Source organism: Dicentrarchus labrax, unplaced genomic scaffold, assembly GCF_905237075.1.
Source record: "Dicentrarchus labrax unplaced genomic scaffold, dlabrax2021, whole genome shotgun sequence".
In the NCBI taxonomy this organism is placed as follows: domain Eukaryota; kingdom Metazoa; phylum Chordata; class Actinopteri; family Moronidae; genus Dicentrarchus; species Dicentrarchus labrax.
The window spans coordinates 20,315,589-20,441,547 of NW_026136718.1; the positions used below are offsets into that span (position 1 = coordinate 20,315,589).

Consider the following 125,959-nt stretch of genomic DNA (forward strand, 5'->3'; position numbering starts at 1 on the left):
CATGTCTTTACCTCAGCGCTGGTCGGGGTCAGGGGAGGGTGGGGGCTGGGCTCTGGAGGCCGTGCATTCATTCGCAGGTCATTGTTACAGTAGAAAGCAGCATGGGGACAATCACAATGGAGCTGTAGGATGAACAGAGTCTCTTCTCCTCCTCTGTGGGTTTGTTCACAGTGAGAGATCTGCAGAATGCGCTTTTCTACAAAGCTGTGGGGGTGAATGTGGAAATTGAGGCTACCTGTTGCATGAAACAGCTCAGGCATTATGCATGCTGCCGGCCTGCCACCCTCGGGGGAAGGAGAGTGCAGGCTGCTGATGGAGACTTGGCTGTGGAGCCTGAAAGCACATCTGGTACACGTTGTGTGGACTTTGTTTTTTCTTAAAAGTACAGATGGTCTTGAATTGCTTTTAAAAAGGTCTCTCCATTCTACAAAAATAATAAGAAAAAAATAGAACCATGGGGAATTTTCACTTTTCCTTCTGGGGTTTTATCCTTGCTGGTTCAGTTCCTAAGCTGTTCGTGGGCACACAGAACCTGCATGAAAGTGAACAGAGATACAGCTGCAGAGCTACCAATGCCTGTAGAATAAAAACCTGTAGAACGAACAGAACTACATTCAACCAGTTTTGTGTTCTGTGAAGAGGTTATGTAATGAGACCCAAATGGGTGATGTATGCGTAGGCAGGACCACCGAGCTGTGGCCTGGCTCCTGTTGACGTTGGCCATGTTCTTCAGGATCTGTCTACAGGAACGGATCTGAGCCTGTTTTCAGTCCTCTCTCCTCTTCTTCAGTGTTTCCCATTCACCTTAGTCACTCCACAACTAAGCGCTGTACTGTGCTCTTGTCTAACATGACAGGCTTGAAACAAACAACAGTGAAAAACACAGTGTAAGCCAAGGAGAGCATACAATTACGATTTATGAAAGAAATTCAGTCACAAGAAGCAGAGCATAGAGGCAAGAACAAACAACATGACTTACTTGACTCTGCGTTAGCCCACACCACATAGACCTTTTTTTGGCAGTGCCTGGTGTCTGTTGACTCACCGACATGCACCTTGCCAGCTATTCATACCTTCCTCCCACTTATTTTATTTCTACAGCAAATCAGTTACTTAACCAGGTGGGAAATTCAAGAATAAAACAAGAGCTTTGACTTAACTAAACCCAAACTACAAATCTATCTATCTATCTATCTATCTATCTATCTATCTATCTATCTATCTATCTATCTATCTATCTATCTATCTATCTATCTATCTATCTATCTATCTATCTATCTATCTGGTCTATACTTTCTTCAGAGTGTTATTGGCATACTCTTACACAAAGTTAAGGAGACAAGAAAATCTTGACCATCTCCTCAGATGAGTATTTAAGTAATGTCAGGAGCAGGTGAGTGAGTCTTCAGAGGAAAGCAAACCTCTTCAATACAGGATATTGTATTTATGAGACAGTTATGTCTTATAAAACATACTGCAACTGTGTGTTACTAATCACAATTAGACATTTTCTAACTTTGTACTCACAAGAAATTGCATCTGTGGAATGTGGCAACATCGCTACAGTGAAGTCCCAACAGGGCAAAACATGAGAGGTTGTAAACAAGCCAGATTACCTAAACCACTTTATTTAGCCTTTAAAATAGAACTTGAGCACGTGTGAAACATTAGTGTTATTTATCCTTGCACAGACAAATTGCGAGTACAAAACCCAAGTATGGTAGGTCAAAGTTGAACCAGGAAGTCTGTCTGTAAACAGTGATGACTGTTTACAACTGATAGTTTGGGTAATAATTTTACCCTTGCCCTTTGCTGTCTCTAAAATATATTAAACTGCATACCTCTAACCGTAACCTGTATGTAGTCAAACACTAAACATTGTCTCCAGCCACATATCACAACCACGAGCTGAAGTCTCCATGAAACCCATCACAGTGAACATTTTCTTTGAATTATTTCCCATAAAAATCTATTTCAAACAGGTCCTTTCAAACTAAAATATTGTGTTAAATACTTTCAAATTCTACAAAGTGAAGTGTTTTGGTTGAAAATCCAGTCACACAGATATTGCTGAATGCACAAAAGCAAACATCAAACACTAAACTAAAGTCTTTGTTTGTGACCCAACACTAAGCCCATCTCTGCACACAGCTCATGGAAAAAGTGCTTCAGAGTGGAGACACGTCTGTTCCAGTGGTGAAGGCCATGATGATGATGATGATGATAGTTGTGCAGACGAGAGAGTTTGTACATCCATTCCTCTGGAGAACCATTGCGGAGCAAAGATGGGCTCTCCCCCACTGCTCCGGCCCCAGACTGAAGCCCCTGTCAGGAATGCAATCTGCCTGCCATCTGCAGGCCTCCACAGCTCTGTTTGATATTCAAACAAACACCTGTCAAAAGTCCATGTCTCATCTCACATAGCTCTTGGAAATTGGCAAAAATCTCAACTTCTTCCTAGCACCAAAAACAGAGGGGAAGAGGGGCAAATGTGGGTTTTATTCCAACCATCTGTGCATGTGTTAAATATAGATTTTTATGGAAGGCTCAAAGGACTAGTTCTACTTTCCACTAAAATGTCAAAGAATAATAGGCCAGTCAAGGTGCTGCATTCACTGAGGTGTTTGCACAATAAATTATTTCAAATTCGATTTGTTTTTTTCTCCTTAACATCAGCTGGCACTGCTGATTGAACTGTGGGTGTGCAGTCACGGTGTAATGATGCCAAGAGCTTTGGAGGATGTTCTCAGATGAAGGAATAGTCATGGAGCCTTTGTACAAAATCTATCCATGTCCCCCCTTTCCTCCTCCTACTCCCTGCTGTTTTCCACATCTTGCTCTCTCTCTCTCTTTCTCCCTCACTCATATTGAGATGAAGGGTCTGCTGTAGGATGACGGGGCGCTGCTTGGCAGTCATCCAGGCCCCACATCTGCCTGACTGCTGTTCCTCCCCCCCCCCCAACAACCCCCAACAGTATTGGTTCAGTTGTCAGCCCATTTCAGGGTCTGTCTCAAGGTCTGCAGATGTGTTTCTCAGAGCAGCAATGATGGACTCTTGCAGAGATCTCTAGTGTGAGTGACTAATGGTGCGGAGACATCTCTGAAGGCATTGAGGAATGGATTTATCCAATGTCATTTATCACACTGCCTGTCAGTGCCAATATAAATGTCTGATGGAAAGCTTACACTCACCTTTGAAACTGACTCAGTTGCTCCACAAACATGGAGCAAAATCTGCAGTGAATCACGAGATAAAGTATGTATACAACATTTGAGAGAAAACGATTTGTATTCATTTTGATACTGAAGATAAATTCAGATCGTAGGAACAGTACACAGTACCGAAAGCACATTCTTGTGAAATTTTGAGAACAAAACACCGCAAGTTCAAGGTGACTATGAAGAACACTTATTCTGGTCAAAGACATAAACATATTTAGACAAGAATACGACAGCTTCAAGGCCACCTGGTTTCCCCATGTCAGTGACTGTGGCCCATACAGACCATCTGTGGAGGCTATATAACTTTAGTTCTCCTCATGTTTTCTCTTCGAAGGAATTTTATGGTGTGCTTCTTGCATCTGCCATCAGTGAGGTTTAGAAAGTCCTACTCTCCAGTGTGTCGTCTCAGCAGCCATCCCACTATGAGGATAACCTTGAATTAGTCCTTTAGACGTTCAATTTATGATAAAAAGCAATGGAATGGAAAACAGCGTTCACTCTTCATCCACAGAGAGTCAATTATAAAGGCTATTCGACTCTTAGAGTTTACCTGTGGCTGTAAGTTAGATAAAAAAAATTGGTGGGTGCGTTGATGGACAGGCACTGCATGTTCCTGCCACTCGATTTGAGAACTCTGAGATCTGAGTTACTGGATGTATGAATCTGTGAGAAGGAACCTCATGTCCAGATGCCAGATAGAAGACTTTTTTCCTTCTTGTGAGAGGAATTATAAAATGTTGCAAGACTGATCCAAAGAATAATGAAGCAGAAAAGAAGCACAGCTGAGTGAATTTTTGGGACAATAAACCAAGCGCCGAGTTTTATGTAAAGATGTTCTAACTGGTAAGGGGGAGAGAGACAGAGAGAGGGAGAGAAAGGTAAAAATGAACAAGGAAACTGACAATTAGGGACAACTAATCACCAAGTGTGTAGCCAAGCGCATCCCCCCACGCTGGTGCCAGCGCTTGCACTGTGCTTGAACCTGTGCTGAATGCCAACGGCAGATAATTATAAACCCGCAGGGCAGGCCTCCTCTGTGCAGAGGGAGGGATGGAGCCTCAGCCAAGCCTGAACTCCTGACCTTCTTCACACACCAAGCGTCTGTTGTGGGCTTCGGGAGGTGCAAGATGGGTCACAGCAAGCCGTGAGGCAACTGGGAGAGAACGAGAGAGAGGGGTGGTAGAGGGCTGGTGGGGGGAGGGTAGAAGGAAGGGGGGATGGGTGAGGGACATGGATCAGGGAGGGTGAGGTGAGGGATGGAGGGGGTCTGAGGGAGGAGGTGCTCACTGGAGGGTCACTTTTTTGTTGGCATTCTTTGGTGAGCGCTCCCGACCAATCCGAAGGGAGACGGAACCACTTGACAAATCAGAGTGAAACCCTCAGTGAGAGAAATCCCTTTTGTTATGCCTGTTTGGTTATCTCCTCTCACTTTATCAGCAATCATTAGGTGGGGAAACGTGGTCTGTTCAATTCCTTTGTATACAAAGAGAAGCCTTTGTTTGAGCTAGATCACCAAGTTTTCTTAACTTATCATTAGATTGCCACACATTGTCAGCAGTTAATTATTTAAATCCTCAATTCTTAATGGTTTCCAAGTATTGATCTTGCTTTTTGTTGCCCCATTAAACAATTAAGGATTGTTAGCAGAATATTTTTGAAAGTTACTTGAAGGCTGTAATCAATTACTCATTAAACATTCTTCCTTAAAAAGTCATTAGATGAATTTACTTGTTACTTAGCAGGAAAAGTTACATTACTTGTTACTTTACTTTCATTAGAAGATGTAATCCTCTTACACTACTTGTTACTGGAAAGTACATCGCAAAGTAATGCCCAACACCATATTACTGTAATGTTTTGTAAAGAATGTTATGTTAAATATTATATTATATTATATTATATTATTGCACTGCTCCTTTGTCAGTGTGTAACTAAATATTAAATAGGCCTATAATAGTACTAATAATAGTTTGTAATGGTGTGGTGGAGATGGGTTAAACCAATAGCCCTAGCACCTTTTAAACCTATTTTATATTTTATATTTTTCTTAATTTTTGTATTTGTCAGGGCTTTTCCACTTTTTATGTATTTATTTATATGTAACGCCATGTTTAACATTGGCAAGGTAATCTTTCCATTGTGTCATCATGTTATCCCTTGACCAAATCTGAAAAATTCTGAATGAAAATAAAGTCGTTCTAGTAATAGCAGTAAAGTTAATGTTAGTGTGACCCACAACAAAAAGTAAAGAGAAATACTCAAAATAAAAAAAGGGAGAAAAGTTTCTACTAGAGTCCCAATCTTCATTTTCCCATCTTCTCTGTGAAGTCAGAAATGTCAGCGGACCACCTCGGCTCATCTGGCCTCCTGCTCTCATCATGAAGATCTCTCTCGCTTTGCACTTTGCCAATTTCCCATGATTGAATGTAATTGGGACCAGATAACCCTCTCTCTCTCTCTCCGTCTCTCTCTTCAGCAGTCTTTGATCACTTCTGACCTGGCTCCAGCTCAACTCTGACACACAGGCAACCATTTCTTGGGTGGTTTGTGATTGCTCACAGACAGACAGCGAGATATATTGAGTATTGATGTGTGAGCCTCAAGATCCAGCATGCTGCAGTGAATATTACAACTATATTCTCTGGGATAGTTAGAGTTTTTGCAACAGGCTATCTTACCGGCATGAATACATCTGTGCAATAGAGTAGTGTGAGTTGTTTATGCATGTGTGCGTGCATTTCATGAGTGATTGTCTTGAGGGAATAGAACAAGATGTGCACAAAGATTCCCAAATTCGATTCAGGAGATTTGTAAATCCTGTGCAAATTACTTTTGCCTCTTTCTTTTCTCCCCGCTGTACTCCTCTTTGAAACTTGTCTTCTGAGGCAATCACTCCCAGATGGAGAATATTAGATGTAATCACTTCCATTTGCTGGCTCTTTTACTCTCACTGCGAGGTGACATGCCGTCTCCCTCTGACATCTCCTCACAATGGACAATTACAGAGCACTCATCAATCACTTTCAGAGAAGAACTTTGACACCCAAAATCTGGTAGAAATCACCTCATTTGATAACCCAGAGAACTCAAATTTACAAATCTGCTTATGTGCATGATAGGTCCATGTTCAATCATATGAGTGTCCCAATCAGTACTATTCTAGTGCACTCAGTACAACTTTCATAAGCCCTTTACTTATAGTGTAGAGCACATACATACTGAAGACTTGCTTTTGATCTACCGTTTGATACAAATACTGTGTCAAGAGTATTGGCTCAACTTTAAAGATAGCCATGTGCTTACAGCCATTCTGCGGAGGGGGAGCTGTCTTTCCGTCTGCAATATGGAAGACCTGAAAATCACAGATGAGGGAGACAGACGTGTGGAATTAGAAGTGTCCAACTTTTCTACCTTCAGACTTTATACATTTTTTCACCATCTACCTACATGTCAAAACCTTCTTCAATCCCAATTTTTAATGCATTCCTCTTCCTCCCTGTTCTCCTCCCCTCTTGTCCAACCACCAACCTCCCTCCTCTCTCTCGTCCACCCTCACCTCCTACCATCTCTCTCTCTCTCTCTCTCTCTCTCTCTCTCTCTCTCTCTCTCTCTCTCTCTCTCTCTCTCCCTCTCTTCCCTCTATCTTTCATTCTCTGAGACAGACAATAAAGCAAGCTTTTCCATGGCTGACCTGCGATTCACCCCTACCTCCACACCATCCCAAACCACAGACAGAGGGTGAGTTACAGCCCCAGATCCAATGTGGTGCAGAACGTTCCTGGATCCCGAGCCAGATTTGGGTCCCGCAGGGCTTTCGGCCCCCGTGGCCGGTCTACTTTTTTCTGCTCAGTGCTGATAGGGTCACACAGACTCCAGACATGCACACACCACTCACATCATGGTCCCATCGAAGGAAATTCCTATGGGTTAGGGAGGAATAAAGGATGCAAGATCGAGGGAAAAAGAGAAGAATGCTGAAATGAAGGAAAGAGGAAATCCTGTTTCACAGAGAGAGACCTGCAATTGCACTTAGGCCACAGTGAGTCCTCTCACATGTGTTCGATCTTGAGAAAGAAGCAGTTTTTTTTTGACATTCATCTAATTCTAGGCACGTGCTCCTTTCTGCTGTTCTCACGACCCTCATTTGACACAGCCACATCACTGACCTTTGGATCTGTCATTTGGCAAGCAGAAATTATAGTTCATGTGAATCAGATGTTACAGAGAGGAAACTGAGTGCTCCTTCACTGCCTGGCAGCTCAGCCAAAGGAGGAGCACCTGTTTTCAAATAAATCTTCAGATAAAAATGATATACTGTAGCTCGATCATATGTCTGGAAATGTGGAAATCTGATTCCTTGCGCATGCATGCTGGGTTTTTTTGTACTCCCACGTGAATTCTTCATCTATCGCCCCAAGTTATAAGTTCCTATTTAGCACTCTCCTTATCTTTAGTAAATCCCAGGATTCAGGATTTAAAGCAGAGGCCAGAGTCACATGTCTCTTCAGCCACCTTCATCCCAGAGAGGCTACAGAGTATTTTGACCCCGGGGTCCCAGGGTTGAGATTGAGGCCCAGCCAACCCTCACTGGTGGAACCATGAACCGTGTCAGGTCATGTCAGCTCTCTGCTCAGCTCCCCTTACTTGAATGTAAATAAAGCCAGTCTGGCTTGGTTCCACGCCCCCAGTACCACTCACCCTGTTTTCTATGGCCAACTGAAAATACTGTGTGTGTGTGTGTGTGTGTGTGTGTGTGTGTGTGTGTATGTAACGTTTAGCAGGCTCTATTGGCTGAAATGGAATATAATATTCATAGGAACATTTTAATTAGTGCATGATCACCTGAAATAGGAATTGTTCTGTTTTCGTTACCTTAGAATGAGATGTTTTTATCTGCCCCCATGTTGAACTACCATGTCTGTACAGTAGCCCAGAAGGCACAAACCAAACAGTGGTCCTAGATAGAGCCTTTGGAGTTTTTTGCAGCCACCGTATTTTCATCTAAATACTTGACGTGAGATGAGGGAGTTGTAATCTGCAACTACACTGCTAGAAGCCACTTAATACGATACAGTGGTCCTTTAATTTGTAAGTGGAGGACTTTATTATGTCTTCTTTCTAAAGTTACACACTTTAACGTAAAATGTTTACTTTTAGATACAACCATTAAAAGAGTAGACCTTCTGTTTCGCATTGCAGCATTGCACTTTGTCAACAGTTTTTAAGAATCAAAATCTAAATTAATATAGCATATTGTCTTTTTCATTCCACACATTCTTATTCCTCGTGAAAACCTGACGGCTGCTCAACTCGACTGCCAATATTTGAGTCGGAGATTAGGGTGTATATCGCTAGTAGCTGCAAATGTAGCCTTGTACCACTAGCCTCACGCAGACACAAGGAGCCAGCTGCTGAGGTCTGATAAGCTCACTTCTTTCTACCTCTACGCCACCAGATCTTTGACTTTGACTCAAGTGACATCACTTGAGGCCATTTATCAGATCTTCTGCAACTCCCTCTGGAGCCACAAAATACATATTTAGTGTGTTTTTAAACTATAGTGGGATCTAGCAGGGCCTTTTCTCAAAATGAGCAAAATCCAATTCAAGCTTTGCTCCATCCCCAAGAATAACCCATTTAAACTGGGCACCTCAGCTCAAAGTAAAGAAAGAGAAGAGAGACCTGGTCCCACGAGGTCATAAATTGTCGAAGCAGACCCAGTTGGGCAGGGAATTGAGTGCAGGCAGAAGCTCCCTTAAAGAGTCTAGAGGTCTCTGTGTCTCCCAGAGTTTAACCCTCTCACCTCTTCTCATTGGCTGCTCTTTTATTCAGTAGGCTTATTTATTGGAGTTCACAAGGGAGGAAAACAAGCAGCCATCAGCCTTGCCTGTGATAAATGACCCTCACTGCTATCTTCATCTCAAGTGGGACCTACAGTTCCAATGAGTGAGAAAGTGTGTGTGTGTGTGTGTGTGCGTGCGTGCGTGCGTGCGTGCGTGCGTGTGTGCGTGTGTGTGTGTGCATGTACTGTATGTGTGTTCACTTGAGGTCATGTTTGTATTATTTTTTTGCATACAATGTGCTGATGATAGGGGAAGAAATAGCGAACAAAGCCCAAAGGAGGAATGTCTTCTTTAGTGACAAAAATTAACATAGGGAAAGATACTTTTATTGATTGTGCAAAAGTAAAGAAACGCATACCACAAATAAGTTGATACAAATCTTTTAACTACTAATTTATGGTCTCTCTTTCTCTGCCTCACCAGGGTCCCCCCCTATCCCTGATCCTGCCCTGGGCAGCCCCAATGCAACACAGCCCCTCTTCTCCCCAAATGAAATTCTTTGGAAAGTCATTTTATATCACCCTTTGACTGTGCATTGAACTGTAAAACCACCCCATTGGAAACAAAATAAAAGGATAGGAGAGGGAGAGAAGGGGGGATGGGGCAAGGAGGAGAATTATAATTCTTTGCAGGCCTTTGGTATTAACCCAAACACCAGAGCTGTCAGCAGTTCAGAGAGGGAGGTGCGAGGGGCAAACATTCAGTGTTAATTGGCACTTTGTAAGCTCTGAGCCTTCCTTTTGTGAGGGAAGTGGAAGAGAGAGTGAGTGAGCAAGAGGGGGGGAGGAGGAGGAGGGGAGGAGTGGTCAGCAGAGGGGGGTGAGAGAGAGAGAGAGAGAGAGAGAGAGAGAGAGAGAGAGAGAGACAGCTCTTGTTCTTGTAGGTTTGTTGGGCCTTGTTGAGGGTGTTTACGGTTCACTTCTTATCCTTTGTTAATTGGGCTTTCTCTCCCCCAATGAAAAAAAAAAAAAGAATTCATGTAACCCCCAGCCTGCCACCCATGCTCCCTGTGACTCGCCCCACCAGCCTGATCAGCAAGAGGAGAGGGATAAATGACAAGAACATAACGAACGGATTGTCCTGCGAACATCATTATACTTGTACATACCCTCAAATCTCTGTGTATCACTCTATAACGAACCATTTCAGATGCAACTGAAACTGTTTTGGCTGTGCTAGCAAGTGCTTTTGATGTCGGTTTGGGAAAATAACGACTTTTGATTTGGTCATATTATTCTTTCTTGCATCTGCAGGTGCCAAATTATCAAGAGAAATCAGCAGCGGCCATTTTGTGGATTTCTGCTAACAGATGTGTGCATTAACATTTTCAACTTTTTTCCCCTTAACCCAATCTGACACCCTCTGTGTTAATGGTGAAACAGAAGAGCGGACCATCAGGTACAGGATGTAAAAACACCCCGTCCCTTCCGCCGATGTGTTTGGAGTTATCTGAAATAATTAAAGAGGAAGAGACCGGCAGACAGAGAGAGAGAGAGATGGGAAGGCACCTGTCTTTGAAAGAGAGAGGGGAAGAGGGGGGTGTTGTTGGCATGAGGCTGGTGCACTCTGCTTCACAGCACCTCTGGCCTCTTTCTGTCTTTCTCTCTCTCTCTCCCACTGACTGATGTAAATAATAATAGTGCCAGTACTGAAAGGACACAGGTGTCAACCATTGTGCTGCTCTGAATGGACCTGGGGGAAGGAGGTCATGGGTCACAGGGCCACCTCAGCCACCTCTCACACCCACAGTTTTTATTCACACTAACGCTCCCTTTCATAGGTTTTCATCTCGCTCCCCCCTTCCCTCCGTCTCTCTCGCTCACTCTCTCCTTTTGTTATCATAGCTCAATGTTTTGTGAAAACTTTTCAGAGGTCATGCACAAGCTCAGTATTCAGGCAGATTAACATTCTTTTCAAAATGAATCGGTTCACACAACTACGTAGATCAATGGCTGGTGCTTGAAGAGCCAATAAATGAAGGAAATTTGATTTACGATAACATTTACATCACCAAAGTGCAAAATATGTATAGGACTCTAGACTAGCCTACATGCATTATATACAGTGCATCTTCACATATTTCCTTTATTCAGCAACATTATGTATAAACTACTATAGTACACTTACATGTGTGCTTCACTACTATATGCAGTGACACAGTACATATTGCACCACGGAAATAATTCACATTTCCGAACTAATCTACAGTGTGTTGTGAAAGCACTAAAAAGAAAAGTTTGCAGAAAACATATTGACCCTGTCAATAATGTTAATTACCGTAATAAGCTATCGCCAAATAGCTCATGTTAGAAAGCACATAAGCTTATTTACCGCAATGTCGAATTATTTCTTCAATGACCACATTCTTATAAGAGAATTTTATGAATATATTTGGCGACAAATATATTTCAGGTACATCTTTAAAATGATCTATTTTGAATGTGAAACTCCTTTCAATCGCTACTTTTATCTTCTTTCCATGAGTCATGTCTCTCTGTGCCATGTTGCAGGCTTACACCAACACACACATATAACACATCTGTGTGTTACTTCTTGCTCATGGTTTACTCTGCCATATCTACTTCCACCTTCACACAGAAGGCTTCTGAGTCCTATTCTCACCAGTTGGTCACCCATTCCCAAAAGTCAGTGGATGATAAATGTCACACACACACATAATAACACACAAGCCAGTGAACATGCATGTCACAATGCGTGTGTGTACATCAAGGCTGCTCTTTCTATAATGCTCAAAGCAACTGATGGATGAAGCTGGACAGAGATTTGTGGAGCAGTGTCCTTTGTGCTCAAAGAAGCAGGACAAGAAAGAATCATAAATTGGGACTGGTGCACGATGGTTGAGGTGCACTGCATTATTGCCATGGATAGGTGACTATTTATGGTCTGAAACGTGAAATTTTTGCTGCATCAGCAAACGTCGTGTGCAAATATAAAATCGAGGACGTAACGTATGCTATCTGGCAATAGGTTATAGACTTATTTTACATGTCGTTTGATTTTACTACTGTAGCATATAGGCAGATAGTCTTTCTTTATCGGTCGACATAGAGATTAAATAATACGCTGTATCACGGATATTAAAGCAGAATTCACCCTCCATTACAAACCTCTGTAAGTAAGAGTCCAATTGGCCAATCAGTCTGCCACCTTTCAAGTTTTATGTGTAGTCAGTAAAGCAGCCAGCCTCAGCTTTGGTCTTGGCCTTGGCTGTTTGCAGTCATAATTAAAATGTTTGATCTTGATATAGAGCCCAGTCTAATTTAAAACCCTGGGGAAAATCTCCATGATACTGAACCAACAGGATAGTGATTATGTAAGTATAGTTTCATTTGCAGCATGCTCGGCAGTGTATAATAACAGAGAAAGACAAAATAAATAGATTCATGGATGTATCAAGGTTTCAGTGTTTGTTACTATTGTGTGTGTGTGTGTGTGTGTGTGTGTGTGTGTGTGTGTGTGTGTGTTCGTGTGTGTGTGTGTGTGTGTGTGTGTGAGTGTTGTGGGTGGATGCTCCTCAGCCTATAAGACCCATGCTTGGTGGAGATGGAGATGCTAGAGAAGGGTGAGAGGATTTATTACCTAGCATTAGGAACACTAATCTGTTGCAGGTGTTTCTGGCTGTTCTCCCAGGCCATGCCTGCTCTCCTCCCCTGGAGGCCCCACCATATTTGTGTGTGTGACAGAGAAAGAGACAGAAAAAGGAGAGTTTTTTTTTCTTTCCACGGCATCTGCAGGGAGATTATACCGTCTCTACAATCCTCTCAAATCATGAAGTGTCAAGATAAGGAGTAAGAGAACGTGTATTCCAATGACATCTCCCCATCAGTCATATCGACCGAAAGACTACATGAATACAGCAAAGCGCTTGAGAACTGTGCAAACTTTTAGATTACAGATTCAAGGCCACTTCTTCTTGCTGTGGGAGAGTCATTCATATGCATCCTGGAGAAAGTGTTCTTCTTTTTGCTTCTCAACTTTTTTTTTTTTCAAATCACACTATAATTTTTAGCGAGGCATTTGTTTTTGACAATGACAACTCACTCTGTGGTATACAGTAGAAAACCACTCTATCAGCAGGGTACAACCTCTAGGGTGTATTACAATAAAGAAAAGACCACCAGGATGGATTGAGCCAACAGCTTCACAGGACGCCTGCAGTGCTTTTGGGGGATGATGAACAAAGACACAAAGGAACCCGCTGAGAAAGTCCTGCTCTGTAGGAAGTCTGCAATGCCTACTGTGGCCAGCTTTGGAAAGAAGAAACTAAATGAAATAGAGAAGAATGGAGGAGATGGAGAGAAATCCAGGGGTGGAGAACAGTGAAGACAGGAAAAGGAACAGGGAGGGTGAGAATTGATATGGTGATGGAGGTTTAAAAAAAAAAGAAAGTCAGATGATTCAATCTGAGAACAAACAGGACACAATTCTCCAGTACTGTATAAAACTATTTCAAGCCACATTGCTACATCACCATCAAATGCATGACGATGTGCTATCAAGGATTTTTTTCCTCAACAGAGAATGGACTGGTTGCTGTAAATAGGATGAAGTAGCCTTACTTTACTACTTTGGCACTACTGCCCCCATGTGGACATTCAATGTATTCTTTCATTCTGTTAAATGCCTCTGAGGTACGGTACTGAGCATGTACTTGATTCTTTTGAGTGTGTAGGACTGAATGTTTTAAAAACAAAATGATTTTAATGTTCAAGGGTTCCAATCAGTTTTACAATTAGTAATCAGTGGTTGCAGAGTTTATAATCGGTCTTTGTGCGGTGATCCTGTCACCTCTAGTGACTATTTCACTATCCCCAAAATCACTCAGAAAGGAAATGTTTTACAATAAAGATAAATACAGTACGACTGGGAGAAAATGTCTTCTTCTTTCACCAAGCCTCTCACTTTCACCACAGAACTGTAGTAATGTCAAATGTTCCAACCATCACTGAATCCTGAAGGTGTCCTCTGCTCTTCAGAAACGTCCTTTTCCTGACACTCGTCTGTTGAGTGTTCTCCTACTGTGTACTGCTCCACGTGTTGTGCTCTGAGTACTGGGTGGAATTTTTTAATTTGCGTGTAATGGCTATTGGTGCCTTAGCTGATGGTCCACATTGGTTGTACTGTGTAGATTTAAGCCCTTTTTAAAAAAAATCTCTTTGAGGTAGGCCAAAATGAAACAAACCCAATCCATAAGATGTTCTCCCCCATGGAGTTTTTATAACTGGACCTCTACCAAAGGCAAGATGAGGAAAGGTGGACGGGATTCACTTTGTTATATATAGTATTCTGGTCAGTTTAGCTGTAAGGAAAAACTATTTTCAAACTGGAAGGTTAAATATTAGTAAAATATTAAGACTAAATCTGGGTAGTGGAATATATCGATTACAGACAGGGCTGTCTACAGCATCATCATGCCCAGTGTGTATCAATACATGATGAATATGATGCAACAGCTCATACTGAATAGTAATATTAACCCATGTACTGAATAATGGTACTACAGATGAATGTTTTTCATGGAATGTAGTTGTAGGAGTTCTGGATGAAATAGTTAGTGATGGCAGGGAACCAGTCTTTACTGAGAGTCACAATGTGGGTGAACCAAGGGTAGAAGAGCTCTGGCTGTCTTGTAGCTCCTGTAATGATGATGTTCAAGGCTGCATCTGTGGCAGGGTAGGCTGGTACATTAGTGACACCCCTAGGACACAGAAAAATATTACATTTAAGAACAGCGGATAGCAGTAGAAAAAGATGTGCAGGGGCTACCATAGTTTTTATATGCTTTCCAACATATTCCAATATTTTTCTCCACACTTGATCAAATGATAAACTCATTGTTTATGGTGTAATAAGCAAGCATATCTCAAGAGAACGGTCTTTCAACTCCCCAGATCGAAAGGAGGCTGCAACATCAACAAACTTCTTTTCTGGAAAACAAATATGACACTCGACAAACAACCCCAATGGGCTCTAATGGAAACCGCCTCCTCTCATATCTAAATTTACTATCAATGAAGAATCAACAAACAACTGAGTCCACCCCCCTTAATGATTCTGAATTATATATTATATCTATTATGTTTTTTTTTTGTTTTGTTTTTTTTTCTTTGTTGCCTGCCCCCTTCCCTTTTAAATATCATTATAAAAGTGTCAGTGATCACTTTGCTGTAGCTGTGAGACACTTTGCATTTGGACTTTGGTTAACATTAGTAACTGTGTATTTGACTAACCTGACTTTCTCCATTGCCGCCTCGGTATCAATGAGCCCCAGTGTGCATATAGAGATGGACACATTGCTCTTCTTCATAGCCAGCTCATGCTGAAGGGCCCCGAAGAAACCATTCAATGCAAATTTTGTTGAAGTATACGGTGCCACAAAAGGACTGGGCATTTTACCTGTGAAGGAACAGTCAGGTTTTCCAACACTGTTTTGACTCTATTGTGGCCTTTTTTGGGCCTCATTTATGAAACTATTGTACGCACAATATGATCTTGTCTGGTGCAAACATACAAATTAAGAACTTTAGTGGGATTCATCAGGATTTTAATATTTCCAAAATCTTCAAAAGCAAGGACAAAATGTCCTTTGGATTTACATATATTTGTAACTAAACTCATCTAAGGAGCACAAATCCATCCTATTACGGGTTTTGGTCGTTTATTTGTTCATCAAATAGCAAAAAAAGATCAGAAGCACTGGGTAAATACTAAATATGAGATATTTCCAATAGATTTAGTGTTTCAACATTTTTCATACTGTACAAAACCATCTCACTACGAGGAGCATTTATTAGCTGTTGTAGGAGCGTTTGATCATATTACATTGTCTTCTTTGGCAGGAATTCTATATTAGATTTTTTTCTAACATAACAACTCCACTATTCTTTAAAGTGCTCAAAAAATTTAAATTTGAAGATATACAATTCCATGACTACCAATCAAGGTCATGTGAGACAACTGAAAGCTCTAAAAGCTACTAAAAAGACCTTGAGATTAGATTGTTTTGACAACATAACATTTTTCATCGTGTTTTTTTATTTGTATTAATTTTTCTTTTCCTCAGAAACAACTTTGTAACTTTGTTACGAAAAAGTTAATTGTCATTATTCTTTTTAAAAAACTGATGAAAATAATGAGGTACGTATAGGTACATGTATATGTTTAAAAGTCAAGTCAATCAAATTATGTATGAAAATGATGTGGCAAACCTACCTAAAAGTGAAGAAACAATCACCAGCGATCCTTTACTTTGCTCGAGGGAGGCCATAGCTTTCCAAGCCATCTGAATATAGCTGAAGAAATTGACCTTTGGAAAGCACACATGCACATTCAGTGCATTCCCCACATTTAATGTGCTGATAGACAATCAAAATGCTGCACTACCTTCATCAGCCACCTGGTGTGCTCCACATCTCCGTCCCACAATGTGAAGGGGCTCGGGCCAATGTGGTTGAGAACCAGGTAATCCAATCCCCCAAGCTTTTCCAGAGCAAAATCTACCACTTCGTCAGGATCTGATTCAGTGGCCATGTCGGCTGCTATGTAGAGCGCTTTCTGGGCTCCCAAACTCAGACACTTCTCTGCCACCTGTAAAGCAAAGATCAGGGGGAATGTATTAACTGTCCAATGCAGGTGCAGAAAACAGTCTTGAAAAAACTTGTGCCCTTCAACCTTCAACTCAAGTTTCTAGAAATACACTGTACATGTATTTATAGTGCACTCCTCAGGCAGTTTACATAATAATTAACACTTACTGGTTTGAGTACATTTATATGTTGTTTACTGACCTGCTGTAATACTTTTTCCCTTCTTGCTGTAATTACTATTTGGGCTCCAAAGCGGGCGTAGTGATATGCCATTTGTTCACCAATACCTGTACTGGCCCCAGTCACCACTACCCTGGCACCTCTGAGAGAGTCTGTGAAATACATGAGACCCACAAAATGACATATGTGCTGTAACCACAGTTGTGTTGATGGAAATTAATAAACATTTAAATTTGAGTGCCACTGACACAGTCTTTTAAATGCTGATTATGATACTGGCATTGTGCTGGGGCAGGTATTTGTTCCAACAGGTATATGCTATAAACTTCTAAAAGTAGATTAAGTTTTGAAACTGAACTTGATGACACTGAACTGTTATTTGTTAGGGGTGTAACGATTCACCAAATCCACGGTTCGGTTCAGACCTCGATTTTTGAGCCACGGTTCGATTCATACCGCAGTTTTCCCCGTTTCCTCATTTTGCAGAGAAACAGAGAGAGAGACATGTTATCTGATATTACATTAAGCGTATACGGCAGAAATCTTACATTACGGAGCGTCAGTGAACGCACCACTGCAGATGTCACTCACTAACGTTGGTTTTGGTTTGGACCCACATGCGGCGCACTTAAACTGAGTTTATGAAAGTACTGCTGATGGAGAAAGTCAGCAGAGACACAGACAGGGAGAGAGAGACAGAAAGAGGCGGAGCAAGCGGGCGTGTTTGCCGTGAGTGACCTAGTGATGGGAATTCCGACTCTTTTTAGAGAACCGGTTCCTTTGGCTCGGCTCACTAAAAAGAGCCGGCTCTTTCGGCTCCCAAGTGGCTCCTCAGATTTTTTGTTGCTTAAATTAATTTATTACCAAATTATGTGTAAAATGAATATCTAATGTAAATACATACATCATATCATGTTTATTATTTATATGGATTTATTAATATACTCAACATGGAAAAGTGCTACAAAAATAAATTATAAAATACAAAAACAAAGACCCATCTCAATTAGACAAAAAGCTGCTCAATATGAAATTTTGAACTTTGCACAGTCTACACTCTGCCTTTAAACCGTCTATCACATATGTGGTCACTGTGCGTCTGTAACCCCTCCCTCCCCCCTCCTGCTGAGTGTAGATACACAGACGCCGCCACACATCTTAACCAATCACGTGGCTTTAACAGAAAAAAAATTCGGATCTGGCTCCCAATCAGGAGCCGGCTCCCGTCGTTCACTTCAAAGAGCCGGCTCTTAGAGCCGGATCGTTCGCAACCGACCCATCAATAGAGTGAGCAGAGGTCCAGGCTAGGTGTGTGTGCTGTGTGTGAGTGTGGGGAGAACAGAAAGGGAGCAGATTAAAGTAGTAAATAAACACTAAAACAAGGTGGAAAATTACCTAGAATAACTTATTGTCAATACAAATACGATATAGGCGTACACTGCTACCACCCCACAGGCCGCCGCCACCGCCGCAGTTACACTGTCTTAACGGGAGCTCAACGGTCCAGGGAGCGAGTGTGTCGCGGTTCTGTCTCTCGGATCCGCGACACGAGACCGTGGACTTTTGTGTCGCGATTTCAGTCTCGGTTTCAGAACCTCTGAAGAGCAAATTTATAACACCACAATCTCTATTTTATCTAGAATCAGTCAGCATCTATAGGACTTTGCCATAAATAGATAAACCAATCAAAGTCCTCAATGTATGTCAACATTATAGTGAAACGTCTCGACTTTGACTTCTTGCTCATTAGACTCATTGTGTGAGTTGGAGGTCGGAGGTGCCGGTATATATAGCCACAATCTTCTGTCCCCTCTTTGAACAAGATGGTAAAATGTTCAGATATTGTGTTTATTTATTAACTTAATACACAGGAAATTTTCCAGTTTTTGATGTTATCCAGTGCACTGGTCACTGCTTTTGGTGCCTTAACAGCCAAGTGTGCAGTCAACCGCATATTCTCTTCCTGTTGTTTCCACACGTGAAAAGATAAGAAAGGAAGAGTTTGCTGAGATTACAGGCAAAACTGCCCTTCCAGGACACTGCACCTTTGTGCTGTATGTCTATAAATTCATAGTGCATATGAAACAAATCATCAAATTTCATTCTCCATTTGTAAAGTGTTGTTATATAAAATGACAAAAGCTGTTGTATTAGCTGTGGTAGTTGCTTTTTAGAAGGCCACATACTTTTGCAGCTGTTGAAAACCTTACATGGGGATGTGCACGTACATTAACACTACCCCATTGACTCAAACCATATAATTTTATTACTTGTGGAAGCTCTGTACACTGCGTCCTCCCAGCATTGATAAATGCTGTCCTCTCTTTCTATAAGTCACAAGCAGATAGTGTGTCAGATTATCCCCAATTACTCACTCAGTTTGTGCTCCCTTTCCCAAATTTCCCCAGGGGAACTTTAAACTTGCACCATTGTTATTATACACAGATATTGTGTGGCGCAGAGGCAGAGTGGGTCGTCCCCTAATCGGAAGGTTGTTGGTACGATCCTTGGCTCCTGGTGTGTGAATGTGTATGAATAAGTTAGTTTCTGTTTGATGGGCTGTGTGAATGTGTGTGAAAGGGCAAATGTGCCATGTAGTGTAAAAGCGCTTTGAGTGGTCGGAAGACTAGAAAGGCGCTATACAAGTAGAGGTCCATTTACCCTTATTACCATATTTTGTGCATGTAAAACATGATTAGTTTACATGGGAGTGATACCATGTAGTGATACCATGCTACAGATTATATGATCCACAATGCAATAGACCATAATGTGATGGGGCTAGAGATTGCTGCATTCAATTTTAGCAGTTTGAACCATTTTGTTAATGTGTTATAATATATGTATGTGTATGTGTTACTTTACTACAGTTTTTTTTTGTCTGAAATTATAAACCTGTAGGAATATAACAGTAACATCCTGGGCCACATTCCAGCAATATATCAATACAACATTGATTGCGTGATTAGATATGATATGGGATTTTGCTTATTGTAATGTTATACCTAAATAGTTGGTCTTATAGGCTGCTTATCAGTAAGGGGATAACATTTTCTGAAATGATCTCGCTCAACAAAATGATCGCATTGTCTGGGTATGTTGAGTAACTTTTAGCAGCCTATACCTTCCAGTAGTTCTTTAACCAATATAGTTTCATATTATATCTATATAATATATATAGATATAAGTTCAATAATAGAGAGATGTGGGAAGAGAATCAAACATAAAAAAAACATGGGATATCCACCACAATATGACTGAAGCCTAGATTTTCTAGATTTGCAAGACATTTTTTTTACATAGTTCAATTTGTTTTGTTTTTTCATAAAAATGTAATCATGAAATATAATACAGTAAATGCCACACATATTAAATAGAGACATTAATGTTACATTAGACAGCATGCATTCAAAGGGTTCTTATAGGTGGGAGAAAGCACTGCATTAGCAGTCAGACTATTTTTTAATCCAATAGCAATTTAGCTAAATCAGGTAAAACTGGCCAATTACTTTAATTTACATCCTGTAGAACGCTGTTTGTTACATGTGCATTATTTGATTATTAGGTTTCATTATTTGACAAGTTGTATGTTCATGACTTTATCACTTGACATTTTTACTGGGGTCTTAAAATGTGAAGATGGCAAGTTATTTTTAACCCTTAGGCAAGGACTGATTGTCTCACTGTAGCACAATCTCCTCCCATGTGTGTCACCTATAACACATATAGACACATACACTGACCACCTGTGGATCTCACACCACCTGCCATCGCTTTGTCACTGAGCTACATCTGCATGCCTGCTGCTATTAAAGTGACCAAACGGAACAATAAAAACAAATGACCGGCTATCAACAGCTGTATGCGTCTCTCTTACCTGCATCAAAACTGGGTGCAGTCCACTTGACAGCAAGGAATGCAACACATACGCTAGCTAATATGATTTTCACGAAAGTTCCCATTTTGTGAACTTGTTGGTGGTTAACTTTAAGCTTTTAGGGGTGAGCCTAAACTTCCACAGTCCCAGTTTCCAGATCTGTCTCTCAATGTGAGGAGAAATGAGGAAACTCAAATGCCATTTATGTAAGTTAACCCCTCCTCTCTCTTGACATGTATGGTATGAACGGGGTGTGTTGTTCAGATAAAAGGTTCATTGAACTGGAATCGGCCTGGGCCAGTTTCTCAGACAGAAATAATTAAATATATCTGTTTGTTATTTATAAAAAAAAAACAAAAAAAACACTTTACTTTAAAATAACAGTTTTTATTATCAAGGCGTCAAATTGTAATTTAATTGGCCAAAGGAGCAAAAAAAAAAAAAAAAAAAGGCCATAATAACGAATCTGTCGCTGTTAAATGGCGTTAGCGCTATCTTTTGAAAGGGCAACTTTATTGACAAAACCCTTGAGCACAGAGAGCAGGCAGCCGGGTTGCCCTTCAGCTCATTCTTGGCCTACTTGGAATAACAGTGCGTGAAAGGAAACTAACTTACACCCCTGTGGACCATGGCGGCAAGAATATTGCCCGTAGTGAAGTTAGTATTTTTAATTTCGGACGTATTTCCCCTGAAGTTAATGCTGCTGTAGATGCTAGCTGCTCGATTAGCCAGTTAGCTAACTGACGCTACGTTAGCATAGCTGTCAGCTGTCGTCTTCAACCTCTCTGCAGAGTGCATAGTTTGTTAGTTTGCTCAATAACTTAATGATACTTCATAAATTATTTTATTCTAACGTTACATATATATCCAATTTCGATGGCTTCACGTACACACATCTTCTTTGTTCGCTAACGTTAGCTAGCTTATGTTTTTATTTATAATTAGTCACTAGCTAGCTTGGCTAGAAGATGATTTATTCGCATCAAAGGATACTCTTACATGGTGCACTGTTGGAATAGTAACACGTAATGATGTTTTCAATCAGTTTGACATGTATTGGACCGGATACAGGGTATCTGACTGCCTCTGTTGTTGCATTTTCAGGCTGGCCACCAAGGTGACCATTGCAGGAGGAGCTCTCTACGTTGCCTATGACTCTGGTCTGTTGGGGAGCAGTGAGCAGGGCTCAGAGGCTCTGGGGAAGGCCAAGGCTGTAATACCCCCCGCCGTAGAGGAATGGATGAAGTACTTTGGCATGGAGGTACAGATGAGATGCACTGCTTAAGCACTGTTCTGATCCAGGACGGCCCTGGGTGTGGGCTAGTAGGCATGATAATGCAACACAAGGGAGGAAAACATGTCAGGCATAGTTTTTATTTATTAATTTGCTCACAGTGCTACAGATCTATGCTGTAGACACCCCTGATAATGCTTTTGGTGGTTAGTATAATGGATAAATAAATTAGTTGAATTTTAGTATCCTGCCATCTCATGGGCCATTCCTCATTGTATTTTAAGACACATTTACAAGACAGAAATGTTGTATTTACAGTACAATGGTGAACAGCTTCCAGCCAATAAAAAACAAAATAATACTCATTTTCTATTTATCCCAGATCACACACTGGACAAATTTAACTTTGTTCTCCTAAAACAGTGTACCGACCCATTTCAGTAGAAAGGCATTAAACCAGCTCTTATCTGAACCAAATAGACCATTTTCTCTTTGTTAGAAAAGAACACAATTATTTGTATAATATTTTTCGTATGCAGCTTTGGTTCACTCCCAATCTTATTTACCCAGTTCTGTCAGTTCAGAAATGACCATTAACAGTAATCATCTTAGTTTAACCTATTTAGTCAATAATCAGCCCAGTTATATTTATTGTATGTTTCATATCCGTATTCTGGTGTAATACTGGAGTAATATAACTATTCCCACTCCTCAGTGAAGCACCAAAAGGTCAATCCCTCACTCGTCATTGCCTCTGGTACACATGGTGCACTTTGTCCACATGATGTTCAGTAGTATCGCAAGAGAAGAGTGATCAGCCAAAATTCTATCTTGAACATTTCATGCATTATGTCTTTCTACTACCTCCTCCTCCTCAGGCTCAACTTCCAACCATGCCTAAGATTGAATTCTCCCCTCTTCAGTCGTGGAACTCTGGTAAGAACTGAATGAAAGGCTTTTTTTCCCCTTTTTAAATAGAGGGTACAAATTGTGTAATGTCATGAGTTTGTGTTTTCACTTCACTTGGTAGATAGTGGTATTTTTAGCATTCCATTGGGTTAGTAATCAGTTTCAGCATCACTGTTATGACTCTGAGATGAAATGCTTTGTACGTAAACCCAAACCATTTATTTTTATTGCAGGAGTGCGGTGGACAATTTCATCTCTTTCAGAGGCTCCAACAAAAGCAAATGATTACACAAATCAGGGTTTGCAGTACCTGAAAGACCTCACCAAGTGAACGGGAACTCTCTGGTCAACCTTAAATTTATAAATCTTTTGAGTTTTGCACTTAAGAAATGACATTACCTCTTCAAAAGTTGCAGCCCCTGACAAGAAAGAAGAAACACCCAACATGAAAGAAAAATGTGTGTTGAAATTCAGCTACAAGGAGTGTAGTGTCCTGAATGGGTACTGTGGTCCTCTAAATGATAGTGGCATTGGTTGGGAGTCGTATTGTACATATTGCTAGGAAGCAATATGTGTTCTAAAAGAAATTGTTCTTTGGTTTTCTGTGTACCATCAAACTCAATTTTTCTCAGAACTGTCTGATACACAATATTTTACTCCCCTTTGTGCTCAAACCATCCAAATATTATGAAGAGAATGTCTGTTGTGTGTGTATATATATATATATGCAGTTTCACCATTTGTGACTAAATAATACATCGATCTTAAAACACGTCCAGTCTTAAGTTTGATTTATTGAGGCACGATACGTACTACATGTGGGTCGTGGCAGTGTGTTCAAAGAACGAGACCAAACAAATGTGCAAAAATCTTTATTACTCATGAAAGAATAATCATGACACCGATGGCCTGTTGATGCTGCTACAGCTTCAGCGCAGGAGGTGGTGACTGAAAAGCATGTAGAAGAGCGCACACAGTCATTTGTAACTCCACTTTACACAACATAAAAACACTCCGCAGCACCACTAGCGGTGATGTACAGTGTTAACCTTTTTGTTTAGTTCTTTAATGTGGGTTGAACAAACGGTACCAATTCTGCCACACACTTGTCTACTGTCAAAATAAGTTTTGAAAATCTCCAGTCACTCTGTTCAGATAATGCATGCAGAGTTTGATAGCTAAAAATAACCGTAATAGTAAATTTACTGATTGACTAGTTTAGAGGGACACACTGAATGACTCGCAGAAGGCTGAGACCAATTCAGCAACTAGGACATAGTGACGAAGTTGGGATGAAATACCAATACCACACTGCAAGCATACATGTCATGTTTGCAAGACAAAGTTATAAAGACTAGAACCAGAATAAGTTAGTCACTGTCAACAAACCGGTTTGTCAGTTGATTATACCTGTTTAATATTCGGTTTATAATTTATGTATAGTAATAACTCTCACTAAAAGCTGGTGGTATTGTATCGATGAGATATTGGTATAAATGAGAGTAATCACGACAGGCAACATTACAAGGCATTTTACACAAGTTGTACATATTAAATACTGTCATCTGTATTGCAACAAGATTTTTTTTTTCTTTTTCCATGCGTGTGATATAAAGCATTTATTCTGCCACATTTTCTCCTAAGGAAAAAGCAATTTGGGGAAACTGTAGCGTAACCTTAACATGTAAACTTTTATACAATAAAGTGCTCCCCACAATATCAACAGTGAGATTATACAACCAAGGATGATGTGTGTTGTATTTAAAGAACATTTTAAATCCGCATGAAGAGCAAAACAGCACAAATATAAACTGATGGCTGCAAAAACTTTCCTCAAGCTGTCAGTGTCACCACTTCTGAATGAAAACCAAATAGCAGCCTTCGTACACAATGATTCATTAAGTGCTTAAATAGTCAGAGATTGAGCGTGTACAATATTGCAGAATGACAAGCCGGAAGGCACTTTATGATTTGTGTGGGATCAAATTGAAATGAGAATTTAGCAAACTGGATCTTCATCACCAATACAAAGGATTTGCTCTGATACAATCCTAAACATGGTGCAAAGGTGCAGGAATATATTTCCACGAGTATAATTCATCTAAAAGCCTTTAACGAATAAAAGGGGCCCCTTAAGGTGATGTGACAATACTGCTTTCATTCATCCCTACAAGTGCTAACGCTAAATTACTTGATAATATGTGCAGATAAATACGTGTACAGTACTTATCTGCACATGTAATTCGATAAATGTCTCAGTGGTAGACATCTATCCTAAATGGAATAATGTATGTATCATGGTTACTAGCTATTTAGATGATCCAAAGAAAAATGACTTCGAAAGGATATTCTGAGCAGCTTTTTCAGTACACACTGCGGTTTAATTTAAGATAATTACTTTAAGGACAGATCAGTGAGTATCTCAGGGACAACAATGCAAATGCAGTAACAACTGCACTTTGCAGCTGTTGGGCAGTGCAATCTTGGACTGTCCGAAGTTAAAGTATAAAGTAGAGCAGCAACATTAAAACAAGTCAACACCCTCTCCTCGAAATAGCCAAGCATAGCGGTGCTACAGTTCTGCTGTGCATATGAAAAACAGATTGCACTTTATTCCGAACAATAAAGCATATTAACTATTTAACCCTGTCATGGCTTTGAATAACAAGATTATAACAATGAGTGGAACAGAAGCAGATGGACGGAGGCTGGAGAGTGAGAAAGTGTCCACTATCTCTAGGTGGTTTTGACCAAGTCATAGACATGAATATGAAAGTCATCATCATATTTGATATAGTAGACAGAGGGCTTGGCTGGGACCTGGTAGATGACCAGGCCTGTTCTCTTCACACCCTTGTCAGTAACATACTCCACTTGTTTCCCCACCAGACTCTCCGTCTCTTCCCCTGGCTTCCTGTCTGCAGGCAACAGGTGCTTGTTTTCTGAGGAGTGAAACATTATATAAACATTACAATTATATTTTTTACTACTACTTTACTACTACTACTGCTAAAAACAAAGGCTCTATATTATTCTTTACATGGCCCACCTCAGTTTACCAATCGCTACATGACTCTGAATCACAAAAATAAGGGAATGTGCACCCTCTTGTTATTTCTCCAGTCCTATTTTCTCAATTTTACCATTACTTCAATAATTTTTTCCTGACATAGAAATTAAGAGAAAAACATCATCTGGGGCTTTTCAAGAATTGTAGTGTAAGAATCTTGTTCTTTTTTAATTCATGACTTTGTTAAGCTCTTAATCTGAAAATTCCCACGAGCACAAAGCTTTAACAGACAAACTATATCAGTTTGTACAGGTCTTACTATCTATCATAATGCCTCAGTATTCTGATATTTTATTAACATTTATCATCTAAATTAAACTTGAATAGAAGTTGTAGTGTAGTGTAGTTTGTGCGCCAAATCACTTAATATTCTCAAGAAACAGCAATTTGTGCATGTTTAAACATATCCATTACCTCTGGAACAGCTCCAGAAACAGTTGTGTGATGAAACCGCTGATTAGAGTCTTGGCTCTCATCATTGAACCTTTCATAAATATCTAAACTCCTGGAGAAAACAGTGTCTGATTTGAAGACTGAAGTATGTTTGTGGAAAACTTCAACTCGTGACAACATATGCCGCGAGTGTGCAAGGATTGCAAGAAGTGCTTATTTTAAAATATATAATTTTGCCTGTATGATACTGGGACTCAAACCCTCCTGATGAATACTAGTCATAAATACTTCCATGACCACTGTGACTGCTGGTGAACTCACATGTTATCCATGCCAAACAACATTAAACGACCTTCCCAAGTGGAAAAATTATTCACGTCACACAGCGGCCACTTTTGATTCTATCTATAAAGCCTTAGGACAAGATCATCAAAGACTTAATAAAGCTTTCTACAGTATAAATCTGTCTTTGTTATATCCAAATTAGCAGTACCTGCTTCAGGCAGTATCCTGAGGTCTCCGTCAGCGTAGTCGTCCCACAGCTGGTACATATAAAGAACGGGGTCCTTTTCATATGTGATATAATACCAGTTGGTCATAATTGGAGCTCTAGAGAGGACCATGCCTCTCCACTCATTCTTCTCTCCGTCCTCCTTTTCAAACAGATGTTCCACAGCTTTGCCCACCAGCTCCTCCGCCCCTGGAGGAATCTTGATCTTGTTGTTTACTGTCAGACGCAGCAATATAAAAGTGAGAAACGTGGAAACCTATAACCCAACAGTTGCAAACTAGCTGGCATAGATTAAAAGAGAGGCTAACTAACTCACCGACTTTTTCCGACAGGACCTGAAGGTTCGACACTCTGTCGTCCTTGAACAGCTCAATGCCGTAGACGCAGTCAAAGCCGTCATACTTCACCATGAAGAGAGAAGGGTTCACACTAAGCCTGTCGAGTACTGTTCCCTTCCATTTGCTCTGGTTCCCCTTCTCACGCCAGTTATGCTGAATGCGGACTCCCAGAATGCTGTTGGGGTCCGGGCTCAACGTGTCACTCAGCTCCCCGCTACTCCGCTTTCTGGTAAAACAGGATGAATATGCAGGTTTGTGTGTCTGTGGTTAACGTTTAAAACAATATACAAAAGCCTTTATGATATCTGAGATGTTTCTGGAAGGTTACTGTAGGTTAAATTGAGGCCACTTTAAATAACTTTCTTATTCAAGTCTATTTGCAAAAAAAAAACAAAATCAAAACTTTACTATTTTTTTATGCAGCTGATTAATAAAATCTGAAAGCAGTATGATTTTTTTTGTCCTTAATTTCAGACATACATCCAATATAAATGATTGGATAATTCCAGAGGTTTATACCTGGATTAGCCACTTTTTCATGCATATTTTACTGTTATGTACGTTACATTCTGATATATATAACGGCATCATGTGATGGCACAGTAGCTCTGTTTGTACATACCTGCCCCTTTTCTTGGACATGCCTCCAGGAATTCAGTGGCTACTGATTTAAGAGAAGGACAGGGCAATGCACTGTTATTATATGAGTGAAGATGACAGCTGCCAAACTTCACATGTACTGTATACTACATAGCATGAGGAAGGCCTCTACTTCAGCTGACAGGCTGGGCTGCCTGCAGAGACCAGTGACAGGCTGCAGCCTGCTCACTAGACTGACAACTACAACAGCCAATAGATCAGCATGATGGAATAACTTCCTGTGTATTTTACTTTAACTACACAGCAATGGAGGTCACTGTTTTCTACTTGGGCGAGCCTGTGTAGCTTATCATGTTTAGTTAGCAGTCTCGTTTCAGTTTAAGAATTGAAAAGCCAACAACAACAAAAAATCTGTCTGACACAACTTCCAAGAGAATATGTCAGCCATTTCACTGTATCTGACGAATTACACTGTGTAACGTTAGCCGGTTACATTTTAATGCAACTAACTTATACATTAGCAACACACATATTAAATATGACGGGGTGAGCCTAAACGACGCCATAAGTCACGCCATACAGCACCTGTCCTGGACTAAATCCAACACACCTTCACCTCACACTGTAGGTTACCAGTTACCACTCGTCTGTCCTAGCTCTACCTCAATGCAGATGTTACTGTAACAGAAGTGGAGGCGGCTAGCTACATCCGCTCTTCGGCGTCCCTGCTGGCAGGTTAACAACCACCAGCAACAACTGGGTGTTAACAGCCTTATTCTCCCCTCGGAACACATTTCCATTACCTTTACGCAGATTTCATATCAGTATTGTTCAGTTCGTCTGGCAGAGAAATGTTGCCACACGCCAACCCGCCTATGCAAATCTCGCGAAACCTGTGGAAAATGGGAGATGCGGAGAGGAGACTCCAGTTCCCGGCGTGCCGTGGTTTACCGTGACCGCAGAGAGGCGCATGAACACGCGCGCAATGCATCGTGGGAACTGTTGTTTTAATGACAATGATGGACTTTTAACGACCAGAGTTTTAACAGGTGGTGTAGACAGGGCTGCGTGCTGCGTTCGAGGGAGAGGAAATAGCGTAATTACGGTATTGGTGCGCATGATCGACATGAAAAAAGTACACAGCATAACCGATCAGAGGATTTTCTGTGACGCGAGTGTTGCCTAAAATTTTACTTAAAGGGGTGGACAACACAAGAGAGGTGATAAAGTTATAAAGCAATAGCATAGATTGTAAAATCATTGTTATGTTTGTAAGTTAACTCTTAATTTAACATTTAAATACCTCTGTCAGGCCTATGACAATGAGCATGTTCATTTTAGAAAATCAACTCAACACAACACTAAAATGCTTAGTGCACAATTTGTGACTCTTTTATTACATCTGATCTTTGAAATAAAATAAAATTGAGGCCTGATCGTCTTTGTGAAGTCCATTTTAATAATTTCAACCTAAACCTTGATTCATTGATTCAAGGAGCACTCAAAGGCAACATGTGAAATTTTAAAATGATCTTGAAATATTACCTGAATGCATATCAGTACCAAGAGGATCATAAATCTATAGGACAACAGGGGAGCTAGTCACATTCACCACTGACCTGGAAGTCAGGGTTATTGAGTATCAGCAAATGATTGGGAATATCAGCTGCTCCCCTCTCGGCACAACTTCAACAGTCCCTGCAATGCACCACTATCACCTGTTACCATTATGTTGAATGACATTATAAAGTTGCACCATACAGCTGCACTACAAGTTACATAATATAAATACACACAATATCACCCGGACAACTAAACAGACCGCATTCACTCAGGCTTGACTTGTTCATCTGAATGCCACACATGCTTAGCTGTCTATCTAGCTATCTTTATAAAGGGAACAATTCAAGCAGGGCAGCATTTATGCTCCAAGATTGAAGTTACTTACCAAATATCAAAACAAACATGAACAAAAACTTGCAGAAATAATGGTTTTATTCATCATGAAGGTGGTGTCACTGTTTGATACATAGAGTATGTTCACTACAATAAAGTGAATGCATGGGAATTGACCTTCAGCTCAGCAAATTTGACACTTTTTAATGAAATTAAATGAATGAAAATAGCTTTGCCTGACACAAATATCGACCGCATGCAATGTAACAAAAACAAAAGGTGACAAAAACATCAGTTACCAACTCATCTAACATTTATACACAGAAAACTAGGTTCCATTACTTAATCATATTATATATAAGTCTGGGTTTGCTGTTTACATAGACTCTGCTGCTATTAATCACACCACTGTAATTTAAACCTGTAATTTTGTCTCCAAAAGCTCTTGTATAGTTTCTATTTTGTATTTCGGTTTAGTTTTGTATCCCTCTATTATTTATTTATTTACTTTCTATACTTATCTGCACTTATTTCTGTCATTGTGCTCCTGCAACAACCAAATTTCCCCGCTGGGGATCAGTAAAGGTTTATCTTTATCTCAACAACCACAGCGCTGCATTGTTAAACAGATATCAAACAACATAACACCACATTTCATTCAGAGCCTTGTCTTCAAAGTGCATTCCAATTAAGCATAGTGACACATTACCATTCAATCTAATTAGCCTAATTGCTGTTTATCACACTTGTAATCCAGTCCCTAAAGGATGATACGCGTGTGTAGACATCAGGCGTTCTGGGGTCTCCACATCGCCGGCCAGAGAAGGAGACGACACCTGCTACAGCTCCATCACACACCAATGGACCACCTGAATCCCCCTTAAAAAGTAAATATATGAGAGAGTTAACAGAAGGTGTACTTTGCTTGAAGCAAAGAATCAAGAATAATGTTTCTATTAACAAGACATTCTCAGACCTTAACAATATCTATCTGGTTTGCTTACATTTACTGAATGTGATATTCACATAATTTAGAAAAAACGTTTACACACTTAAAGACAACTCCTTCAGTTTGGGGTTCAGATTAACAATTAACTAGTGTATTTTCTTACCGAGCAGAAACCTTGAAAGACGCCACCCCCAACACCACAAACCATTGTCCTGGTGATGGGAACACCACTCCATCTGCTACGACAGGTCTGCTGTGTCAGGGTGGTTACATTGACCTCCTGAAGCCTGTTTGGCAAGGTGTTGTTATCCCCGACATCCCCCCAGCCAGCCGTGATGCACTTACTGGATGTGCTCACCCTGCCCCTTTTCAGAGGGATCAGCTGCACAGCTTCATTCAGTTGGGCCCTTTGGTTGAGCTGAGACAAGGAGATTAATGGTTGGAAAATACAGAAAATGTAAATTGTGTTAGAGTTTGTGTTATCTTAACATGCTTTATGCTTTTGGGCAAACTTGAAACAACAATGACGATAGGATTCTTCTACTTCAGATCTGATACAGATTAACAAACAGTTTAGTCCTCACCTTTAGGAGCATGATATCATTTGCATGTCCATCATAGCTGGGATGTGGAATGGATCTGACAGTGGTGAGCTCCTGCTTTGTAGATTCATTACCGGACAGGGAATCAGCTCCAAGTACAACTGTGTAGGGTCTAGACATCCCAATTGAGTGACGACTGTTAATAATTTCTCTCTAAGCTTGAAACAGTAATACACCACAATGAATCTACAAAGTGCAAGCTGATTTTTATCCTGAATTGACCACAATGTTTTCTCAGTTTGAGAGTCATTGTCATTATGACGTTTAACATTATTTCAAATCCTGTGATGTCTGTTAGAGTTGTTAAAGTAATTAACCATCAGTTAATGATTGCTGCCAATGTAAAATTTTTTAATTCTTACGTAGGTATCTGACAATGTGCTGCTGTGAGCACAAAGTCCTCTCTCACTAGGGTTCCCCCACAGTTCAGGCGACCTCGGACTTGCAACGCGGCCATGTAGGGGCGAGAGTGGGGGGCAGCCTCTCTGCCTCCAACAATACGAGAGCCATCAGCTCCTGTAACACAAAATCTTCTTTTATTACTATGGTTATATAAAATATAAAGGCCTGTAACAAAGGTTTTTACAATATATAGATAGCTTACCATTCGGAACAAAGAGCAGCAGTAGTACAAAGATGATGGCCATGGTCTTTGGTCAAATCCAGAACTTCCAACCCTTGGTCTTCAGGTTTTTGGGGGAGGGGAGTGGACAACATCTTGCCCATTTTGTGGTCTTTATTGCTTCAGGGTGTTTGCTAACATACAGTTTTTTTTTCCTTTGTGAAGTTGCTGGTGGGATTGCAAAAGATGTGGTTTTAGATTTTCAAAACAGGGTTTCATAATTGAAGCAAGAAACTGGTGGAGTTATAACGGCTTTGGAGCATTACATGAACATCACATCCTCTGATGAACTAAAATTTCTAAACTTTTTTATCAATGGTAAACATTGTGGATAAATGCTAGTTCAAAGTCCACATTGTCTGGAAAACAGTGATTGAAATGATTAATGAGAAAGTGTGTGTGTTTCTTATAAAGTGGTAAAGTCACAATACCAGCTATAATATACGTTATCATCACATTTGCTTGATTTTCCAACAAGCCAACATGCTGTTGTTTGATGTGTTTCTATGATATTGTATTTAAACAGCTGCACAAACCTACTGCATCTACACCTACCAGGATATTAACTTTCTTCACTTAGGAGGTTTAGGTAAGATTTTAGTATTTTGGTTTATTTTATGTTATCTGTTAACTGTCCTTTGCATTCTGGTGTCGTTGTCAACTTTGACTTTAATTTCTGTATTTTGTTCTGTCTGGCCTTTATCTCTTACCGTTTGTGACACAGCCCCGTCAAGCTGTTTCTGTGACAAACTAGCTCAACCACAGCAACCACAGTTTTCATCTTTAGAACTTCACACAAACACGTCTTCAAGTGAAGAGTCATGAAAATGAGTGTTGGACTGGGGACACTGTATGCCAGAGATGTACACACACTGAGGCTAAAGTGCCTCCTGGATCAAATAAATAAATAAATAAAAAAATGTGCATCTTTATAATATCACTTGTACGAACATTGGTCAATAGTAAATTAAATAATGATATGAGGTTATGACTATAACTGTAAAAGTGTTGAAATAGCTCTGTTTAGTTTTTATTAATATTTTCAACATAGCTCTACTACACTAAACATTTTGTGGATATATCTTAACTTTATCCGATGTGTCAGAACATGAAGCAGACATTTGTTATGTTGGCAGGACACTCACACAACCACAGTTTCCATCCTCAGATCTTCACACCAACAAGTCTTCAAATGAAGAGTCATGAAAATGAGTGTTGGACTGGAAACACTGTATGCCAGAGATGTACACACACACACTAAAGTGCCTCCTCAATCAAATAAATAATAAAATAATAAAATTTTAATCATATGTTTTCAATGTAGCTCTACAACACTAAACTAAGCCTAAGACATTTTTTGCATATGTTGCTGGGAAAAGGACCTTAGTGTCTTCTGATGAAATAAAGAGAAAACAATATTTAAATCATTTTTTATTTTGCTTTGAGTTAAAGAGCAAACACTGACAGAGCAACTCAGATACAACTACCGCTCCCAAGTACAATGAGAGTATGCTGAAGCAAAGCTTTGTGTAAGATTGTTACACTTAACAATTTTTTTCCTTGAGAACCTTGTTGATCCAGGGAAGGAACTTTGAGATATCCACATAGACGTTGGGGGCGTCTGGGTAGTTACAGTTGGCACGTCGGTTGAAAGACACAACACCAACAGCTACCCCGCGGCACACCAGAGGACCACCAGAATCACCCTGTCAGGAGGACAATATCTTAATATGTTCATTCAAGATGGTGTCAAATGTGTATAGCTTTCTTAGAAACAAGGGCAGAAACAATACCTGACAGAATCCTTTGTTTGTGCCATATCCACCTGCACAGATAGCATTGTCAGGAAGGTGAGGCCATTCCTTTTTACAGACGTTCCGGTTAATGATAGACACATCTACCACTCTCAGGTCATCAACAACTCTTTCAGTTCTAGTTAAACCCCATCCAGCTACATGGCACATTTCGTTATCCTGTATGTTCATGTCAGAGCTAGGAAGCGGGATAACTTTTACTGCTTGGCTCAAGTGAACTTCACTAGACAGCTGGAGACACACAAAATCAGAAATGAGAAATTATTAAAAACTGGCCAAAAGTTGGAGCGAGTGAATCATTTAAATGAAGGTTATTGTTAGTTACAGTAAATGCAGCTGTTGTTGCCCTGAATAGGTTTTGCTAGAGTTTTGAATGTAATTATTCAACATTTTTACTGGATTTTTTGGCATTTCTTTGTTTCATGTGTGATAGTGACAGTCTGAGAGAGACAGGAAAGAAAAGCAGAGGAGAGAGGAAGGGGATGACATGCAGCACAGGGCAGGCCGTAATGGAACCTTAGCTGCTTTACTGCCACTTTTTACATTTATCTTTACTGGAAATGTTTTTTTACCTTAAATGCTATAATATGACTGATGGGACAACTGGGCTGAATGAATATGTACTTACTTTGAGGAGCATGATGTCATTCCCTGTTCCAACATTTTGATAAGATGGGTGTTTGCACTTCTTTGCAACGTATCGCTCTGTTTTATCAGCCTGCTTGAGATTGTGGGTGCCAAGAACAACACGAGATAGAGTCCTAAAAAAAGTTATAATCGAGATGTTATGGGTAGATTTTTCCAAGTTGTTTTACCAGCAACAAAACAAAGCAACAAATGACACATTTCTTTTGAAAATAGTTTGGATGATTTGAATAATTATTTTACTGATTTCTAATAACATGAGGTGAACAACTCACGGGGAATCGCAGTGCGCAGCAGTGAGCACAAAATCCTTACTGATGAGGAATCCTCCACAGAAATGACCTCCATTGTTCTGCAACGAGGCCATATACCGCATCGAGTTCTCCGGGGCTATAGTTCCATCAATGATTTTACCCCCATTTCCTGCAAAGATAATAACAATAATTTTGATGTCCCATTAAATGGTTGTAGAATAACAATCAGATTCTGTGATCTTACCATTTTGTCCGAGACATATCAGGACATGAAAGAGCAGAAGTTTGTGCAGAGCGTACATGATGCCAGCAAGACAACTGACTCGTCTTCTTTTGGGTGTCTAGTAGACCCTTATTATACAGCAGTTGGCACAAGTGATTATGATCAATTTTTTTTCACGTCTAACCACATCCTTTGTGCAATGCAAATGTATAGCTTGTACATCTTTGCATTATGTTGTTTTCTTGAGTTATCTGTTGCATTAACAGCATGATGCACATTGTGATCAGTATGTGAGGAGTTCACTGTAGCAGTCAGTCTATCACATTAATCCATTGCTCCTCTTCTTCTATTTCATGTCATTTTGTATTTAGGACACTGTCAGCCTCTTGATTTAGTTCATCCTGGGCCTTTTCTCATCGTTTATGAATATTGCGTTGCTACAATAACACAGATGCAACTCTACGGTTCTGTGTTGTGTTGTGCTGAACAGTCCACTCTAGTAATCCATCTTCCCAAATTCATCATTTATTTTCTGCACATTTAGTTAATTCTGGGCCATTTTGGACCTGCTTCTCCTCACTGTTTGTGCCGTTCACAATAAGAAAACCTAAATTGAATGAATCTCTCGAGTTAATAACACATTGGCGTGTATCTGTTTGATGAAAAAAATGAGACATTAACGCAACGATTCCAGATAATGATTTCCAGCTGTCACCATTTGGCTGTTTGGGATTGTGGTGAAACAGCCAGCTCAAACATTTCTTCTGAATTTTGTGACAAACCATATAAACCACAGAAACCAGTATCCAGGATCGCTTCTGAGCAAAGACAGCAAGTGGTCTAAGGGAGCATCATTACTGAGTATATTAATGTTTAACTGACCAGAACAGGGCCTGCATTTAACGTGAGTAGAAAAGTGTACTGACCATTCATTTTGTTATCCATTTTATATGTACAAGACTGAATACAGAGAGCGTCTAGGGCTGCTGCTAACAGAGCACCCCGCTCTGTTAAGTCTTTGACTTGGGGAAAAGAAACTACAGAGCTTCAGTACTTCAAGTGAGATTCTCCTTTATACTGTTTATGTATCAGTGCAAGCATGCTTGGTACATGTGTTGTTATTCACCAATGCCATTTATTAATAATTAATCTATTAATACTTTATAGATGAGTTATGGGTGATTAATAAGAGCAATGTTTGGGTTGTCTGGTGTTTGTCCTTCCCCAGCATGACACTTGCTTTTTGAAGTCTGGATTAATAACGTATGGAAAAGTGCTGCAGAGCTGTATGGACTCTTTGCAACAGCACAGTTTATGCATTATTGTACATCACATTTATTAATTACTTATAAATATTTATAAATGTAGGTGTCTAACTGACTTTTGGTGATTGTTTAAGAAATACACTACCAATTATCAATGACTTTGTACATTTTTGTAACATTCTGTGTGTTTATCCTAGACGTGTCAGAACATGAAGCAGAAAATTGTGCAGATATGCTGCGTGATGTCGGCAGGACACTCACACAACCTTCTCCATCTTTTTGTAACTTCACCTCAGGCTACATCCTTCCTGTAACAGACATTTGTGATATCTTAGTTTATAGTATCTTTGATTGTGGTGCTGATGTCTCTGCAGCCTGGAGCCACATAGATTAAGTTTGAACAAGTCTGTCAAATTAATAATGTTTTTTCACTTTTGTTTCATTCAACATTTTGTATAAATTATATTTATATTTATTTGTCTATGTTTTGTTCAAGCTGGGCCTCTTTACAGAATTTAACTAAAACAAGTGAACTTTAGTTGGATCAGAAATGCAGTTGTGTCTTTCACTGACATGGTCTTGTACACCAAACATGATATTTGACGTTGTCACATGATGTATTTGCGTAAATCAATGAAGGGCTCATTTTAATGTAATGAAAACACAATTCTTATTTGCAGGTGATTACGCAAACTTATGAATAGTTAAAGTCCACATTGTCTGAAAAACAGTGATTTAAACAAGTGATAGATGAATGCAATGTGTGTGTGTGTGTGTGTGTGTGTGTGTGTGTGTGTGTGTGTGTGTGTGTGTGTGTGTGTGTGTGTGTGTGTGTGTGTGTGTGTGTGTGTGTGTGTGTGTGTGTGTGTGTGTGTGTGTGTGTGTGTGTGTGTGTGTGTGTGTTAGTGCTTACATTTAAATCTAGATGCACAGTGTTATTAGAGTTATTTCACTTTCCTCTTTTCAGTAGGTTGCATCAGGTTTGTGTTAAAAAAGAGATCTTAAGAAAGAATGGGGTTTGGTGTAATGCAAGGCACTGCAGACCAAGTTTCTCAGCTGTGTGGGTATCCTTAAATTATCTTTAAATTCACATGTACAATTATTAAACATTGATGCATGTACTTGTTACTACTTTTAGATGGACAGAATATACACCTTTCAGTTACTATGTTGAGTCGGCAGTGTCACATTTTCAGCATGTACTCATTCCACGTTGGGTTTAGGAAAAGATTGAAGTCAACAGTTATTTTCTGTTTCACACTGGATTCCAGCAGCGGTCTCCTGGGAGAAAGTGTGTCTGTCACTCCACCACCTCTAAATGCAGACTTTATCACTCTTTTTACTACTGCTGGTACTGGATTGGCAGGTCTATTACACACTTTGCCATGAGACTGGGTTTAAGAAATCACCACTACACAATAAAAGTATGCTGAAACCAAACACTGTTAGATTTCACTTATCTTAGGAATCTCTTTTATCCAGGTAACAGGCTTTGATATATTCATATAGAATGGTGGATGCATTTGGGTGTTCAAAGTTATAGTTTATATAGTAAGTATATAGTATATATAAGTAGTTATAGTATTGCATATAACCAGCTGCACAAACCTACTGCATCCCTAGGAGATTAACTCTCTTCAGTTAGCAGGTTTAGGTAAGATTGGTATTTTGGTTCCTTTTTGTTTGATTTGTATTCTACTGTGTTATCTGTTAACTGTCCTTTGCATTCTGGTGTCGTTGTCAACTTTGACTTTAATTTCTGTATTTTGTTCTGTCTGGCCTTTATTTCTTACCGTTTGTGACACAGCCCCGTCAAGCTGTTTCTGTGACGAACTAGCTCAACCACAGCAACCACAGTTTCCATCCTCAGATCTTCACACAAACACGTCTTCAAGTGAAGAGTCATGAAAATGAGTGTTGGACTGGGGACACTGTATGCCAGAGATGTACACACACTGAGGCTAAAGTGCCTCCTGGATCAAATAAATAATTAAATAAACAAATGTGCATCTTTATAATATCACTTGTACGAACATTGGTCAATAGTAAATTAAATAATGATATGAGGTTATGACTATAACTGTAAAAGTGTTGAAATAGCTCTGTTTAGTTTTTATCCGATGTGTCAGAACATGAAGCAGACATTTGTTATGTTGGCAGGACACTCACACAACCTTCTTCATCTTTTTTTAACTTCACCTCTGGCTACATCCTTCCTGCTATGGAAATTTGTCATATCTTAGTTTATGGTATCTTTGATTGTGGTTCTGATGTCTCAGCAGCCTGGAGCCACATAGATTATGTGATCAGTATGTAATAGGTTTGAACAAAGTCTATCAAATGTATTTATTTTTTTTTTGCCTGCATTTATAATGTGTCAACATACATGGGGTCTTGTACACCAAACATGATATTTGAGGTTGTCACATGAAAATCCATAAAGGGCTCATTTAAACGTAATGAAAATAAAATTCTTATTTGCAGGTGATTACACGTACCTCTAAATATTATATTCCATTTCTACCATATTTAAGGCTTTTTACTGAGTTTTAAGGAGCAGGGTCACACCTCAATCATCTACCTTCTGGCATACTCATAAATACCCTCCTAACCCTCTCCTCCCCTTTGCTCTCATATCTCAGCCAAAGTCTGCACAGTAGTGGCACTTATGACCTACACTGCAGCCAGCCACTAGAGGGCGATCAAGATGTTTTGGCTACACCTCTGGGAAACTGTCATGTCATCCATCCTGCAATCAGTGTTGACAATTGTCAATGTTGCAACAACCAGGAGGAATCGACCACCAGTTATAAGGAACGGGACTGGCTAAGCCTCTGGCCCCGCCCCTGGTTCGCCTCTGGTTGACTGGCACCAAATATGTAATTTAAACCTTAAGAAAATAAAGCTTATTGCTAAAATGATTATAACCCTGCTCAGTATCTCACCAGATTACTATCTGATCAATGGAAGTTATTGGCTATCGCATACACATAACACTTTATTGACTACAAGGAATTACACAACTTTTTTGATTGAATTTTGCCAAGGTTAAGTGATTTTTAGTATAGGTCTAGATTATTTGTACTACTATTGTTTTTATTGTTGTTGTTTTTATCAACTTAAATACAATACCATAATACTTCTTCTGATTAGATTGTTATAGAAGAATTGAAACAAGGTATTTTAAATACATTTTTATTTAGAATTTTGGTCACACTGACAGAGCAATCTGAGATAGCACATTACCTTCACATTACAATGATTGTATACTGAAGCAACACTTTGTGCAGGATTTTTACTCATTTAGGATATTGTCGATCCAGAAAAGATATTTTGATACATCTGTATAGACGTTGGGTTTGAGTGGGTAGGTACAGTTCTTTTTGTAATTAAAAGACACAATGCCGACAGCCACCCCGTTGCACACCAAAGGACCACCAGTATCACCCTGTTAGGAGGAAATACTTTTATTTGTTTATTCGTTATTTGATTATATAGGATAAGAAATGTGTAGTGTGTCCGAACTAGAAAGCAGTCGACAGTTTCTTTGAACAGACAGAAACATACCTGACAGAATCCTTTTGTTGTGCCATATCCACCTGCACAGATAATATTGTGAGGAAGACCACCCCATGTCTCGTTACAGACATTCTGGCTAATGATAGACACATCCACCAGTCTCAGGTCATCAACAACAGAACCACCAGTTATAGTGGCACCCCATCCAGCTACACGGCAGGATTCATTTTCTCTTATGTTGATTTCAGATGAGGGAATTGGAATTGTTTGTACGCTGTTGTCCAGTTGAACTTTCTCAGACAGCTGGAGACAAAATCAGAGATTAAAAATGAAAAACCAGCACTGTCTAATTTCATTCTCCTTTTTTATTCTTCAGACAACTTAATAAACAACTGCTGGAATCTGGAGCTGATAATAAAAACAAACAATCTGACCACAAAAATATATGATGTCACCTGAATATATGTACTTACTTTGAGGAGCATGATGTCGTTACCTAGTGCTACATTTTCATAAGAATGGTGTTTGTGTTTTTTTTCAATGGATCTTATTTTTCCTCCCCTCTTGAGATTGTGGGTGCCAAGAACTACACGTGTATGTGCGCTGAATGAGTGAACATTGAGAGGTTATATGTAGATTTTCTAAACAATGATCAACAGTAAACAATGAGATAATAAATATATAAGAAATATATGTATACTTTAAAAGTCTTTAAATATTTATAGTCACATGAATCAAAGATTGTAACTCACTCAATGTGGCAGTGCGCAGCAGTGAGCACAAAGTCTTCTCTGATGAGGAATCCTCCACAATCATGACCTCCATTGTTCTGCAACGAGACCATATACTGCATCGAGTTCTCCGGGGCTTTACACCCATCAATGATTTTACCTGCAAAGATAATAACAATTAGGTGGATGTCCCATTAAATGGTTGTAGAATAACAATGATATTCTGTGATCTTACCATTTTGTCCGAGACATATCAGGACATGAAAGAGCAGAAGTTTGTGCAGAGCGTACATGATGCCAGCAAGACAACTGACTTGTCTTCTTTTGGGTGTCTAGTAGACCCTTTTTACACAGCAGTTGGTACGAGTGATTATGATCTATTTTTCCCTCATGCTTAACCACATCCTTTGTGCAATGCAAATGTATAGCTTGTACATCTTTGCATTATGTTGTTTTCTTGAGTTATCTGTTGCATTAACAGCATGATGCACATTGTGATCAGTATGTGAGGAGTTCACTGTAGCAGTCAGTCTATCACATTAATCCATTGCTCCTCTTCTTCTATTTCATGTCATTTTGTATTTAGGACACTGTCATCCTCTTGATTTAGTTCATCCTGGGCCTTTTCTCATCGTTTATGAATATTGCGTTGCTACAATAACACAGATGCAACTCTACGGTTCTGTGTTGTGTTGTGCTGAACAGTCCACTTTATTAATCCATCTTCCCAAATTCATCATTTATTTTCTGCACATTTAGTTAATTCTGGGCCATTTTGGACCTGCTTCTCCTCACTGTTTGTGCCGTTCACAATAAGAAAACCTAAATTGAATGAATCTCTCGAGTCAATAACACATTGGCATGTATCTGTTTAAAGAAAAAAATGAGATATTAACGCAACGATTCCAGATAATAATTTCCAGCTGTCACCATTTGGCTGTTTGGGATTGTGGTGAAACAGCCAGGTCAAACATTTCTTCTGAATTTTGTGACAAACCATATAAACCACAGAAACCAGTATCCAGGATCGCTTCTGAGCAATGACAGCAAGTGGTCTAAAGGAGCATCATTACTGAGTATATTAATGTTTAACTGACCAGAACAGAGCCTGCATTTAACGTGAGTGGAAAAGTGTACTGACCATTCACTTTGTTATCCATTTTATATGTACAAGACTGAATACAGAGAGCGTCTAGGGCTGCTGCTAACAGAGCACCCCGCTCTGTTAAGTCTTTGACTTGGGGAAAAGAAACTACAGAGCTTCAGTACTTCAAGTGAGATTCTCCTTTATACTGTTTATGTATCAGTGCAAGCATGCTTGGTACATGTGTTGTTATTCACCAATGCCATTTATTAATAATTCATCTATTAATACTTTATAGATGAGTTATGGGTGATTAATAAGAGCAATGTTTGGGTTGTCTGGTGTTTGTCCTCCCCCAGCATGACACTTGCTTTTTGAAGTCTGGATTAATAACGTATGGAAAAGTGCTGCAGAGCTGTATGGACTCTTTGCAACAGCACAGTTTATGTATTATTGTACATCACATTTATTAATTACTTATAAATATTTATAAATGTAGGTGTCTAACTGACTTTTGGTGATTGTTTAAGAAATACACTACCAATTATCAATGACTTTGTACAGTTTTGTAACATTCTGTGTGTTTATCCTAGACGTGTCAGAACATGAAGCAGAAAATTGTGCAGATATGCTGCATAATGTCGGCAGGACACTCACACAACCTTCTCCATCTTTTTGTAACTTCACCTCAGGCTACATCCTTCCTGTAACAGACATTTGTGATATCTTAGTTTATGGTATCTTTGATTGTGGTGCTGATGTCTCTGCAGCCTGGAGCCACATAGATTAAGTTTGAACAAGTCTGTCAAATTAATATTTTTTTTTCACTTTTGTTTCATTTAACTTTTTGTATAAATTATATTTATATTTATTTGTCTATGTTTTGTTCAAGCTGGGCCTCTTTACAGAATTTAACTAAAACAAGTGAACTTTAGTTGGATCAGAAATGCAGTTGTGTCTTTCACTGACATGGTCTTGTACACCAAACATGATATTTGACATTGTCACATGATGTATTTGCGTAAATCAATGAAGGGCTCATTTTAATGTAATGAAAACACAATTCTTATTTGCAGGTGATTACGCAAACTTATGAATAGTTAAAGTCCACATTGTCTGAAAAACAGTGATTTAAACAAGTGATAGATGAATGCAATGTGTGTGTGTGTGTGTGTGTGTGTGTGTGTGTGTGTGTGTGTGTGTGTACGCGTGTGTGTGTGTCTGTGTGTGTGTGTGTGTGTGTGTGTGTGTGTGTGTGTGTTAGTGCTTACATTTAAATCTAGATGCACAGTGTTATTAGAGTTATTTCACTTTCCTCTTTTTAGTAGGTTGCATCAGGTTTGTGTTAAAAAAGAGATCTTAAGAAAGAATGTGGTTTGGTGTAATGCAAGGCACTGCAGACCAAGTTTCTCAGCTGTGTGGGAATCCTTAAATTATCTTTAAATTCACATGTACAATTATTAAACGTTGATAAATGTACTTATTACTACTTTCAGATGGACAAAATATACACCTTTCAGTTGAGTCGGCAATGTCACATTTTCAGCATGTACTCATTCCACGTTGGGTTTAGGAAAAGATTGAAGTCAACAGTTATTTTCTGTTTCACACTGGATTCCAGCAGTGGTCTCCTGGGAGAAAGTGTGTCTGTCACTCCACCACTTCTAAATGCAGACTTTATCACTCTTTTTACTACTGCTGGTACTGGATTGGCAGGTCTATTACACACTTTGCCATGAGACTGGGTTTAAGAAATCACCACTACACAATAAAAGTATGCTGACACCAAACACTGTTAGATTTCACTTATCTTAAGAATCTCTTTTATCCAGGTAACAGGCTTTGATATATCCATACGGACGGTGGATGCATTTGGGTGTTCAAAGTTATAGTTTATATAGTAAGTATATAGTATATATAAGTAGTTATAGTATTGTATATAATCAGCTGCACAAACCTACTGCATCCCTAGGAGATTAACTCTCTTCAGTTAGCAGGTTTAGGTAAGATTGGTATTTTGGTTCCTTTTTGTTTGATTTGTATTCTACTGTGTTATCTGTTAACTGTCCTTTGCATTCTGGTGTCGTTGTCAACTTTGACTTTAATTTCTGTATTTTGTTCTGTCTGGCCTTTATCTCTTACCGTTTGTGACACAGCCCCGTCAAGCTGTTTCTGTGACGAACTAGCTCAACCACAGCAACCACAGTTTCCATCCTCAGATCTTCACACAAACACGTCTTCAAGTGAAGAGTCATGAAAATGAGTGTTGGACTGGGGACACTGTATGCCAGAGATGTACACACACTGAGGCTAAAGTGCCTCCTGGATCAAATAAATAATTAAATAAACAAATGTGCATCTTTATAATATCACTTGTACGAAAATTGGTCAACAGTAAATTAAATAATGATATGAGGTTATGACTATAACTGTAAAAGTGTTGAAATAGCTCTGTTTAGTTTTTATCCGATGTGTCAGAACATGAAGCAGACATTTGTTATGTTGGCAGGACACTCACACAACCTTCTTCATCTTTTTTTAACTTCACCTCTGGCTACATCCTTCCTGCTATGGAAATTTGTCATATCTTAGTTTATGGTATCTTTGATTATGGTTCTGATGTCTCAGCAGCCTGGAGCCACATAGATTATGTGATCAGTATGTAATAGGTTTGAACAAAGTCTATCAAATGTATTTATTTTTTTGCCTTCATTTATAATGTGTCAACATACATGGGGTCTTGTACACCAAACATGATATCTGAGGTTGTCACATGAAAATCCATAAAGGGCTCATTTAAATGTAATGAAAATAAAATTCTTATTTGCAGGTGATTACACGTACCTCTAAATATTATATTCCATTTCTACCATATTTAAGGCTTTTTACTGAGTTTTAAGGAGCAGGGTCACACCTCAATCATCTACCTTCTGGCATACTCATAAATACCCTCCTAACCCTCTCCTCCCCTTTGCTCTCATATCTCAGCCAAAGTCTGCACAGTAGTGGCACTTATGACCTACACTGCAGCCAGCCACTAGAGGGCGATCAAGATGTTTTGGCTACACTTCTGGGAAACTGTCATGTCATCCATCCTGCAATCAGTGTTGTCAATTGTCAATGTTGCTACAACCAGGAGGAATCGACCACCAGTTATACGGAACGGGACTGGCTAAGCCTCTGGCCCCGCCCCTGGTTCGCCTCTGGTTGACTGGCACCAAATATGTAATTTAAACCTTAAGAAAATAAAGCTTATTGCTAAAATGATGATAACCCTGCTCAGTATCTCACCAGATTACTATCTGATCAATGGAAGTTATTGGCTATCACATACACATAACACTTTATTGACTACAAGGAATCACACAACTTTTTTGATTGAATTTTGCCAAGGTTAAGTGATTTTTAGTATAGGTCTAGATTATTTGTACTACTATTATTTTTATTGTTGTTGTTTTTATTAACTTAAATACAATACCATAATACTTCTTCTGATTAGATTGTTATAGAAGAAATTGAAACAAGGTATTTTAAATACATTTTTATTTTGAATTTTGGTCACACTGACAGAGCAATCTGAGATAGCACATTACCTTCACATTACAATGATTGTATACTGAAGCAACACTTTGTGCAGGATTTTTACTCATTTAGGATATTGTCGATCCAGAAAAGATATTTTGATACATCTGTTTAGACGTTGGGTTTGTGTGGGTAGGTACAGTTCTTTTTGTAATTAAAAGACACAATGCCGACAGCCACCCCGTTGCACACCAAAGGACCACCAGAATCACCCTGTGAGGAGGAAATACTTTAATTTGTTTATTCGTTATTTGATTATATAGGATAAGAAATGTGTAGTGTGTCCGAACTAGAAAGCAGTCGACAGTTTCTTTGAACAGACAGAAACATACCTGACAGAATCCTTTTGTTGTGCCATATCCACCTGCACAGATAACATTGCGAGGAAGACCATCCCATTGTTCGTTACAGACGTTCTGGCTAATGATAGACACATCCACCAGTCTCAGGTCATCAACAACAGAACCACCAGTTTTAGTGGCACCCCATCCAGCTACACGGCAGGATTCATTTTCTCTTATGTTGATTTCAGATGAGGGAATTGGAATTGTTTGTACGCTGTTGTCCAGTTGAACTTTCTCAGACAGCTGGAGACAAAATCAGAGATTAAAAATGAAAAACCAGCACTGTCTAATTTCATTCTCCTTTTTTATTCTTCAGACAACTTAATAAACAACTGCTGGAATCTGGAGCTGATAATAAAAACAAACAATCTGACCACAAAAATATGTGATGTCACCTGAATATATGTACTTACTTTGAGGAGCATGATGTCGTTACCTCGTCCTACATTTTCATAAGAATGGTGTTTGTATTTTTTTTCAATGTATCTTATTTTTCCTCCCCTCTTGAGATTGTGGGTGCCAAGAACGACACGTGTATGTGTGCGGTTATAAGTACATTTTCTAAAAATTGTGCTAATAACAATAGTAAACAATGAACAATAGTAAGCAATGAAATGATATATGTATATATTTATTATCAAAAAAAGTGTTTTTAAAATAGTAGTATCTGGAAGTCTTTAAATATTTATAGTCACATGATCAAAGATTGTAACTCACTTTAAGAAACGTTCACAGTGCGATGCAGTGAGCACAAAATCCTAACTGATGAGGAATCCTCCACAGAAATGACCTCCATTGTTCTGCAACGAGGCCATATACTGCATCGAGTTCTCCGGGGCTGTAGTTCCATCAATGATTTTACCCCCATTTCCTGCAAAGATAATAACAATAATTTTGATGTCCCATTAAATGGTTGTAGAATAACAATCAGATTCTGTGATCTTACCATTTTGTCCGAGACATATCAGGACATGAAAGAGCAGAAGTTTGTGCAGAGCGTACATGATGCCAGCAAGACAACTGACTTGTCTTCTTTTGGGTGTCTAGTAGACCCTTATTATACAGCAGTTGGCACAAGTGATTATGATCAATTTTTTTTTCACGTCTAACCACATCCTTTGTGCGATGCAAATTTATAGCTTGTACATCATTGCATTAAATTGTTTACTTGAGTTGTCTGTGGCATCAACAGCCTGAAGCACATTGTGATCAGTATGTGAGGAGTTCACTGTAGCAGTCAGTCTGTCACATTAATCCATTGCTCCTCTTCTTCTATTTCATGTCATTTTGTATTTAGGACACTGTCATCCTCTTGATTTAGTTCATCCTGGGCCTTTTCTCATCGTTTATGAATATTGCGTTGCTACAATAACACAGATGCAACTCTACGGTTCTGTGTTGTGTTGTGCTGAACAGTCCACTCTAGTAATCCATCTTCCCAAATTCATCATTTATTTTCTGCACATTTAGTTAATTCTGGGCCATTTTGGACCTGCTTCTCCTCACTGTTTGTGCCGTTCACAATAAGAAAACCTAAATTGAATGAATCTTGTGAGTTAATAACACATTGGCATGTATCTGTTTAATGAAAAAATCGAGATATTAACGCAAAGATTCCAGATAATAATTTCCAGCTGTCACCATTTGGCTGTTTGGGGTTTTGGTGAAACAGCCAGCTCAAACATTTCTTCTGAATTCTGTGACAAACCATATAAACCACAGAAACCAGTATCCAGGATCGCTTCTGAGCAAAGACAGCAAGTGGTCTAAGGGAGCATCATAACTGAGTATATTAATGTTTAACTGACCAGAACAGAGCCTGCATTTAACGTGAGTGGAAAAGTGTACTGACCATTCACTTTGTTATCCATTTTATATGTACAAGACTGAATACAGAGAGCATCTAGGGCTGCTGCTAACAGAGCACCCCGCTCTGTTAAGTCTTTGACTTGGGGAAAAGAAACTACAGAGCTTCAGTACTTCAAGTGAGATTCTCCTTTATACTGTTTATGTATCAGTGCAAGCATGCTTGGTACATGTGTTGTTATTCACCATTGCCATTTATTAAATAATTCATCTATTAATACTTTATAGATGAGTTATGGGTGATTAATAAGAGCAATGTTTGGGTTGTCTGGTGTTTGTCCTCCCCCAGCATGACACTTGCTTTTTGAAGTCTGGATTAATAACGTATGGAAAAGTGCTGCAGAGCTGTATGGACTCTTTGCAACAGCACAGTTTATGTATTATTGTACATCACATTTATTATTACTTATAGATATTTATAAATGTAGGCGTCTAACTGACTTTTGGTGATTGTTTAAGAAATACACTACCTATTATCAATGACTTTGTACATTTTTGTAACATTCTGTGTGTTTATCCTAGACGTGTCAGAACATGAAGCAAAAAATTGTGCAGATATGCTGCATAATGTCGGCAGGACACTCACACAACCTTCTCCATCTTTTTGTAACTTCACCTCAGGCTACATCCTTCCTGTAACAGACATTTGTGATATCTTAGTTTATGGTATCTTTGATTGTGGTGCTGATGTCTCGGCAGCCTGGAGCCACATAGATTAAGTTTGAACAAAGTCTGTCAGATTAATTTATTTTTTCACCTTCGTTTCATTTTACATTTTGTATAAATTATATTTGCAGTCTCTATTTTGTTCAAGTTGGGCCTCTTTACAGAATTTAACTAAAACAAGTGAATTTTAGTTGGATCAGAAATGCAGTTGTGTCATTCACTGATTTGTAATTTGTCAACATACATGGTCTTGTACACCAAACATGACATTTGACGTTGTCACATGATGTATTTGGGTAAATCCGTGAAGGGCTCATTTTAATGTAATGAAAACACAATTCTTATTTGCAGGTGATTACGCAAACTTATGAATAGTTAAAGTCCACATTGTCTGAAAAACAGTGATTTAAACAAGTGATTAATGAGTACAATATGTGTGTGTGTGTGTGTGTGTGTGTGTGTGTGTGTGTGTGTGTGTGTGTGTGTGTGTGTGTGTGTGTGTGTGTGTGTGTGTATGTGTGTGTGTGTGTGTGTGTGTGTGTGTGTGTGTGTTAGTGCTTACATTTAAATCTAGATGTACAGTGTTATTAGAGTTATTTCACTTTCCTCTTTTCAGTGGGTTGCATCAGGTTTGTGTTAAAAAAGAGATCTTAAGAAAGAATGTGGTTTGGTGTAATGCAAGGCACTGCAGACCAAGTTTCTCAGCTGTGTGGGTATCCTTAAATTATCTTTAAATTCACATGTACAATTATTAAACATTGATGCATGTACTTGTTACTACTTTCAGATGGACAGAATATACACCTTTCAGTTACTATGTTGAGTCGGCAGTGTCACATTTTCAGCATGTACTCATTCCACGTTGGGTTTAGGAAAAGATTGAAGTCAACAGTTATTTTCTGTTTCACACTGGATTCCAGCAGTGGTCTCCTGGGAGAAAGTGTGTCTGTCACTCCACCACCTCTAAATGCAGACTTTATCACTCTTTTTACTACTGCTGGTACTGGATAGGCAGGTCTATTACACACTTTGCCATGAGACTGGGTTTAAGAAATCACCACTACACGATAAAAGTATGCTGAAACCAAACACTGTTAGATTTCACTTAGCTTAAGAATCTAAGAATCTCTTTTATCCAGGTAACAGGCTTTGATATATCCATACGGACGGTGGATGCATTTGGGTGTTCAAAGTTATAGTTTATATAGTAAGTATATAGTATATATAAGTAGTTATAGTATTGTATATAATCAGCTGCACAAACTTACTACATCCCTAGGAGATTAACTTTCTTCAATTAGCAGGTTTAGGTAAGATTGGTATTTTGGTTCCTTTTTGTTTGATTTGTATTCTACTGTGTTATCTGTTAACTGTCCTTTGCATTCTGGTGTCGTTGTCAACTTTGACTTTAATTTCTGTATTTTGTTCTGTCTGGCCTTTATTTCTTACCGTTTGTGACACAGCCCCGTCAAGCTGTTTCTGTGACGAACTAGCTCAACCACAGCAACCACAGTTTCCATCCTCAGATCTTCACACAAACACGTCTTCAAGTGAAGAGTCATGAAAATGAGTGTTGGACTGGGGACACTGTATGCCAGAGATGTACACACACTGAGGCTAAAGGGCCTCCTGGATCAAATAAATAATTAAATAAACAAATGTGCATCTTTATAATATCACTTGTATGAACATTGGTCAATAGTAAATTAAATAATGATATGAGGTTATGACTATAACTGTAAAAGTGTTGAAATAGCTCTGTTTAGTTTTTATCCGATGTGTCAGAACATGAAGCAGACATTTGTTATGTTGGCAGGACACTCACACAACCTTCTTCATCTTTTTTTAACTTCACCTCTGGCTACATCCTTCCTGCTATGGAAATTTGTCATATCTTAGTTTATGGTATCTTTGATTATGGTTCTGATGTCTCAGCAGCCTGGAGCCACATAGATTATGTGATCAGTATGTAATAGGTTTGAACAAAGTCTATCAAATGTATTCATTTTTTTGCCTTCATTTATAATGTGTCAACATACATGGGGTCTTGTACACCAAACATGATATTTGAGGTTGTCACATGAAAATCCATAAAGGGCTCATTTAAACGTAATGAAAATAAAATTCTTATTTGCAGGTGATTACACGTACCTCTAAATATTATATTCCATTTCTACCATATTTAAGGCTTTTTACTGAGTTTTAAGGAGCAGGGTCACACCTCAATCATCTCTCTTCTGGCATACTCATAAATACCCTCCTAACCCTCTCCTCCCCTTTGCTCTCATATCTCAGCCAAAGTCTGCACAGTAGTGGCACTTATGACCTACACTGCAGCCAGCCACTAGAGGGCGAACAAGATGATTTGGCTACACCTCTGGGAAACTGTCGTGTCATCCATCCTGCAATCAGTGTTGTAAATTGTCAATGTTGCTACAACCAGGAGGAATCGACCACCAGTTATACGGAACGGGACTGGCTAAGCCTCTGGCCCCGCCCCTGGTTCGCCTCTGGTTGACTGGCACCAAATATGTAATTTAAACCTTAAGAAAATAAAGCTTATTGCTAAAATGATGATAACCCTTCTCAGTATCTCACCAGATTACTATCTGATCAATGGAAGTTATTGGCTATCACATACACATAACACTTTATTGACTACAAGGAATCACACAACTTTTTTGATTGAATTTTGCCAAGGTTAAGTGATTTTTAGTATAGGTCTAGATTATTTGTACTACTATTATTTTTATTGTTGTTGTTTTTATTAACTTAAATACAATACCATAATACTTCTTCTGATTAGATTGTTATAGAAGAAATTGAAACAAGGTATTTTAAATACATTTTTATTTAGAATTTTGGTCACACTGACAGAGCAATCTGAGATAGCACATTACCTTCACATTACAATGATTGTATACTGAAGCAACACTTTGTGCAGGATTTTTACTCATTTAGGATATTGTCGATCCAGAAAAGATATTTTGATACATCTGTATAGACGTTGGGTTTGAGTGGGTAGGTACAGTTCTTTTTGTAATTAAAAGACACAATGCCAACAGCCACCCCGTTGCACACCAAAGGACCACCAGAATCACCCTGTGAGGAGGAAATACTTTTATTTGTTTATTCGTTATTTGATTATATAGGATAAGAAATGTGTAGTGTGTCCGAACTAGAAAGCAGTCGACAGTTTCTTTGAACAGACAGAAACATACCTGACAGAATCCTTTTGTTGTGCCATATCCACCTGCACAGATAATATTGCGAGGAAGACCACCCCATGTCTCGTTACAGACATTCTGGCTAATGATAGACACATCCACCAGTCTCAGGTCATCAACAACAGAACCACCAGTTATAGTGGCACCCCATCCAGCTACACGGCAGGATTCATTTTCTCTTATGTTGATTTCAGATGAGGGAATTGGAATTGTTTGTACGCTGTTGTCCAGTTGAACTTTCTCAGACAGCTGGAGACAAAATCAGAGATTAAAATGAAAAACCAGCACTGTCTAATTTCATTCTCCTTTTTTATTCTTCAGACAACTTAATAAACAACTGCTGGAATCTGGAGCTGATAATAAAAACAAACAATCTGACCACAAAAATATGTGATGTCACCTGAATATATGTACTTACTTTGAGGAGCATGATGTCGTTACCTCGTCCTACATTTTCATAAGAATGGTGTTTGTATTTTTTTTCAATGTATCTTATTTTTCCTCCCCTCTTGAGATTGTGGGTGCCAAGTACAACATGTGTATGTGCGCTGAATGAGTGAACATTGAGAGGTTATATGTAGATTTTGAGATAATAAATGAGATAATAAATATATAAGAAATATATGTATACTTTAAAAGTCTTTAAATATTTATAGTCACATGAATCAAAGATTATAACTCACTCAATGTGGCAGTGCGCAGCAGTGAGCACAAAGTCTTCTCTGATGAGGAATCCTCCACAATCATGACCTCCATTGTTCTGCAACGAGACCATATACTGCATCGAGTCCTCCGGGGCTTTAGTTCCATTAATGATTTTACCCCCATTTCCTGCAAAGATAATAACAATTAGGTGGATGTCCCATTAAATGGTTGCAGAATAACAATCAGATTCTGTGATCTTACCATTTTGTCCGAGACATATCAGGACATGAAAGAGCAGAAGTTTGTGCAGAGCGTACATGATGCCAGCAAGACAACTGACTTGTCTACTTTTGGGTGTCTAGTAGACCCTTTTATACAGCAGTTGGCACAAGTGATTATAATCTATTTTTCCCTCACGTCTAACCACATCCTTTGTGCAATGCAGATTTGCAACTTGTGTTATCATTGCATTATATTGTTTACTTGAGTTGTCTGTTGCATCAGCAGCCTGAAGCACATTATGTGATCAGTATGTGAGGAGTTCACTGTAGAAGTCAGTCTATCACATTAATCCGCAATCCACTGCTCCTCTTGTTCCAGTTCATATAATTTTACCTTTTTGTATTTAGGACACTGTCAGCTTCTTGATTTAATTTATCCTGGGCCTTTTTTTTCATCATTTATGAATATTACTTAACACTACAGTTCTTTAATGTAGAAGTCACTGCAGCTATTTGGCTTTTGAAATACAACAGCAGTGACACATTCAGAACATGAAAAAGCTGAAATGTGTGCAGAGCATGCATCACGCCAGGACACTCTACATGTCATCTTGGGGTTTTCTCAGTAGCTGACCCTGATTTTCAAATATTTTATCTTGACTTTCAGCCACATCCTTTCTGCAAAGCAGCTGTTAGCTTTGCACAATCTTTTTGCTTATAACACAATACAACATGTTCGTGCCTCAACAGCCTGTAATAGGATTAATGAAGTTCTTACTTTAAGTTCATTCACCATTTCACCAGCTCTTCTCTTAGATACACTGAAGAACCAATGTGTGGTCTACCACTGGAAACCACACACTAAAGCTTTACAATGCAAAGTCAAAAGAAACAAAAGCCCAGAACATTACTTGTTGGGTATAGTTACTGGGGAAAAAAAAAAGATTTCTTAAAACTATAATTTTTTTAATGGAGTCAAGGGGTGGATTTATTTTTATTTCTTTTACCAAAAATAAAACAACCAATTAACAAAATATCCAACAAGGTTCTGGGCCCATAAAAGAGGTCAACTAAACTTAACCCAGGCTATAATAACTTAACATGAACTGAACAGACTTTAAAAACTGAGACATGGGAGAAACATATATAGTGGCTGATCTGCCACTACCTAAAATTAACTATAAAAATCAATGAAACGACAATATAAAAAGCATAATTGTCAAAGAAGTAACAACAAAAGTCAAACTAGAAAACACCTCCCCATGATGCAGGAGAACATGATGCAGTCCAGTTTAAGCAGACCATTGAGATCATTGCTCTGAAAATCAGGACTTATAAAGGCTTATAAAGCTTTAAACAATAAACAAAAACTAAACTAAAAAAACTAAAATAAAATAATAAGGTAAAAAATAAAAACTTTTATAAGTATGGGATAGAGTGAGATTTTATTTTAATTTCACATTTTGTATTTAGGACGCTTTCTTTTTTACCCACAGGTTGGACTCAAACCCGGGACGCTTTCTTTTTTACCCACAGGTTGGACTCAAACCCGGGCCACTGCGGTAAGGACTCAGCCTAGATGGGTGCGCAATGTACAAGCTGAGCCACCATGCGCCCCACTTGTTTGTAACTTTTTGTAAGTTGATTTGTTGCACTTTCTTGCTGAGACAGCTGGTGACACACAAAGCCAGAAAGTGAAAGTTTAAAAGTACAGAGGCTGAGAGTGGTCATTCCATCTCTTGGGCCACTTCTTCTCATTGTTTGAGAATACTCAGCCACATCAAGTGAACCTTAGTTTGATGAGTTTTATAACACAAATGCAATGCCAATACTCTTTGGTGTGGATCTACTTGACAAAGCCCACTGAAACGTGTGTTTGAATTCTGTGACAAACTAGATGAACCACAGGAACCACAGTTTCCAGACTCAGGTTTGAGCATCAACGTTCTCACGGTGAGTTATGAAGTTATGAAGGGTGTGCTCTAGTTAAATAACAGTTATTATTACTCAGTCTGTTAATGTTTTATTTAACCAGAATCAAAATTATGTTAAATTGACATTAAAATCATATTCACTGGGGATGCTGGTATATGCAAACATAACCATTTGCGCATCAACAAATATACAACAAAAAACCCACACAGGTAGGGCAAATCAATAGTGATACATGTTGCATGGTTGTTCAAATAAGAACTTGTGCTGTGAATGAAACAGGTTTATTTTATATTTGTATTATTTTTGCTTTAAGGTATTGCAAGTTTGACTTGAATAAACTGTACATCAGCTATGAAAAATAAACCAGTGAGATGGATTTTGGGGAGGCTCTGCAAGGGAATTGTGTATTCTACATCAAACTTACCCTAAACAGAGAGAATTTAAGTTTTTTTAACATCATTACTGTCTTCTGATGAACAATATAACCACAGGAAATAGTATTTAAAATTTGAAACTTTATTTTGCATTTCAGATAAAGAACAAACACTGACAGAGCATCTTAAATACAACAAATACCCCCACAGCAATAATAATAGTTTATTTATAGAACACATGTAATAAAGACAAGTAAGTATTTTGTTTGTTAGGAATGGGCATTCTGTAAAAGGGAGTTTTATGACTGAAAGGCAGCGACATCGTCAGCGGCCTGATGCTGAGTGGAAAGCTATTCCCAAACCGAGGAGCCAGCACATTACAATATGCTTAATTGTAACATTTAACAATTCTTTTTCTTGAGAATATCTTTGATCCATTTAAGGTATTTTGATATGTTCGTATAGACGTTGGGTACATTTGGGTAGTCGCAGTTTCTGTTCATGTTGAAAGACACAACACCAACAGCCTCCCCGCCGCACACCAGAGGACCACCAGAATCACCCTGTAAGGAGGAAGAAGCTTCATTTGTTATTCATTTTATTTCTAGAAACTAAATGACATTTCCTATGAACAGACAGAAAACGTACCTGACAGAATCCATTCTTTGTGCCATACCCACCGGCACAGATGACATCGTCAGGAAGTTCATTAAGAGGCCTCCATCTTGTCTTACAGACCGTCAAGTTAACAAAAGGCACATCCACCACTTGTAGCTTATTACTAAGTTCACCTCCAGTTCTTATGAATCCCCATCCAACCACACGGCACTTTGCATTATCTTTTATTTTAATCACAGTCTTTGGAAGTCGAATTGGTTTTACTCTCTTGTCCAGTCGAGCGTTCTTGGACAACTGGAGGCACATAAAAACACAAAAAGAAAATTAAAATCCAGAAAAGATTTATAGCATACTTCTTATCTTCCCTCAGACCAAGTTAAATGATTAGAGGCTGATAAAGTATCTACTTACTTTGAGGAGCATGATGTCATTACCCTGTCGTTCATTTTTAAAAGATGGATGCTTGCATGTCTTCACATTGTATCTCATTGTTCTATTATCAACCTTCTTGAGATTGTGGGTACCAAGAACAACACTTGTAGGATTCCTGAACAAATGATAATCGAGAGGTAAATGAAAGTGTTAAAACTGGCAGTCTGAGTTTGATTTGATCTCTAACCACATGAATCAAAGATTGCTGAAAGATGAAAGGTAACTCACGAGCGGATGCAGTGCGCAGCAGTGAGTACAAAGTCTTCCCTGATGAGGAATCCTCCACATATATGATCACCCATGTTGTTCTGCACCGAGGCCATATACAGCATTAATGCCTCTGGGGCATTCTTACCATTTATGATTTCACTCCCAAGTGCTGTATAAGAGGGGAAAAAAGGATGAATTAATATAGCATTTGTAGACCTGAGACCAGGGAAGCTGGAGGTCAGTTGGGGGTGCAGGGAGAGAGTCAGTCTATATAGGCATCACACTAAATGCTAAATGCATGACATTTATGACTTTTGCATTAGAGGCCAGGAACATTTATATGCTACTATTAACAATATTTTACACAAATTGTACAACTTTTTACAAAATAAAACGCAGAAAAAATAAGGTGAAACCACATTCTTGCCATAAATGCCATAAATGTGAAAGTAATTATAACTTTAAACATTTTTTTGAACTAATGGTGTTTAAGGGGTGCTGCAGCCCCCCCAGCTACACTACTTGCAGGGCCCATGCCTGAAACTCATGACCAGATTTGGTAATCTTACCGTTAGGTCCCAGACATGTCAGAAGATGGAAGAGCAGAAACATATGCAGAGCATGCATCATGCTGCCAGACTCAACCTGTTGAGCCTCTTTGGGGTGTCACATCGACCCTTTTATACAGCAAGTTTGCTCCGTAAGCAACCCTGTGGTTTTCATTAGCTTCACTTTAACTTCTTTAGCAGCATCCTTTGTGTGTCGGTGTAACTTAAAGCGCTGAGTGCATGTGGTCATGGGTCAAATGAGGCATCATGCAGTGTGGCCATTGTTACAGTAAATATAAAGCCTGTGGTTCAGCTGCTTCTGCAGCCTGAAGCACGTATGTATATTATCAGTATGTGATGAGTTTAACACAGCCTGTAATATTAAGTTTATTCTTAATTTCACTCAATGTTTTCATTTTTCCTTTTGTATCTATGGGACTTTAATCAACCTATGTATTTGTTATTTCTTCTCCGACTGTTTGGATACCATTTAACAACTTAAGCTGAAGTGAACTTTAGTTAAATTAATTAATTTAAGTTAAAAAACAAAAATCTGATATGGATCTGCTTTTTAATTGTGACATTTGGGGCGTTGTTGGCTTTTGTCACTGCAATGTTGCACTACAAACTAAATGAGTAACAGAAACCACAGTTTCCAGCTTCAGGTTTAAGCGTCTGCATTTTCACAATTATGAAACTAATTCTCTAAAGTCATGTGATCATTGACTGGCAGCTAGAAGTCTTGAGGAGCATCAAGTCTCCTTTGTCTGTGTCACTTAACCGCATTGGAACATCTGTTTGTGAGTGACGTGTGTTTACTGACTGTGGATACTGTAGGCTGGCTCAAACAAGTATGTTTATTAAATGAAAAAGGAATATATGCTGGAGGATGCATCACTACATAACAAGAACATTATGAAGAAGTTTTGAAAGAAGAGAAGAGGAAACGGATGAAAAATGGCTTGGCTATGTACTGTGGTTGCATCATTTAGATGACATATTGCAGTTATTGTATTATTGGTCTTGTAGTCAAGATTTTACTGGTGATGCATACAGCCTTCTGTTTCTGTAAGCTAAAGTTGATGTGTGCAAAACAGTAACTATACACTAACAGTCTTTATTTAGAGGGTTACATGTCTTAGACCAAGTGTCATAGTCTTCAAACAAAAGTCAAACTCAGTTTATATCACACTCACACAGTTTATTTTATAGACAATAGTGATACAGTCATCTTCATGAATTTAAAACAGACCTATTCACATATTCATCTAATTCTCCATTTAGTTTCATTTTGCAGCTATGTCACTTCTGGACCTTTTTGTGCAGACTTCTACACCACATCAAATGAGCTTTAGTATGATACACGCATTAGGCGAAAAACACAGACACAACACCAATGTTCTTTGGTGTGGATCGATGTAAAACGACCCACAACCCCAAACTGTTTCTTTGAATTTGGACAATTTTGATGAACCGCATAAACCACAGTTTCAAGCTGCAGATTTGAGCATTGATGTTCCCACGTTCACAGCATAGTTAGTCATATAGCTGAACATGTTTTTAGCCATCAAAATATATATTTTTAATATATACAGGTTTTATGCAAACATACCATAAACACAAAGAACAGATTTGTGCTGCCACCAGTACCCAGCTTTGTATTAGCTATAAACCCACAGCTTATAGTGTAGGCAGAGGTCAGAATCACTGCTCTTCCAGCAGTGATAGGAGGACAACAACATGGTCAGAAATTAAAGTACAACTTTAAACTTAACCTGGGAGTTTTTGTGAATATTTTGTCTTGTGATGAAAGGTGTCACAGAAGGAAACACATCTTAACAAAGCAAGTGACTTAGACAAAGCAACACATCCACAAAACAATACAATCAAATTTTGGTCACAAATTAAAGAAAAGTGTATCGTTGTTACATTTAACAGGTCTTTTTATTGAGGGTGTCATTTATCCAGGGAAGAAATGTTGATATTTCTGTATAGATGTTGGGTAATTCTGGGTAGTCACAGTTATTCTTGTTGTTAAAGGAAACAACACCAACTGCCACCTTGCCACACACCAGAGGGCCACCAGAATCGCCCTGTGAAAAGAGGAGAAGCCTCATTGGTTTATTTGTTATTTAAGATATTTTATGATATTTTAAAAATGACAAACCAGTTGGCATTTTTATGAATGGACTGAAAATGTACCTGACAGAATCCTTTCTTTGTGCCATATCCCCCTGCACAGATAACATTGGCAGGAAGGGCAATAATCCATGCCTTCTGACACTTTTCCAGGTTAATGATAGGAACATTCACCTCTTGCAGGTCATTAACATTTCCACCACCAGTTCTTGTGAAACCCCATCCAGCTACAACACACTTTTTGTTTTCTTTAAGGGGAATTTGACGACTTGGAAGTTGAATTGTCTTAATTAGTGATTTTTTACCCAGGGGAGCTTTCCTAGACAGCTGGAGACATAAAATGAGAAAGTAAAAGTTAAAAACTGTCCAGGCTTAATTTTCTCTGACAGACTTCAAGTTAACAAATGAGTGTTGGAAGATGGAACTGCTGATATTGCTGTGAGGTTTGAGTGTTGCCTGGATCCAGTATGTTCAGTATTTAGTGTTGCGTACCTCTCAGGTCACAAAAGCGCACACTAGTAGGATATATATGAGTATTGAGTGGTAGTAAAGCAATTTATGATCCGTTATCCTCACAAAATATTAACTTGTAAGCTACATTTAGCTGATAACTTATAAAATCCAGACGTGTTTTATTTTACTGACTATGATAATTATGGAATGTAATATAACTTAAACCAAATGCACATAATTTAGTCACCTTGGATTATGAGGTTGAATCTACCTACTTTGAGAAGCATGATGTCATTCCCCATCACAGGTTTCACATAAGATGGGTGTTTGCACATCTTCACACCGTATCTCATTGTTTTATCATCAACCTTCCTCAGATTGTGGGTTCCAAGAACAACACTTGTAGGATTCCTGCATGAACAATGATTGAGAAATTGGCAGAATTATTTCAGTTATAGGTGAATCAAAGATTGCTGGAAGAGGAAAAGCAACTCACGTATCTTCACAGTGTGCAGCAGTGAGTACAAAGTCTTCACTGATGAGGAATCCTCCACATATATGGTAGCGATGCTTGTTCTGCACCGAGGCCATATACTGCATCGACTTCGGCTTGGTCTTTTTACCATTTATGATTTCACTCCTAAGCGCTAAAAAGACAAAGTGACATTTTAAATGAATAAATGCCTCATTTGTAAACTGGAGAAAAATAATGAGATTTTGCAATCTTACCATTTCCTCCGAAACATGTCAGAACATGAATAAGCAAGAACTTGTGCAGAGCGTGCATCTTGAAGGCAACAAACTAAATCTGTCACCTTTGGGCAGTTTGCATGCTGAGCGACCCTGTGGTTGTTACCTTGACTATAGTCACATCCTGTGTTGATTTTTGTATTTGCACTTCTCCTCTTAATTTTCCCTTTTGCATCTGACACTATCAATGCCTTTCAGTGATATTAGTAAATGTAAGGTTCTTTGCTGTGGATCTACTTTCTGGCTGGTGCGGTTTGCTTTTGAAAACAAGATGAGCAACAGAAACTACAGATTCTAGTATCAGGTCATAGAGATTAACGTTGTTTATCATAACTTGACAGCAGTCTAAAGAAGCATATTACTCAGTCAGCTAATTTTTACATTTACCAGAACTGAACATGTCAAGAAGCTCACATCATGTTCCCAGCACAGAGGGCCGGGGTCAAACCAAAGACTTTAATAGTTTTTCATTTTGACCATAAGAGGGCGCCCTCCAGCAGTCTAAGTTAGAGAAACAACCTCAGTTATGCCTTCTGCCTTTCTGCAGTACATTCAAATCATCTAGTCCAAGCCAGACAAGAGGCTTATCATCCCTCTACATGTGTTGTTGTTTTATGGGTTATTGATTGCAGCATTTACTAAATGTTCATAGGTTAGCAAGTTCATACGTATCTGTCTACAGTGTGTCTGCAGGAGGTCCCAAAAGTGTCCAGTAAGATAATACACATATCTTTCTCCTGGCAAGTTTGTTTTTCGACTCAAGGGAAATTAATTGTTGATAAGTAGATACAGAACTAGAGTAAAACATCTCAGTAAGAAGGTTTTTCCTCCATAGTTATCTTTCACAATGCTATTTGGATGTCTATTTGCCTATAAGGGCTTGTCTTAAAAAACTTATTAAATGTTAAACCATAAATTTGGATACTATCAAGTGTAGCATTACATACAGTAGCCTTTATATGATCTCAGCACTGACAGCTGTACTTTCAGTGCTCAGTGTGCCAGAGTTTGCAACAAGACTTTGAAAAATACTTTGCTTTTTGACCATCAGAGGGTGCCACTTCTCCATCAGAGGAAATCTAATGTAAGGTCACAAATTGAGCTGTCTGATGAATCTTCCTAACAGCATCTGTCTGCCTTCTGTGGTCCATTAAAGTCCTTCATTTAAAACAAAACAGTTAGCATCATCCCACTATAAATACATGGGATGGTGTCTCAGGGTTTGTGACCATGCTGTTGTTTATAATGTGAGACAGTGATATAAAAAGGAGCCATCCTTAGAATTTAAACATTTTATGTTATAATTCCCAGATTACAAGAAGGTATAAATAGGTCTAACATTGAAGTATGCATGAAAGTATGAAGTCCTGCTACAAATTTTCACATCAGTACAACATCTAAACGGCAACCAGTGGCCTGATATCTGATTATGTGGTGTAGTAACATGATTAATTAAATTTCAAAAATGCTTAAAATCTACAAAAACAACAAACACACTCCAGAATCTTCCTGGTTTAGGGATGAAACACAAGACCTCAGAGCCTCAGAGCTTAATCAATTAGACTTCTCCTGTATGCAGCCACTGAGTCTGGTGCTGAGGCTGGAGGAGTGCATGGCAGGATGGGAGAGATCATTGCATGGTGCTAAACCGCTACTGCATTGTTTTGTTTTCCATCTTATAAGTGGTTAGTTTTGTTTTAATGTAAATGTCAGTAGGGTTCAAAGTGATCTTTCTGTGCTCTCCATATTGTCATCATTATGTACTCTACTAATGTGGTGGACAACCTCTGTGTCAGAGTAGAAAACCTTTTAAGGTCCAGTGTTTAACATGTAGGAGGGCCTATTAGCAGAAAATTAATATAATATTCATAGGCAGTATGTGTAGACCTACTTGCTTAGAACAAATGATATATAACAAGTTAATGACATACATACATAGTAGCCTAATTTTACTCATAAGCCATGCTGATGAAAATAAATAAAAATGACAAAAACAGCATAAAGATGTCCCCAAAACTTCAGTTCAGTTTTTAGGGGAGCTCATGTATTATTAAGAGCAGCAGAAACATTACTGCTAGATGCCACTGAATCCTACACACTGGTCTTTTAAAGGTTGTTATAGAAGTGATAGATACTGTACATGGATATGTTACTGTGGCTGCATATATGAGCTGCTCTGTAGACATAGTTATTAAATACAAGAAAGATTTTTAGAGGCACTGTGTCACCATCATTTTCAAACCTTCATATAATATTCAAATGTGTCGCGCCAGGACGGTTTTGGTCGTTGGTCCTTTAGGCCCCCTGAGTTTGGCCTGCAGTTGAACATCTGTCTAGACACAGCTGTCTTGCTAGAATGCGTTCTGTCTAAATTTGATTGTTACTGTTCCAGAGTCTGTCTACATATGGGTCCATGGGACAGAACAAAATAAACATTGCTTACAGTTTGTTCTTAATCCCTAGTTTTAGCCAGGATTCGAGTGGACTGTTCCTGACTCAGCTGGCGTGGATATAACGTCCTTACATTTTCCAGCCAGTGTCAAGTTCTTTCTCCTTCAACCTACAGAGGGAAACAGAAATTTGCACGTCTTACTAATTATCTGATACAGCCCACAGATTTTAATCCAATTCAAACCTCCTTACAGGAAAAAGAAAGCAGATTTTGACATTGTACGTGCAAATTATTTGCTTGTAAGGAAGAACATCCACCTGTTAATCTTTGAAGTTAAAAAAGTGCACCGTTAAAGAAATATCTCCATGCGTGCAGTGACAGAACACAGAGTCTGTCTGGTTTCACTGGCATGAAGAATTACTTCACACAGCGGGGCTTGAGGGGCAGGGTGGATAGGCTTTGGCACTGCTAAAACTTTGCATGAAGCGGCTCTGACTTTGGTCTTTTCCAGTCACTAACAGCCAAAGACAACCTCATGATGTTGACTGGGACATTGGCCAACATGTGGCCTGCCTGCTTCAGCTAGCCTACCTATATAGGAGATGGTCTGTGCCCCTTTAAGCTGCCACCACCTTTTCAGTAATCTTCTTGTTATACTGTTAGATTTTTAATTGCTTATGATTATTTTCCTACATGTTAACAGTTAACCAGTCACAGGTCTCATGAAAATAAAAACGTACCCACTAAGCTTTGGTCACAGTAGTGTAGGCTGATCGGTATTTGATGTCTGTCTCTGCAGGACATGTGCAAGCAAGTTTGCCCTTCCTGCTGTCACATCTTGGTGAGACGGAGAAGTAACATTGTCTGTGTGAAAAAATGTTTTAATCATATCACAATCAGTAGGCGAAGCTAAATAAAAAGATGCTGATCTTACCGGTCTCTTAAGTCTAAGGTCACACCAGTCCTACAGAAAAATTGTTCCAGTTCAGACATACCGCAGTTGAAAACAACATTTTTTACTCCAAAGCCCAATGGATGTAGCATTGGGTGTCCTGATACCGGCCTCTGCTTGAAGTGCACATAACAATGTTGATTGCATGTTATTTTGCAAGCTGTTTACACTTAATCATTTGAGCTCTGAGAGAATAACAAATGTAAAGGGCTTTATAAGGGTAAGGATATTTTATTGTCTTACTATGAGTTAGATGAGAGGGTAGATACCACGCAGTACACTAAACTCAAGCTACAGCCAGTAGCTAATTAGCTTAGGTTAGCACACAGCAGAGGGAAACTGCTAGGCTGGCTCTGCTTACTAGCACCTCTAATGCTCACTAATTAACACATTATATAGCATTTGTTTCATCTCAAGCCTTCACTCGTTGCTTGGCAACCTAATGGTGACAATGGGACTACAGGAACTCCACCTCCAGTAAAACCACAACTTACCCTTTTTACACTTCAGTTTGTATAACTTATTATACATTATACAATGTGAGCGTTCTGATAGGTGGATTTTTTACCTTTGCACAAAGCCAGGCTGTTTCCCCCTGTTTCCAGGCTTTATTTTGAGTTAAGCCAACCGCCTGCTGGCTGTAGCTTAATATTTGCTGCACAAACACAAGAGTGGTATTTATTTTCTCACCTAACTCTTATAGAAGACAACTAATAATCATATTTCTTTTCTTTTAAATTGTCTTTTTTCTCTCATTTTTCATCCTCGGTACATCCTACTAACGTAATAATCTTTTCTGTTAATCCAATATTGGATTACACTTATTGACTTTCCTTTCTTTTCCTCTCATCCATTCTGATTCACACAATCATCCCTCCGTCCATCTCCTCACCTTGTCCCCTGGTGTCTGGCACGACTGCAGGCATCCAGAGAATGCCTGACATGGGGTTTGGCCGGTCGGCACCACATACCTGCGGTGTGGCATGGCAGGGCTTTAGGGGAAATGTGGCGCATGTGCCACTCAGCAGCCCTGTCTAATGTCCAGTAAGTGGCTTCAGACATGAACACTAATCCACTCAGTGATGAGAAGGCCTCAGTCTGATGGCTCTGCTGCAGGCTGCCAAGACTGTCCGAGCGCACTCTCAGGTTCAGACAGAGCACAATGGGGACAAACTCTAGGCTTCAAAGGGAATCATTGCAACTTTAATGAAATTGTATTTCCTTTGCAGGTATTTGACTGTGATGAATCAATTTGTTCATGCTTTTCCTCTCTCTTATGAAATATTTATTTTCAAAAGGAGACACAGGACAGTGTCTCTGCTCTCACATGAAATAGAGGATATATGAAAATACAGCATGTGAATAAGATGCCCCTCATCAGGTCAGCAAACCTTTTAATCTCTCTTTAAAGTAGCTCAAACGTTATTGGATATATTTTTAAAAAACATATTAAATTCAGTCTATTACTGTGCCATTACATCACGTAAAGGTTTTGATTTTTTTTTTTTAAATAACTGAATGCATATTTTCATCGAGCATTACATATTTAGTATCTCTGGAGAGTCTGAGCAAAGCTACATTGTGTAGCATGCATTTTCTAAAGGTGAATTCAGACAAAGTGATCCAACATTTTGCTGTGTCATTGTCAGATTTGACCACTGGACCATTTGTTCAGTCTGCGTTTACTCGACGCTTAACACTTTCAAACTGCATGGACTTGTCTTTCCTCCATTTAGCACCGACCTCTTCTCTATTCCTGCCCACTTGGGTCTTTTTGTTGACCTTTTAAGCAATGTGCCACCTCTGTCATTTGCACAACACAAGGTAATGATACACCCACTTGTGTCCAGAAGGTTTGAAATATAAAATTCAAACTGTCCCCTCTAGTCACACATAAAGGCAAAATTATCATACTATATACGACACTCAGTACATGATTCTGCTCATTTTCAGTTGCTGTGTGAACATTAAAGTTACAATAAATTCCTTAAACTATCATTTTTGCACCAACTGTCACTGAAACGAGAATTTAAGACAAAATCCTGAAAAGGTTCTGCATTCTCAAGAATCTGGTCATAAACATAGTGTATACCTGATAACCATACACATGCACGCATGCTCTCAAACTCACACACACACTCATCTGTCGTCCACCCTTTAGTCCATCTATTCAGCATTATAACTTGGGCTGTTTTTGTAACAAAACAAGGCCTAATCCTAAATTCAGGGAGCTGTGAATGTGCCTCAACAAATGGCAGACAAATGAGAAGGATTAGCGAGGGCCTGTGAAAGAGTGAAAGGTTTGCCATTGATCTACGGTGGTCCTGTTCTCTTTCAGGGCCACTCGGTTTGAAAACCCCACTGAGTAAGAGCATACAGGGCCACTCCAGAGCCCCCTAGGCCACCGAGAGACACACAACAGCCACAATTAGTCTCAGGAGCTGTAATGGCAATTCAATAAGCGCTTTAAAATTGTGCCTTAGTCCGTCTGCCACCCCCCAACCCCTCCCATCCCTCCCATTTTCGTCTACATACATAAGATTGGTATTATGAGTGGCGAGGGGCTCTTTTTTTCTTTCCCACCCACCACAGTTCTTTTCAGTCACTGTGAGAGAAAATGACCACACAGGGTTTCAAAGGTTCCAGAGGCTGTGGTTTGTTGTCGCTGAAGCAGCATGACTTGTGCCCCTGTAGATTTTGGCTAAGGCCCTCAAAATGGACTTCTATTATTACTTTTTTCTGTCACTCAGCTGCAAATTAATTTCGAAGCAGTCAAAGTAACCTTCTCTATAAACACTATTTTTATTGGCTCAGGGAGAATACCGTCATCCAAGTGGCGTTTTCATGGAAGTGCTGATGTGGAGGTGCACTGTACTTTTTTGATTTTTTAAGTGTGCAGATGCTTCCAGCAAATTCAGATCGTGAAGAGGCCTTTGCAGAAGCATAAAGACACCACCTGCTGTGCAGCCTACCAGGTGCTATCTGACAGACACTTTAGCGACAACATCATTGCATGACTCACTCTCTCAGTCTTCTGTTTACACCGATCAGATCAAACACAGCCCAAACACCTGTGCCCCTGACATCAACACATCATGGCAGAGGAGGAGTTGAGGATGTCTTCTGGATGGCTGTCATTTCCATTCTCCGGGGGCTCTCTTTGGGACATTCCTCGTTGATTTTGCACAGTGTTTAGGTTTTTCCTTTTGCTTCATGATCAAAGGCCAAAGCTTTTGATCAGGACTTCCAAAGGATCCCTCTTGTTTTGCTGGCGAGCGCACTGACAGGACAGTGGTGGAGCAATGATAATTACAGCTCCCATTTGGTGTCCCTGGAACTGGCACCAACAGCCAGTCGCACCCTCAGGCCAAGAAGAAAGGAGAGATTCTTGGACAGTTAAAAGAGGAGAGTGGAGAGGTACAGGAGAAAAGATGGAGGACACACTGACAAAGAGGCGAGTCAATCGAGAGAACAGGCAGAAAATGGGATTACTCTGTGCCGTGCATGTTTTAGTGTGTCTGTGCCAGCTGACGGTTGGATAACAATCATATGTTCAGAGACACCTGTATAGCTGGAATGCACTGTATTCTGCACTGCTATATAGTATTTTTACATATAGCTGTCTATCTTACAACAAGAAAGCAAGCAAGCTGAAATAAATATCACATACATTGTATGTTGTATCAACATTGTTAGTAAAAACTTTTTCTAGTAAAAAAAGTTGATCATTTTGGTAATTATGGTTATTTGCTTTCTTGCTGAGAGTGAGATGAGTGGATTGGTACCACTCCCAAGGTTGTGTGCTAAGATTGAAGCTACAAACAACAGCTGGCGAGGTGAGCTTAGCACAAAGACTGGAAACACTGGAAACTGCTTACTTGAAAAAAGAAACAATTCACAGTTTCATGGGGGGTTTATGTGCCAGACTGTATTGTCTCTGCCGGTTGGTGTTCCCCCTGTTTCCAGTCTTTGTGCTAAGCTAAGTTAGCCGGCTGCTGCTGATAGCTTCATATTCAGACAGATATCGACGTGATATCTACGTTCATCTAACTTTGGGCAAGAAAGAAAGGGAAAAGTAGTATATTTTACAGTTTAAATACAACAGCAGCAAAAGGAGAACAAATACAAAGAGTCTTTACTTTTCAAAATGTAACAATCCCTCAAGGGTGCACAGCTGAGGACAAAGAAATTTGCATGGCAACAGTACTGCAAGACCCCCCATACTGATATCTGTGTGCTGCACCCAGACCTTTGGAGCTGAACTACAGTTTGACTTCACGCCATTCTGACCAAACATGTACCCCGTCACAGTAATCTCACATTATGACAGGCTGAAAGGTTGGCCTTTATTCACCCCAAACAGCCACTATTCATTCCCGACTCTCCTTTCTGTTCACTGAAAAGACCGAGTGGCCTCCTGTGCCACTGGAGGGCTCGTCTGTGTGTAAATGACCTTGATGCTCGGTTGCATAGTTCATAACCGTAGACCTTTCATCAGACAGGGGGAGGTCCTCCACATCAACGCCTCTCCTGCTGTGAGTTTTGTCGTGATTATGATGAGGAGGGGGATTAAGGCGGAGAGCTCTGATGGAGATGTTACCAACACTTAACAATCAGCACCATGCACAAGACAAGATTAGAATGCCATTTTTGCACTCGATGATTTAAGAAAGGCTCGCTAGCACGAGGGAGTGAGCCATGACTCGTGATTTATCCACATTTTTTATTGAAGTTAACCAAACTCAGCATGGACCAAGGCACTCAAATGATTTTACTTTGCTGAAATGAATCTAAAGACTTGTTTGTTTTGAAACTTTGGCCATATACAAACCTCTATTACTGGCCTATAGCTGAAAGCTGTTTTTGATAAGTGGATCACACATGTTCCAATACCCAGTAGTAATACCATACAAAATGAGTTGAATATGGACTTGAATACGGTTACTTTTTCCCTTTCTTTTTTTAACAGTATGACTACAATCCAACACAAAAAGTCGACAATAACGATAAACATCAACTTCAAACAGTTAAAGAGTACAAAATGTTTTAAATATATTAAATGTTCTATTAGCAACAGCCTTGAGAAAATGTTAGCAAGACTTGACAGAGAGGCAGTATGTAATAACCATTTACTATTGTGTACAAAATTAATGAATTTTCTGCTAGTGACATCTGGCATTCCTACGGCTGCTATAATGCATTAAATGACTCAAAACGTATATTATTATTTCACGACTGAACTAAGGACCAAGAATCAGAGACTAGATGAGACACAATGCATTTTTTTTTCCTATACTGCTTTCTAATCTATTAGCTGTGGGTTGTTGAATGGGAGAAGCAGTCTGACAGAAGCATGCACAAACATATGAAGGTCATATCAGAAAATCCAGCATGTTATCCCAGTAGTTAGCTTAGTTCCTGTTGTGTTTGTCATATGTTGACATATACAGCCAGAACAGTACATTTATCAATTTTTTGAGTCCGATGAGACTCGCCTGTACAGTTCTGGGGCAGATCAGTGTCTCTTATCCAGTAGTGTCAGTACAGTACATCCCAAGCAACGGTGGAGATGTTTTTAGCAGGGCCATAGCCAGGATTTTAAGAAATACTGAGGTCATGAGTCCAACCCCCCCCAATTTTTTCATTAATAAACAAATTAATGGATTTCTCATCTCATCTTATTTGCTCTGTTCTTTAATTATATTAAGCCTTCACCACTTCACTCCACATAAATTAAACTGGATGGTGGATAAATACCTTTTTAAATTTCATTTGTTTATTTATTTTTCTTGGCCTAAAAGTATTCAAATTTAGCCTTACAACATGTGAAATTATTTTTTTTTACACATTATACCTAAATGTGTTTCACATGCGATAAATCATGTGCCGGTATGTGAATGTATAATATGGGAAACAGTGTTGCATATATAATATTAAAGTTTTTTTTGTAAATATAATCTTACAGATTTCCTATGTGAGACACCAGACAATGACTCAATATGGGAATTTTTCACATTTGAATGTGCTCCACGTATGATGATGAGAAATGTGTATTCAGTGTAATAAATTCACATTTGCTTTTTTAGTAAAGCTAAATGTGCAATATTAAGTCTTAAAATACTGAAATCGGTCAACTACACATACATTTTTAATTAAAGAATATGACTCACCCGAAAAGACCACATAAAATACTGAGGACACGACCTCAGTGTCCTCAATGGTTGCTATGGCCCTGATTAGTAGCTATTTCAAAGTTGCTTCTTTTTCTAATAGTGATACTAGTCATCCATCGCAGACTAGATACATGTCATTGTAGCTGTACCAGATGCTTCTGTTCTTACTTAGCTGGGCATCTAAAATAGGCGAAATAACAAACCAGTGAGTCACATTTTGTTGTTTCCAAGCCTTGCTGTCCCTTTTCAGTCCTCTTACAGTCTCTTGAAGTCACCCAAACTCTGCTTTACATGCAGTTCAGACACAGACTGATGCCTGAAGATAGTATATTTCTACTGTATTGGACTGTATTATGGAACATGATTAGAAAATGGGGGGAAATAACTTAAAAGTACATATTATACTAACTCTACAAATGTTACAAACCTCAACAAATGTACATTTATGTGACAGGAGGATGGAATAATAAAAATAAAGATTGCCGTCACGACTAGATCAACACTAGTGTGAGGAGGCGGGGGAGCCAGCCAGTTGCTGGTCAGAGTTCAGACTTGGGCAGCTAGGAGGGGAGCATGGGTAGGAAGTGAGTAGACGGGTGCCTTCGTCGAGCCTTGTGACCTCGTCGGGGCTTCCCCCTCCCGTTCAGTGAAACAAACATCTGCCTGCCGCCGTGCTTCCAGCGGAGGGAGGCGTACGTGTTGTAGCCGTTCTCCTCAATGCGCTCCTTGAACTTGCAGCTCGGGTTGTACTTCACCTGTGATCAGAGGGAGGAGGACAGAGAGGTTAAAGAGGTTATAACAGATGAGTGTATAGCTATTCCTACTGTGCTGTACTAGGCCAGCTTCCAAGAAGGGCACAAAGGTTAATGTCTGTCGCAGTAAAAGATTTTCCAGGTGTTTGTAGTTGATAGGGTGAGTATTTCATCAGTGGTATTTCATTTAGCTGGTTTGTCTTTTGAAGGCCACTGTGGAAGTTTTCAGTCTAGAATTAAAAGGTTGGTTCCCCCAAATGAAAAAAAAAAGGACTTCTCCCTGGCAGTGTCATGCAGTTTTGGGGTTATGAGATATCCACCTCTGAAACTTCTTTTCAGTCAACCTAATACAGTTTTACATGTCAGTGGAATTGTATTTGTGCTGCTAAGAAAGCATTGAATAATAAAATAAATAATAAAACCCCAAAAGTAATATCCAGAATATGGGTTACTCGCAGTAACCTATTTCAGTTTTCATTGAGACCAATCTCTGAAAACTGATCACTGACTGAAACTTAAAACAGTAAGATGAGTCTTTACTGGTTTCAGTGGCACAAACAAAGCTCAAAACCCCAAAATATCTCATAATACCACACATAAAACCAACAATATAGAGAATAGTTTGGGTGATCCACTCAAAGCAATCAAAATTAACACAGTTGTAAATAAAAAATACCCACATTAATGCCAAATTTATATCAAAATCATTATATCACTTTTCTGATCCAGTTTTTTTTATTCAAGTTACAAGCTTTGTCTGCAGGTATGTTGATCTGTGAAGGTAGTTCAACAGTCGGCACAGCACACTTTTCCATGGGTGGTTACCACTTCTTATCAGTTACTCAAAGAGTCTTGAAAGATATTGTAGTGATTGTAGAGGTTCTGCTGCATTCCCTTTTCCAGATTGCTATCGTGCAGCCGTAATGAGGCCCTCTCTGTGATAACATCAGCATAGTATGAGCCTGGCGTGATTCACCTGCCTTTTTGTTATTATGGGAGGTTTCAGCTTTTGGAAAGCTCTGGGTCTTCTGGTCTGTTTATGTCGTGTTTACCGTGTTAGCTTGTTGAAGGCACTTGTCTTATCACTGCTGCTGACTGATTGCTTGTACCTGGATTCTACTTCTCTGAGATGTAAATATATGAGCCAGACACTCAGGTCTGATATGTGGCTGATTTTAACAAAGAGAGGTGATTACTTTTGAAAGCTTTTCTGTGTGAAACAACAATTAGCAGATGGCACGCAAAGACTTTTTAAAGGAGCCCAGATGGCTCTTTGTCATTGCTTGTTGGGTTTCTTTCCTATGCTATCTATTTTGACAGAGGGAAAAAAGCCAACTCAAGCTGCAGGTATCATCAACCAAAGCCCAGGTGTACAGCCGTGATTGATTTAACACTGACCTTTTCTGGACTTTCCAGCAGAAGATTCCTGACGTTTCCCTTCCCTTCAGCAGAATCAAACATGTTTGGGTAGGCACTCATTTGGGACCCCTATACATACTGCATATACCTCCCCTACCCTCACCACCCCCACCACCACCCCCTTCCCAGCCCTCCCATCTTGACCTCCAGGAACAATGTTGCCGGGTTGTATACGCACCGATCCAAAGAGTGTGCCTTTCTTGGACATAGCTAAGTACAGCCCGGTGCTGACAGATTTGATGGCAACAACTCCCACACTGACAGATCGGATTTCCATCAGGCCTGGAAAATAAAAGAGGGAACAAGAGTCTGGGTTAGAAACATCTAGCTTTGGGAGTTTCCCCATCAAAAGCCACTCTATCATTAGCGATTAGGATACCAGACAGCCATATGCTCTGGGGAGAGAGAGCCCAAGACAAGAGAAAAAAAAAAAACACACACACATATACAGGACATGCACAATGGACTTAGAGAGCTCCCTTTGTGAGAGGACTGGGCTAGCTCAGAGCATCTAGAGCAATAGGTTTGATCATATCAGAAAAGGTGGGAAATTCTCATTATTTCTCATAGAAACTTTAACAACAGACCCCAGTCTCAGCACCACATCCTGAGCTACATACACATACATAGTGTCTGAGCCTGCACAGTGTCATTCTGCCTGGCTGCTTGCATCTATTCAAGTCTCTTGACTCCAGATGTGACACTCCGCCCGGATGATGCCCAGTGTTGTTTATTGAGGGACATAAAACCCGTGTCTGCTGGCCACTTAGGCAGCCTCTCCAACTCACTTCATCCCATGAAAAAGCTGGCAAGCTTGTGGGTTAATTGTTTCCTCTGGGCACTGATTGCAAACAAGTCCCATGTGGCTCACTCTTGATCTGGTTTTTGTCTGCATACAAAAATAAAGGCACACACCCATTGTCATGGCTACAACAGGGAGATGTTTTGGAGATGACCTGAAGGCTTACCACAGGGTCCTGAATAGAAGCTAATTGCTGGAGATGAAGCTCTCTTTCAGATGACATGTTTTCTTGCTTTATTTGCCCCACTTACACCTTCAAAAGCACCCTGATGTGGTCCGCTATCTGATCAGAGCACGAAATCTTCCTCTTTACACCCCTGAAAAAACCAAGTTTGTGCAGAGAAAACATGTAATGTTGTTGCTGAGAGGCTAGGCACCGCTGCGTAGTTGAGAGAAAAGATTGTTGGCTTTGGAAAGATGCTGTAAACATAGAAGCAGATCAAGGTGCTGAAGGACAGGGTGACCCAAAGCTGGTAGGAAATGAAGTAGTCATGAAAGCAGCAATGGGCCACCGGCCACCCAACTGACCAACCCCCAGCTGCCTCGGCACAACCACAAGTCTTGTACAGGGCAGTGACTGAGTTCCTGAATGGTCTCGCTGGTTAAAGCCATCCAGCAATGAAAAATAAACGCTCACACCAGGAGTTTCACAGGTGCTACTCCCCCTGCTCTGCAGTTTTTTCTACCTATTTATTTGTGCAAACCCAGATTTTGTTTGGAAAGAACAGTAAAGCTGAACTTGGCGCAAAGGCTCGACTTAATATGTTTTTTGACTAAATAATGAGTTTAATATTTGTTTTAACCAGACTTTAAAGGATAGGGTCACATTTTTTTCAAGACCATCTTAATACACAGTAAGTCTTGTTTGTACATAGAAGCGTGTCGCCATTGTTTGCCATTGTTCTGATGTGACAACGTTGGGCACAAAAAGGACTTGGTTAGGTTAGGGGAAAGATCGTGGTTTGGGTCTTTGTTAAGGTTACAGAAACATAACTATGGTTATGGAGGCTTCCTCGTCATGGTTACAACAATAAATAAATACTTGGTTATGGTCTGGTAATGGCTATGGTCTTGCTTAAAAAAAAAAACCAATGTTGACTGCCAGTTGGAAACAGGCAAACAAACATCAATATCCCGTGTTACAGTCCGATGTTTTGTTGACTCATTCATCCACAACGACCTCCTCCTCCCTACCTGAACCTAGTCACTCTATCGTCACATCACCTGACTTCCTCCTACAGCCACTAGAGGGCTTTGTCACTTGAATGTGGGCTGTTTTGGGGCACTTTTTGAAATGAGTGCTGCTGTCATTGTCCTTGGGAAGTGAATGAGAAGGGACAGAATTCCCTCATATTTCAACTTTATAATGCAACTTCATACTGAATGAGGAGTGTGGAATTTGTCCCAGTTCACTTACAATGTAATCATCATAATCCTCTTTATAGCTAGTATGGTTAAGAGCAATATTTTCAGCCACAAAATGGACATGTGAGTATTCAAAATAGACATGTGAACCTGTCGTCCGTGTGAAATGTTGTACAGATTAAAACATAATCGCATATTCTTATTATGTTGTATTTGTATTGTGGGATATCTTTTGGAAAGTCATTTGTGTAAGGTTTATTTTTATGTTTATGTATTTTGTTGTGAGATGGCAGTGGGTTAACAAGCCGGAATGTTTGTTTTGTTGTTAGTTAATGTGTCTGAATAATCCCATGAGGGATAGATCTTGAAAACTGACCAGACACGGACATAAAATCTTCATTTATTCATTCATTCATAGATGCTACTAACTAACTAACTCCTTCTCTACAGGGCGGCTGCTAATATCATCAGACTACTGTGGCTGATTTCAAAGAGCACATCTGAAGGGCTCCAAAACTTAAAAACACACATCTGCTACCCCTATCACTCTAAACACGCAAACTGTCTCAAACTTTTTTTTTGCTTCAGCTCTGAACATCACCAGTTCGTGCTTACAAAGTGAGGTCATCTACTTCAGGCGCAGACACAGAGAAGTACAAAGAGTTAAAAGGAGGAAAGGAAAGAGGAGGAAAGTAAACAAACACAAACTCCTGTTGAGTGTCTTTCTTCTCTGACAGGGCCGTGTAAATGAAGCCCCCTTTGCACTCGCCGCAGCTGCAGGGAAGGAGGGAATGCCTTCCGTCGGGTCCATCCAGGTACCGGCCCAGCTGCACCCCCATCATCCCCGCATAGCCTCTGATCCTCCGAGGAAACATTAACACTTTGATGGCAGCCTCCTCTTTACGAGCTGTGTTTACAAACACCGGGTGTGCTACGGTGGCACCTGGAGCATGCAAGCGACTCATAAGCAATTAGCTGAGGCCCGGCTGGCGATTGGAGCGCTGCAAGGATTTATGGGGGATTAGTCCAGGCCAATGAAAACCACTGGTGCCTGAAAGTGGTGCCAGCAGTAATTGCCATTATTTGCTGGTTTGAGTTCCAGGCACAGTAGGTGTGTTGGAAGGATGTTTGTCACATCTGAGACATTGCAAGGCGTTGGCTCCGAACAGTCAAATATTTTCTTAAAATATAAAAAAAATACCAAGAAATCTTGTAAAGTCTGATTTTGTTAATGTAGTTTATTTAAAAAAAAACATATTGGCATAAACCTCGACCATCTGTGGGAGTTTTCAAGTTTAGCAATCGTTTTCCACCCAACTCGTGTCTACAGCAAATTAAATATTGTCCTTCTTCTCCTCCGGTCTCATAGGTACCCTACATGTCATTTCATTCATACATGCTGGTGTGGCAGCCAGCAGACACAAAAGATCTGAGGACATGAAATGGGGATTTCACATCGTCTCGAGGAATCACTCGGGCTCTGGATGCTTGACCACACATCTATAAAGACCAGTTAGATCCATATAACTCACAGTCTCCCCTTTGAAAAGTCACTCCATTGTGTTCAAAGCCTGAGAAATCAGAGTGAGGTATTTCAAGCTATTAGAGGGTTTCCCTAACTGCTGAAATCCAAAGGTCACATTACTGGAAAGAACGCTGAGTTTAGCCACTGGACTTGAAGAAATGCGCTGTAATATTTACATTGTTTTCTAGAAATATATATTATTATATATTTATATATTTTTGATTAAGACTGTTACATTTATCAAAAGTCAAAAATATGTCCAGAGGTTTGACTGAGAAATCCTAAGACAATTTATTCTATCAAAATTGGATGATGATGACTTTTTAATTCCCTGAGAACCAACTTAAACTTCAGTTGAACAAATATGTCCAGTCGCTGAATATATCTAACATTTGGAAGTTCAGTGTGGGAGTAGTCTTCTCTTTAATAAATAATGTATTAATATTTTCTAACATATGGCCTGGTGTAAAGAAATAAATTGTATCTACACAAACGGGCAGAAATAGCTAGTTTGCTCAAATATAATTACCCTTAACATAGCGTAAGAGTTGACTATGTTTAGAGAAAATTAAATTATTTTCTAATAACTTTTATTCAGGAAATGTTTCAAATCTTTTAAACAATATCACAATTAGAAAGAAGAGGGACAAATAATGGAGACAAATTAACTTTTTGTTCCTGAGTTGCATTGAAAACTGAAGGTCACTCCTGCTCCACTTTCTGCTGAGCAAGTATCAACTGATGGCCCTATTGAGCTCATGAAAAAGGTACTTTTGGCTTCCCACTTGCAATTGGCAAGATCTCTTAACCTTTGACATGTTTTGGCTGAGACTGTCAATAAGCTCAAGCTGCCATTACAAGCAAATCCTGCACTATACATGTCTAGTCAACTGTGGACTTGCCATTTATTTCTCCTCTATGGGATTTTTAAAAGCATAGAGAAAGTCTTTTACCCAGTCTTTTTTTTTTTTTACTCTTTCTTTTCTTTCCGTCTCCCATTTTTTGGACGTTAGCCCATCGTCAGATCATTCAAGCCTTTTCTGACTTTGAAAAAAAGACAGAAAGGAAAGAGAGAGACACTCTCACGGGGTTCCCTTTTGTCAGACTCATGGTATGGGGGAGGAGGAGGGAGCGGGTACAGGGTGAAGGTGCTGGTTATAAGATGGGGGTTTTGGTGGTGGGGGCAGGCACTTCCAATGGCTGTTCCCCCCCCCATCTCCGCCCCCACCCCCCAATAAGTCTTTGTTACTCACCTGAGAGGTGAAGAGCTAGACAAGATCTTATTAATGACCAAGCATTTTGAATTGGGCTCTACAAAGTGTGGCAAAATGGTTCCTTTCATCACACATTTAAAGCAGAAAAGAGTGAAAGACTGAGCAAAGAGAGAGTGAGAAAAAGAGATTTTTCTGCCCCTTTCCTCCTGTCTTCTTTTTGTTCCTTTTCCCAGGTCTTTAATTTCTTGGGTTGCCCCCTTGAGCAGCCCTCCATGGCTCAGTGCTCGACCAGAGCAGAGCCTGGGAATCTTGGAGTTCCCGCTGTGCTCCTGCTCTTGATTGACATACCTTTTCAATTATTTCACAGTTTGCTTGCTTTTTAAACGAAGAGGGCCCTGTTGTTTTTTTCCTTCTGCCCTCCTTTTCAAAACACAAGCTTTTCATGTCGGGTCTGGGCTGGCGGGCCTAATGGCTGTGACCAGCACCTTTGATCTGCCATGACCCCCTCGAAGGGTCTGGTACTGGGCGAAGCAGCCGCCTGTGTGTATCAGCACGGACAAAGGCTACATCACTCACTATTGCTTTAAACACCTTGAGAGATTACCATGAGAACGGGTGCTCTAGTGGAGGCCATCACAGGTGGTGTGATATGGAAACTCGGACATTAACCCTTAAATATACAGTAAAATATCAACCAATTATTAGCAAGGAGTTGTGGAGAGTCCTTATTTCCAGAGGGAAATGTGTAACCTGCACGCAATGTATATTTTCACCAAATAAATATTCCATTCTAGTATATTTATGAAGTAACTTTGGCTCATGGGCACCATTGCACAGTTAGAAGAACCTCCAATTTGTACATGCAAAAAAGGAAAAAAAAGTTGTATTTTGCAGACAAATAAAATAAAAGTTATTCTCATAAATTTCATTCATTCATTTTAACATAATTAAATAACATAATCCCACCACAAAAATCCTCCATCTTCTCTAAATATCTCAATATAATTTAGTGGGACTAGGAATATGGCTATTAGATCATTTAATCTCTTTCTGATGTTGGAATTTTGGGGCCTGCATATGATAATTTTTGTAATATTCTGAAATAAACAGTTTGATGTTCAATGTCCAGAGAATCAGGACTGGAATTCATCTGGAGCTGCCCTTTCACACATGTAGCACACAACAGGAAATTGTGTCAGACGCGTTCTGGAAATGGTTTAGGTTAGGGGGTGAGCGTGCAGAAGGCAAGACATGATGCAAAAAGTACACTGCGGAAATCTCAGTATTTTGTTCACAGCCCGCTCTCTCGCACTGTTAATTCTCCAGACAATGACCTGCTCCATTCACACATGGGCTCACACAGACTTTGTACTAGCTGGCAGAGTAAAGTCCATTTATTGTCTAGTCCAACTGATTCGCACATTTGCATTCTCACATACAGCCCCTCTAGGTAATGTCTGGATAGGTTCAGGTCTGCAGTGCATGTGTGAAAGAGACTCTAGAGTGTACCCACACTAATTTGGTTAACCACAGGTCGGCTTCCATAGAGTCCGCCATGTTGAACCGCCCTGTTTCTACAGTAGCCGAGAATGGACAAACCACTGGCTGTAGAAACGTGTTTCTTAGTTTCTCCTACACACTTCACAGCTTGTTTTCATTCCCAGGTTGTCAAATAGAGACACAAGCAGTGTTCAGTTGGTTGCAATCTGCAACTTCATCGCTAGAGGGCGCTACATCCTACACACTGCTCCTTTACATTTTTTTTTCTTTGCTTCTTTGCTTTCTTTCAGCCCTCAATCACCACTAAAACAGCATTTATCTGAGACCAAAACTGAGCTTTTCCAAAATGATCTGTAGACTTTCTTATTCTTAAAACAACGGCTTGGTGTTTCAATGTGTACACGGAAAACTGAGCTTTAGCTAAATGATTACGCAAACTGCCCAGTGAGGATCAGGGGCTGTGTGGCAGCAAAGTTAAGACCTTTAGCCGCTTCTAAGTTTCTCTGAGGTCAGATTTTCATTTGTACAACCATACATAGGCAGGAGAGATTGTTATCCCAATTAGTGTGATTCATTGTGTCGAGACACCAGTCACATGTAAACAGAGTTCTTGAAGAGAGATTGTGGTGGCCTTGAGATGCAGCCAGCAGGAGGCATTTATGGCAGGGTTTTTCTCCGCTTGTACGACTTAGTTTGTCGATAGCATTCTGAGGCCTTTAAGTGTATACAAGACAGCCATGACAGATTCATAACAATGAACAATTTCATATTAACATGAATTATATAAAAAGTGCCACAACCCAGAAATGTCAGTTATGGTGTGATTTTCCTAAATTTGCTACCATTTAAAGAGATTTGTTTCATCATCTGATTCAGGCCACTTTTATCTGCAGTCTGAAAGGGAGGCAGAGAAACACCAGCAATGTTTGCACACTGCCCATTCATTTAATAGTCCATAAAGCATAATCACGACATTGATTTGGGTCAGAGGCCATTGTTTATGCCCTGACAACATAATGTTGAGCCACAAAAAAAAGCTGTGTTTATGGCCCTCAGCATGTGGTGACTGATCAAATCCAAGTGGTGTGTCAGCACAAGAATCACTGCTTCTGTGTCAGTGGCTCAGAGGGCACAGCATGATCAGTGCTCTGCCTCATTTTCACTGTCTCAAAGATATACTTAAAAATGTGTTTAAACTGGGACTAATTCTGTGAAATATAAAAATAACAAATTTTTCATTCAATAACTGCATGCCTATGTTACATTCCTGAATGTGTGAACGAAAGGAAAGTCCACACACTTCATATCGATTGGTATGTGACAGATAAATGAATGTCTTGTCAGGAGGCTCGCATACTGGGAGCCTGATAGTTATCAATACACAGTAAACAGTGATACTGGATCAGTGATGATCTCATTGCAATGAGTGGCTAAAATGAAAGCTGATCTTCAATTTGCTGTGAAATATGACAGTGCTGCAGACGGAAATATAATTATCAGGGAACACAGTGTGCTGGAATAGTTTTCAGTTTTAAATATTATCGGGTATTCCTCAAATCATTTTACACAGGCCTGCCATGTGACAGCAACCTGTCTTTACTTTTAGGTGTTTAGGAACATTTATTAGTCTACCTTCTGAAAACTGCTTGAAATGTTTTCAGAAGGCATGTTAATGGTCTTTTTGCAGCTTTAGCTACATTTCTTTGTCATCATAATCTACCTGGTTAGGGCAGGTCAGGTCGCGGGGCACAGACAGGAGCAGCACTGATCAGTCCCACTCAGATTCTAGATTAGCTAAAACCAGAAGATGGGGTCGAATCACATCACACAAATGCATGACACATATACAAAAGACACCCAAACTGAGTGAAAGGCAAGAGTAAACACGGCCTCCTGATGAGCCATGACTTTAGTGGTATTTCTCCTGGTAAAGTATACTTGTCAACCAAACTTTTGACCCCTGGGACAAATCCACCACATGCACAGAGCTCTTGATTAGCAGATGGTGTGGGATTCCTCAATCGCTATCTCCAATGCTGAGAGGTAGGAGGTATACCCAGGTGGTTTAGAAATATATTCCTCTAAATACAGTATATTATATATTTCAAATGTTTTCTCTAGTTGCATAATATCATGCTCACTTCCACACCTGTCTGCTCCTTCTACCAGCATGCACTGGGTGCACCAGGTTGCATTTGTTCTCCTGCAGCCACACACAGCAACCAGCCTTTAACATTTACTTGAGTTGGGTTGTCGCCAGGATGAATTGACTTGGTTTTCAGCTGTGTGCTTTTTATACACACTTATATATCAAAAGATCAACAGTAGTGTTGAACAGAGGTTTTTTAGGTGCACTGCAACACAATGGACTGGACATGTGAATCTCTACCATTACCTATTATAATTTAAGGTTTACTGTATAAACCTGTATTCCTTTTTCTCAATAGACAACTCAATAGATATTTTGCATATATATATATATATATTTGAACAACTGTCAACAAATCTTTACAATATAAAAAACTAAAAGCAGGCAAGATAAGTGTTTACCTGCAAACTTAATGATCTCATTATCAATGAAAACACAGCTAATAGCTTAGTTTGAGTTCAGTGCAACAAAACACAACAATTTTTTTTTCTTTTCTACACTAAAGAACATTAATCAACACGGAGTCAAGAAACATTTGAGCACGGAGCTCTTTTGGCCACACCTCAATGAGTGATGTCAGAGCAGGTGTTTTACATCTGCTTTTAAAGGCTAAAGTACCTTCTTTGACTGATTGGAATGCCACAGTGATTTTCTGCCCTATGTTTTAAATAACATTATAAAGGAGGTCTTCTTTGGTTGTGCTCTGAAATGTTTAGACACACCAAGGATATCACTAAAGTAAATGTATAAGCAGTTAGATATTTTTATGTACTTATGAACTTATGAAATCTAGTCCAGTCTTTGTTCAGCCTTTAGGAAGGTTAAGGTCCATTTTGGTTGTGGTCAGGGGAAGCTATTTTTTGATCTTCATTCTGAGGTTTACTCCTACAAAGGTTGGACTTAATTATGTTGGTTAAAGTTGAGGGTTTGCTCAGGATTTCCCTTTCATTAATGTAAAAACACCCCGGTTGAGTCACCGTCCATAATGTTTCATCCACATAGTGATGAAATGATGACGTTTATTTTTGTTTGAATAAGTGTGATCAGGCTCAAAATACATATGATGCAATGCCTTCACTGGTTTAATGGACCAACAACTTCTGGACAGCAATATAAAATTTACAGTCTCTTTAACAGGAGTTGCCACTCTGAGAGCTCTAATGTTCCAGCAGAGGATTTGTACTTTGGTGTGTGTGTGTGTGTGTGTGTGTGTGTGTGTGTGTCTGTTTGTGAGTGGCCCTCTGTTGCACGGTGGAGCAGCTGTCGGTCTACAGGCAGGACCTCCCTCCCGTCCTCCAAACCCTACCTGTCTTTCTCTCCTTCCCCTGTCTCCCATCTGCCAACTTGATTTTCACTGCCCGTCTGTCCCTCACTTCTCCACTGTTGTACCCCTTTGGTCCCTCTGTCTCAGTCTGGTTCTCTCCCTTGCCTGGGTCACCGCTCTTCCCCCCTCCTCCCCATGCTGGCCTGTCTGCACCGGGTCTCCGGACATGCATCATACCTATTAACTCTCACAGGACTGGGATGATTTATTCATCCCTTACCGACGGCTATGAGATATGTCTGCTCTGAGGCAAGCCGGGCTGGACTGATCACACGCACAGAAAAACATGAAAGGCTGAGACATACGCACAGAAAAATGCACAGCCTGCAGTTACAAATCGCAGGTTTTTGTCAATAGAAACAAAATGAAAAAGAAGGATAAGAAAAACACCAAGATAACCAAACAGCCCTCACTCTGATCGAGCCAACATGCCAAGTAAGTTGGACGTGACATCTGATTCTGTTCCTCGGTGAGCTCAAACTGTCTGGGAGTCTGAACAGTGTTTCTCTTGCCTAATTTAGTTCTGAATTCCTGGACAGTTAGGAATCCTTCCACTCAACTCATGTTTGATTTGATCAAAGAAAATTTTAAAAGAACACAATTAAAGTAACAGCAAAGGAAATAAGGACCAGGAGCATTTTTGCACACTTTTTTTTTACACACTTGAACTTCCACAGATCTAAACATGCTGTCACTCTCTAAATCACTCTGTACACACTGTGTGCATGTGTGCTGGTCTGCATGTGTGTGTATTACTGTGAGTACATTCCCTCGCATGTGGCCCACCCTATCCAAAAACAAAAAAAACCCAGGGACGATGGATAGAAAGGACAGGAAGAAAGGAGAGAAAAGACTGACGGAGGGCTGGTCTTCCCTGCCCACATATCACTTGCTGTTCCCACATTCCATTTAAATCTCTGGAGGGATGAGAGTAAAAGATGAGACTGATAAGATTATTTTTCTCTTGTCCTTTTAATCTCAGTCTATATTCAATGGCCAGTGTCTTTTGTTGAGCAACTGTGTTATTATTATTATCACTATTATCATTATTATCACGCCATTGGGCGCCATGCAAGAGCCTTCCATACAAACAGCTTCATTCTTCTATAATTATATAAAAATATATATAATTTATATGCCACCGTTATAACATATGACAGTGTATCATCCCCTGCTGCTTCTCTCGTCCATCTCCATAACCCTGTCGTCCCCTTGACTGAAATCATGGGCTGCTTTGATTTAGCAAGACGTTTTTAAGCATATCTAATTAAGCATATCAAACCTTTCCCTCTTTATAGCTCTGCAGTGTTGGGGCACATCAATCTCCTCTATTATTCAATGAGAAAATGTTATCCATGAAGAACTACCTTCGCATAAATTACAAAAAGAATCTGGAAACAATTTGAAAGTTGTGTGCTGGCGAATCTTCGCCCCCCTCCCCCCCGCCTGCCAGACTGAGCCACTGAGGGAGGTGTAAAGCAGAGACAATCTGCTTCTCTACAAGCCCGGGCCCGGTTTTTTTGAGCCTGTGAACAAGCCTCATGGAGGTGATCCACTGAAAGCTGACTCCCGCACTCCCTCGGCCCCAGCCACGGCCGCAAGGGGTGACATTCTCTCACACACAATCCAGAGGCTGGTCCTCTTTCAGGACTCGCACTCGGCCCTGTTACCCCCACCCTTTCATACGGTGCTGCTGGGAGAAGTACTCCAGGGATTAGCCCAGCCAGGTCTTTCAAAGGCCATTAGAGCAAATTACAGGTATCCTGTTACCAGTGCGCTGGGACAGGCCAGGTGAGGGGCGCAGAGGCCAGGCGGGAGAGCAGGGGTCAGCTTGGGACAAAAAGACAAGGCCACCCTGGGCCCCACTCTATCGGAGTGTCTCCCTGGCTCCACAAACTGGTAGGCCTGCATCTATGAATGGCTCACTTGATGGGACCTCAGAGACATTGTCTCACCACCGTAACTTTAGCCTTTTTTTCTTAGTACCCCCCCTCCCCCAACCCACCCCCACAACTCACTCTCCCCACCCTGGTTTTCTTGTCTTTGGATTGATGTGGGCATGACTATGCCCAGATAAATGATCACACAAAACAACTATAAAACATGAGCGAAATTCAATAAAATACAACACAAGGCTGTGTCATATCGACCGTGATACTGAGAATATGACCTAAATGCTGCAAACTCCCAGTCCTGGCTACACTATCAGTATGTGCCACACAAAAAGCCCTGCCCTTGGGCCAAAGATTTAATTTGAATTACATTAACCATTTCTACTTCAAACCGAAATTTAAATTGTAATCGCAACCACATAACCATTAATGTGTGTGGTCTGTCAATGTATCAGTATGCTGCAGGCATCATGAGACTGATGCTGTTGATAATTTTGTGGAGATGGCCACAGGGAGTTCCGCATCCTGCCATTTTCTCTGGACTACTCAAACACACACACACACACACACGCCTCTTGGCCACTTGTGTCGGCCATACTCACACAAATACACACACACGTATCAGCCAATCCCGACCGGTGGATGACAATCTAGTGGAGGAGTTGCGGAAGTGTTTCATTAGCCAATTACCGCTGCTAGATAAAGCCCGCGTTCCCACAGTCCGCAAGGCCGGGGGTCAAATGTGACCAATTACCCTCCATCCCCTCACAGGACAGATTAGTCTGTCTGATTTATCCCTAGACAGACTGACCCAATACTCCAGAATCACCATCCACATCTGGATATGTCTGAGTGTGTGTGGAGAGGCTGTTGTATGTGTGTCTTAACAATCTCACTGTTCAGAAGTGATCAACAGCCATTAAATGTTAGTGAACAGAGAAGAATTCACAAAAAAAAACAAGAAAAAAACAATGGCAAGCTCATAGAAAAATGTCAGTTTGACAGGTCAAAGATTCTGGCTGTAGAGGAATCTCTCCTACCACACACACACTCCAAATCAAACAGTGATTAGTCTATCTGCATGTCCTGTCAGCATGCACTCAATGGTAGTTATACCACCGAACACTAACTTCCTCGGACATGCTAAGCTGTGATTGTATGTAATGGAACATCAATCAGTTCATTAGGGACCTCCAGGATGCTGAGGGCAAAGACCCTCCGCTGATCAAGCCCCAAATTTACAAGCATGGTGGGGGCCAGAAAAGGTAACACTAGAGGACGACCTGAGGGAGCGGGTGAGGGTGGGTGGGTGGGGTGCTGGTGAAGCTGAAGGATAGCAGAGGTGAAAAAGGTTAACGAAGCCCACGGTGTGCTTGTCGGAGCTTGTGTGGTACTGAGGGGCCGCAATCCTGCAGACCAAGAGGCCTTTTCTTTAATCAAGGAGGGCAGACAGCCTCCAAATCATGCATCACATCCGTAACAAGCGAACGGCAGGCTATCAAAGGCTTCACAGACAGTTACGAACAGATCTACCCGCCGAGAGCTTTGTGACTCACGGCTTCTGCAGTTTCCTGCACTTTGGTACCCTGGGAGGGAGGGGTGGCCGGGATGGCGGGATCCACATTAGACTGAGGTCATTCCCCTGTGCCACTAAATTGCAGTAAGCTGGTGTGTTGCATCTGTGGCTGGTTTGGGTGGCTGTCCAGACCAGACTCAGCCACCCTGAGTGGAAACATAATCAGGAGAAAACAAAGGCCTTGTTTACAGTTTCCTACCTTCATCTTGTCTGGGGTCTCAGAGCAAAACTCTTCACGCAGTTATTGAAGAGCATCCACATCAGATCCAAACCATTATTCCCTGTCCATTTAAGCCACAGTGGATCTGTACCTACATTAGCAAATACTCTTTTATTTTTAGATTAGATTAGAAGTTGTAGAAGCAATTAAAGCCCCTTGTTTTAACTTCCAATTCAGCAAAATGATCTCATATCTTGTAGGTGACAATGTTAAATGGGAGTGTGTGTAAGCTGGCACCTCAAAGAAAATCAAATATTGTGTGTTTGCGCATTTATCTTTGATTACCCAGGCCTGTTTTGTCAGAATATTCACTCATTCTGCGTTCATGTCATATCCAGGTTACTGTAAGTAACCAACCAATATATCAAAATTGGTGCTTAATAATACAGAGGAGCCAGAAAACCCAACACACATGGATGCCTCATATCTCCTATGTTCATCCCCATTATTTAAATATGATGTTAGGGATATTGTGATATAAGGCACATGACTTTCAATGGGGCAGTTCATTGATTGTGCACATGATCATGCACACGTTCATTTTACCCGTCGCAAAGAGTACGTCTCAGTCTGTGAAAACAGTTGGATAATGTCTGCTGCGGAGGGAATTTCCCAAAGTTTGAAAAACCTGATGATGTCATTAAGGTTATGTCAGCTCGGGCTTGAGCCGTTTTTTCATGTTTTTTTTTTAACAGCAAGCATGCCTTAAAGGTTGGTGGTGTGAGCATTAAAAAAAGAGGGAGATTTAGGAGGCAGGGCTAATCAAGGACTCCAAGGTATCCAGTTGCATTATGAGAAATGTAGGACCCAGTTTTTTTTTAGCTTGACCCATACTAGGGAGTAAAAGATATGAATCAGAATGCTACTTGCTTCAGTTTATTTAAATATTTTTATATATATGCATACACTTAGATACTAAGTGCAATGCTAAATTGCTAAGCCGCACTTGACTTTACAGCGTATTCACTTCCGGTTTTCAAAATAAAGGTATTAAGAACAGTAAGCTATAATTCAAACCTACATTTAAAATAAAATATGTTATTTTGAAAACCGGAAGTGAATACGCTGTAAATTTAAGTGCGGCTGATTTGACCACGGAGATCGGAGTAACGGCTGGCTTGAATTAATTATATCGTTATTTCGGGAAAACAAAGTTTCGTTATCTCGAGATCTCGAGAAAATTAACTTGTTATCACGGGAAAACGGAGGAAATAAAATGTATGAATGTATGGCCCTTTAGGGCGTCCGTAGAAGCCCCCCCCCCACAAAAAAAAAAAAATCTGAGTTACTGTTTGAGAATACTGCCAACTACAAGTGTGTTCATGTGTGGCTCAGGTGTGCAGTGAGGTTCCAGTGAGTGAGCCCCGGGACACAGAATATTCTCTCTGGCCTGAGCCTGCCCCATATTTACATTATTAAAATGAGACGGGCATACCAGGAGGTGACAGAAGGCACAAGAGTGAAATCAGGGCCCTGTCAGAGCTGTCACTTGCTCCACTGGCCAAAGGGCCCTGACCCCAATCCTATCCACTGCAGGGGAGGAGAGGGGGAAATGGAGACAGCAGGAGAGAGAGAGGGATAGTGATAGGTAGAAAGGGGCAGACAGATAAAAAGAAAGAAACAAGAGGATGACAATGAAAGATATGTGTGTATAAATATATATATATATATATATATATATAGAGAGAGAGAGAGAGAGAGAGAGAGAAATGGATATGGTGGTATAGTAGGTTTGCATTAAAGCAGCTTTCACCTGTGCAAAGATATGGTGAAAACTTGGTATTACACAAAATATTTTCAGCTCAGTTTTGGAAGCAGCAGGAAGACTTCTACTATAACTGCAATCTTTTCTTCCTTCAAAAATAGATAAAAAGGGGGGAATGCCACAGATTAATGTTTTGATGTTCTACTTTAGCAGGATGAAATGTGTAGCAAACCATTGCAGCTCAGGAAGAAAGAAGCTGCATTCAGGACAAAGATCTTAGTGTCCACACAGAAGCGTTCTGATGTATGGTGTGGACTGTACTGTCCCGCTTTAGCTATATCACTGCAATGCTTTGTGCCACCCTCTGTGTTCTAATGAGGAACATGGCCTTCCAGATGGGAAAAACACCCGTGTGCACACTAGCTTGCACATGTCAGCATGCGTGCAAACACACACACACACACACACATGCATGCGTCTGAATTGAGTGCAAGGTAAGGTCTGGTTCATATTAGCCATTAGGGAACGGAAACGCACATCTTTTTCAGTTTAGGGTCCACTTCATGCTCCCGCAATGGCACAAGTATAAACACAGGCAACATGCATTCTAAATGTACACACACATTCAAAGAGCCCTGACACAATAGTCACATCCTGCTCGTGTTCATTTAACAAAATTGCCTTGGAGATAAAAAGCAGGTATGGGTGGATGTGTGTATTGCAGCTCAGAAAAGACGCTGCACGGTCTCAACCTGTTGGTATGCACAGACCTGCACTGGAGTCGCTGTTTTTAGCCTTCCGCATTTGCATTAATTATCCTACTTCTACTTTCAGGAAATGCATTGGCAACACGGTTATTCAGTCCAGACAGGAACTTGTCTGCTTCAATCTTCAAAGCACAGCAGCTTGTTAACCTTTTATTACAATTTTAAATCTACATTTTTTAGTTAAAGGTCCAATTTGAGATAGGCGTACCCTGTTCTCAGTCATTCTTTGCCAGTCCACATGGTCTGCATTTCTATGTTGTGACCCATGTATCACAGTGTATATTCAAATATGCACTGCAATCTGTACTCTACTACAATGAATTGCATCTGGAATGCAGAATGTACTCTAGTCTCACACTGGGGAAAAACATTGCACCATGAATATTTATACTGTATGATAATATATGTGAAGATGATCAGTATCTCATTCTGTCTGGTAAAAACGTTTCGTCAAGCTAGCGATACAACTCTAGAGGTTCAGTTCTCCACTTTGGTCCAAACTGAACTGAAAAAACTATTGGATGGATTGTCATTAATGTTTGTACAGACATTCATTGTCCCCAGGAGATGAATCCTACTGCCTTTGGTTGATTTCCTGACTTTTCCTCTAACTTTGGTTTTCTTTACAGTGAGCATTACAGCCTCACAGAGCAGCTAGCATATCTTGTTTAATATTGCTCTCCAAAATTGTAACTCATAACAATTATAAGTAATGTTGGATCATGTTGGATTTCTGGTGCACAGTGTATTATTTGCTGCACAGATCAGTTCATTATAGTAAGTATATCATTTCCAGACATGATTCTCAGTGTGATACAGGACCATTTCTCCACTGAGGAGTCGTGAGTAAACAGATTTCCTGTCTATTTTACGAAACCAGGAGCTATAAACTAGATTTTTATGACTTGATTGCCTGACAGCAAGTCAATATTTAGTCACACAGATTGATGGGCAGGTTGTGGTTGCTCTGTCTGTGTGTGTGAGTTGTTTGTGACTGAGAGAGAGAGATTAAAGTCTATTGAAATTCCACGGAGCTCCCATGTGCTCCTGTGGCTTATAGCTTTGCAGGGAAAAAAGGGTGGGGAGCCCCAGATTTACCTGATTGTCACATACAAGAAAGATTGAGGCACCTGATTTTACTGCCTCTTATTGCTTCCTTTATGATCTGGACCAAATCCTACAGGGAGGGATGTCTGTCTTTAGGGCAACAGGTGCATTACATTCCTGCTATTATTGCTTCCTAGTCCTGGGCTCCTTGAGATTTTAAGTTAAATTTGAACAACTTTAAACTCCTGTAGCTTTAGCCAGTCAGCCGTAGCGGTATTTAGGGATGCCAAGTTGTTTCTTTTTTCCTCTCTACAGCAGGGGTTCTCTTTCAGCTTCTTTATTCCTGGGCCAGTGGTTAAACGCCTTCCAAGACATGATGTCTGGCTCAGTTTGAGCAAGGAGGTGAGAGGCTTTATTGGAAGGGTCAAAACAAAACCATTAATCTGTCGTGGTCTATCTAAGGCTGAGGCAGGACCTGTCTCTCCTGACTCAATGGGCTGATTACGTCAGTGTGTGTGTGTGTGTGTGTGTGTGTGTGTGTGTGTGTGTGTGTGTGTGTGTGTGTGTGTGTGTAGGGTCTGAGATGTGAGTGGCGGCTGGTCCTTGGTGAGAATTTCCTTTGGCGAATGATTTCAAACATGTGGTGCTGCATGAGTAAGACTAGCTGGCCGACTGTTCCCAACTGATCTAATTAATACTCATTTTACACCTTTCACAAAAAAAGCACACGGTAATAACAGTGCTAATGTGTTCTCATTGAGGAAAAGGTCAAACTCTTCACCCCATTTCAAAAACTTACTGCCTGGCTGTGAGCATGTTCAATATTGCATTGCATTAATTGTGGCTCATTACAATGATGTATAAAGCACCTAAATCATTGAGGGAGTAGCTTTTGGATAGCAACAGATAGTCGGCTCGTGGGAAAAAGATGGAAAATAGAAGCAAGTATAATGGTTATTTTTTCTGGCCCGAAGAATATTTAAAGAGTCAAACCTCAGTCTTGTTCTATTACACTCTTAAATCATTCTCTGATGTTCCCTCTCCCTTCAAGTATTTAGAAATTGATATACTAAACCTTGTATTCAGCGTCATTCTCCGGTTTTAAGAACCTTTTCAGAACATCAGTGCAAACATCTTTTATCAATGGCTTTTAAGATCCAAGTAGCTGGTACTGGCATTGTGAAGTCTTCTCTTTTGTGATCCCTTCACACCCACAGGATGTCCAGAGCTGTGGGACGCTATAACGGAATTGGCTGCAGGAGCCAAAGTCAGACTCTATAAACCTGCTGATGAACCCAGTAAATCCCGCAGAGGAGCCACAGCCAGACTGCTAAAGGTCGTTAGCTACTAATTGCTACATTTCTAGGGCCCATTCATGATATCAAACCCTGGTGGCAGAAACCAGGGATGCCCGGCTAATTAGGGTGACACTGACACTCTTGTCCTGCAATGTTCCCAGGACAGTGTGTGTGTGTGTGTGTGTGTGTGTGTGTGTGTGTGTGTGTGTGTGTGTGTGTGTGTGTGTGTGTGTGTGTGTGTTTGAGAGAGAGATTTAACATGCATGTTCAACTTGCATGCGTGTGCCAGTGATGTTCTATTTAGCTTTCAGCCACTTAACACCAGGAACAGCTGGCAAAGGGTTGATTTTCATTTGTCTCCCACAGGCTGAGGCCATGCACTGTCCTTATTGTGTGTGTGTGGGGGGGGGATAATAAATGCATGATTCGTGGGATTTTACCCTCCTGTTGGCATCCAAAATGTCCACGAATCCCCTCTCAGTTGAGACGACCCAGAGGAAACCTTACATAATGCCTAATGAGCAACGGGAAACGCTCCAGCACTCCTCTAGCCTTTAATTTCCACCTCAATACTGAGCAGAGCACGCCCCAGCCCTTCTCCTAGCCTCATTAACATGTGTATTCTCCCGATTCAAAACACCAAAGCACTTCCTTCGGCCAGGTGCTTCCCTCTTTAGCCCCTCCAGCCCCGGTGCTGTTGATCCAGTCACACGTCCCCGTCTGAGCTCAACCAGAATTAATGGTGAGTCATGGTGAGGATGTAGAATGTAGAATAAACTTTCTTACACCTTTAAAATGGCAGACAGCGCAGAACAGACAGTCTGTCATTTTGGCAAGTGTATGCAATTGATTCTTATTTTCAGGTAATATTATATTCCATTTCTGTTAACAAATCTTCCTAAATGTTACACACTGGACCTTTGAGTGTTTTCTGGTTTATTATATTATGATGGAGAATACCTACCAAGAGCTGGAGTGTACTGTAGTCTACATATGTATGTTGTATAGCTTATGGTTGTGGCTTAGCTGTTCATGAGTGGTACATAATGATACATTCCTGCATATTTCTTGAGATTTACTCATCACAAAATTGCACCAGAAAAAAAAACTAGTTGTTATGTAGAGGTTTTTACTAAACATGCACAACCAATAACTGCCAGGTGGAAATGTGAAAATCATTTTTTGTTGTATTTTCATGAATACTGCGATCTCTGAAACACACAATTTTTTTCATATATGAATCTATAAATGAAACAAAATAAAAAATTAAAACTTCAGTTCCTCAAATGGCCACTTGAGGCTGGTTACAGTAGGAAGTGATCTACATAGGTCCCCATTTTAAAATGCCCAACTTTACAGCAGAAATAAACCTGTTTACAGCCTAGTACAAAAACTGTTTCTGTTTCTATAGCTAAATACTCCATTCATGACATCTGTAAGTGGGATGAATTTTTATATAACTCACCCATTTGAATTATAGCAAGGCTTAAAGTTATATACATAATCAAGGACAGGCCGCTTTAGTGCTGCAACAGGCGGCTGTTTTTTTCAGTAACCAGTCGTCTTTCAGCCCACCTCAGCTCCACCCACACTCCACTTATTTGCTCATTTTCATATTAGCCGGGAGCTGGCGGAGTCAGGACTTCCAAGAGCCTACCACACCTCACAGTAACTCTTCAGAAACCTATAGGTGACGTCACAGAGACTACGTCCATTTTTAAATATACAGTCTATGGGTATTTGTTAGCTTGTAATACAAAAGTGACTTCCTATTAATACTGTTAATTATTTTTGGGCGCCTGGTTAGCTCAGTCAGTAGAGCTAGCAACCCATATACAGAGTCGCTGCAGTGGCCCGGGTTCGAATCCGACCTTCGGCTCCTTGCTGCGTGTCATCCCCTCTCTCTCTACCCCCCTTTCCCATCAATCCTCAGCTGTCACTATCCAATAAAGGCATGAAAAGGCCTAAAATAAAAAAGATTATTAAAATACTGTTCATTATTTTTGATTGGACTGCTCTACAAGTGATAATTTATGAATAGCTGGTGCAACCCAATCCCCTGTTATTAAACCTGTAATAATAATATGATAATAATAATATTTTTGGCCACATGAGGGCCGACAAAACAAGTTGTCAACACAATATTGATATGTTATCACCTTTTAAGTTGATATCCCAAACATAGCAACAACTACTACTTTACCAGCAATTATCATTCATTTGAAGTCATGTTTCTGATGAATGTAAACAAAATATTCACTCTCTTTTAGCACTGTTTCTGGTCACTAACAACTCCTGTGGGAATTATATGGCTTTTTAGCTACTAAATGTTTCATTAATTTCACCAGCTAACTGAGTCTATCTGCTGTTTGGTGCTAAGCAGGTACTGTACAGTGGGTTTTTAGAGCTTTTTCACTGAAAACAGTTCCCTGCTGTGGCCAAAAACTATGCCAGCCAAAATAGATGCCGGCCCAAAGGTTAAACAATGAACTGAAAGTTGCTAATTAGCTACATGAAGCCAAGGGGGCCCATTCATATGGTCACATAGTTTTTACGTTGTCATTTTTTTTATTATTCTTGTAAAACAAATAATTATGGCTGCTTTAAAGTTACACATCAATCAGTTGACCCATGAATTAAAAAAGGAGATTTTCCAATAAAAACACGTTTTGCTTAATATCATCTTGCTTCCGATCTACTATCATCTTCATTTTGCTACTGTATGTGTGAGGCTAATATTTTTAGGACTGCCAATGCAGTCTGACTGGTCAAACCATTTAGTTGGATTTAGTCATCTGTCTGCAGCACTTGTCCTGTCTTTTCCCATTTTCAAATTCAAGTCAGTCTCTCCTTGGCGAGTGACAGTTTCCCCTGTCTAAAACAAGTTGAACAAGTGAATAATTTCCACAAGATATTTCAGTAGGGTGGAAGATTTTCTTCCCATGGGTCCAATCCAAGTCAAACACACTCACGAACTAGGAAAACTCTCACATCAAACAGCAAGATGTTGCACACCAAGGGAAATTTGGTAAACACAACACACCCTGGCTGTGAGAGTTGTACCGCTGTAGAGGCAGAATGGACGCAGTGACTTGTGCGATTATAGCGGCGTGGTGAGGTGACCTTATTTCCTAAGGGTGAACGGGCTGTCACTACCTGGAGGCTGCACAAACGTTTGATGCCTTCAGCCACACACCCAAAATTTAACAGCCAATCCTTTAAAATGGGATGAAAAAATTAAACATGAAATTAAAATATATGCAGTAGGGCATGCCAAAAAGAAACCACCTAAGAATTTGTGCAAGAAAACAGAATGAGGGGAATAAATAGAAAACAGGCTTGCAATTAAAGCCATAAAATTTCAATTAGCCTTCATATATTAATTAAATTTGACTTTAGCAACTGTAGAAGGAGGAGAAGGAATTTTCCTATACTCTGTTCCATACTACTCTACTTAGCTTTACAATTTGCTTTTGTAATTGATCATGAAACGGTTGCTGGGTGTGCCCACACAGCTGTTGTGCTGTAGCACTGTCTAATTAGCAGACTATGACCGATGACCCAGGACAGGATATGATGCGTACCTGCCTCTGGAGCTTTTGTAAACACTTGGGTGTGTTTTTCCCCTCGATCCTTCACTGCTTTGCCATAGGTCAAAAGAAAAACATGTCGAGGCCCTCCCCTTCGGCCCCTCAAAGTACTGTACTTTGTCTCTTCTTGTGGCTATTTCACCAAGTTATTTATAGTAAGTTGAATGATCAAGTGGTTTATAATTATAGGTTGATCTATATTTAGAGTGTGCAGCTTCACAAGCTGCAGTCAGATAATAGCTGAGTTATTTATCTTACTGATTTCTATCTCTCTGGTTTGATTAACAAATGCAGTAAAGTTCCTGTAAGCTTACAACTTGCATAATCCTGATAACATACTTCAGGAACGGATACCTGAAACTTAAGTGTTTGTGTGTGTGTGTGTGTGTGTGTGTGTGTGTGTGTGTGTGTGTGTGTGTGTGTGTGTGTGTGTGTGTGTGTGTGTGTGTGTGTGTGTGTGTGTGTGTGTGTGTGTGTGTGTGTTTGAGTGTATGTTTGTGTATATTTCCACATGTGTGCTCACAAGACAGGACATTTTTCTCAGAGCACTTTGGAGATGGAACTGATACTCAGCCTGGCCTGTCTGTTTTAAATTCATTGAATGAATGCCATTTAATAACATCTAGTATGGCACTTTAAGGACTTCCGTACAATATTTTTGCATGCCATACTAATAATTAATTCCTTCAGAACTGAAATCCAGGACTGATAAACAAAAATGCATTTATTTAGCATGTGTGTTTTGCATTTTTCTCTATCTCTCTTCAACCATGTCCAGCTCTATCATCTTTTTCAAGCCTCCATCTCTCCAAGCCAGTCTTCTTCCCTCTCGCCTCTTCCCTCAGCTGTTCCATGCCCCTGCTCCACTGGGATTGATACAATATTTTCCAACCTCAATTAGCAGAAAGCCTGTTGACTAATTCCAACTGTTTTTGCACCTGAGAGGGAGTTGGGAGTCGGGGCTGGAAAAACTGAGTGGGGTGGAGGTGAGGACCGGGGCCTGGGTGTAGCAGGCAGGGCTGTTGGGGCAATATAGCTGTGTCGACAAGAGTGTTAAGGGCAACACAGAGGACAGAGGAGGGGTCGGCCAGACTGCTGGGCAGGATTTGTGAAAGCTGCATGCAGGCTCAGGACAACCCTGAGCTCAGCTACTCTAAGTTAAGCTACGCAGGGATGCGCTTTATCTTGCAGAAAACAAAGATTAATAGAGGCTAAAACAGTACTGTGTCTTCAACATCATGTATGTCTGTTTGGGTATGTATGTGCTTTTGCAAGAATTCAAGCACATGCATTATATTACATTATCCTTTTTTTTGTATTCTTAGAAAAAGGTGGTATTAATAAAATCCTAAAAAGAAATGTGTTTTCTTTCCTGTGCTGATGTTGCACTCCAGTATCTCTGTCACTGCTGTTGTCATTAAATATGTACAACCTCCTGCTTGTCCTGCCACTCTAATCTATAGCATGGCCGCCGTATCAGTATCAAGAAATTGTGTGGGTCAGGAGTCTTTAAGTCTGTTGATGGCAGTAATGGTAGCCTCACACACAGACAGAGTGGGACCTCAAAACGGTCTTAAACCAGATCTGCCCCATTGTGAGGCACAACCACCGACTGACCACAGGGTCTACATGACCACTGGTTTGGCGCTGTGCTCAGCTCAGGGTGCAGGTACACACCCTCGTTCTGTGTGAGCACAGAAAGAATCGTTCTTTCCACCAAAGGAAATGAGAGGATGATGGCTAAAGTGTATGAGGACATTACTTTTAAGGGGACTGCACTTTTTCATAGAGAGCTACTGCAACCACCTAAGAATTAATGACATGACTATGGCAAGAAAAAGCATGAATTTCACAATCCTCAGGCATTACTTTTGCTGTTTTCCAAAAACTCTGAACACTAATTCAAACTCCCTCATGTTGCCAGATTGCTATTGCTACCACTATTCCAAGTGTCAAATACAAGCAAAGTTTGGGAGTAATGTTTTATTATGGTGGCTGACATACTGTATATTACCACTAAAATGAGAGAATAATGTCCCAACTTGGATAAGCCCACAGGTCCAAATTTAACACAGTAATAATTCATCTCAACTTGAATTTCTACAAGCGTGTGTGGTTTTAAAAGATTCTGCCAGGTGACTAATCCCGACAGGTTAACAAATGTCATCCAGTCTGCAGCTTGGAGCTTATTGAAACAGTGGCAACAGACTGGCTGGCCTATTAGCAGGACGCAGCAGCTGCTCCTGCCCCCAGTAGCCGTATGGAAAAAGTCTGACTCACCCACTTGTGTAAAAAGGCATTAACGACCAAATACATAAATATTACCGTCAAAGGCATAAATGTCTCTGAGGGCTATCCAGTCTGTCAGTCAGCCAGTGACTAATGGAGAAGGAGGTCAGATCATGACCAGAGTCGGCTCATCTGACCTGGTCAAGCATCTGAAAGACACCCATTGATAGATACAGTGAAGAGGCCCAACTGCTCTATGAAGAACCTCTTCTCAGGTGTCCCTGAACCACAGATTAGCTACAGACCACAGGCTTTCCAACAGAATAACCTATTTGGGTCTGTCTTGAACTGCGTGTTAGATGCAGCGATCAGGGTTGGGAAGTGTTCTCTCCAGTCTGAGCAGGTGCTTAGAGGCACGATGTGGCGCAAGGAAAAGCCACAATCATAGGAGACTCTAAAGAGAGATTTAGACCTGTGTGCACTACTGCCTGAAATATGTGATTGCAAACAGTAAATTTCTCTATTAAAAAAATCCCAAATACCAATGCAAGTTGCATGAGGTCAGATCATTGCTTTAAATTAAAGGTTTTTTCTTAGCACTCCTAAATCTGACTGAAACTGCAATCTCATTACTTAAGACTAATCAAACTGTGAACAATACACATGAATCTGTGTTTGCATTTGCTAGAGGAATGTGTTTCTGTGTACACCTGCTACTTACAATTGATGCACTCTCATCACAGTTTTGACAAGTTAATCCCCAGTGAAACTAAAGCTTTTTTTCCAAGCCCAGTTGCATTGCCAACTGATGCTCAATGTCTCTCCTCAAGTCAGCTTTCTTGTGCCGGCTGTCCCATGGGGAGCCTTAATCCACACTGGGGTATTCCTTTCTTACTTAGCAACGCGTCTCTCATGCTCTAAACACAACACAAATAGCTCAGCAGTGATAGAACCATAGGGTATCCCTATGAACTGCTATAAAAGTGAACAGATAAGAAAGTCCAGCCATAAAAATAAAAAGTGAGAACGTCACAGGGCATCCTGACCGCTCTGTGACACCCAACACACTTTGGAGATACAGAACTTAGATGCGCTCTGGCAGTGCCAGCTACTTACTGTCTGCGTAGTTTTTCCGGCGGGTGCCGTCCACCTTGCCCGTTTTGTCAATGCAGAGGAAGAACTTGTTGGCAGAGTAAAGTCGCCGTAGTCGTACGTCGCCCTCTAGGTGATTGTAACTGCGAGTGTGCCTTTCCAACGTCCATGAACAGTTGATGCCACTCGCCAACACCTGAAGGGGTTCATGCCCAACCCCGGGAGGACAGGCCCCTGTGGCAGTGCCAGCGGTGACCAGGAGCAGGGTGAAGCATGCCAGGCAAAGGGAGGCTGCGCTGGGCAGGGGGAGAAGTCGCCCAGCGGAGGCTGCAGTAGTGGTGCCAAGGGCAGGTTCAGGACAGAGATGAGCTACGGACGGCGTCCATCTGCACATGGTGGGTCAGACTCCCAAGGTGCACCTTGTGCAAGCTGTAGGCATGCTGATGATCAGGAGATGTCCCAGTGGAGGGATGACAAGAGGGTGGGAGTCCTGAACTGAGAAGGGAGGGAAATGGCACTAACAGCAGATCCTCTGGATGTCACTGATGACCAGTTGGGCTGACAGTAGGCCTTTCTACAGCAACAAGCTTGTCAAAGTTTCTCCAGCTGTCATCTTCAGTCTTGTGTCCGTTTCTATTTGCCCGAATCCTTCATGGAATGTTGTAATAGTATGAATCCACCTTTAAAAGTTCCTCTTTATTGTCGTTCCTTGTTTCTCTGTTTGGTCTCCTCCTTGGACTGAGGTCTTCTTTCCCGTAGCACAGATAAAGTCCTGGGATCTTTAAGGATGCGCATGTGTGTGTTTGTCTGTGTGTGTGTAAAAATATGTGTTTTTGTGTGAATATGTGCGTGTGCACCTTGCGATGCTCTACTCTTTCCAGCTGAATAGGAACAAGGTGCCTGTCTGAGCTGCTGACCCGTGGCTGAGAGGGAGTTGAATGAGGGTTGGTGACTGACTCTGTGCGTGTGTGTATGTGTGAGTGTGTGATACTGAAAGAGGGAGAGAGAAAGAGAGAGGGAGTGAGCGAGTGAGTATGGGAGGGAGAGAGCTGGTGTGTGTTTGCGACAGAGAGCAAGAGAGAGAGGGAGAGAGAGAGGCAGTGAGAGTGTGTCTGTATGTGTCAGGGTGAGCGGCAGTCAGCGAGTGTGTGTCAGCTAGCACGGGGCAGTGAAGCAGTAAGTGAACGGCCTCACGCTCTGCTGTGTGCAGTCAGTCAGTCAGTCCTCTCTTCTGTGGAGGCACCGGCTGAGTTGTCCTGCATTTTATCCTGGGCAGGGCCAGCATCTAGGGGGTTGAAAGGAGAGGGGTGGGGCCACCACACTCATTCATAACCATTTCAAACAAATGAGAAAGCCTGCATCAAGCACCGTCCCCTTTCTTTTCTTTCTCAGAAAAGTTTATTCTGTGAGAAACAAGTCATTTGCTTTTCACCTGAGGATTTTATTATCCTCTTTTCTTTTTCTTCTTGGTCTTTTGGTCACAGACACCTGGAAAGACTTACATCCCTTTCCTATCCCATGACCTCTGCTGTCTCCTTGATGTGAATGGTGAAGCATTTTGTAACACGGTCAAATCAGCTCCATTACTGTCCAGTGAACCAGCTAGGAGACCGTTTTTTGACACCTTCGCTCTCTTTTCTTCTCTCTGGCCACATGGGGCAAATTAAGGGAGCCTTTCCTTTTTTTTACGGCTGCTGGTTTGAATCATCAAGCAGTTACAAACACAGAGCAGGTTGCAGGAGTGTCGGCAGAGTTAGTCCAGATGAAGCCTGAGAGACTTTCTGATCACCTGTGTTAATATTTCAATGAAACACCCTCTCTGATCTTTGCTGTTTCATTTGGGAGAGCAGGACGGAAATGAAGAACACCTTTTTTGTGACTTCCCACACTCTTGTCTGTTTTTTACAAGCTGTGTAATGAACCTGATTAGGAGAAGGCATTAAAGCTCAGCCAACCTATTCCAGTTAACAGTGATGACTCTTTATTTCAGGCCTTTGCTATTACTATATACATATATAGTCTTATTCTGAACTGAACTAGAACTTAAAGGTACAGTGTGTAACATTTAGAAGAATCAATGGGCAGAAACAGAATGTAATATGCGTAGGTATCTTTAAAATAAATAATGTATTATCATCTGAATATAAGAATCGTTATGTTTTTGTTACTTTAAAATGGACCTTTTATATCTACAGACGATGCTAGTCACCTTCCATGCAGTCCGCCATGTTAACTGCCCTGTTTCTACAGTAGCTCAGGAAGGACAAACCAAACACTGGCTCTAGATTTTTCGTGCACTGGACCTTTAAAGGAAAACTTTGAGAGCGAGTTCATTGAAATGATACACTCTCATATGTGAACCATAAATACTGTATAAACTACAGCCAGTAGCCTATCAATATGTAAAACAGGGTAAATTGTTGTAGTACAGATTAAACAAACAACATGTTAAGTAGTGAGCTTTAAAGGTGCTGGTAGGCTGATTTTGTTACCTTTGGACATAGCCAGGCGAGCTGTTTCCACTCTTTGTGCTAAGTTAAGCAAAGTGCCTGCTGGCTCCAGCTACATATTTACTGTACAGACACCAGAGTGCTATCGATCTTTGAATCTAAAGCTTTAACTTCAACGCAGGCGCTGTCGTGGATAGCTGTGGACTTGATAGAAAGAGAGAGATTGAAAAAGTGGGATAAATAAAGAGACGATGCAGAAGTTCTCAAGTTGGGGCAGTCCAGTTAGCTGTAGCAATTACCTCCTTTTAAAAAGAGTCCCTGTTTCAATTATGAGTACCACACTGAGGCCATGCTTGTCCAGTGCTGGAAGTGTGTTTGAGGAGAATGTGCTCAGGGAAGGTGACAGTCACTTCACACTCTGCAGCTTGTTAACTGCCCCCAGAGACTTGCTGTCCCCCTAGCCCCTATTTAAACCTTACATCATAAAAAAAAAACCCTCTTTCTCCAAACTCCCTGCTCCAGCCCCTAACTCCCCCAAGCCATTCCTGTCTACCTGCCAGTATGTTCTGGTCCTTGGTGCCTGCCAGGCTCCTCATCAAAGCTACTTTCAGCATACGTAGATCTATAAGAGCCCTTTGTACAAATCAGTCTTTCACCCTCATTTAAACCACGCTGCCGTGTCTGTTAACTTCCTCTGGCTTTATCCGTCTTCCGGTTTTCCGTCTTTTCTTTCCTCCTCTCTCTGTCCTTGCAAGTGAAATCTGTTCTGCAGTTTTTAGTCACCACCTGCATGAGCTTTCAAACATTACTGGAAGTGGTGGGAGTCAGAACGAGAAACAAAGAAGAGCAACAGAGAGGGACAGAGAGCATTGTGAATGTGTTTTTTGTTAGTGTTGTATGAAGTTTCCCCATCTCCAAAAACCAAAAACATGTAGATACTTTTCAGGACATCTGAGTGTTTGCAGGCTTGGCTGAGTAATTTATTTATTGTTCTCTCTCTATCAGCACTGATAGGAAATAATATTATATGGTTATATAAGCCATTTGGATAATGGCTGCCTAGCCTTAATGATGGACTAAAGTGTATAAAGAAAATATGTCATTTGAACACAAAATTATGGCAATGATGGAGTTGCATCATCATGGCCAACTTTAGAAGGCATGGCAAACTATTCAGTTAGTAACAGAGAGACATCATTTTTGTTGTGGAGAACTAATGCATTTTAAGCTTTCTGTTAAAATTAACCTTTTACACATTGTGCTGCTCCCTTCCTTTTCCTTTGCTGATTGAGGCAGATTGTTTTGTTACACATGCTGGCTAGTCAGATGATGCTTCCAGCTAATAGTCCCAACAGACTCCATATGTCAATTATAAACTCTCCAACCGCCTTAACCATTTCTTTTTCCAGTATGACATTGATCATGTTTGGAGCAGAGTTGGCAACTTTTTCAAAGTCATAGAAGTTAAACTGGAATTTGTACGACTTTTTGATCAGTGAGAGATATTATTCAGACAAGAAGTCACTCTAGTCTTTACAATAAGGGACACGACATTTTGAATAGTTACCAGGCAACAAATGAGTAACTTACTGCTAGGGAACAATTTGTTAAAACATTTTATTTTTTTTAGAGTGGCTAATGATTAGTTAATGATTTATTAATTAAGAAACGAGTGAGGAACAAATCAGGAACGACTGGATAAGTGATGAATCATTGATTAGTACTTCATACTCTAATAACTTCTAATGGAGGAATATAGTAGAAACGATAAGTTACTAGAGAACAGACTGAGAGATCCTATATTAATGAATCATTAGGTAATGATTATTTCATGAATATCTGTGACTCAATTATACTGACTCTTCATAAGTTGTTCCTGATTAACTCAGAACCAGCTGGTGAACGGTGGTGATTCTATTTCTGTTTTGTAAAATAAAATAAAAAAGATTAATTGTTCTCAATTGGAGGACACAGTCTCTTATTATTTTGTGTTTGAGTGTAGTCTGTGTTCCAAATACACACACACACACACACACACACACACACACACACACACGCACAAGCAAACAAACAAACAAAACAAAGAAAGAGAAGAAACCAGAGAAAGTGAGAGAGAAAAAGAGAATAAAAAACCCTCATGAAGTTCCAGTTGTCCTTCCTTTGCTGAAAGTCCCCATAATTAAAATCATACAATCATTCTATGTACTGTATAACTTCTAAAAAATCGGCATGCCTCCTGAGGTCAACAACAAAGCTCGGGCCTCATGTGAATGTCAGATGTGGCAGCAGATTGCTTTGTGGTGTCTTGGAAGCAAATGTTTGGGCTCTGAGCTCAATGCCAGAGCAGACACAAGCATAATGTATTTCTTTGTCAAATGTCTTAATGTGCAATCGCTTGCTGTTTTACATTGTGCATCTTTGACATTTGAAAACTGCAGTAATTTACAAGGTTGTGACACATGCTGAGGAGTTCTTAAATGTCTGGTTCAAACTATTGCTGTTTACAACAGTCTAGCTCATTTGCAATTTATAATCAAGTCAGGAAGGAATCCACTGCACTTACAGCATCTGCACTTATAGTTTGATAGATACAAGGAACAAGAATGATGCTAGAGGCTCTAAGAGACAGTGGTTCTTTGCTAATTGGGATTAGACACCAAGTTAGACACCAAATTAGAAATTCAACGTGATGATGACACTGGAAGAATGGTCAAGCTATCAGTAAGATATCACAATTCACCCCAAGGGGAACGTGACTGTCTATCCCAAATTTTCTGGCAATCCATCCAATAGTTGTTGAGATATTTCACAAAAAATACAAATTTCAGCCTCATAGGGGTTAGAAGAAAAAAACCTGAGGTCAACCAAGTCACCATTAATGTCAAATCCATCCAGTGGTTGTAGAGGTATTTCCGTCTGAACCAACGTGCCCGGACAGATCAACTGTCAGACAGACGTTGCCGTCGCTAGAGCTGCTAACTAGCTACAAAGATCCTTGCTCTGACTTTAGTGTGATCTCTAACGACCACAACATGCCTGATGTCAGTCTGCCACAGATGGATTATATTGGATCTGTATCCCCTGAGTTGTGTTGAATTGAGCCGTGCTGTGTGGGTGTGCCCTGAGCTGAGAACACCACTCTGTGAGCCAGGCACCCAAGGAGGATGTTCTCAAGTGGAGGAACCTAATCTTTCCCAGCAGGAATCCAAGCGGCTCTGTAAGTGTATGAATAGAGATAATATCTCTATAATGAGGCCTGTTTTGTACCATCAAAGTCTTCAAAAGGGTCTGAAACCCGACCTCCCTCCTAGCACTGACAATCCCTCAGTAATAGCTCCCTATTATTAATTGTTTTGTCGGCCTGCTAAGTCCTTGTCTCCCTCTTTTTCTCTCTTGCTCTTGTAGTTGTGTTTTAGCAGCTCACCCATGACCTGGTGCTTTTAAGTGTTCTGACATTCTGCCAGTTTGTAACTCAGTGGTAAGAAGGTGTTTGTTTTCCTCTTTTCAAATGAAAGTGTTTCCAGATACTGAACAATCTACTTTCTCTTTATTGTAGATGCTAAGCTGCAGGGAGTTGCAACACTCACATAAGGAAATTATCTCACACATATTATTCACGGGCAGTAAATTCTCATAATTTCAGCGATTATGCAATTTATCCCTACAGCATGTCCAACACTGCCTGTGTTGTTAGGTCAGACCCAACACAGGTGTGCTTCATATCTTTGAGCAAGTCTGCTGTGGTTGGCTGGCAAACATCCGGATGTGGTTAAAGGAACTGACCAGACCACCCCAACTCAGCTCCACTGAGGACATGGCCCTTTGCATATCCTGCTTCGTGACCATTGTCTATTGTCAGTGGTGTTCTGATAAGTGGGTCGTCTATCTGATGCTGTGAAGAGTTCTGAGAGATTCAGCCTCCCAGTTCTTCACAGGACAGCAAGCGGAGATCCAGCTCACTGATAGCGTTTGATGAAAAAAACGTGACTTGTCACTTGTGATTAAACATCTGTGCACTGCTCATCTGATATACCAGAAACACAAAACGGAACACACAGATAGAACAGGATAGTGGTGGTGAGGAATGACAAAGCACTTTAAAAATCTTTGCCGACTCTGCATTTCTTCACTCTCTTAATAGTTGCAGTAGCTTTGTGTGAGTATTGAGGTTGACCTAGCATCATTAAAGTCTGAAGTATACATCATTCTTTCAAATTATTCTATTAAGATACACTTGTAAATAGCACAATAGTAGCATGACACATCTTAAGACATTCTAACTGACTCACTAATTGAACCCATCTTAAAATGCATGTGTGGGGAAACCCAATAAGTGCTGAGTGAGTCACAGCAGTCCAGTAAAGGCCTGTGCATAAGCCTGAAGGATTATTCTAATGTTTGTTTCTCTGTAATGGACAGTAATGGACATAAAGTGTGTGATGTGATGACTAATATTTCAGAATTAATGATTGTATCAGTTCTCTGGAAGTTTAGAGTAGACTGGAAAAAAAACTAATGTGCTGCATGTCTCAACATGAGCCTAAAAAAAACTGTTGAATAAAGTTTTCCTAAATAGGACTTTTCAGATGTCACGTATGTGGAGCTTTAAGAAAGCACTTTTTTTTCAAATGGTGACAGGTCACTAATTCCGTGTAAGTGACACAGAAACACACACAAGAGACTCGCACACAAACACATGCCAAAGGCATTTACCAACACAAGCATCTCACAGAGAAGTATCTCCATCAAAAACAGCCCTCTCTCCATCTGTTAAACAAATAGGGAGTCTCTACAAAGGTGTGCAAAAGAATCCACATGATCAAAGTGTATGAGAATGGCAGCCTTGTCCTGGCCTGGCCATTATCAGGCCCCATGAATGCCTGTCTTCTCCTCTTTTGTCGGTCGAGGCATTGACAGTCACTCACCCGGCAATGACTGTCACACCAGCGCAAAGAGCCAGCCGCCAACAGGGGCCAACCACATCAAACGAGGCTGTCAAGGGGCCCTGCTCGTGAACCGTGGCAACAAACACCTCCTGATCCTCACCTACAGCTCAGCAGCAGACACCCACTGCTGTGCTCTCAGCTACTGCCTCCACTGAGAAAAGATGTACTGCCTGGACCCCATTTCCCTCTCTTCAGCCCCCCTTCTCTCTCTTTCTCTCTCTCTCTCCCTCTCACTGTCTCACTCTCTCTGTCAAGTAGTGCTTGTGTTAACCTCCAGCCTGCCGAGACACAAAAGGCTGCTAAAGTGTTTAAGAATGCTTTATGGATGCATGACAAGGGGAGACTGACACTGCTGGGGGTCAGAAAGTATACAGGATGTGAATGAGATACATTCAGTTTTACTTTTCAAAAGTCGACTGGAAGAAGACGACAGTAATTTACAATGGGCTGTGTCATGAACTTTGGTCAAATCAGCTTGAGTGCAGGTTATACTACCAGCTACAGATTAAATGAATGGAAATAAATGTAACCTTGATGAGAAGTTTACGTTCGTACCACAATAACTGTGAGTTCTGTACAACTCCTGAGAAAACCGACACATAGGATTTTGTGCAGTTTTTAATCAGCAGTTTCTGGGATAACAAAGCTTCAAACACTGTGAATTTAATTTTAAATCAACATCACAATTTATGCTGAAGGTCTTAAGCAAAAATGATCCACAACTCCGTCTGCTGCAGATTCAATATTTATGTCTACACAAGTAAAACCTAGTACAGGAAGTAAATTTAAGTGCTGGACAATAAAGTTTCAACCATTTCTACATATAACCAGTATACACTATAGTATATAGTAGAGTATAGTCCTAACTAGTATGATCTAAACTGTAGCCTACTATTCCTATAACTTATACCAAAATATTTGACACCTCAGAGAATCATATATTTATGTGGGGTGTAAAAACATAACATGGCATAAATGTGAATATAAATGTCAAAATATGATACAAGACATTTTGCCTGTATCATTGTAAGACACTCACTCACTCCAGTCCTACTTTGGCTGACTGTGATGAGACTGCCACCTGCAGGCCAAACATAATTCACTATCCATTTCAAACTACTATGATGTGTGTGAACATTTCAGTTGAACCATTGTAAGACAGAAGGGAAAAGAGGATGATATTCAGAAACAATCAGCAATAGTGTAGTTCTGCCTAAAAAAAAACGTACTGCTATCACTTTAAATATCTCTATTTATGTCCTGAATCTACTCCAACATTTGCAGGGAGGGCAGGAGAGACAAAGGACCCAAAAGAACCTGGCTGCAGACAGGAAGGCAACCAACTGTCAAACAAGACGGTATTCGGTATGCAAGTCACATGAAATCAACAGCAGGAAGTAGTATGTTTTGCGGTTTTATGATTATTTCTTAGGGCCATAAAGATTCAAATAAAATGAGACTGGAGGCAAAAAAAACCCCAAACTAATCAAAACATGCCTATGAATACGATATTCCTTTTCTACCAATAGATCCTCCTAAATGTTACACACTGGACATTTAATACACAGATAGAAGCTATCATTTCTTTTATACATCACTCTTTGCTAAAAAAAACTAGTCCACAACAAAGTAAGTGTTTGTCTAATTATTCTCAACAGTGCCGCCATTCCAGACAAGTCTGATGAGCAGCAAAGTCCACTGCAGTAAGAGCCTCAAACCTGTGCCCACAGTCACTTTATAATCCTTAAGCTCTTTAACAGTTATGAATATTTGTTTAAATCTGTATTCTATACATCATTTTCTGCATTGCTTTTCTAGTAAGGTTATTGCATTGCCTTGAGTTATATTGCAACACCATTATAATGTTATAATGAGAATTACTTGAATCTCGATACTTAATATAATAATAACAACTGAGTACTGAAATCTTTGATTTCTATTTTTTATTATTGTTGTTGTATAATTATTCTTACCGATCTCCGTATTGTTAGTACCATTAGATTAGTCTATATACATGTACAATGGTTAGTTCTAAGAAAGTTTTTACTTATCACTGGTGTAACTTGTGTTTGTCACAACCATTATCAACAACTCAGTTTCATACAATCCCATTTTGTTAAATATTTTTTGTGTGTGGACGTCTGCCTATATTGCTCTGCAAATAAGACATTTATACAACGATTAATAAAATAGTTGATTATTTCATCACCTTCACTGTTCATTTTAACGTAATAATTATTACAACATTATTGTTCATGAATAGCTCAACTACAAAAACAAATTATATATGATGATATGACGATAATCAGGTTAGAATCTAACTTGAATAATATTCTGTGTAACATTAATAATATTTCTTTTAAAAGTACAAAAAGTGAAGTGTTTTGTGTCCTGATGATTCACAGAGGGATAGGGTCTTGCACTGTAGGCTCAGTGTCCTCAACCTGGCAACCCCGGACTGCAGTACCCATTTCAAACACTCGCTGTGACTCTTTTATTGCTCCTTTAACACGTTAACCCAAAACCAAATGACCAAAGGTTTGTGGCAATGTAGTGTAATCATAACTTAATATACCTTTGTCGCGGCAGCCATTTTGACATGAACACAGGTGTTACCAACGACATTAAGGTCCCGCTGCACTGAGGTCAAACCTGTATCTGTCGATGGGGTCAAACTAAGTGTGAACCAGAGCGCTGCATGATGGTGGCTCTGCTGCACTATATGGACCAGAAGTTGAGTTAGTGTTATTGGAAACACCTGTGACTACCCCACTATGTCGTGTCAAAAGGTTACTGTGAAAAAAATGTCTAAAATAATCAAAACATTTAGAAAAACGCAACAAAAAAAAAAAAAAAAAAAAAAAACGCCGCCACACTCGAATTATCTGCGATCTTCTAGCCATGCCTTAAACTATAATGATCGCTCCTCGCAACTAGCTTGGTCTCAGGGATATTAGGGACAAATGGGGAGACGGTGTGGGAAACACAGAGAGGGCATATATTTCCCACTAAACACAGGATTGCTTAATATAATATAGTTTTATTTTATTTTATTTATTTAGTTCATAGATAAAGAATGTAAACTTAATGTAAACTAAATCCGGCTCCACACACTCCGGTACGGTAGGTGGCGCTATGCACCTGTACATTGAGATTGCAATCCGCCGGAAAAAACCCCACAAAGAAGTAGCTCGGTCTCATTGAACATGGCGTCCTAGTGCTCAGAAGTAACGTGGTTATTACAAGTCAACATGTTACTACTTACAGTAGGAGGCTTTGCCAAATGTCTGAGTCGGCGCTGTTTATTTGAGAAGTATGCTGTTCGCGCGTCTTTTGCGGACTCCTGTCAGCTGTGTGTGTCGAGGAGGAACAGCGCAGTCAGACGAATATCAGGTGAGTCTGTCTCCCATAGGTGTCACAGCCAGGACAGTCGCAATGTGATGGACAAGTTCGCTCCGGTTCGTCGAGACCTCTGGTGCCTGTGTACTTTTAGGGTTCACCAAATAGCTCTTGTGATGCTGGATACATTTGTTGTGTTTAAACAAAGGTGGAAAAGGCTATTATTGAGTCCAGCATGTTTTGTTTGTGGACACTAGCTTGAGTGGTGTCCTTCATGTTGCGTGTCTTCATTGAGACAACTTGAGACGGTAGAACTGCCATTAATGTGTGTTGTTAGTGACTCTGTGGGTTAGCTCGAAGCTCTCCATCAATAAATGTGAATGCACTGAACTGTAGGGCTGTGTATTGGCAAGACTCTGGCGATACGGTATGTGTCACCATACAGGGGTTACGATTCAATATGCTGCAATAAATTGTGATACTGTAAGTAAGTTGATAGATTGATATTTGTTCTAATTGTAGGAAAAGTGTTATATTATACAACACTGTTTACAACACTGTTATCTACCGTTTGGGGTTTAAACACAAAAATCGATACAATATCACAAAACAAAATATCACGATACAATATTTTCTTATGCCACAACTAAACTCTAACATTACTTCACAATATTAGTGTCAAACAGTCTGTATTGGCAGACTATGTGGTGGCTGAAGCTCAGGTGGTGGAGTGGGACGGCTCGGTGGTTCGATACCCTGCTCCTCCTGGTCCTTAACTGGGACTCCAGAGTGATGTAATGTTAGAAGCGATTGGTTAGGAAGATGAGGGAATATTTATTTGTTTGTCTGCAATATTTACTGTAATGTCTAATGTATACACCTGTTATTTGTTTTTGTTTTTCAGAGACACCCCTGTGGCTTCAAAGAAGAAATGTCACATTTGTAATTCCAAAGACAGAAGATGGAAAGAAACGTGTACTGGAGCAGTCTCAGTTGTTAGACGGTATGTTATCGGAGAGACAGGGGGTTGTCTTGCTTTCAGCCCAAACGACATTTGTTTACTGTTTTGTCCAAGACTCCTGGTAGAAATTCTGTTACACTGATGGGTCCCGAAGATCCTCATCAGTTATTTTGTGGAAATTGTGCAGTAGTGTTAGTCAGGCTTTTCTGTTCCGTAACTGGTTCCTACTGTATGTGTCCTAGGTGTTGCTAGGCCTAATCAGCAGCTGTAGCTTGTAGTTCTTTCTGTATTTCCGCGTATTACTTTGACATTGTCATTTATGTCCAAATGCCTTTTCTGTTTCTCCTTCTCAGTGCTTGAGGCCAGAATCCACCAACTCCAATCTGATGTCATTCTAGATGTCCAACATGCAAAGGTGCAATTTGTTACAGCCCAATCCTCTGGAAGAGAGTTTTTATCTGGTAAGGGCCCTAAAAGGAAACCACAGGAGAAAACTGACATTCCTAAATCAGCGCCGATAGTTTTGAAATCCAAGCAAAAGTTAAGTGAGGACAACACAGGGAAACTTAGGAAACAGCAGATAGTCAGTGAGAAACCCACGGAGAAAATGAAGCAGAAGGTCCAGAAGAAGAAATTAAAGGAACCTCTAAAAAAGGTTCTTTCTGAAGCTGGCAAAAAGCAGAGAGTTACTGATGAGTCGAAGGAGCTGGAGAACATTGTCAAGCAGCGGATAATCAAGAAGTCTAAATCAAAACACTGTGAAGGAACTGTACCTGAGGACATCATGCTGAACATCCGCTGTTACATGGAGTGCTGTGTGTTTGCTGGGAAAATTGAAAGGGCATACCGCTTTCTGCTAATGCAGCACAGAACCATAGCCCGACGTAAACATCTGAACACGGACATCTACAACATCATGATGAAGGTGTGGGCTAAGAAGGTGAGTTCAACAATTAATACATTATGTTTTAAAACTGGACCTTTGTGGGTTTGGCAATGGCTTTTTAGATTAAATAAAAAAATGATTTTCGTCAGTCTAATTGTTGAGTTTAATTGTCACTTGTTTCCTCCATGTTATTAAACATTTTTGGAGTAAGCACTAGTATTAAGTATAAGTGGAAGAAAAGTTTAATGGTCATGCCTTGTCTCTCTCTCTGTTTTAAAGGGTTCACTAACTAAGATCGGCCACCTGTTCGTTCTGTTAGAAGAGCTTGGTCTGAAACCAAATGTGGGATCATACAGTGCTGTACTGGAGTGTATGGGCCGCAGTCCCGACTGCTCACCAGAGATTGTCACAAGGTTTGTACAGGCACACATACCACCCACACAACTTAAATTATGTCAGTTTTGGGGACATTACATAGCCATACATTATTTTCCTGGAGACTTACCCCAGCTGTGAACTGGGGACAGCTTGTTCCTAAGTGGTTTTTACTCTGACAAGTTTGTGAAAACATTTTAAAAGTTAACACATTGGTACAATATCATTTAATTTTTAACAACAGGGCTGTTTGAATTCTAAAGGAGGGCTGTGGCAATACATAGGGTTACCAGCAGGGGTCAGGCTAGGCTCATGGTTTGTACACCCTTTGTGAGTTATGGAATATACGATTTCTTTGTGATTGTAGCCACGATTGTCATTATTTGTGGCCATTTTTATCTAAAACTAATTGTGTCAGAGAAGCAGCAAAATATATCTCTATGGATCTGGTGTGGACCCTGGTGGTGCGTTACTGAGTCAGCTTAAAAGCATCGTCTGTGTGTAATTCCTGTGGTTTTTTATAATGCAGCTATTTTGCTACTGCATGCTGCATTGATTTAGTTACTGCCAGATCTGATGATTACTAATGGAAAACACTGCACTTGACATTGTAGCCATGTTCCCAGTTATCCTGGTTACTAACATTGTGTAAACATGTTCTCAGAGATGAAAGTACAATTTGGTTCTTTATTCTAGCTGCACATTGTGAATTAGGCATATATTGATATTTCTGTGTCTCAGAATTGAACATTTAAATTCCTTTTAAGTATTACAGATCAATATCATATATTGCATGGCATCCCATTCTGTCTGCACAGTGGGACGTAAGATGCAACAGGTAAATTAGCTCGTCAGCGTCATGCATGGGGCTTGACTGTAGGAAGTAAGACTTGTTAGTAATGTATGCTCCCTCCCTATAACTCCAGCTTTACTTAAAATATAAAAGTTGTACAACCTAATAGTTGTTTATGTTCTTTTCCCTTTTCCCTTTTTGTTGTTCATTGTTGGCTTATTTAGTTGAGGGTTGCAGTGTTAATCAGATGCTGGTTTTAAGTCTCTAGTAGTGCTTTTATAGTAACTGTGCAACTAAATGCAATTATGTCTATTATTATTATTATTATTATTATTATTATTATTATTATTATCATTATAATTTTTATTTTTATTCCTAACACTTTGCATCTCATTTGCTGTTCCTTTGCTGATAATGTTTCCATGGCAACCAAGCATCGAACAGTTGTTTCTTACATTTTTGTGTTGACTGCGAAGGTTTGTTTGATGATTATTGAAGCTTTCCACGGGGCTTCTTAAAAATGTTTTGGTAGTGGCTGCATGCTGACAGTTTTAATGAGGCGGACTTAAACTAATTCAGTTGTTACAAGATAGCAGAACTCTGCTGACATGGATACTAGGGTATTTTAATTTATTTTTCTAGCAAGGTGTTGCAACTCTTTTCATCCAGGACAACCTTGACAGCCAGCAGCCCAGTTGTGTCTCTGCAGTAACTAGGTCATCCAGAAAAATCACTGTTAAGTATTATTAATTGAGTTTTTATGTCACTGACTGCGTATCAGACCCACACTTAGAATTATTACATGACATTTAGCACATACAGTATACACCTACTGAGCCCAGCTAACAGCTCCAACAGTACATGTGTCACAGTGTGTCTCATATTGAATTTTCCCTTTTTTTTTTAATGAGGGACCTAACATTAGTCTGGAGTTATTATAGCAGGAAAAACTACAGGGCATATTGGGTGTTTGTTTCATTTACCCTAATGCATGTTGATATGTAGACCCAGCTGAACATGCACTTTTCTATTTATAAGACACCTGCCCTTTTTGAAATAGCAAGCACATAAGTTGTTACAGATAAATAGAAAGTAAACAGGTCTATTTACTCGAGCCCAGCCTGACTGATACCAACCTTATCAGACAAGTTTAGCTTAGCACACATATATATTGGTATTGGTTAAGTTGCAGTACACAAATACCTAAGATTGGTTTGAGGTCCTTTAGAAATGGTGTCGCCATTACATTGTTTGTCCACCAGAGAGCACTGAGAAGTTTTTTCTCTTCTTACCGAAAATGTCTGTGTTAAAACGTGAATTGAAGGATACCTCATTTTCAGATATTTTTATTTTTAACTCTCAAATATCAAATATTAAATATACTGTCAATATCTGCATCACCCTCAAATATCCATTGTTGGTTTGGCCCGCATATTTACTAATTAACTTGGTACATTGTCTGCTTGTTGTGAAAAATATCACTTGTAGTCTAAACAACAAGTGCATTTTTTTTAGTTTACGAGTTGACAAGAACTACCTGAATGCACCATAAGTTTTGGTCTTTTTGACATAAAACCCCCTCAGTCAGAAAAGGAGTGCACTGCAGTTTCAGCCAACAACTGTCAGCCTTCTGAAGGTCTGACCTTCCTAGGCTCTGTCCTTTTCAAGAAGGCACCTTGTGTAGTTTCTAATCACAGCATGCAAAATAGGCCACTTCTACAACATAATTTTGCAGTGAAATGATAAAATCTTGTCACCCCCCGTATCAGTGCTGGCTTGAGTATTTGTTTGAGAGCTTCATCAGCCTCAGTCACATCAAGTGCTGTTATACAAGCTTGTGCACACACACATACACACTCTTATACTTTCCTCCCTCCTGGACTCTGGGGACATCACCCTATACACCATGGCGGGGCAGTCAGGGTTGGCGGTAGGTGTCTGGTTGGTCCATCGATCACTGTAAGCCGATGCTTAAATGACACTGTTGTTCTTCAGTGGTGCACTTCTGCTCAGTTTTTGGCCAAGCAGCCTCTCTTTTCTTTTACCCCACTCACTATCATCATTTTCTCTGTCACTCAATTTATTTGTTGTCTGCCTGTCCTTTTCTTTACTGTGTTGTCTCCCCCTTTATTATGGCCCGACTGCTGTTCTCTCCTAATATCACTCTCGCCTCGGAAATCTCCCCTGCAGCATCCTCGCCCTCAATGTACCAATATGTTCCCTTCTCCTCTGTCTGTCTCTCTCTCACACTCACACACACACACACACACACACACACACACACACACACACACACACACTCTCTGTCTCTGTCTCACACACACACACACACACACACACACACACACACACACACTCACACACACTCTCTGTCTCTCACGCACACTGACTCACGCACACACTTATCCCTTTAAGTTTTCCCTTTTGTAAGTGCTGTGTCCTCCAGAGCTCTTTGCTCCCTAGGGTGCAGCAGAGCAGTCACCAGGCTGATTATGCTCTATCTTTCAACCTCTCTGCTCTCTTTGTTCCCCTGGACCACACTGCCAGCACCCAGACTAATCCTCTCTTTGTTCAAGGTTCTCTCATTTACTCAGACCAAAATTGCACATTGCATCACAAGAGACTCTGAGGCATGAGTGAAAATACAAAAAAATCTTTGACCTCTTTGGCTTGCTTTAGAAATATTTCCGAACTTACAGTTCATAACTTTAAACTGCAGACTTATGACGGGATACAATGTTTATGAATTCATTCATGCGCAGAACCCGGCACACTTCTAATTGCATTAAGTCGGTGAAAGTTACTGAGCCAGTGTTTCCTCCAAGTGGTAATTAATGTTATTTATAATTGTCTTGAGGAAAAGGCATGCAGGGTTAAGCAGAGCTCTCTCATCCTCTGTGGTCGATGACAAATGGCTTTTCCTCACTCCTGTCTCTCAGCTTAGTCATGTAGTTCTTTTGTTAACCTCCAGGGAGCAGTGCAACCAAACATGGTATTTAGGCTCCTCAATCTTTGTTTGGCGGGGGCTTTATACCTCAAAGTGTGCATGTTGCTAACAAGGTTTTACCCTTGTAGACATGCAACATACACATAAATTAAAAAAAATACGATATTGTGTACACTGTTAGTCATACAAATAGCATCACTCATCCAGTTAAACATACAATGGAGCAGTGTGCCAAATACACTGGTAATTATATATTCTTTATTCTCTGTTTCCAGACATTATATTTGTATAATTTATAGTACCCAGCCTTTTTGTCTGTGCACCCCCTCAATGTTAGGCTTTGTAAAAAATATTGCATAGGCCTAATTAATGCAATAGATAGATAGATAGATAGATAGATAGATAGATAGATAGATAGATAGATAGATACTTTATTTATCCCGAGGGAAATTCAAGTATAATAAATCAATGTACAGCAAAGTAACACTATATACCACAATCGATGAATGATTTTCAAATATTTATCACTTTAGCCCCTGAATCCCACGTATCCCAGCTTATTAAAGATCCACCAGGCTCAAAATTTTAATTCACAGTCCTTCTTTGGTATCATATAGATAAAATTGCGTCATGGAATAATCAGGTTATTACACCTCTCATTTGTATTCCAGGGACTGGTGGCACATTGGCATTATCGGCATTCTGTAGTCCACTCATGGGCACTGTGCTCACTCTTGGAGATCTCTTGGAGATTCTATTTAAATAAACATTTCACTGATGTCGTCAGTGTGCCCATCTGCCTCTGGATCAAACTCGTACTCTGAGTCTGACAGAAAGGCCTGTCAATGCAAATACTTAAATTGATATTCTGCAACTGTCAATCAGAGAAGTCGAGAGATATACAGTGATCCCATAGACAGGGGAGGTTTTTTTTAAGCTGAATTAATCAGAAGCCCAGCAAGTTATATGATTATAATAGTTCCATTCCCACATCAACAGGCAGGTCAGAAGGTTGTCAACTGTTGGTTGAACTTGTGATCTGACTCCAGAGTCTGCTCCATTATAATAACCATAATCTCCCTCATACATGAAAATATACTTCTTGTGTCATCTGATGGAGTTGTTTTCTGGCTAGGTTTCCGAACAGTAAATCTGAACAAAGTCTGCGTTACTCTATTGGAAAGGGAAAGTATTGTAATTACTTTCTGCAACAGGATTGATTGTAGGTTATGTCTTCTTAATCTGTTAGTATATATACTGATATGTCTCTTAGTCTTTTGTTGGCAAAATATGAAAAAATCAATCAAATTTGCTGGACTAGTACCCTCGCACGGGTATTACAGAATTCTATTTTAATAGTTATTACCAGTTATGTTAGCCATAGTTACTACACTTGTTTTCACATGTGCAAGTGAGAAGGGTCAACATCTGGGACTTCATTATAGCTGCTAAACAGTATTTGTATACAGTTGTGTGTAAAAATGTAACTTGGAAGGTGAGCGATGAACAAAAAAACCCAAAGCTCAACTAATTGATGGAACTGCATTTAGTTTTACTACCTTTCACAACAACAAGCTGAGTTACAGTAAATTAGCAACAGAGCTATCACTAATAACTGATTTTTGTCTATTGCTAATATACATTCTGTACACTTAGACACACACAAAAGTCAGGTATGCATGTATCATGGGAAATGCAGGGAGGCTTTCACAAAACACACCAAAAAAATGTAAAATATAAACTGAAGTTTTACTTGAGTTAAATCTTATTTTACAGTTAATCACAGCATAAACAAAGCAAGGTATGGGGTCCATAATATTATATTTTGACATTGTTAATAGTAATTGTGTCTGTATGTTACTCCTAATATTGTTTGCCTAACTGTTGGTTACACTGATCAGCCATAACATACTGAGCACTTACAGGTGAAGTGAATAACACTGACTAGCTGGTTATCATGGCAGCCATCAGTAGGTGGGATATATTGGCAGCAAGTGAACATTTTGTTCTCAAGTTGATGTGTTAGAAGCAGGAAGAATGGGCAGTGTGAGGATTTAAGCGATTTTGACACGGGCCACATTGTGATGGCTAGAAGACTGGGTCAGAGCATCTCCAAAACTACAGCTCTTGTGGGGGGTTCCCGGTCTGCAGTGGTCAGTATCTATCAAAAGTGGTCCAAGGAAGGAAAAGTGGTGAACTGGCAATAGGGTCATGAGCGGACCACGTGCTTCAGTGAGCCATTGTACAAGCGGTTGTAGCTCAAACTGCTGAAAAAGTTAATGCTGGTTCTGATAGAAAGATGTCGGAACAAACCGTGCATCACAGTTTGTTGTGTATGGGGGTGCATAACATTATGACCACCAGGGTGCTCAGGTGGTCCTAATGTTATGGCTGATCAGTGTATATCATGTTGCTGTTGGGAATGAATTGCAAAGCATGTACGATTTCTGCTTTTTTCCTTTGCAGGTATCACATAGAGTGTTAGGATACAGTACATGCCACAGTAATGTATTGAACCCCCTTAATATGATGTGTTTGACAGCTTAACCAGATCCTGTCTGATCTGTTTACTGCTACTATAACAATGCCCATTGATTAGGGTATTGGCAATTCTTAAGAAACTAAGCAAGATTTAAAAAACAGAAATCTCAGAAGCTGGCAAAATATTTATTGAGTCACCACTAGTATCCCCAGGTCCCCACAGATATAACATATAACATGGCTGAAACCTGCTTAAGGGACAATAAAAACCTGGAACACCGACTGTCTTTTTATATCCAGATGCCTGAACCAGATGGAGAAAAATGGCGTGTCTGTGGATGATGTGTTCAGCCAGTGTGTCTTCCAGCAAGATGAGGGAGACATGGTGCTAAAGGCCGTGCGTTCCGTCCAGCCCGACTACCAGCCCCATTTCAACTTGATCAAAAACGAATACTTCTCACCACTCGTTAAGGACTTCTACGCACAGGTATCACAGGATAGCTTTGACCTATGTACCACATAGGTTGAGACTATTAGCTAATTTTATTGAAATTCAAATAAAATTGTATTGTAATACAGTAACCATCAATTGAGACAAAACAACAGTGATAACTGTCAATGTTGTTTTGTCTCAATTGATCTTATAAATACAGATCTCTTAGATCTCTTGATTTTGCAATGTTTGCTGTTATTGTGAAGTACAAACTGTTAAGGTTATTTCACTTCAAGTGGTAATAATAATAATAGTAATAATGTTTTGTTGTTTTTCTAGACTTAAACTTTCATTGTTGCATATATATTTAATGTGAAATACTTAAAATTTGAAACCACGTTTTTAGGAGATATAATTGGTACATTTGAATGTCATCAGCGTATGGATTGAAAACACGTGACAATGTGAGATGTATAGCAGAGAAATATCAGTGGACCTGGCAGTAATCCTTGTTTGCAGAAGTTAACTATAAGTGAAGCATTCAGAGATGCATGGGCTTTAACATGCATCTTTATATTAGTATACTAACTGACAGGGCTTTCTTTAATTCACAGAAAATAGACATCATAACCAATATGATGTACATCTAAGTGTTGGCTGCTTGTCTTCATGCTTCAGTCTTAATGTAAATCCTGTGGATGTAACAGTGTCTACTACATGCTAATCTTTGGATGGTAGATCCAGGCAAATTTTACACCCCACTTTGTAAAAAGGTGATGTAAAAAAAGCACCAATTTAAATGTAAAGCTAAAAAGCATTGTACAAAGGAATTAAGTTGCACAAGCATTAATATATAACTATAAATACAAATAAGAGGTTTTTTTTTTTAAGGCTGAGTCTTGTGGATGTTTTGAGAGTCAAAGCACCAGAGAGCTGGGAAAGCTGTCAGAAGGCTCCAGCGTGACTACGAAAGATTTGATTGTCACCCCTTCACAGCCAGACAGGCACTGGCCTATTTATAGTGAGCCAACTCTCCTTTCTAATGGGTCCTCTGCTTTCCTTGCCTCTCCTCCTCTCACCTCTCCTCCCTTTTCCCCACCTCCCTTCCCCTTCTGATTGTCACATGATTCATTAAGAGCTTTTTGTTCAATTGCAGTATTTTTTAGCCCCATTACTTGCACCACATTCACTGTGGTCTTATTCTGAGTAACATATTTTTGGCCTGTGTGTGATGGCAGCAATCAGCAGGTTGTGTATTTTTATCTTAGGAGTGTATGTTAAACAATGCTGCTTAGTGAAATGTGAGGCAGGTCAAACGTGACTGCTCCATTACTGTTGCCTCTGATTGCATTTGTAACGTTGACTAACTAGTGGTTATCTGACTATGCCTGTGACTTTTTGGCAGGTTTATTTAATGAAAGGCTGTCAAAATAACTGGTCCACTAGATAACAGAGGAGCAGACTGGAAGGTCTCTGGAGGATTTTGAATGTGTTAGCAGCAGACACACAATCTAATTAGAATATTGTTTGTTGGTGTGAGATGGAATTTTGATTGAGTTGATGCTCGTACAGAATGCAGTTTGATCTGGTTTCAACTTGTCATCAGAGATTTTATGATATTTTATCATTTGATCATTATTATCATCTGGCCTATATGTGTGCCCCTAACTTTGTTTGTTTTCATCACACTAAAATTAATTTGTATTGTCCTCAGTCTCCTGGTCAAATCTTGTTAATCCATCTAGTGATTGCATTGTGAGCTTCACACAATAGAGATGGGAAGGAAAAGCAGTATTATAGGTTTGGAAATTTGAAATTATTCAGTTTAATGAAGTATTCAAAAAAGTTCACACAGCTGCACGTTAACAATATTTCCTTTCTATAGAGATTTTTACTTTTCTTTGTACAAGCTGCAAGTTTGTACTCTAAAAACTATCGTGCCAGCACATTTTTCACTAGCTATCTATTGATTTCACCCCATTCTACTAATAATGAGGTGTTTGTTTCTTTCTTGGCTCGTATATTGTTCTGAAGTTGTAATATTACTATAAGACCTGCCTGGTGAGAAATTTATGCACCACACTACCTTAAGCCTTACTCTCGATGCTGTCCATGCTACATCTCTCTGAGGCCTGATTCACAGTCCATCTTATCTGCTGTCAATGAGCTAATAAAGGTTCTTACTGACGGACTATATCCACTCATGCCTACAACCTCTCTACGATGTGCACAGATAATGTCCTGCGCTCTTATTGCCTTGGCAAGGTCACCATCTCTTTTAACAGTAATTGACTTTTAAGCCCTGTTGCTAAGTTGGTCACCCTGTTAGTGCAACCCACTTTGATCTGACAGGATGTAAGACTACTGGCACTGCATCAAGGGGTTTGATGCTCATCAGCATTTGTAAGTAACACAGATGTAACCAACAATCATCTGAAACATCTCCATCCAAGCTTCATGTTGGATAATCCTGCTATTCAGTGTTCTGTTGAATGCTGAAAATAATAAACTGGCAACAATTAACTCTTTGTTTGCTTTCTAGGAATACTGAACCAAAGCTGGTGTGATTGAAACTCTGTTAAACACTCTCTTGGCGGCAGCTTGAGATGGTTTTATGACTTGGCCTTTGCTCGCTGACAAATTCTCTCTTTTTCTAATTGATCATCTCAGGCAAAGCTTATCCCCAGGTTATATACTACAAACTTCCAGAAAGGAAGTTTCCAAAAATTAAGGTCAGGGTTTGTCGATCTTGCTGTGTGTGGAGGTTAAGCAAAGGGCAAGGAAGTCCCCCAATGTCATACAGTACGAAGCAGTCATTATTTTTATGTTTTTGTCTTTGTCTCTGTTGTGTGCTTGTGTATGTGTTCTAGAAGGGAGACTACCAGTACCCCAAACTGGACTTAACCCAGAAGGAGCTTCAGGAGCGTTTCAAACGTCAGCTCAGCATCGAACAAGCCTGCACTGTCACCATCGATTCTGTGGAGATTTCCAAGCCCGTCACTGCAAAGATAATCAAAATGGTAAATATATATATATATATATATATATATGTATATGTAAATAAATATCTCTCTCTCTCTCTTTCTCTCTCTCTCTCTCTCTCTCTCTCTCTCTCTCTCTCTCTCTCTCTATACACATTTCTCGACCTTCTGCTAAATCCAGTGTACTAACTCCAAATGTAAGATACATACTGTAGAGGGCGGATTTATCTTCTCAGCGTGGTTTGTTTGGAGTAATTATATTAATATAACACCATTTAAGTGGTTATGATGCATTGACACATGCATTGAAATACTTCTTCTATCTAAGGTTTCCCATTGTCTCCAAGAGTTGAGTTTCTCTGATATAAACTTTGAAATTATATGCATTTAGGCCTGACAGGTTAGAGGAAGAAACATATTCCTGTGGTGTGCCTTCTTTCCAACTCTGGCATTTACAGTCCAGCCTGGCTCGTCTGCCTCTGCAGATGGGCTACGTGGGAAGCGAGCAGGCTGAGAGTCCCTGGTGGTCAGGAAGCATTTACAGACAGGCAGGGCAGAATAATAATGTATTGTAATGGAGGCCTCTGGAGAGAACGCAGAGTCACCTCTCCATCCACAATCCAGACTGTCTCTCTGCTTCAGTCAGACTGGGTAAAAATCTTCAACTGAAGAGTGAACATGAACACATACACACAGTCGTACACAGAACATACATATAACCACAATGCCTCCACAGGCACAAGTATTTACATGAACAAAAGTGCTCACCCATCTACGGATTCACATTTTCCATTATTTAGTTAGTTGTTTCATGTAAGTCACAAATTGTATTATAATGCACCAAGTAAAGTGATATAATAAGTAGGCTCCAGGCTTAAATTAAGTTCTCTCCCACATTCAAAAAATATTAGATCAACATATGTACCAAAGTGTGAGAGCACAGTATGGTCTTGGTTTAAATTGGTTTAAAAGGAAGATAATCATCATGTGGGTTAAAGATACTCAGGTCTCTTTTCCCTTGTGACTGAAGGTAAAAACAGCTCATTCTAAGGTAATAAAAAACAAAATTCTTATATTCAGGGCCTTATAAACTAATTAAAACATATCTATTAATCTTGTATTCTATTTCTGTCAATAGATCAACCCTAAATGTTACAGACTCGACCTTTAAACTTGACCATACTGGAATGCGAATAATAATTTATCAATGATAAATTGTGTGCCTCCCAACAAAACCTTAATAATTGACCAAGACAACCAAGAAAAGAAAGTAGAATAGGTTTTTCCTTTCCATTTTAGTCTTAGATGAATAAGTCTAGTGGCCTAGTTGTGTTTGTCTCAGAAGGATAGTCTGTTTTCTCCCCCGTCATCTGGAGCCAAACAAGCCTAACCATCAAATGGAATGTATGCTTATGTTGCACGATACTGTATGTCCAGTGAGAGGTGGCTCCATCTACGGCTTCACAATTTATAATGGCTTTCCATCTGGTTCATGCAGTATGTGATAAACAAGGATTGCTGCAGGATTGTTTGTTTCATTTGACACATTATTGACAGATTTCCTGCTGGCAGTGACTAGTATGAGATGGATGACCTTCAGTTGTATTGTCCTTTTAGAGGAGGCACCTGGAAAATCAGTGGGCAAAGTGGCACAAGATCCTCCTTCAGGCCCTCAGGGAGAGCAGGATGAACCTGGCCCAAAACAAGGACGACCGGTTTAGCCTTTATCCCTATCTCTGTCTGCTGAAGGATGAAGAGTATGTTGACGTCATGATACAGGTAATACAAACCACCTAACCCAGTCTAGCACTCAATGAAATGCCATAAGTCTAGGCTTTAACAAAGACGTCTCAATGTTAAGTTAAAGTGAAGCTCTTGTCAATCAAATCTCTTTGACCCAAACATTATAATAACGGTGTGTAGTGATGTCACTGTTACCCTCCTTTGTTTTCTCGACACTGCTGTTGTGCAATATGATCCAACCAATCTGGGAAACCACAAAACACTAATCAAGTGTCTGACAGTGACAACCGCTGCTAAAGCATCAAGCTTTATCTTTGGCAGCAAGGGAGAGCATGCTTTGATCAGATACCTTTGCTTCCAACATAGACAAATAGTATGTGACGTTAATTCTGAGCAGATGGGTTTCACTTTGATTTCCGCTCTGACTGAAGGATTTCTTTTTCATTAAATTGAATCAGATCTGTGAAGTTATCTGCTTGTTGTTACAGAATTGTCATAAATGTTTTCTTGTTTTTGACCTTTTTAAAATGTGTCCTACTCTTGTCCAGACTATTGCCAAAATGCCTATGAGTGGAGATGCACTGAAGTTTGTAGCCGGAGAGCTGGGCCAGAAGATCTACAGCAAGTACACTGTGCACCAGAAGCAACAAAATCACATAACGGATAAATTGGTCAACATTTACAACGATTACACAGAACTTCTGGCCAAAGATACCAAGGTACAGAATTCATCATGTTCCAGATGTCTTTCCATGTGTGTAATTCCATGTGTGTATGTGTATGGGTTTATAACAAACCTATAAACAAACCTATGTAGTTGTCAGTCCTTAGGGATTGCTTGGTGCCTACCATATTTATGTGATTTTTTTTAATTGAAAAGATGCAAACATCGCCTCTCTGAGATATGGAACAAGCACGATATTTCAGAAAACATTAATGTATTGTTATGTTTTGTGTCATAAATTGAACAAAAAAAAATACATTGATACACGTGATAAAGTTTGGGTGCCCTAAGGGTTCTGCATTTTCAGGATCTTAATCAGCTCTTTATGCATGAGTTGTCATTAGGAAATGTCAGCTAGTGCCAATTTCAGATCTTTACAAATACTCTGACCATAGGTTCCTCTAAGTGTTGCAGCCAGTGGCGTGCTTTGTGACTGTGTTCACCACCTCATTGACATGCAGTTCATTATTTTTTGGTGGAATAAATGACTGCATTTCCTCAATGGGATTTCATAGCCAGAGTCACTGACTCAATTTTCCACCAGTGTTTTGATGGTTTTGGTACACTGGGGATAAATGCTTATGTCATCAAGACTATAATAAGCAGGAGCTCATTATACTGCAGTAGTTAGTTATATTAGAAGTTAGTTGAGGTGTTTGTTTTATGCAAGTTATTTTACATGTAGCCTTTGTAGTTCAAATGTATGCTATATTTATTTATGCTTATATTTGTTGTTGTTGTTATGACACAAAACAGTAACTTGTCTGGGTTCTCACTACACATTTCCATTTTCTTGCTCGCATTTTGAAGGATAAACACCATAAGTGTCAACTCAGGTCAATCTTATTTATACAGTATGGACTACTATCACATCCCTAAAGAAAAACAGATCTATGGCTAATCTGTGGCTTTTTCAGTATTTATCATATTTCTTGAAACATGACAGCTATGGTTTGATTAGATCATAAAAACAGTGCTTGTTTGATTCATTATTTTAGGTCTGAATATTAAAATGGACTTCTAAGGGTCTCGCACATGTTGACATGCCTTGCAAACATCGTAGCGGGTTGTGATAATTTATTTGTGTTTTTACCTTACCTCCATTCTGCTCCCTCTAGGTGTACAACGACCTTCCCAGGGAGCGTTGGTGTAAGCTTGAGATGGAGAATATTGCAGGACCCACGGTGCAGGCAGGAAGTACCAATTGGCCATACATAATAACACTGGAGCTGGGCACTTTCCTCGTGAATATCATGGTCAAGAACCTTAAAATTAATAGCGACATCATAAACCCGTCTCACACCAGGCAGCTCATCCCCATCCTCTACCACATGTACGCCTTCCGAAGCACACGACAGGTACAGTAGATGCTCAATTCTTTCCAAGTGCTCACTTGGTATATTCCACCAGAATAGTTGGCTACCTTAGAGTTGGTAGTGATTATGCTACAGTGGTCTTGCCAAATAGACAGGGATTTGATAACCTGGTAACAGGATTCCTGAGCATTAACCCAGATCAAAAAAGATCCTTTCAACTGAGATTTATGTGGAAAAATGGTCAAGGATTATACTTAAAGAGATCTCCTGGAAACTAACATTGAGAAAAAGATTCAAAATAAAACACAGTGGCCTATTCATTATGAGAACCCTCCATCAATCAAATCATATTATCATATCCTTTTTGACTTTGAAAATTACACATAATTAAGTCTGATTAAAAGATTTACCAGGTAGAGTTTAAGTAGTTGTAGAGTTGACATTTTCATTAATAAGGAAAGAACTGAAGTGAAGCAGAAACAAAGGAAATACCTGAAAACACTTGACCTTCACTTTGGACTGTCTGTCCCTCTAAAACCTATTACCCTATACGTTTGTGCACCTGCCTATCCAGTGTGGAAGACCAAAGAGTGTGAATTATAAAACCATTTCCCCCTTGTGTGAGTTGGCGAGGGAACAGTTGAGTAAGATGAATAGGTTCCAGGCTAATCCCTTTTTTAGTGTCCCCTTAATTGACTTGCTGATTTACTGCCATGGGACCCTGCAGGAGGGTGAGCTGACCGTGTCAGGGGAGAGAGGTGCAAGGAGAGAAAGAGAATTGTGAACTTTTGGACTTGATGGACTTTGACAGTAGGGCATACTGTTTCAGAATTCTGTCCACCCCCGTGCCTTTTCTTTTCTCTTATTCCCCCCCTCCCCTTTCTCTCTCTTTGGAGGTTAGCCCATCAGGGGCGCATCCTAATGATTTTACAGCACAGCATGACAGTCTGACTCATGCAAGCAATGCTGAGGTGTTTTATTTTTTTGTCAGCTTACTGTATTTTTTCTTATCATGGTCTTTATGTCGAGTCCTACATGCTGTAAGTGTGAGTTAGAACTAAGACACAATAACTGTTTCACATCAAAGCCATGACTTCATCCCTAGTGTGCTGCACTGACTCCTGACCAGGGTTTTACGTAATTAAATAAAGAAATTATTGTCATCCCCTCTCTCAACCCCCTTCCTGTCTATCTTCGGCTATCCTATCCAATAAAGGGATAAAGCTCCAAAAACAATATTAAAAAAATAATAATAATAAAAAACTGCTATGAAACTGTTAGCATCCTTCAGTTCGGTCTATTTGAAACATTTGTCACTTTTTTTAAGAGCAAATTTGTTTGTGACTGTTTATTTAATATTTCCTATGATGTTTTACCCTCCAGATCGGCTTTATCAAGCCCCACCCCATTCTGTCTCACATTCAGCAGGAGGCAATGCAGATCAAATTGACCTTTGACTCAAATGTGATTCCAATGCTGTGTCCTCCTGTCCCATGGTGTTCTGTCAAGTTTGGAGCCTACCTGTTGACACCAACCAAACTGATGCGCGCAATGGAAGGGGCCACACAACACGAGAAGTTGTTGGAGAAGAGTCAGAACATCCAACCAGTCCTGGACTCTCTTAACCAGCTGGGCAATTGTCCCTGGAAGATCAACAAACCTGTGTTGGATATTATTATTTCAATCTTCAATGATCGGGGCTGTGATAAGTTAGACATCCCTCCTCCTCTGTCAGAGGCCCCCAAAGTAACCTATTCCTTCGATCCCACTCACACTTCTGCTGACAAAGTCCGCTTGAGGAAGGAGATGATTGAAGCCAAAAAGAAAACCACTGAAATGCACAGCATGCGTATGGATGCTCTATATAAACTCTCCATTGCCAACCACCTGCGAGATGAGATCTTCTGGTTCCCTCACAACATGGACTTCCGGGGACGTACCTACCCCTGTCCTCCGTACTTGAATCACCTAGGAAGTGATGTCACACGGGCCATCCTTCAGTTTGCAGAGGGGAAGCCTCTCGGTCCAAAGGGCCTGGACTGGCTAAAGATCCACTTAGTCAATCTGACAGGACTGAAGAAGAATAGCTCACTACAGGGACGCCTGGAGTATGCCACCACTATCATGGAGGACATACTGGACTCTGCTGACAACCCTCTCCATGTCAGTTTGTTTTTATTGCTATTTCCTGTTCATTGATAGCTTAGTCCAACCATACATTGATAGCAAATTATTTCCTATAAGAACTACTAAGTTTTGAAGTATACACAATTTCATTTTGCATTTTGCTACTATTTTAAATTTCTAAAATATGCAGATTATAACATAACCCCTGTCTTTCTTACTGGGGGAATGGTCACCTTAAGCAGTAAGAAAATCTAAAAGGGATCAAAAAAGGGCACATGAATATCTGTCAAAACAAAAAAGGAAAGTGCTTTGTGCTTGTGTTTTTCTTCATCAGGGTGGGAAGTGGTGGATGGACGTAGATGAGCCTTGGCAGGCTTTGGCCTGCTGCATGGAGATAGCCAATGCTGTGAGATCTCCTGATCCGACACAGTTCATCTCTCATTTTCCTGTTCACCAGGTACCACAAAACACTTGAAATAATTATTCATCTGAGTTGCATTGCAATTTGAATGTCAGGTTTAAATTCCTACCAGTATGTTCTTTATTAAGACATTAACCGCAAACCAAAAATGTAAAGGTAACTTTATTGTTCTTAACTTAGATGAAACACATAAGATGATTAGAACAGATTATTCTTAGGAATTTACTCATCTAACAACACCCTAGGCCATTCATAGTTCCAGTTTATAGCCTCCTAAAAATAACATGTGCCATTCAGTTATGTTTTATAGTGCTGTTTTCAGAGGGAACATCAAAGTTAACAAGGCAAGACCTCCCCAGCCATTTTAGGCCTTTTTATGTTATCTGCCATAAACCTGTAGCTCTAGTCTGACCAACCAGACCACAGCTTCAGCTGCCCTTTACAGAGATCTGGCTTATAAGCCCTGGCCTTCTCTTATAAAACCAAGCACCAAGAAAATCTTCTATTTTATCTAGTGTCAGTGTTGAGTGTACATTTATTTACTGCACTATGTTGCCCACTAACTTTTCAACCTTATGTCAGGAATTCAGTAATTTACAGGTTTATGCATAATCTGTGACCGTTAGAGTAAAGCAGCACTGTCTACTCCTCAGCC

The 125,959-nt window shown here is 40.0% G+C and overlaps 9 protein-coding genes across 19 annotated transcripts in view; 2 read left to right on the forward strand and 7 right to left on the reverse strand.

Moving 5' to 3' along the window:
- Positions 1-14,464: 14,464 nt before the first annotated feature.
- Positions 14,465-20,938, reverse strand: hsd11b1la (hydroxysteroid (11-beta) dehydrogenase 1-like a). The gene is made up of 6 exons (XM_051375545.1): positions 20,730-20,938; positions 16,874-17,004; positions 16,470-16,673; positions 16,299-16,392; positions 15,317-15,482; positions 14,465-14,784 (listed from the first exon to the last, which is right to left on the reverse strand). Exons 1-6 carry the CDS (start codon positions 20,812-20,814, stop codon positions 14,601-14,603), a joined length of 864 nt encoding a protein of 287 aa, XP_051231505.1. The 5' UTR covers positions 20,815-20,938; the 3' UTR covers positions 14,465-14,600.
- A 282-nt stretch (positions 20,939-21,220) lies between these two features.
- Positions 21,221-23,646, forward strand: micos13 (mitochondrial contact site and cristae organizing system subunit 13). Its single transcript, XM_051375572.1, has 4 exons — positions 21,221-21,386; positions 21,834-21,990; positions 22,842-22,899; positions 23,106-23,646. The coding sequence occupies exons 1-4, from the start codon at positions 21,358-21,360 to the stop codon at positions 23,201-23,203; spliced, it is 342 nt and encodes a 113-aa protein (XP_051231532.1). The 5' UTR covers positions 21,221-21,357; the 3' UTR covers positions 23,204-23,646.
- An 82-nt stretch (positions 23,647-23,728) lies between these two features.
- Positions 23,729-28,755, reverse strand: LOC127349714 (spindlin-1). 2 transcript variants are annotated; one of them, XM_051375567.1, is made up of 5 exons: positions 28,588-28,755; positions 27,807-27,848; positions 27,163-27,410; positions 26,829-27,062; positions 23,729-25,814 (listed from the first exon to the last, which is right to left on the reverse strand). In XM_051375567.1, the coding sequence occupies exons 2-5, from the start codon at positions 27,824-27,826 to the stop codon at positions 25,609-25,611; spliced, it is 708 nt and encodes a 235-aa protein (XP_051231527.1). In that variant the 5' UTR covers positions 27,827-27,848; positions 28,588-28,755; the 3' UTR covers positions 23,729-25,608. The 2 variants fall into 2 exon arrangements, with proteins under 2 accessions (XP_051231527.1, XP_051231528.1); XM_051375568.1 differs by having other exon boundaries at positions 27,807-27,845; positions 28,588-28,709.
- A 1,006-nt stretch (positions 28,756-29,761) lies between these two features.
- On the reverse strand, positions 29,762-31,981 carry LOC127349712 (mast cell protease 1A). The gene is made up of 5 exons (XM_051375566.1): positions 31,836-31,981; positions 31,594-31,747; positions 31,214-31,343; positions 30,793-31,047; positions 29,762-30,559 (listed from the first exon to the last, which is right to left on the reverse strand). The coding sequence occupies exons 1-5, from the start codon at positions 31,876-31,878 to the stop codon at positions 30,407-30,409; spliced, it is 735 nt and encodes a 244-aa protein (XP_051231526.1). The 5' UTR covers positions 31,879-31,981; the 3' UTR covers positions 29,762-30,406.
- A 1,290-nt stretch (positions 31,982-33,271) lies between these two features.
- LOC127349710 (granzyme B) lies at positions 33,272-46,334 on the reverse strand. 3 transcript variants are annotated; one of them, XM_051375564.1, is made up of 5 exons: positions 46,261-46,334; positions 34,588-34,735; positions 34,296-34,428; positions 33,647-33,898; positions 33,272-33,559 (listed from the first exon to the last, which is right to left on the reverse strand). In XM_051375564.1, the coding sequence occupies exons 1-5, from the start codon at positions 46,316-46,318 to the stop codon at positions 33,398-33,400; spliced, it is 753 nt and encodes a 250-aa protein (XP_051231524.1). In that variant the 5' UTR covers positions 46,319-46,334; the 3' UTR covers positions 33,272-33,397. The 3 variants fall into 3 exon arrangements, with proteins under 3 accessions (XP_051231524.1, XP_051231523.1, XP_051231522.1); XM_051375563.1 differs by lacking the exon at positions 46,261-46,334 and adding an exon at positions 40,540-40,637; XM_051375562.1 differs by lacking the exon at positions 46,261-46,334 and adding an exon at positions 34,811-34,920.
- Positions 39,234-52,139, reverse strand: LOC127349707 (duodenase-1-like). Of its 8 annotated transcripts, none has more exons than XM_051375551.1 (6): positions 51,980-52,139; positions 51,757-51,904; positions 51,492-51,621; positions 45,303-45,557; positions 45,107-45,183; positions 39,234-39,425 (listed from the first exon to the last, which is right to left on the reverse strand). In XM_051375551.1, the coding sequence occupies exons 1-6, from the start codon at positions 52,035-52,037 to the stop codon at positions 39,350-39,352; spliced, it is 744 nt and encodes a 247-aa protein (XP_051231511.1). In that variant the 5' UTR covers positions 52,038-52,139; the 3' UTR covers positions 39,234-39,349. The 8 variants fall into 8 exon arrangements, with proteins under 8 accessions (XP_051231511.1, XP_051231510.1, XP_051231514.1 ...); XM_051375550.1 differs by lacking the exon at positions 45,303-45,557 and adding an exon at positions 51,068-51,322; XM_051375554.1 differs by lacking the exon at positions 45,303-45,557 and adding an exon at positions 51,068-51,322 and having other exon boundaries at positions 39,234-39,352; positions 45,035-45,183.
- A 2,235-nt stretch (positions 52,140-54,374) lies between these two features.
- On the reverse strand, positions 54,375-59,584 carry LOC127350652 (serine protease 30-like). The gene is made up of 10 exons (XM_051377472.1): positions 59,378-59,584; positions 59,145-59,295; positions 58,924-59,059; positions 58,259-58,522; positions 57,991-58,149; positions 56,078-56,174; positions 55,527-55,677; positions 55,278-55,413; positions 54,897-55,160; positions 54,375-54,811 (listed from the first exon to the last, which is right to left on the reverse strand). Exons 1-10 carry the CDS (start codon positions 59,433-59,435, stop codon positions 54,650-54,652), a joined length of 1,578 nt encoding a protein of 525 aa, XP_051233432.1. The 5' UTR covers positions 59,436-59,584; the 3' UTR covers positions 54,375-54,649.
- Positions 59,585-67,451: 7,867 nt separating this feature from the next.
- On the reverse strand, positions 67,452-97,633 carry fgf22 (fibroblast growth factor 22). The gene is made up of 3 exons (XM_051375569.1): positions 96,406-97,633; positions 71,265-71,368; positions 67,452-69,670 (listed from the first exon to the last, which is right to left on the reverse strand). The coding sequence occupies exons 1-3, from the start codon at positions 96,773-96,775 to the stop codon at positions 69,476-69,478; spliced, it is 669 nt and encodes a 222-aa protein (XP_051231529.1). The 5' UTR covers positions 96,776-97,633; the 3' UTR covers positions 67,452-69,475.
- Positions 97,634-106,954: 9,321 nt separating this feature from the next.
- polrmt (polymerase (RNA) mitochondrial (DNA directed)) overlaps positions 106,955-125,959 on the forward strand; it is a 46,688-nt gene continuing 27,683 nt past the window's right edge. The window contains exons 1-11 of the mRNA XM_051375497.1: positions 106,955-107,170; positions 108,021-108,119; positions 108,431-109,017; positions 109,243-109,376; positions 115,860-116,046; positions 118,863-119,012; positions 120,591-120,752; positions 121,265-121,435; positions 122,559-122,798; positions 124,140-124,919; positions 125,218-125,340. Coding sequence (XP_051231457.1) covers positions 107,029-107,170; positions 108,021-108,119; positions 108,431-109,017; positions 109,243-109,376; positions 115,860-116,046; positions 118,863-119,012; positions 120,591-120,752; positions 121,265-121,435; positions 122,559-122,798; positions 124,140-124,919; positions 125,218-125,340 — 2,775 coding nt within the window. The 5' untranslated portion in view covers positions 106,955-107,028. The remainder of the gene's footprint in view (positions 107,171-108,020; positions 108,120-108,430; positions 109,018-109,242; positions 109,377-115,859; positions 116,047-118,862; positions 119,013-120,590; positions 120,753-121,264; positions 121,436-122,558; positions 122,799-124,139; positions 124,920-125,217; positions 125,341-125,959) is intronic.

What these genes read in the sequence shown, in the direction of transcription:
- hsd11b1la (XM_051375545.1), bottom strand. Translation starts at nt 20,814, where the DNA reads ATGGGAACTTTCGTGAAAATCATATTAGCTAGCGTATGTGTTGCATTC. An exon ending in TGCACCCAGTTTTGATGCAG is followed by an intron (nt 17,005 to 20,729) that starts GTAAGAGAGACG and finishes TGTATTTCACAG; the next exon opens with ACTCTCTCAGAGGTGCCAGG. An exon ending in GGGAAAAAGTATTACAGCAG is followed by an intron (nt 16,674 to 16,873) that starts GTCAGTAAACAA and finishes TTTGCTTTACAG; the next exon opens with GTGGCAGAGAAGTGTCTGAG.
- micos13 (XM_051375572.1), top strand. Translation starts at nt 21,358, where the DNA reads ATGGCGGCAAGAATATTGCCCGTAGTGAA. An exon ending in AGAATATTGCCCGTAGTGAA is followed by an intron (nt 21,387 to 21,833) that starts GTTAGTATTTTT and finishes TTGCATTTTCAG; the next exon opens with GCTGGCCACCAAGGTGACCA. An exon ending in TCTTCAGTCGTGGAACTCTG is followed by an intron (nt 22,900 to 23,105) that starts GTAAGAACTGAA and finishes TTTTTATTGCAG; the next exon opens with GAGTGCGGTGGACAATTTCA.
- LOC127349714 (XM_051375567.1), bottom strand. Translation starts at nt 27,826, where the DNA reads ATGTCCAAGAAAAGGGGCAG. An exon ending in ATGTCCAAGAAAAGGGGCAG is followed by an intron (nt 27,411 to 27,806) that starts GTATGTACAAAC and finishes CTGTTTTACCAG; the next exon opens with AAAGCGGAGTAGCGGGGAGC. An exon ending in GGTCCTGTCGGAAAAAGTCG is followed by an intron (nt 27,063 to 27,162) that starts GTGAGTTAGTTA and finishes TGCGTCTGACAG; the next exon opens with TAAACAACAAGATCAAGATT.
- LOC127349712 (XM_051375566.1), bottom strand. Translation starts at nt 31,878, where the DNA reads ATGGCCATCATCTTTGTACTACTGCTGCTCTTTGTTCCGAATG. An exon ending in GCTGCTCTTTGTTCCGAATG is followed by an intron (nt 31,748 to 31,835) that starts GTAAGCTATCTA and finishes TTTGTGTTACAG; the next exon opens with GAGCTGATGGCTCTCGTATT. An exon ending in TCTTTCAAGGTTTCTGCTCG is followed by an intron (nt 30,560 to 30,792) that starts GTAAGAAAATAC and finishes TTACTTTTTAAG; the next exon opens with GGGGATTCAGGTGGTCCATT.
- LOC127349710 (XM_051375564.1), bottom strand. Translation starts at nt 46,318, where the DNA reads ATGTACGCTCTGCACAAACTTCTGCTCTTTCATGTCCTGATATGTCTC. An exon ending in GATATGTCTCGGACAAAATG is followed by an intron (nt 34,736 to 46,260) that starts GTAAGATCACAG and finishes TTATCTTTGCAG; the next exon opens with GAAATGGGGGTAAAATCATT. An exon ending in ATGACATCATGCTCCTCAAA is followed by an intron (nt 33,899 to 34,295) that starts GTAAGTACATAT and finishes GTGTGTCTCCAG; the next exon opens with CTGTCTAGTGAAGTTCACTT.
- LOC127349707 (XM_051375548.1), bottom strand. Translation starts at nt 52,037, where the DNA reads ATGTACGCTCTGCACAAACTTCTGCTCTTTCATGTCCTGATATGTCTC. An exon ending in CAACAAAAGGATTCTGTCAG is followed by an intron (nt 50,949 to 51,067) that starts GTATGTTTCTGT and finishes TCCTCCTCACAG; the next exon opens with GGTGATTCTGGTGGTCCTTT. An exon ending in ATCGACAATATCCTAAATGA is followed by an intron (nt 39,353 to 50,799) that starts GTAAAAATCCTG and finishes ATCCTAAATGAG; the next exon opens with TAAAAATCCTGCACAAAGTG.
- LOC127350652 (XM_051377472.1), bottom strand. Translation starts at nt 59,435, where the DNA reads ATGCACGCTCTGCACAAGTTCTTGCTTATTCATGTTCTGACATGTTTC. An exon ending in ATGACATCATGCTTCTCAAA is followed by an intron (nt 58,523 to 58,923) that starts GTAGGTAGATTC and finishes TTATGTCTCCAG; the next exon opens with CTGTCTAGGAAAGCTCCCCT. An exon ending in CAAAGAAAGGATTCTGTCAG is followed by an intron (nt 58,150 to 58,258) that starts GTACATTTTCAG and finishes CTCTTTTCACAG; the next exon opens with GGCGATTCTGGTGGCCCTCT.
- fgf22 (XM_051375569.1), bottom strand. Translation starts at nt 96,775, where the DNA reads ATGTGCAGATGGACGCCGTCCGTAGCTCATCTCTGTCCTGAACCTGCC. An exon ending in CCGGAAAAACTACGCAGACA is followed by an intron (nt 71,369 to 96,405) that starts GTAAGTAGCTGG and finishes TTTATTTTCCAG; the next exon opens with GCCTGATGGAAATCCGATCT. An exon ending in AAGGCACACTCTTTGGATCG is followed by an intron (nt 69,671 to 71,264) that starts GTGCGTATACAA and finishes CTCTGATCACAG; the next exon opens with GTGAAGTACAACCCGAGCTG.